At 44.9% G+C, this 144,179-nt stretch overlaps 4 protein-coding genes across 4 annotated transcripts in view; 2 read left to right on the plus strand and 2 right to left on the minus strand.

Annotated features, from left to right (window-relative positions):
- Window positions 1–17,779: 17,779 nt before the first annotated feature.
- On the plus strand, window positions 17,780–43,331 carry LOC115458909 (interferon gamma receptor 2-like; the record flags this gene model as incomplete). The annotated part of the gene is made up of 6 exons (XM_030188756.1): window positions 17,780–17,925; window positions 28,944–29,116; window positions 32,665–32,801; window positions 33,721–33,859; window positions 37,823–37,980; window positions 42,117–43,331. Coding segments are annotated over 6 exons (855 nt in total), but the record flags the coding sequence as incomplete, so codon positions are not given.
- A 9,213-nt stretch (window positions 43,332–52,544) lies between these two features.
- Window positions 52,545–69,056, minus strand: LOC115458908 (transmembrane protein 50B-like). The gene is made up of 6 exons (XM_030188755.1): window positions 68,958–69,056; window positions 65,847–65,959; window positions 60,211–60,278; window positions 56,174–56,266; window positions 55,087–55,144; window positions 52,545–52,631 (listed from the first exon to the last, which is right to left on the minus strand). Exons 1-6 carry the CDS (start codon window positions 69,054–69,056, stop codon window positions 52,586–52,588), a joined length of 477 nt encoding a protein of 158 aa, XP_030044615.1. The 3' UTR covers window positions 52,545–52,585.
- A 21,675-nt stretch (window positions 69,057–90,731) lies between these two features.
- Window positions 90,732–94,862, minus strand: LOC115458907 (dnaJ homolog subfamily C member 28-like). Its single transcript, XM_030188753.1, has 2 exons — window positions 94,766–94,862; window positions 90,732–92,566 (listed from the first exon to the last, which is right to left on the minus strand). The coding sequence occupies exon 2, from the start codon at window positions 92,531–92,533 to the stop codon at window positions 91,400–91,402; it is 1,134 nt and encodes a 377-aa protein (XP_030044613.1). The 5' UTR covers window positions 92,534–92,566; window positions 94,766–94,862; the 3' UTR covers window positions 90,732–91,399.
- A 32,268-nt stretch (window positions 94,863–127,130) lies between these two features.
- Window positions 127,131–144,179, plus strand: part of LOC115458905 (trifunctional purine biosynthetic protein adenosine-3-like) — an 81,727-nt gene continuing 64,678 nt past the window's right edge. The window contains exons 1-3 of the mRNA XM_030188751.1: window positions 127,131–127,275; window positions 136,597–136,692; window positions 140,818–140,992. Of these exons, the coding sequence (XP_030044611.1) occupies window positions 127,131–127,275; window positions 136,597–136,692; window positions 140,818–140,992 (416 nt within the window). The remainder of the gene's footprint in view (window positions 127,276–136,596; window positions 136,693–140,817; window positions 140,993–144,179) is intronic.

The raw sequence follows: 144,179 nt of genomic DNA on the forward strand, positions 1-144,179 counted from the left end.
GAAAAACAGAGGAGCTGGAAAAGAGTTGACTTTTGCTGGAGTTCATTTTGTTAAATTGAATGTGTTGTAAAATGTTTTGGTTTTCTGTTTCCCCCTGTATTTTGGAAAAGTTCTATTTTAATTATGTATGTTTTCATATTGTTATCCGCTGAGGATACTATAATCAAGTGGAATATAAATATCTATATAAATAATTCTCACCTTCTCTCTCACCTGCTGAAGCTCAATCTGTGCTGAAGCTCACTCTGTGGGAGGCAAACACAACACTCACTCTCAAACTCATGCACCACTGTCACTCATAGAGGCCCCCCAGCCACGCCCCTTCTGGACATAATTCGCAACCCCAACGTTCTAAATGAAGCCTCCAAATTCCTCCAAACCGGAAGTGTGAGGCCTCAGAGATATCCTGTTTGCCCAGGCCTCCAAACCGGAACTCAGAACTCTGAAGCGCCGTATGCCCCGCCCTCGCGTCAGAACGTCATGACGACGAGGGCGGAGCACACTGCAGGAGCAGGACACAAACTCAATCTCCCGGCTGGGACAGCGACGCTGCAAATGCTATCTCCCCGTGCCCGGCCCTCAGCGACTCGGCGACCATGCCTCACACCGAACCTGCATCACAGAGGGGTTGCGGGACAGCTGCCTCGCTGACGGTACGTCGATGCTGAAAACCCCATCTCCCCGTGCCCCAAAACCTTGCTAGCGCCCGTTTCATCTCTCCAAGAAACGGGCGTTTTTTACTAGTTGTAAATAAAATAAATAAGAGAAGCTAGAAATGGAGGTGCTGGGGAGAAGGTGAAAGGGGGTATGGAAAGCTAAATAGGGGATAAGAGAACAAATTATTATTATTATTTGTTACATTTGTATCCCACATTTTCCCCTTTTGCAGGCTTAATGTGGCTTACATATAACCGTTAACGGCGTTAGCCGATTACGGTCTGAACAAATACATGGTATGAATGAATACAAAGTGATATTGTGGTAGAATGAGGTACATGTAAGGTAGGTACAATTGGGGGGAACAGAGAGGGAAAGGGGGAAGAAGAGTCAAGTAATGTCCGTTACGGTCTTTGGTTGCATTGTGTCGCAAGTGACCAGGTATTTTTATTGGGTCGGTGGGGTATGCTTTTCTGAACAGGTCTGTCTTTAGTGCTTTCTGAAAATTTAGGTGGTCGAGCGTAGTTTTTACTGCTTTCGGCAATGTGTTCCATAGTTGTGCGCTTAGGTAGGAAAATCTGGCTGCACAGCTGGATTTGTATTTGAGTCCTTTGCTGCTTGGGTAGTGGAGGATTAGGTATGATCGTGCAGATTTGTGCTGTTTCTGGTTGGCAGGTCGATGAGGTCTATCATGTATCCCGGTGCCTCGCCGTAAATAATTTTATGAACAGTCGTGCAGATTTTGAAGGTGATACGTTCTTTGGTAGCCAGTGCAATTTTTTCTCTGAGTGGTTTGACGCTGTCAAAACGTGTTTTTCCAAATATAAGCCTGGCTGCTGTATTTTGGGTGGTCTGAAGTTTCTTTATGATTTGATCCTTGCATCCCGCATAGATTCCATTACAGTAATCTGCGTGGCTTAGTACCATGGACTGTACCAGGTTACGAAATATTTCCCTCGGGGAGAATGGTTTTACGCGTTTGAGTTTCCACATTGAGAAAAACATTTTCTTTATGGTGGATTTCGCTTGGGTCTCTAGTGATAGGTTACGGTCGATTGTTACTCCGAGAATTTTCAGGCTGTCTGAGATAGGGAGGGTGTATCCTGGGGTGTTAACGTTTGTGGGTTTGTATGTATTGTATTGGGATGAGATGATGAGACAGTGTGTTTTTTCTGTATTGAGTTTTAGTTGGAATGCATTTGCCCATGAGTTCATGATGTTTAAGCTTAGCTTGATTTCGTTGGTGATTTCCGCCAGATCATGTTTGTATGGGATGTATAATGAAACGCCATCAGCGTAGATTAATGGGTTGAGGCCAGAGAAGGATCAGGTGCTAGTGAGTGAGTGAGAGGTAGAGGAATGTAGAGAAGGAGTATAGTGTCAATGGGATGGATCAAGTGAAAGGAGAGACAGAAGGCTTGAGAGCGGACAAAATGAGTTAACTGGAGAGGAATGACAGTTGGAGATGGAAACACTGGTATGTAGGAAAGGAGAGGAGTGGCCTAGTGGTAGGGTGGTGGACTTTGGTCCTGGGAAATGAGTTTGATTCCCACTTCAGGCACAGGCAGCTCCTTGTGACTCTGGCAAGTCCCTTAACCCTCCATTGCCCCATGTAAGCTGCATTGAGCCTGCCATGAGTGGGAAAGCGCGGGGTACAAATGTAACAAAAAAAAAGAAAGTGGTTAAAAAAAGGTGATTGCGGGATAGAGGGTAAAAAAGGAAGGAGAAGTGAAATCTATCTGATGATAGTGAGGTAGGAAATAAAGAAAGAGGGAGGGGAAAACATTGAAAGGGAAAGATCAATGTCAGACACATGAAGTTAAGGAAGGGAGAAAGGGACTTAAAAGAAGACCCTCAAAAGGAGAGTGGAAAGAGACATCAGGACTGCCCTTATTTTTTTTTTTCAGGGATTAGATATTGCCAGCTTTGGAATGTGCATTTCTTTCACTTTATTTTATTCAGGTCAAGAAATGATTTTTCACCCCTCTGATCCTATTAAGAGGCTTCCAACTCCCTCTGGGGGCCTACCTGATCATTTTTTATGCCCCTCTCTCCTCAGTAAAAATTACTTTGGCAACACATGTAAAATTGTGCCAATAAAGTTATCTGAATCCATTCGGGAGGCCATCCATACTGCCAGTGGAAGGGAATGATAAGCCCCAGTGGACGTAGCGAGGCTGGCTGACACCCCGGGCGGGTCGCCGCTGCGCAACCCCCCCCCCCCCCCCGGGTGCAGCACGGCGCACCCCCCTCCCGGAGTGCATCATTACCGCTGGCGCTCCGCCCCGCCGAGTGCACGTTGTCTCTGGGAGCTGCGTCGGCTCTGTTGGTTCCCTGCTCTCTCTGCCCCGGAACAGGAAGTAACCTGTTCCGGGCAGAGAGAGCAGTAACCAGCGTCGCCGACACCCCCCCAGCGCTGCACACCGGGGCGGACCGCCCCACCGCCCCCCCCCCCCCCTTCCTACGCCACTGATAAGCCCTCCTGATGGCTTTACTACTGCATGCTGTAAGATACCTCTTAGCAGCTCTTCCCAATATAATATACCGAACCCAACATAAAAAACCTGGACACCTGCGACACAACTTAACCAAAGATTGTAATGGACATATCCTAACCCTTCTTCCCTCTCTAAGCTCTCCCCAATTGTCTTTACCTTATATGTATCTTACTCTACCATAATATCACCTTGATATTAATCGCAACTTGTATTTGTTCATACCGAAATTGGTTAACGCCGATTACGGTACCATGTAAGCCACATTGAGCTGCAAAAAGGTGGGAAAATGTGGGATACAAATGCAACAAATTAAAATAAATAAATAAAATATCAACGCCATTCCTCATTTCTCAATTAGTAGCCTCTGCTGCCATCTTCCCTAGGTAGTGTGATAGGGACCTTGATCGTTTTGAATCTGGGAGGAGGAATCCTTCTGAGCTGGGTCCTCAGCTCTGCTTAGCTAGCAAGGGCCATCGTGGTAAATGGCACCATCTTTCCTCTTTTCCCGGATCTGAGTTCACATCTTGGTGTGCCCAGGCCCAATCAATCCAGAGAAGGGCTCTGAATCTGGATACCCTGTGCCCTAGTGTGCACACTGTATAATTATACTACAGCAAGAGGCCCTCACTGGATGCCCACCGGAAGGGTGACGGAGTCAGAAAGAGGTCTATAAGAGGAGGGAATTAAAAACAGTGGTGAGCCCCGAACGCTGACAGTACTCGCTAACCTTCTTGATCTTCTTTTGAACGCAAGAGGGGATACTTAATTTTGTGCGTTCAAAGGTTCTATGTTTTCTTTCTCTTATCTTTCCCTGCTGTATTCCTTCATTTTGTTCCTCTTCCTTTTTCTCCTTCTCCCTATCACGGACACTGCCCACTTTAGGGGTATTGGGCACTATTGTTCTGTCCAATTTCTTGTTCTTACCCCTGTCTTTTATCTACTTTTCTATTTTTCTGTCTCCTTTCTGTTCTTTGCAGGTTCCCTTCTTTAGCGCTAAACTTGCACACTTTTTCTGACCCCTATCTTACATACTCTTCTATCTTCTTGCTGTCTTCATGCCCTGCGCTGAACTAACACACCTGCTTCTCTGCCCTTGTCTATGCTGATCTCTATTTGCGTTCAAACCTTCGTTTCTGTCTTTCAATATTCTGTTCTGTTCTTTCTCACCCCCTTTTCTTTCCCCTATCCTGTTCATCTCTTTGATTTGCGTGATGTGCGCAAGACTGTGCTTGTTGTGTGAATGAAGCATAACAACGAATCCAGGCGACTGCGATTTGGGGTTTGCTGTAAGTTATTTCAATGTTCAAAATCTTTGGATTGGTCTTTATGCTAGCAATTCTCGCTTAACAATCCTTAGAGATTGCGCATTTTTCTGTTTCACATCCCACCCTGTGTTCTGTCTTAATCCCTCCTTTTCAAATCCCTGTCCCCTTGTTCTCACTATGTATTGTCTTATTCCTGCTCTTTTCTTTTCTGTACAGTTTCTTTGATGTTCCCGTATCGAGGGAATTTCCTTTACTCTAGGAGAACAGCACGCTTTCAGATTGCTCTCCTCTAAAATCCTTCTGGTTTCTCTGTTCTTATAACCACTCCTCAAAACTGACAGCCCCCACCTTTCACATCTGCTATTGCCTTCACTCTGTGTGTGCGACTCTATTCCTCCTCATTCTTTCTATTGGACTTCCTACAACTTTCTTTTTTGCTGAAAACAGTAATTACGGTGTTCAACTTTGTAGCTGATTGCCGTCGTCCAATTGCTGTTTTTCCCCTTATCTCTCTAAGTATTCTTTCAGTCTTCTGCACTATGCTTTCCCCCTAACAGCCACACTTTTCTCGGCTCTTTTTCATAGTCCTGCTGGCCTCCTGCAGCTGAGGGCTCAACCCTTGGTGAATGGTAGTCATCGTAGGTGAAGATTCCATATCTATTGGCGATAAATGGCGACGCATTGCCCTCCATACATCAATAATTGAACATTTACCATCATCTCTAAATTTTAATTGTTTTTCTCTTTTGTTCCATATACTTTACCTTTGTTATTTGATCATGTCTTTCTAAAAATTACCAATCTGTCTCGCACATTATGCAAGCCAGAAGTGGGGATATATTATGCAAATCCCAATTCCAAATCCCAATTCCAAATCCCAATTCCAATTTTTTTTATTTAATTTTAAGTTGATGGTAGAATAAAGACATGGAAAGATCCCAATTTGTACACCATAAGTACGTCTTTAAGGTCCAAATGATGTTAGATCCCCCAAGGTTGTGGCAATGACCTTTACACCTTGCAAACTACTGGACCACAAGTCTTGGGTCCATGTGAAAGATATACGTGTTTACTCAGCCATAGAACCAGATGTTACCAGTCTAACCATCTCAAGACCGGCCACTTCCTTCAGCAAGCCAGCCTGAAAACCCAGCCCTGTTGGATCTTCCAGAACTCCGTCCAGATTCTTCAACGCTTCCACCGCCTCAACCATGATCGATGAAAGAGAATTTAGAACTGATACTGAATTTGAGAATTACTGTTGCTGTTTATGGACATTATAGATTCATATTATGTTTTATTTTCAGTTTAGCAGCAGTCCTGTCTAGATATGATAAGGTTTTATTTTTATTTCCTATTATTTCCTTTAATTGTTCTAATTGTTTTTCCACGAGTTTCCCCGTCATTTCTGTTTATGTAATTTAAATTGAAGTTGATATTGCTCAGATACAAGGGTAACATCAAACCCTAATACTGGCTCTGATATCATAATGTAGATGTAAACTCTGTTAGTATCAACCTGTTATGCAATTGTTTAACTTTGGTGTAGGCTTACTTGAGCTGCATGTCTTTCTGTAGGTTTGACTAAGCTCCAAGAGGGGTAACGGATATATACAATGCTTCCCATACTTCCAGGTCATTATGCATATGTCAAGATCCATGCATGACCTTGGTTAATATAAATTTTCCTAGGATTGACCATTTTTGCTGTATGAGGCAACCTCATACTTGCTATCCACTTATTAGTGCTCATGATTGGATGCCAATGATGAGTACTAGTAAGGTCCAGGAATCCCGACCTGTTTAAGGATTCTGAATACCTACAACAGCCTGCAATCTGAATACTAATCACATATTTGTTGAGCCCATAACAATGCTTAATCAAAACCACTGTTCCTTCCGAGGACCACTGAGATAGATACATTAGATTATCTCCCCATGTACTATGCAACAGATACAATAGAAGTCATAGCAAGACCTGAAAGTGTTTATTAGTATGATCCACCTGAAATTGCTATTACCCGCATACCTATACTTCATGGGATTTTGTAGATGAACTCATGGTTTTGTTCCAATCATAAAACCTCTCTCACTACAGGTTTGAGTACGCCTCAAGAGGGGTAACATCAAGATTAAGCCCAAGGGTTTGGGTAATATAAAGGAAATTCCATATGCCCAAAAATATACCACCTACGAATGAAGTTTTCTGTCTGGCATAATATCTGCTAGCAATGCATAAGAGCAAAACTCCCCCTCTCGTTTGATAGCTTGCCACCTTCTGGAATGGATGATGACGAGCTGACGAGCTTTGTGTCACCCCTCTCCAGAGGGGGTGACAAGTGGGGAATGTATAATTATACTACAGCAAGAGGCCCTCACTGGATGCCCACCGGAAGGGTGGAAGGCCAGATTTTAGGACTCAGGCTGTAAAAATACCAGCTAGGTTTAAAAATCTATGACTGGCTGAGCAAGGACTTGCATTTCCTGTAAGTTAATATGTGTCCCCGCTTGGGATCCATCCACTGGAATAGTGGTGGGTCAATTTACATACCTTAAACAGCCTAAACTGCAAAAAAGTACTGAAATGATTTAATATTTGAGAATCTGCAAAAAGCAGGTCTGAACAATGAGTCCTGATACAAACTTGGTACAATTTTTAAATCAAATATAGCATCTGTAATGAAAGATCAGATGAATAAAATGGAGCTTATTAGTTTTGGTATACAATGATACAGAGGTAATACAGAGTTCATGAGAAAGGTATGAAAAGTATTGCAGCCGGAAGATGTGAAACTGTTATCTCAACGCTTCCCAAAACATGTTGATAATTAGCAGTAGCTGAGAACGGAAGGAGGTGGGCACATCCGACAGCAGATCGCATGGGAAAGTATGATCTCAGAAAGTGAGAAAGATTAGGAGCAAGGTTTCTCACCATTCACTTCTATGGAGAGGATAGAGTATAAAAGATGGCAGATTTGGCTTAGTTTGAGAGTCCTCTCCAAAGCTTCTGTCAGACGGCGAAGCCCTGTGCGGCTGAAACCAGAATCTGATGTCTGTATTTGTATCAACTTGAAGACCTGTGTTTGGGTAAGAAATAAAATGTATCTACCTATCTAAACCTATCTCTGTCTTTATTTTTATTGATTCTATCTTCTCTTTACCTAACATTTAGCCTACAAGGTAGATCATATACAAGTGACACTCAGTCTTTGCAGAAACTTAGACAGATGTTTAATAAGATTTATGTGGGAATATAAATGGCCCAGAGTATATCTAGATCCAGAAAACAAACAGAAAGCAGTAATTATGGGAATTAGTTTTCAATTACGGCTCCTAATGCCACCCCAGAATAGACCTTGTGATTGGGTGACAATGGAGGTTAGAGAAACTATACAGAACCTGATATATGAAATAAGTACCTTTAGTCCCCCGTGTGACGGAGTCAGAAAGAGGTCTATAAGAGGAGGGAATTAAAAACAACACTGTGGCCTGAGTCATGAGGCTAGCTGATATTTTAACTGTCCTTTTTTTTTTTTTTTTTGCATACAGTTTTGTTAAAGTTCCCAGAAGTCCTTGTTTGAGGGAATGTTGATCAATAGAAATCAAACAAAATAAAACATGGAAAAGAAAATAAGATGATACCCTTTTTATTGGACATAACTTAATACATTTCTTGATTAGCTTTCGAAGGTTGCCCTTCTTCGTCAGATCGGAAATAAGCAAATGTGGTAGCTGATAGTATATATAAGAGAAACATCAAAGCATTACTTTGACAGAGTGGGAGGGTGGGGGTATGCATGGGGACATCAAAGCATTTCATTGATATTCTAACAGGATGGGTGTTGGTAGGTGAGAGGAGGGTGATAAACAGAGAAATACAACTTTATGGTTTATAATGGGCTAGAAAACCCATATCCTTATAAAGTCCTGTCTGTTGGGTGTCAAAATATTCAATCATTCTTACTTCAAAGGTCTTACGTTCCTGTATTGTTTTAAAATTACCTTTCAGTATCTTACTGTGAAATCACTGGTGCAGTGTTCTGGTCTTGTAAAGTGTTGGCCCACAGGGGTGGGGGCCTGACTGGCACCGGCTATTTTCATGTGATGTCTGTGCAGATTGAATCTTGTCTTAAGCATCTGGCCTGTTTCTCCAATATAGCATCCTTCGTTACATTTTTTACACTGAATGATATATACCACATTGGAAGATGAGCATGTAAAAGATTCCTTTATGTTGAATATTTTTCCCTTGTGAATGACTGTGGGGTCCTGTGAAATGTTTTGGCATAGCTTGCAGCTGGATATGTTACAGGGAAATGTGCCCTTTTCTTTTTCCGTCTGTGTTGGGAGTTTACTTCTGATCAGCTTGTGTTTTAAGTTTGGTGGCTGTCGGAAGGCCAGCACTGGTGGGGATGGGAATATCTCTTTCAATAATTCATCTTCCTGGAGTAGGGGCTGTAGGTCTCTTATGATTTTCCTCAGTTTCTCCAGCTCTGGGTTGTATGTCACTACAAGGGGAATTCTGTCTGTGGCTTTTTTTTCTTTGTACTGTAGCAGATTTTCCCTGGGTGTTTTGAGGGAGGAGGCAATATTCTTGGAGATTATTTTGGGGTTGTAGCCTTTCTGTTTGAAGGATGCAGTCAGGCTTTTAAGGTGTCTGTCTCTGTCCCCTGGATCAGAGCAGATACGGTGATATCTTGTGGCTTGGCTGTAAATAATGGATCTTTTTGTATGTGAAGGGTGTGGAAGCTGGAGTGTGGAGGTAGCTGCATCTAGATGTCTGTGGGTTTCTTGTATATAGATGTTTGTATACAGCCATCACTGATTGAGACCGTGGTGTCCAAAAAGGGAATGTTGATGAAAGCATACTTTTCCAGAAAGCATTTGGAAAGTTGAGCTTATAGTGCCACAAAGAAAAATATGTTCTGTTCTATATAATTTCTTGTTTTCAAGGTATAGGTATTGCTGGTAAGTTTTGTCATGGTTTAGGTCCTTCTTGAAAGATGTAAAGCAGTGGTTCCCAATCCTGATTTCCTCCAGTGGTCATCTGGTCATTTAGGGCACCTTTTTGTGCCTTATTAGTTAGGTCTAGCGCAAAACATCTTATTTTTAATTTTGTTTTGTTCCATTATGGCTGAAAAAAAATCTCTTAGGAATGCCCAAATCCTGCCCTTAACGCGCCCCCTTGAGATATAGATGCACTGCAGGCAAACAGTATAGAAAAACATCTGAAAAATAGGTTTCAAAAAAATACTGGTTTGGATGTTTTTGTGAGAAAAATGCCCAAATGCTGCTTTATTGCCACTTTTTAGATGTTTTTCTCTTTTGAACATGAGCCCCATAGGCATTTGCTGCTATTTTGAAATATAATTTTCGGTTGCTTATTATGGAGTTTCTGTCTGGAATTGTAAGAGCGTCCTGCATGTTGTATCAAGTAGTTTGGTTTTCGTGTTAGTGTACTTGAACGTGTGGGAACAAAGGCCAACAACAACAAAAAAGGCAATACTACATTTCTCATCTAGTTTGTGGGAGTAAATGCGTCTTTTTTCCGGTCCATACAAAGTGAGGAAAAGGTGACATTGCCTAAAGATTACTTGTGATTTCTGCCAATGTCATCTTTTATTTGTTCTGTTTGAACCAGAAAAAGGGTAACTCCTGAAAGCTAGTCAAGAAATATATTGTTAGCCCACTAAAATGGTATCACCTTCTGTGCTTGGGTTTTGTTTTTGTTTAGCCTTTATTTTCATGCAAATATTGTATAGAAGTGGAGGGCAGTGGCGTACCAAGGTGGGGGCGGTCCGCCCCGGGTGCATGCCGCTGGGGGGTGCCGCGGTGCGCGCCTGTCGGCTGCGAGTTTGAATCGCTATGCTAAATTCTCTCGTTCGCTGCAGCTCCCTCCCTCTGCCCCGGAACAGGTTACTTCCTGTTCCGGGGCAGAGGGAGGGAGCTGCAGCGAACTAGAGAATTTAGCATAGTGATTCGAACTCGCAGCCGACAGGCGCGCGCTGCGGCACCCCCCCCCCCCTAGCGGTGTGCACCCAGGGGGGGGTGTCATTTCGCCGGGGGGGGGGGGGGGCGCATCGTGATCCGCCCCGGGTGTCGTTGAGGCTAGGAATGCCACTGGTAGAGGGAAAGGCTTGGTTTCTATACTCATTATTTCAGTGTCCCCCTCAGGACCTTTTGAATGGGCTGACTACCTACTAACGTAACAGAAAATATAATAATACCATATAGTACTCTCTCAACCCCACCCAGCTGGCAAAAATTCTGGGGAGAACATTTGTTTCACATCTATTACCAACTCCATTTCTGACTATGTGAAGCTGGTGTTAACCAAAAGTTATTTGAGAGCACTATCTTTGAATGTATATTTAAATTACTTCCTGGGAAACCCCTTCTCAGAAGCAGTAACCAGACTTGAGCAGAAGCCTGTCTCCCTTCACTGGCCTGGAGAATCATTGTATAGTAAAATCTCCCAGAATCGAGCTATAAACAAGCCAGTATGTGTCACTAGACATATTTTGACTTAAATGGGGGAAGTAGCAGTCATATTGGTTTTCAGCCTGCTGCTGCTTTACTAATCTTGCTTAAACTAGGGAAATAACCAAATTCAGCATGAAAGGTAAATAAATGTAAAATGCCAGTCCTGTTTTGATATGTATATACGTTGCTATAACTCAAAATTATCATCCTTAATTTTATTTGTCCGAAAGAGCCTGCTGAAGTTTCAGAGATTGTTTGCAGACTCTGATCTGTGATTTTCTGCCAGACCTGGAATCTTGTTGGTCTGGTGCAATGTGCTCGCTTTGTGAGGCCAGACTGTTATGCAGGGAGAAAGCCTTGCAGTATATTATGGGGATATGGGCATTGCTTAGTTTACTAACAGGAAGCCCACAGTGAGAAAAAGACACGGGTAAAATCCAAGAGAGAAACTTCTCAAAGAGAACCAAGCCAAGAAATGGAGGTTGACTCATAGCAGAGATTCCACGTTGTAGAGCTTGCTTCAGTATTACCCATTGCTCTAATCTCCCGCGGGGAGGTGGGGAGATGAAACGGTAACGGAATTCAAACATGCGTGGGATAAACATAAAGGAATCCTGTTCAGAAGGAATGGATTCTCAGGAGCTTAACTGAGATTGGATAGCAGAGCCGGTAGTGGGAGGCGGGGCTGGAGGTTGGGAGGCGGGGATAGTGCGGGGCAGACTTATACGGTCTGTGCCAGAGCCAGTGGGTGGAGGCGGGACTGGAGGTTGGGAGGGCAGGGATAGTGCTGGGCAGACTTATACAGTCTGTGCCAGAGCTGGTGGTGGGAGGCGGGGGATAGTGCTGGGCAGACTTATACGGTCTGTGCCAGAGCCAGTGGTTGGGAGGCGGGGCTGGTGGTTGGGAGGGCGTGGATAGGTGCTGGGCAGACTTATACGGTCTGTGCCTGAAGAGCATAGGTACAAATCAAAGTAGGGTATACACAAAAAGTAGCACACATGAGTTGTCTTGTTGGGCAAGACTGGAATGGGACCGTGCAGGTCTTTTCTGTCGTCATCTACTATGTTACTATCAAGCTCATTTCAAAGCACTTAGCCTCCCAAAGTTCCATAGAAACCTATGGAACTTAGCCTCCCAAAGTGCTTTGAAAATATGCCTCTATGTCTTCAGTGGTTATTTCCCCTGACCTTTCTTAACTATTTTGGGCGTGTTGAAAGAAGAATGTATGCCAGTAAGCATATATGCTATATGGTACTTCAACTCTTTTTGTTTTTTTCCTTCAATTTTTAATCATTACAGCTGTCACCACAAAACTATAATTTTTGTGTGCCTGCACTTTTTTCTTTTTTTGTCTGTTTCAGTTCCTTTTACTCTGATTGCAGGCCATCACTTGCTGTGTTAGCCTGCCTGGAGTAATACAAGATAATAAACTGACAAAAGGCGCAAGGGAGATTTTGGGGATCCCAGGATCTAGATGGAACTTTGTAAGTCTAAGGGCCCCTTTTACAAAGGTACATAAGGCCCTACACACGTGAAGCGCGTGCCAAATCGGCATTACCGCCCAATTACCATGTGCCCTGGACAGTAATTCTGAATTTGGCACGTGTCGAAAACACACTGTAGAAGTGTACACGCACTGCACACCTACCGTCCAGGTAGCTCGTGAGATCTTGCTGCTAAGTCAGTGGGTGCCGGTAAGGTCTTGGGCCAAAATGGACATTCGCTTGTTTTTCCGGCCCCTTAAAAAAATGGCCCTTTTTCCCGATTGTGGCAGAAACTGGCCTGATGCTTGCCCAAAAGATGTGCTCACACTAACCGCAGGCCCACTTTTTGCCATGGTTTAGTAAAAGAGCCCCTTAGTGCTTTGAAAATATGCCTCTAACTTTGAAAGCCTAAGTGCTCGGAAAATACGCCTCCAAGTAACTTTGTAAGTCTAAGTGTTTTGAAAATACACCTCTTTGTGTCTCATCTCCCACTGAATACTCACCTGGAATGTCTCTTTAAAATGCCAGTAATAGCTAGGTTTAAAAAATATATCTGCTTTTCTATTTTAAAAATCTGAAGCCTTAGTTTATTGCTGGGTTTTTGTTTCGCCCGTATAATACATTTTATATCGTAGGTTTGCACATTTAGCAGAAACTCTGAATAATTTTTTTTCATTATAAATTTGATTTGATTTTTTTAAAGCCAATAATATCACATCATAATCAAACAAACTAAACAATATTCCAGCATAAAATTGTTTTTATCCTTCCCCATTATCCCTCTAAAACAAACCACATCTGACCTCCCCTCCCCCCCCCCCAATTTAATTAAAACTAAAAAGAACTATCGGAAATCACCCTTGTTGACTCTTAATGGCAATTCCCAATTAAAATGAAAAGTCTAAACCCCCACCCCAGTCACTTGGATTACAAGTTCAAACAGATACTACAAATTCAACAGAAAGAGCCTATCCCAGACAGGGGACCATGTTGGGACCATGTCTGCAAAAACAATCTCCATTAATGGGGAGAATCCCACCCTGCATCCAGGCGCTCCATTTTCAAAAGATTATTGATAGAGTTCTTTTTTTCCAAGCAGTCACTGAAAAACATAACCTCAATTTCCTCATGCCAGCTGTTTGGTTTTGCAAGCCGTCTTTACTGCCTGCCTTGACGATTGCAGCATCTTACTGGCTGGTTTATCCAGTTTTGCTCTCTGCTCCTTCCAGTTTTTTTTTTAAATTCCAGATGCTTGTTTTCTCAACTAACTACAGAGTAGCCAAGTCCTGCATTTCCAGTGGGGAGGGGGGAGATCAGTTTTGCAAGAATAATGAAATATTCTCTCTTGATCATGTATGAGTTTCAAGTGACAGCTGGACATCCAAGCAGCCAGATCAGACAAGTAGGTTGAGAGTTGTGTGGCTTCCGGGTGAGAGTTACTGAAAAGTGAATATGGTAGTCATTAATATAAAGACAGTACTGGAAGCTATGAAATGGAGATACGCTCAATAAGGGATGAGAGAATAGACCAGCTAGTAGTGGTGAAGGCACCGCCAGAGAGAACTGAAAATGTGGAGCAGAGATATGAAAAATAAATAAGGCATACAAGAGAATTTTACAGGCAACCTATAAATCTTCCAGGAAGGTTCAAGGTTCAATTTATTCAATATACAGCAAACTTTCAAAAGGAAATCTAAATGGTCTACAGGCTCAAAAGTTTTGTAAGGGGGGAAGGGAAAAATAAAATAGGGTACATCTATATAAATAAATCCACCTTGAACATTCTGAAGCTCACTGCAAGGCAGTGAAGCACTCAACTCCTGTAGTCTTCTTAGGCTAGGCTATCAGGACCACTCACCCTAACTCATAGACCCGCCCTCAGCCACGCCCCATCTGGACATAAAACGCAACCTCAACGTTCTGAAGACAGCCTGCTGAAGTCATCCCTAAACAGTTCGTTAGTTCGTGGTGGTGAAGCCTTCCAAATCACCGTCTCTATGCCCCGCCCTCGCATCAAACGTCATGACGTCGAGGGCAGAACACAGAGAGTGAAGGGACTGCAACCCCCTCCAACAAACAACGAACCAGGCAGGGGGAGGACTCCTCCCCCTGACTAGGAATCGCTACACACCCTCCATTGCCCCAGGTAAAAATAAGTACCAGCCTGCCATGAGTGGGACACCGCGGGGTACAAGTGTAACAAAAATAAAAAAAAAAAACCTTCCATAATGAAGGGCGGGGGGGGGGGTGCCTGCGAGAGACCTGTAACTGCCCGCCCCTTCACCTGAACAACCCCCGCGCGACACAACATCACATATCACAAAGCCCCGCCCCTACCCCTTCCCTCCTCGCCGCATCACCCGACCCCTCCCCCGCCACATCACCAAGCCCCTCCCCCCCAGTCGACTGCCTCGCCACCCGCAACTGCTAATAGAAACTCTATCTTGCCGCTCCTCCTCTTCTACCCTCAACGTCACTGCCCCTGCAGGGAGACCCCGGAGGAACACACAGAGGTCAGAGGGGAGTGGAGGAGCGCCTGCAGAGATGTCTGCCAATCTGAGATGGTTCTCTACGGAGGTGCGTTTTGCGACAGAGGTTTTTTTTTTCTTCTCTTTATCTACCGGCTCCTGCTGCTCAAAAGGAGAAGCAGCAGGGGCTAGCCACTGTTAGGATTCGCGGTTGCGGGTGGCGAGGGGTCCATGAAGGAACGGAGGGAGGGGCTTGGTGATGGTCAAGGGTAGGGGGGCCAGGTGATGGGCAAAGGGGGAGGGGAACCTTGCTAGCGCCCGTTTCATTTGTAACAGAAACGGGCTTTTTTTTACTAGTTATATATAAGGATATATATATAAGGATGTCTTGTTGGGCAGACTGGATGGACCGTGCAGGTCTTTTTCTGCCGTCATCTACTATGTTACTATGTTACTATGATAATGGAGAGAGGAAAGTTTACAATTTAAAACAAAGGTTAATAAAGGGAGGGGGAAATATAAACAGGGAGCTTGGTTAACTGTCTCATTTCTGTGCTAAGATCAGAAAGCATTTGGTGGGAAAACCAGAGAGAGATAATAGACTTTAACTATGCATTAAAGTACATGCTGCCAACGCATAGTGCATAGTTTAACATGGTTTACACACAGCCATTCCCAGGGGCAGAGTTGCAAGAAACACGTGTATGTTATAAAATACGCAAGTGTTGTTGCAAACGTTAGAAGAAAAGATACACCTGCCCCAGAGCAGATATAAATGTCTATGCCTGTTTCCTGTTGAAGTAATTTTATACAGACAGATGTGTATGTGTTGCTATTATAAAATGGAAGTGGCATATGTGTCTGCTCGTCTTCATAGCCTGTGCACCCCGTTTGTGAAATGACCCTTCGTGTGTCTGGGAATAAATGATGTTCAGTAGAGCCAAAGATAGGTTGAGAAGGATAAAGATTTAGCCTTGGCCATGAAGAGGTGAGAAGGGTAAAGATATCATATCAATATATATAAATGGCGAGTGTCGTACTCACTCGCAAATGCGCAGTAGAGACCCTCTCTGCCCCGCCCCCGCGTCAATACGTGATGACGGGGGCGGAACAGAGAGGGTCTGTACTGTGCATTTGCGAGGGACACCGCCGTCGCTAACGCTCCCCCCACCCGGAGTTGCCTCCGCCACCCACCTTCCACCCTGTCGGGCCTTCGCTCCGCTATTGACACAGCGAGGGCACGCAGCACACAGCTCTGCTGAGCTGCCGTCGGCCTTCCTTCTTCTTCTCTGCCTGTGTCCCGCCCTCGACGATGTTACGTCACACGAGGGCGGGACACAGGCAGAGAAGAAGAAGGAAGGCCACGGCAGCTCACCAGCAGAGCTGTGTGCTGCGTGCCCTCGCTGTTTCAATAGCGGAGCAAGGGCCCGACCGGGTGGAAGGTGGGTGGCGACGGCTCCGGGGGAGGGGAAGCGGCAGCGGTGAACTCGGCGGCAGAGGGGCCTTTCAACCCCCCCCCCCCCCCCTTCCTATACTAGCCCGTTTTTACGGGCTCAACGGCTAGTTGATATAAAGTTTGTGAAGTGTTCTGGCCAGGCTGCTTTCCTTTTTTTTGTCTTTTTTTTTGTTGTTGTTGTTGTTGTTGCTTAAATAGCTCTTCTTATGAGTTCACTTGGTCACTCCAGTTGCTTATCTAGTATTGATTCATCTGGATGTATCGTGGTGATACAAGATCTGTTGAATGAATAAAGAATAATTTCCCATCCTCGCATGCTTAGGTCCAAAACAGTGAGAGTGACAATGGGAGGAGCTATCAAAAATATAAACACTTGTGTTGTCCCAGGAATGAAACTGAAACAGCATGAAACAGTGAAATCCAGATGATTTTGTTCCTTAAAGTATTCTTATGCAATTGTAAAATAAAATCGTCAAATAACAACCCTGTGCTTATAAATCACTTCAGTCACACTTGTAAGGAGTAGGAAAATCCAATTAAATCGAAGCCTCAGCAGCAACTCGCCTCACACAGGAACACGTCCTGTGACTTGCCTGTGGGAATGAACGTAATGGAAGGAGAAATTAGGACTTACCTGATAATTTTCTTTCCATTAGTTCTTCACACTATTCCAGGAGCCCTCCCGTGGTTCAACACCCTGATTGGTGGCTCTATACATGGTCTTTGTATCCTGTTTTCCAGGGACCTTGTCTTCGGATGGTTCTTGGGGCTGGATGTGTTGGTTGCTGACCATGCTCCTGATTGGGCGTTCTTTCTTCCTTAATGGAGGACTGATACTGAGGAGCTGAGCTGCTAGCAGGGAGCTATGTAGTGGTGTTCAGTTCTGTATTTTCTATCTCCACCTGCTGGTCGATGGACTGGCCTGGAATAGTGTGAAGAACTAATGGAAAGAAAATGATCAGGTAAGTCCTAATTTCTCCTTCTGATATTTACTTGTGACCTGGATTGGCCACTGCTGGAAGCAGGATACTGAGCTAGATGGACCATTGGCCTGACCCAGTATGGCTATTCTTATTTTCTTATGTACTTGTAGACTATATTTCATATGAACGTTTCTATGAAATATAGACAACAAGTAAAGTATTGTTATATGGAAGCTGATGATGATGACGCAGGCAAGTCATAAGATGTGTTCCTGTGTGAAACGAGTTGCTGCTGAGGCTTCTATTTAATTGGATTTGCCTACTCCTTACAAGTGTGATTGAAGTGATTTATAAGCATAGGGTTGTTATGTGCACTGTTGGACCATTTAACAGTGATTTATCATATTGGGGGGGGGAAAAAGGTGCTTCTGCAAAATGGTAGAAAATGTTGTTTGTTTACTAATAATTGTTCAGGAATCTACTGGTGAAATCGGTCCATGCTGATTTGTAAGAACATGCTGTTAAGAAATAATTGATCTCTTGTCTCTCTGATTACAGATCCTCTGCCAAAGCTGCCTGCTCCACAGAATGTAAAAATCCACTCCTACAACCTAAATAGGGTGTTGTCCTGGGACCCTGTCCTGGTGGAGAATGGCACGGGCAAAGTGACATACGAGGTGGAGTTTCAAGGGTAAGTTAACGTGAATCATTTACTGCATCTGGTACGCTCCAGTTTGAAGACCATTGGAACAACCTAATGAAATGCAATTCATGGCAAAGGCAGTGGCTAATCAAGTGGTGTCAACCTTGACCTTGTGGGTATTATCCAGCCAATGGGAGGGTGGTGGGGGGCAGGAGTACTGAAAGACAATTCTAGTCACAAGAAGAAAGGGAGTAAACCAGGGTGCTGTTCTGTGCAGGAGAAGCTTCTGCATGATGTGGGGGGACTGAACTCTGCAAGGGGCATTGGGCTGCTATTGGAGAGAACCAACAAATGTCCTGGGGGTGGTAAGAATGGGTGAGGGATGGAAGGGAAAATACGAGGGGGCTGCTGCTGGGCAAACCTGGTTGGAGTGACCACTTAACGTGGTAAGCACAGGAGCATCAGGCAGCAGCACATACCAAAAGAGGGAGAGTGTGTGTGTATGTTCCTGTCCTGAAGAGCGAGAGACAACTGGCCATAATCACTGGCTCCTTGTCCGCTTCCGCATTCAAGTACTTCTCGTACTGACCTTTAAATGCATCCACTCTGCAGCCCCCATTACCTCTCCGCTCTCATCTCTCCCTACATTCCTCCCCGTGAACTCTGCTCGCTTGACAAATCTCTCTTGTCGTCCTCCTTCTCCTCCACTGCTGGCACCTTATGCCTGGAATAGACTTCCTGGACCTATACGTCTAGCTCCATCTCTACCTGTTTTCAAATCTATGCTGAAAACCCACCTTTTCACTGCTGCTTTTAGCTCCTAGCCACAATTGCCCTCCCCTTGTCCCTTCCTCCCTTCTCACCCATTACTTCCCTCACCCGTAACTGTCTTGTCTGTCTGTATTATTTAGATTGTAAGCTCTTTTGAGCAGGGACTGTCTCTTTGTATCAGGTGTTCAGCGCTGCGTGCGTCTGGTAGCGCTATACAAATGCTAATAATGATGATAATCCAAAATGTTTTTGAGGCATGCATGATGTGTCATCAGGCCAGACCCTCAATTGTCCTGGTCCCCACGCCATTTGCTTTGATTGTGGCATCACATTCTTGGAAAAACTTTGTGGTGACTAGTTCACTCTCATGTTAAGGTTCAATATATAGTGAGGTTTAGATACAACAGGACTGTCTACGTTCAATCAGCTGACTCTATTAATTAAATTTGGTCAGTTGGTTGATTAACTAAGGGGCAGTTACTTTTTCACATTTTGTTTAGAGATCAGAAACCATTCAGTGTGATATAGGTGCAATAATAGGGGAAATCATGAGCAGGGAAAAAGCTTTTTTTTTTTCACATTACTGTATATGGTGAACCTAAGTTAAAATTTGGAACCTATGGGTTCAGCTTTATGGAAGATGCAATATTTTCCTTGAGAGTTCCGTTCCTTCAGTCTGGTTCTTCCTCCAGGGGTCAGAACTTGTACCTCTTATAGGTAATCGTCCAGGATGACTCATTTCCCAGCTAATTTACCACCACCACTGCCTCAGAGAATGAAACATCAGAGGAATAGACGGGTCACAGTAGGCTCTGGTAGACTAAGATCTGTGACACAGAAACACTCGCCCTTCCAAGCTTTGCCCCTGTCAAATTCTTTTGCAGCGTTGCATCATTATGATGGTGAAAAAAGAAGTACTGTGGTAGAACCAAAGACAATGAAAATAGCACAACCCCAGAAACATCCCCCAACTAATGACATAATTGTGAAAAGCAGAAAATGATTACTGCTCAGAGACTCCATTATCAGAGGCATTAACTTAGGAGCACAGTTTAGGGGTTCCAACGTCGTGAAATGGCTTCTCCGAGGACAAGCAGGCTGCTTGTTCTCACTGATGGGTGACGTCCTCGGCAGCCCCTCCAATCGGAATCTTCCTAGCAAAGTCCTTTGCTAGTCCTCGCGCGCCCGCGCGCACCGCGCATGCGCGGCCGTCTTCCCGCCCGAAACCGGCTCGAGCCGGCCAGTCTTCTTTCGTCCGCACTCGGTACGGCTGTGTTTTTGTCGTGTCGAGCCCCGGAGAGTCGACCTCGCGCGTCCGTGTTTTACTGACGTGTTTTTCTTCGGAAAAGTTTACTATATCTGTCGGGAAGTGCTCCGAAAACCCCCTTGGGTTTCATTTCCCCTTCCCGTATTTCCAGTTTTGCCCCGGTAAGTTTTCTTTCGTCGTCGGGGTAGGCCTCTTTTCGGCCTCGGTCGAGATTTTTTCTCCCTTAAAGTTTTGGTGCTCCAAATTCGTCATTTCGGATTTTGACTTCGCCGGCGTGATTTTTTCCGCCCATGACATCGAAGCCTTCCAGCGGCTTCAAGAAGTGCACCCAGTGCGCCCGGGTAATCTCGCTCACTGATAGGCACTCTTCGTGTCTTCAGTGTCTGGGGGCCGAGCACCGTCCCCAGAACTGTAGTCTGTGTTCCCTGTTACAAAGGCGGACTCAAGTAGCGAGATTGGCCCAGTGGAACGTTTTGTTCTCGGGCGCTTCGTCGGCATCGGCACCGGGGTCATCGTGTGCATCGACGTCATCAGCGTCCAGACCTTCATCCTTGGCTGCCAGTGCATCGAGTGCATCGAGGCATCGGCCCTCTGCATCGGCACCGAGACATCGGATAGCTGCATCGACGTCGGTGGTACCGGGACCTCGTCTCCTGATGTCGTCGGACGGTGGTGCATCGAGTGGAGTGCAGGTGAGGGCTGTCCTTTCCCCTGCTGGTGGCGGTGAGCCCTCGGGTGGGTCTCCTCCTACCCTGAGGGCTCCTGCGGTACAGCCCCCCCGAGATCGACCCTCTTCGGTCTCGGCCCCGAGGAAGCGACGGATGGATTCTACGTCCTCCTCGTCGGTGCCGGGAAGCTCCGGTGACATGCTTCGGAAGAAGTCGAAGAAGCATCGACACCGGTCCCCTTCCCGCGTCGGCACCGAGAGCTCTGGGTCGCCGAGGGAGTCGGCACCCAGCAGGCATCGGCACCGAGAGGACCGCTCACCCTCTGTTCAAGAGGTGTCGATGCGTTCCACTCTGGACAGCCCGGAACAGCCTCCACGCCCGGAACAGGTTCTGACGTCGACGCCTGCATCGACCTCCATGCCTTTCTCTGCAGCCGCTCTGAACGAGAGCCTCCGGGCCGTTCTCCCAGAGATTCTGGGAGAGCTGTTGCGCCCTACCCCTCCGGTACCGGCGGTGCTTGCGCCTCCGGTACCGTCGAGCATGGCGCCGGCTGGCCCATCGCCCGGGGTGAGGTCCCCGACGTCGGTACCGCGTGCGGTGCCGACTGCGGCCACCTCCCAGGAGGGCTCCCCGACTACGTCGGCGGAGGGAGCTTCGCCGATGCGGGCGAGGGAGTCTACCTCTCGACGCCCCCATCGTGGACGTGGCTCCACGGAGTCGAGCCGGGCGCGGTTGCAGACGCAGGTCCGTGAACTTGTGTCTGACACCGAGGGTGAGGCCTCGTGGGAAGAAGAAGAAGATCCCAGATATTTCTCTGACGAGGAGTCTGAGGGTCTTCCTTCTGATCCCACTCCCTCTCCTGAAAGGCAGCTTTCTCCTCCCGAGAGTCTGTCTTTTGCTTCCTTTGTCCGGGAGATGTCTACGGCCATCCCCTTCCCGGTGGTTGTGGAGGACGAGCCCAGGGCTGAAATGTTTGAGCTCCTGGACTATCCTTCTCCACCTAAGGAAGCGTCCACTGTTCCCTTGCACCATGTCCTGAAAAAGACATTGCTTGCGAACTGGACCAAGCCATTAAGTAATCCCCACATTCCCAAGAAGATCGAGTCCCAGTACCGGATCCATGGGGACCCAGAGCTGATGCGCACTCAGTTGCCTCACGACTCTGGAGTTGTGGATTTGGCCCTAAAGAAGGCTAAGAGTTCTAGGGAGCATGCTTCGGCGCCCCCGGGCAAAGACCCTAGAACCTTAGACTCCTTTGGGAGGAAGGCCTACCATTCTTCTATGCTCGTGGCCAAGATTCAGTCTTACCAGCTCTACACGAGCATACACATGCGGAATAATGTGCGACAGTTGGCGGGCTTGGTTGATGCTCTTCCCCCTGAGCAAGCCAAGCCTTTTCAGGAGGTGGTCAGGCAGCTGAAGGCGTGCAGAAAATTCCTGGCCAGAGGAGTTTATGACACTTTTGATGTTGCGTCCAGGGCCGCTGCTCAAGGTGTGGTGATGCGCAGACTCTCATGGCTGCGTGCCGCCGACCTGGAGAATAGAATCCAGCAGCGGATTGCGGACTCGCCTTGCCGTGCGGACAACATTTTTGGAGAGAAAGTCGAGCAGGTGGTAGAGTCTCTCCACCAGCGGGACACCGCATTCGACAAGTTCTCCCGCCGGCAGCCTTCAGCTTCTACCTCTACAGGTAGACGATTTTTCGGGGGAAGGAAGACTGTTCCCTATACTTCTGGTAAGCGTAGGTACAATCCTCCTTCCCGACAGCCTGCGGCCCAGGCTAAGCCCCAGCGCGCTCGCTCTCGTCAGCAGCGTGCGCCTCAGCAAGGCCCCGCGGCTCCCCAGCAAAAGCAAGGGGCGAGCTTTTGACTGGCTCCAGCAGAGCATAGCCGACATCCAAGTGTCAGTGTCGGGCGACCTGCCAGTCGGAGGGAGGTTGAAAGCTTTTCACCAAAGGTGGCCTCTCATAACCTCCGATCAGTGGGTTCTGCAAATAGTCCGGCAAGGATACACCCTCAATTTGGCCTCCAAACCTCCAAATTGTCCACCGGGAGCTCAGTCTTACAGCTTCCAGCACAAGCAGGTACTTGCAGAGGAACTCTCCGCCCTTCTCAGCGCCAATGCGGTCGAGCCCGTGCCATCCGGGCAAGAAGGGCTGGGATTCTATTCCAGGTACTTCCTTGTGGAAAAGAAAACAGGGGGGATGCGTCCCATCCTAGACCTAAGGGCCCTGAACAAATATCTCGTAAAAGAAAAGTTCAGGATGCTTTCCCTGGGCACCCTTCTCCCCATGATTCAGCAAAACGATTGGCTATGCTCTCTGGACTTGAAGGATGCCTACACTCACATCCCGATACTGCCAGCTCACAGACAGTATCTGCGATTTCAGTTGGGCACACGCCACTTCCAGTACTGTGTGCTACCCTTTGGGCTCGCCTCTGCGCCCAGGGTGTTCACAAAGTGCCTGGCTGTGGTAGCAGCGGCACTTCGCAGGCTGGGGGTGCATGTGTTCCCATATCTCGACGATTGGCTGGTGAAGAACACATCCGAGGCAGGAGCCCTGCGGTCCATGCAGATGACTATTCGCCTCCTGGAGCGACTGGGGTTTGTGATAAATTACCCAAAGTCCCATCTTCTCCCAGTGCAGAAACTCGAATTCATAGGAGCTCTGCTGGATTCCCGGACGGCTCGCGCCTATCTCCCAGAGGCGAGAGCCAACAACCTGTTGTCCCTCGTCTCGCGGGTGCGAGCGTCCCAGCAGATCACAGCTCGGCAGATGTTGAGATTGCTGGGCCACATGGCTTCCACAGTTCATGTGACTCCCATGGCCCGTCTTCACATGAGATCTGCTCAATGGACCCTAGCCTCTCAGTGGTATCAGGCTGCTGGGGGTCTAGAAGACGTGATCCACCTGTCCACGAGTTTTCTCGAATCCCTGTATTGGTGGACAATCTGGTCCAATTTGACTCTGGGACGTCCTTTCCAAATTCCTCAGCCACAAAAAGTGCTGACCACGGATGCGTCTCTCCTGGGATGGGGAGCTCAGGTCGATGGGCTTCACACCCAAGGAAGCTGGTCCCTCCAGGAACGCGATTTGCAGATCAATCTTCTGGAGTTACGAGCGATCTGGAACGCTCTGAAGGCTTTCAGAGATCGGCTGTCCCACCAAATTATCCAAATTCAGACAGACAACCAGGTTGCCATGTACTATGTCAACAAGCAGGGGGGCACCGGATCTCGCCCCCTGTGTCAGGAAGCCGTCAACATGTGGCTCTGGGCTCGCCGGCATGGCATGGTGCTCCAAGCCACATACCTGGCAGGCGTAAACAACAGTCTGGCCGACAGATTGAGCAGGATCATGCAACCTCACGAATGGTCGCTCAGTTCCAAAGTAGTGCGACAGATCTTCCAGGCGTGGGGCACCCCCCTGGTGGATCTCTTCGCATCTCGAGTGAACCACAAAGTCCCTCAGTTCTGTTCCAGGCTTCAGGCCCACGGCAGGCTGGCATCGGATGCCTTCCTCCTGGACTGGGGGGAGGGTCTGCTGTATGCTTATCCTCCCATACCTCTGGTGGGGAAGACTTTGTTGAAACTCAAGCAAGACCGAGGCACCATGATTCTGATTGCTCCTTTTTGGCCGCGTCAGATCTGGTTCCCCCTTCTTCTGGAGTTGTCCTCCGAAGAACCGTGGAGATTGGAGTGTTTCCCGACCCTCATCACACAGGACGAAGGGGCGCTTCTGCATCCCAACCTCCAGTCTCTGGCTCTCACGGCCTGGATGTTGAGGGCGTAGACTTTGCCTCTTTGGGTCTGTCAGAGGGTGTCTCCCGCATCTTGCTTGCTTCCAGGAAAGATTCCACTAAGAGGAGTTACTTCTTTCAGTGGAGGAGATTTGCCGTCTGGTGTGACAGCAAGGCCCTAGATCCTCGCTCTTGTCCTACACAGACCCTGCTTGAATACCTTCTGCACTTGTCTGAGTCTGGTCTCAAGACCAACTCTGTAAGGGTTCACCTTAGTGCAATCAGTGCATACCATTACCGTGTGGAAGGTAAGCCGATCTCAGGACAGCCTTTAGTTGTTCGCTTCATGAGAGGTTTGCTTTTGTCAAAGCCCCCTGTCAAGCCTCCTACAGTGTCATGGGATCTCAATGTCGTTCTCACCCAGCTGATGAAACCTCCTTTTGAGCCACTGAATTCCTGCCATCTGAAGTACTTGACCTGGAAGGTCATTTTCTTGGTGGCAGTTACTTCAGCTCATAGGGTCAGTGAGCTTCAGGCCCTGGTAGCCCAGGCCCCTTACACCAAATTTCATCATAACAGAGTAGTCCTCCGCACTCACCCTAAGTTTCTGCCGAAGGTTGTGTCGGAGTTCCATCTGAACCAGTCAATTGTCTTGCCAACATTTTTTCCCCGTCCTCATTCCTGCCCTGCTGAACGTCAGCTGCACACATTGGACTGCAAGAGAGCATTGGCCTTCTATCTGGAGCGGACACAGCCCCACAGACAGTCCGCCCAATTGTTTGTTTCTTTTGATCCCAACAACGCACCTTATCCAATTGGCTAGCAGATTGCATTTCCTTCACTTACGCCCAGGCTGGGCTGGCTCTTGAGGGTCATGTCACGGCTCATAATGTTAGAGCCATGGCTGTGTCGGTAGCCCACTTGAAGTCAGCCACCATGGAGGAAATTTGCAAGGCTGCGACGTGGTCATCTGTCCACACATTCACATCTCATTACTGCCTGCAGCAGGATACCCGACGCGACAGTCGGTTCGGGCAGTCAGTTCTTCAGAACCTGTTTGGGCTTTAGGATCCAACTCCACCCCCCGAGGGCCCTGTTTGTTCTGTTCCAGGCTGCACTCTCAGTTAGTTGGTAAATTTTTTAGGTCAATCTCAGTTATGTCCTCGCCGTTGCGAGGCCCAATTGACCTTGGTTGTTGTTTTGAGTGAGCCTGGGGGCTAGGGATACCCCATCAGTGAGAACAAGCAGCCTGCTTGTCCTCGGAGAAAGCGAATGCTACATACCTGTAGAAGGTATTCTCCGAGGACAGCAGGCTGATTGTTCTCACAAACCCGCCCGCCTCCCCTTTGGAGTTGTGTCTTCCCTTGAAGTGTATTGTCTTGCTACATACTGGACTGGCCGGCTCGAGCCGGTTTCGGGCGGGAAGACGGCCGCGCGAGGACTAGCAAAGGACTTTGCTAGGAAGATTCCGATTGGAGGGGCTGCCGAGGACGTCACCCATCAGTGAGAACAATCAGCCTGCTGTCCTCGGAGAATACCTTCTACAGGTATGTAGCATTCGCTTTCCAGGATCTTCAGCTACAAGATGTACAGACCAAATATTTATTTATTTATTGCATTTGTATCCCACATTTTCCCACCTATTTGCAGGCTCAATGTGGCTTACAATACATCATGGATAGTGGAAATATAATAGAAAATAGACATTTAGTGTTACAGAAAATTTTTGGCAACATGATAATGATAAGACATGATAGTATAACAAGCAAATATTATAAGACATTTCTAACTATGTGTGGAGGAGTTATGTATATTCACATTGATTGATCTTTGTGGTAAGCCTTGTTAAAGAGATGGGTCTGAAAGTGATCCGAGAAGAGAGCGAGGCTTCCAACGCTGATGATGTAATTCACCTGGGGACAAATGACCTGGCCAACAATGGCAAGTTTACAGCACAGAGAGCGTTCCAGAAGTTTGGGGAGGGACTGAAATCTTTGGTTTGGACTGTGGCTTTTTCTGAAGTAATTCCTACGTTGGGGAGGGGAGAGGAATTCAATAAGTGGCTTGAGTCTTGGTGTCAAGAAGAAGGTTTTAGATACATAGGATATCAATAGAAATCAAACAAAATTAAAACATGGAAAAGAAAATAAGATGATACCTTTTTTATTGGACATAAGTTAATACATTTCTTGATTAGCTTTCGAAGGTTGCCCTTCTTCGTCAGATCAGAAATAAGCAAATGTGGTAGCTGACAATGTATATAACAGTCTCTCATAGACAGTCTAGTAGGGTGGAGAATGGGGTAATACGTGGAAAAATAACAGGCTGTATTGCAGGGGCGTATCTGGAATCCGGCGGTAGGGGGGGCCACAGCCAGAGAGGGGGGGCACATTTTTGCCTCCCTCCCCCCCCCCGCCGCCGCCGCCGCCGCCGCCTCTCTCCACCCCCTCCCCGCCGTCAACCCTCCCCCGCTGCTTACTTTTGCTGGCGCCGAGGTCCGACCCGCAATCTCCGTTTTTCGTCTTCCTCCGTGGCCATGCTTCCAGGAAGTAACGCTGCAGTGCTGATTCGTTGAATCCAGTTCGACGTCTGACGTCAGACGCCGAACTGGATTCAACGAATCAGCACTGCAGCATTACTTCCTGGAAGCATGGCCACGGAGGAAGACGAAAAACGGAGATTGCGGGTCGGACCTCGGCGCCAGCAAAAGTAAGCAGCGGGGGAGGGTTGACGGCGGGGAGGGGGGCCAGGGCGAAATCTGCGGGGGCCCAGGCCCCTGTGGCCCCACGCAGATACGCCCCTGCTGTATTGTAATGATGGGCTACATCTTTCTGTGATGGGAAAAAGGATCCCTGGTGAGAAATTCAGACAGTATGTTTCTAGACATTTAAACTAGAGGGTGGGGGTGACAAAAGGAAACAGGGGATTTCGGAAAGCTACCCCTAGAATAAACATGATGGCAGAGGAAAAGGTCATGTAAATATAAAAAAAAACACCCAAACTCACTAAGCACATGGAAAGCTATGTGCACAAATGCTTGTAGTCTAAGTAAAAAGGTTCAAGACTTGCAAGCCCTGATGTTTGAAGAAAATTTGGGTATTGTTGCTATTACGGAGACATGCAGCATGTTTCGCTTGCACTTCTTCAAGGAAAACACCTTCTCAACAAGCCTGACCCGTCTTGCCAGCCATCTTGACAATAGAAATACTATGGTTGGCAAGACAGGTCAGGCTTTTTGAGAGAGGGTTTTCCTTGAAGAAGCACAAGCGAAACATCCTGCATGTCAGAAGAGTATCCCCCAAGCCAACATTATTGCTAAACCTCTAAGATGAGTACAAGAATTAAAGTTTTATAAGATATATCATACAAAATTAAGATAAAAAGCACAAAATTGTTATTTGTTGAAGAGCCAATGACAAGATTGGTGAATTAAAGCCCGATGACATTTATTTATCTACTGAAAACTGACTTATTCAAGAAGGCATACAACAAACAACCGTCCTAATTACCAAACAATAAGAATGAAGATTAAGATTGGCCCGACCCAATCATGCGACCGAGCAAACTCAATGACCTTAATGAACAAATAGTACCACTTCTAATCTAATATCGTCTACTATGCAACCACAAAAGGCCGACTAACCTCACCGCCATACATTAATACTCTCACCCTAATGTCCTCACCTGAGCAATTACATAATGCTGACACCTACACAAGATCACAATGTATTCTTCTACCATGTATGTATGCACTTGATTGTAAAACCATGTACTAATATGTACGCAAGATCACAATGTATTCTTTCACCATGTTTGTACGCACTTGATTGCAAAACCATGTGCATATTTGTAGTCCGGAATGGTAATTGCCATTACGGCAAATGTAAGCCACATTGAGCCTGCAAATAGGTGGGAAAATGTGGGATACAAATGCTACAAAATAAATCAAATAAATTGAGAGTCTCAAGTATCGCCACAAGTTCTGTTAAACAGCTTATTTAATAATTTTAATTTGTATAGTGGTTACTTTGAGAATGATACATATCTGGTATAGCAAACTATTATGCTTCCATATTGACTACATTATCAGTCACATAGATGAGATTAGCTCGGTGGAGATTATACTCTGCCAAAATGCTTGAAATAAATCAACAAATATTCTCACCAGTTTATCGGTGTTCTCTGTTGCCAAAATTACTGAACACATGCATCAGCTTTCATCAAAGTGAGCTCCTCTTTCAAAAAAAATTTTTTTTTTTAAGCTGAGGTGTTTGTGTCGAGTTTCCGAGTCAAGGTGTGCACGGGGACATAATCTTCCCCTCCCAGCCCCCATCCATTTCTAATCCATCCCCTCCTGTCCCCATGGTAGTAATGACTTTTTTTTGTCCCCATCCCTACGGATGCAGTTTTCTGTTGTCTCCGTCCCTTTGCGCACCTCTGTTCTGGAGGAGTCAAGAAGGTGATTCCCTCAGTGCATGTGATCAAGAGCCTGTAGGTCCATTCCATCTTAGATCTGAGTGTATTAGATGTTATGTTTTGCCTGGCCTTACTTTTAAGGATATGTTGACAGGCGTACAGCAACAGCGTTGAAATTCACAAACTTTCTATCTTGTTTTGCAGGTGCAATTCAACAGACTGGACTCAAATAAACTGCTTAAAGATCACAGAAACGCAATGTGATTTTACAAACGCATTTCTTGAATTTTGGAGAGTTTTTCTGCGTGTTCGGACAGTAAACAACCAAAGTGAATCTGCTTGGGTGAGCACAACGGAGTTTCAAGCAACCCGAGACAGTAAGAACTCCTGCATTTTGTCCTTATCCTTTCTTTTCTTTCTGTTTGCTCTGTATCGCTTCACCTCCCACTCCTCATGCTTACAGTTATACATGATGAAGTAAATGGAAGCCGCAGGAGAGGAAGCTTCACCTGGGTTAATGTGTGATAACTCAAGGTGATCAACTTTGGGCTGCACTAACACTTTTCCAAAGCATAATTAAGATAGAGGAAATAATATTGTATAAGTCAAGTTTTTCTAGACCACCTCCAGGAGAAGCTTGGGGCGGTTTACAAAAGTAAAAGTACAATAATAAACTTACTTTCTAGTCTTAATTCTAGAAGGAGAGAGTTCCAGCAGCCAGGAACAGTTTACGAATAGAAAGTTTAATGAAAACAGTAGCTGAAGGAGTTTGATTGTAAATAAGAAGACAAATTTCTATTTCAACGATTTTTATTGATGATGTACCACGTCAAACGAAACCAATAAAGTCAAACATTTTGTAAACATTCAGTCATGTCATAATTGTACATGTGCATCTAGTCTAACGTCATCATCATTATTTTACATCCTTTCCTCCCCCTTCCCCCCCCCCCCCCTTTATTTTACTCCTTTACCTTTATCTACTTATTTCATGGTAGGAAGACAAATTTAATATACAGGGCCAAGCTCGTGAAGAATTTCTAAACAAAAACCAGAGCAGTTTGAACCTAGTCCTAGTGGAAACTGGGAGCCAATGCAGTACTAACATAATAGTGTAGCTCTTTGAAATGTACTTTTAAGTAAATGTTTTGGCCAGTGCATTTTGAAGTTCCTGTAGTCTAGGGGTTATCTTTTTAGAGAGACCTAAGTAAAGAATATTATTATAATGTAATCCTAAGGATATAATAGCATGAACTGTTTTCTGAAGATCATTTAATTAAAAAATCTTGAACCTGTTGTAGTTTAAATAACTGGTAAAACATAGATTTCAGAATTTATTTAAGACTAGTAAAAGAGGCCCGTTTCAGAGCAAATGAAACGGGCGCTAGCAAGGTGTTCGTCGCCCACACCCCTCCCTCCCTGGCCAACCCCTTCGTTGTTCTTCCATTGCTCCGCCCCCAACGTCATGACGTTTGACGCGAGGGCGGGGACTGGAGCGATTCCCCCCCCCCCCACCTCCCTGCCTCCCTCCCTGCCAACCCCTTCGTTGTTGTACCATTGCTCCGCCTTTGAGGGCAGGGCCCGGAGCGATTTCCCACCCCCCCACGCCTCCCTGCCTCCCTCCCTGCCAACCCCTTCGTTGTTCTGCCATTGCTCCGCCCTCGAGGGCGGGGCCCGGAGCGATTCACCACCACGAACCTTCGAACCTTTTTGAAGGAAGTCAGGGCTTGGCTTCACTGACGTCAGTGTCCTCAGAACGTTGAGGGTGAGTTTTATTATAGTAGATGAGGTTCTGTCTCAAGAGAAGAATTGATAAATACTCCCAGACTCCTAATAATACTGCTCAAATGAGAAACCATTCCATCCATAACAAGCTGTTCAGAATGCATGGGGCAATTTTTGTCACTGGTTCAACCTTATTTGCTTATAATTTCAGTGAATAAGAGTTCATCTATAATGAGATTTTTGGCAGACTCTCAAAATAGTCATAGGTGTGGTGGTATTACATGGCAAAATGATCTGGATATCATTCACATAAAGATATATGATAATCCTAGGTCCCTTATCTTACCCAGGGTACTTAGGTAAATATTAAAAAGAACAGAGGACAGCGGGGACCCTTGGGGCACCCCACAACCTGGTTCCCAAAACTTGATTAGGATCTGTTTCTCAGAAAAAGGGAGAATCATGTCCAAACATTATTATAACTTATCACGGCAAACTAAATTAAATGCAGATAATAGATCTAATTGTATTAATAGTGTGCTACCATCTTTGTAAATTATCCCTCCTCATTGAACGAGGCTAGTAAGCAGCAATCTGTACTAATGGTTTTTTGTAAACCATGACTGCATAGGATCTCAGTGTTTCCCAAACCTGACCTGGGGGAAACCCCAGCTATCCAGGTTTTCAGAATATTCATAAATTGATTTGCATACACTACCTTGGAGGATGTGATAAAAGCAATTAGCTTAACTGAATTTAAAAAAAAAGAAAGGTTTGGACAAATTTTTGGAGGTAAAGCCCATAAATTATTCCTGGGAATAGGTACCGTCTTCCTACTTTTTGAGATCCTGACTTGGCCACTGTTGGAAACAAGATGCTGGGCTTGATGGAGCTTTGGTCTAACCCAATATGGCAATTCTTATGTTCTTATACCCCCTATTGTATGATTTTTTTTTCTTATAAATCACTTTATTTTAAAAATAATTTGTTTTTTCACATATATTTATAGTGTGATAACTTTTATTTGAACAACAAAAAATGGCTTTTACTAGTCTGTATTACAGATTGTCGGCTTTTTCAATGAAATGTATTTGAAAACTTAAAAAAACAAACTAAAAATCAGTATAACCCTGGAAGGTAATTCAGAAACAAACTATTCTTTCACCTTTGTTCCAGGTGTATAATATTTTTATACATTTAATTATTCAAATCCATATATAACCTGCGAGGCTATGTACAATCTGCTCACATTGATACCTACACTTATTTCATGGAACTATGCTTGCAAAATCAATAGGATAAGCCTGATGGATTTTGTAGATGAACCCATAGGTCTGTCCCATTCATAAAACCTTTCTTACCACAGGTTTGAGCAAGTCTCAAGAGGGGTGACATCATGATTGAGGCCCAAGGGATTGGGTAATATAAAGGGAATTCCATACGCCCCAAATAATATATCACCTGAGAATGAAGTTTCCTATCTTGCACCATACCTTCTAGCAATATGTAAGACCAAAACTCGCCCTCTCGTTTGATAGCTTGCCACCTTCTGGAATGGATGATGACAAGCTTGACGAGCTTTGTGTCACCCCCTCCCAGATGGGGTGACAAATGGGGAATGTATAATTATGGTACAGCCAGAGACCCCCTCCCCCCCCCCCCCCCCCCCCACTGGAATGGTGGCGGGCCCAGTCATAGAGCTCAGGCTATTACAGACCTTGGCTGAGTCAGAAATCTGATGGCTGACATAACTGGGAGCTTACTGGAAAAGTATGGCCTAGTTTGTAGCCCGGATTGAGGCCTAAATAAGCTAAATTAGGAAAAGTTAGGTCAATAGATATGGAAACAAAATGGAGGATTTCAGCACAAGATGGAAGCCGTATCTGTTACAAAGTGGAATTTTCTCTAATGTATGTTAGAAAAACAAGTTGAGAAATGAGTGAGTCATGCCAGGTGCAAAGAAAATAGGGAACTAGCTGTCCAAGAGGGGAGGGAGACTTTCCTGTGAGCAGGATTGTGGTCAGCCAGTTTGGAATTTACATTAGAGTCAATGGAATGCATTGGTTTTCTATGTACTCGAAATTGTATATATGAGAGGGCAAAAACTGAGCATTTTAGAAGACCTGATTGTTTTCCTTGCAAAAAAGTAGAATATGGTCTTTCCTGATTGACTTTGATTTTTTGCTGTGTTCATTTCTAGCAATTGTGGGACCTCCGACTTCAGTAAAAGTCACTTCAGATTATGGATTACTTACTGTCACTTTCTCTCCTCCCTTTGAGAAGATTTCTGAGCTAAAGTATTATGTGTATTACTGGAAAAACAATGCAGAAAAAAAGGTATGTATTATAGGTCTAGCTATGGGAGACTGGCTTTGCTTTGTTTTGGGATGAGATTATTGTTGCCTGGGGTGACTTATTTCATCACATGTACACAGAAATGGAACCAGATTTCAAATACATCTCTATATATAAAAGGCACCACCAACGTTCTAAATGAAGCCTCCAGCCGGAAGTGTGAAGTGACAGAGATATCCGGTTTCCCCATGAATGTCTGCCCCGCCCTCACTCTCTCTGTAACACAAACAGTGAAGGAAAACACAGCACAGCACGAAATCGCTCTCTCTGTAACAGTGAAGGGGGGAGGGGAGAGAGAGCAGAGGCCCTCACTCTCTCTGTAACACAAACACAGCACAGCAGAAAACTTAACACTGAAGGACTCGACTGGGAGGGGGGAGGGGACAGACAGCACAGGGGAAGGGAGTGAGGGCAGAGGGCAGGGTCACACACACTCCCACATGCACACTCTGAAGAAAACCTTGCTAGCCCCCGTTTCATTTGCATCAGAAACGGGCTTTTTTTACTAGTCTTAGTATAAATCCAAAAATAGTTCTGTATCAGCTTGTTGTAGAAACCACCCAAATGGATCTGATTTGTGTTGGATTTCCTTATATTTTCTTCTCCTTCAGCATAATTGTTGGATATGGCCACTAGCAGTCTGCCATGTTTATTTGGCCTGTAACATAGTAACATAGTAGATGACGGCAGAAAAAGACCTGCACGGTCCATCCGGTCTGCCCAACAAGATAACTCGTATGTCCTACTTTTTGTGTATACCTTACCTCGATTTGTATCTGTCTTTTTCAGGGCACAGACCGTATACTGTGTGCTATGAAAAGAGTCATGAAGCAAAAAGTGGTGGAATGTAATTGTGACAGTTTTTTTTTTCTCTAATTTTTTTTTTTGTTTTGTTTTTAAGGTGAAAGGAACACAGTCCACATCCGTAACTCTTCGTGACCTGTATTCTTGGACGGAATACTGTCTGCAGGTGTTTGCAGAATACAGTGAAAGAAATGGGACACTTAGTGAACCTGTGTGTAACAAAACTACAGCCACAGGTGATGCTCTGTTCTTTGTAAAGTTTCTGAAAGCATGCTAACAGTTCAGAGAAGGCCTACCGTGACAATCAGTTATTTGCTTTTCTGGGCCACGACTACTAGGAGGCATGGGATAGGTTTAACCAATGCCTCGATAGCAGTATCAAAATAGATGCCAGTTAGTAAGCTTAAATCAAATCCCATAAGGGAGGAATATAAGCTTGTAATACCAGAACTGGACTCTATGTCCGGAGGACCCAGTCAGGGGGCTTGAGATTGATGCATATTTTAAAATTGGATTCATAGATTGTGAAAATAGTGCACAGCGGTCATTTCCTTCTCTGTCCCTTCTTTGATTAAAAAAAAAGAGCTTTGTAGCTATTGCTTGTGTAACCTTGGCATCCTAGTTGGACTGTTGCAGTCTGCTTTACCTGAGGAGACAACAGGTGATCCAGAACGCAGCAGTTTGGTTGCTCAGAGAGTATAGAACAGAAAAGGACAGGTACAAATCAAGGTAAGGTATACACAAAAAGTAGCACATGTGAGTTTATCTTGTTGGGCAGACTGGATGGACCGCGCATGTCTTTTTCTGCCGTCATCTACTATGTTACTATCAAATATATTTTCAAAGCACTTAGCCTTCCAAAGTTCCATAGGTTTCTATGGAACTTTGGAAGGCTAAGTGCTTTGAAAATATGCCTCATAGGTTACTATTTGTTTACAGAGGCTCATAAAATTTAAGATTTCAACCCAGCCAGGTAGGGAATTTTAGTGAATATACCCCGTGCTGATCATTACCTTCTCGATCTCCATCAAAGAGCGTGAGGACAGCTAAGAACTTTAAATTTGTTCTTTTTTTCTTGTGCCTATACCAAAGCTATAGAATATGATGCCAAATGATGTTTGTGCAGTGGACAACTTGTAAGGTTTTCCGTGGATGTTGAAAAATTTAGCAGCTCTTGAGGGGAGTTTTCATTGCTCTTAACCACATGTGTAGCTAGTAATCTCTCAGGCTCGTGAACCCCAAAAGTTAATATCTGTTGATAACTCTAATCAGGATGACTTACCAAGCTAAGTTGATATTAGCAACTATTCTGTTGTCATATTGGGGCGAGAGTCCATTTGGCCCATTTTTTTTAGAGGTGTAATCTGGAAACAAGAACCAGTCTACTACTACTACTTAACATTTCTAAAGCGCTACTAGGGTTACGTAGCGCTGTACAGTTTTAACATGGAAGGACAGTCCCTGCTCAAGGAGCTTACAATCTAAAAGACAGGTGTACAATCTAAAGACAGGTGTACAATCTAAAAGACAGGTGTACAATCTAAAAGACAGGTGTAGAGTCGATCTGATAGGGCATACTATATTTCTCGAAAGGTTAGGTGCCGAAAGCAGCATTGAAGAGGTGAGTTTTAAGCAGAGATTTGAAGATGGGTAGGGAGGGGGCTTGGCGTAGGGGTTGAGGAAGATTGTTCCAGGCATAGGGTGAGGCAAGGCACAATGAGCGGAGCCTGGAGTTGGCAGTGGTGGAGAAGGGAACTGGAAGGAGGGATTTGTCCTGTGAGCAGAGGTTACGGGCGGGAACATAGGGGGAGATGAGGGTAGAGAGGTAGTGAGGAGCCGCAGACCGGGTGCATTTGTAGGTAAGGAGGAGAAGCTTGAATTGTATGCGGTAACTGATCGGAAGCCAGTGAAGTGACTTGAGGAGAGGGGTGATATGAGTCTATTAAAGGCCCTGGATTATTATATTAGTAGGAAGAACAATATTCTCATAACTTAGTTTTATGTGGTCATTGAGGTTCACATACAATTGGGTCCTCTAATAAGGTTGAATGAGACAAAAAATTGGCAGTTTAAATGAGTTAGTTATTTGGGGGGGGGGGGGGGGGGGGCTTAAACATTTTCGATTATCGTAATATAATTTGGAGTGAGAGGTTATTTTAGTAGGATGTATAACTCCGGCCTAATACTTGGGATCCTTAAGACCTGCTTTTTTCGTGGTCCAGGATTTTTATGTATTTGTAATTTTTGTGTTGCTGTTCGCTGTGTAACCTTGTAAGTGTCTTGGGTGTGAGTGAGACTAAAGAAAAGAATAAAGATAGTACAAACCCTGCACAGGCAGGATTGAGGAGCTTGAAGTGTGTAAGACTAGCAGAAAGACGGAAGGCATTCATATGTCTAGTGTTTTCCACAGAACAAGATGCTCGTGGGTAAGGGATCATGCTGTGAAGCTGGGAGGGAAGCTTGGAAGTGCGATCAGATCTCTATTCAGTGACAGGGTTATGCATATCTGCACTTGCCTACCAGCAGAGGTAGTTAGCTGGCAAAATCACAGTACAATTCGAGCATGCTTTGGACTAGATTAGAGGACTGATGTCCGAGCAAGGGAGGGAGAAAACACAGCCAATCCTGAGTATATAGCAGTATCTTGAAAAAAAAACCAAACACACAAACAGAAAAAACCATGTAATGAAAGACTGAGGGAAACTACCAATTGTTGCCGTGTTCTTGGATATTGACTGATACTCGTGTGCAGTGCTAGGTAAAACAGTGGGTATTACTCAGATGCTGGCTATGGTAAATCAGGGGAACTACCCAATACCCTTCTCCGCTGCACAGCTCAGTCATGACATTCATGACATGAGAAAAGCACCAGGGACAAGTACAGTAGGCTGAGAGAAAATAGGACTGATGCAAGGACATTAGGCACTCTAGGAAAACCTTCAGCCTTATGCTCTCCCTCCCAGCATAATACGAGTAAATGAATAGTAAAAAAAAAAAAAAAAAGCACCCTCTGTTATTTCTTTGATTTTTATATAGTTGTTAGAACCTTTTTGTTTTGCTCTGACTGTAGCAGCTGTTTAGTACATCTCCCCTTCCCCTTCCTGCCCAAAGCTGCTGCCTTACACAACTGTTTATTTCTTCCCAATGGCTAGGCTGGCCCTGAGAGAGAGAGGGTGCTTTTTTTTAGATTTAAGAAACTTTATTGGCATGACAAATTTTGTATGTGTTGTCAAGCAAAATGGTTTAAAGGAGAAAAAAAATACATAATAAAACCAACAGTAATTCAAGTTACAGGGTAGAGAACTGTTAATAGTATGCACAATTATCAGGTTTTTAAACTAATCTTTGTTTTAAAAATGGAATGGAAAGGAAAGGGACAGAAATGGAGAAATCTGTTACTTTAAGCCTGTCGCAAGAAGTAGCCTACACTGATTTTTAATAAAATTTCTAGGCTTTTTTTTAAGGTGGGTAAAATGGGACTGGTTGATGTTTGTTTATAGCCAGGGAATAATAGCCAAACATGTTTAAATTGGAGGAACAGGCTTGGCTGCAACTTCTTGGAAATTGATTCTACAGGACAAAGTCATCCTGTTTTTGTAGTTTCTTTGCTGCTCAACCACAAAGTGAAGATTCCAGCAGAAACAACATGCATTCAAATTTAACACATTTGTGTAATTCAGAGTTTTGCAGTGATTCGTTTACTTTTGCAACGGTTTTCTATTCATCTTCTCTGTGATGGCAGCAGTAGTGATGTGCTGATTGATCTGTTCTTTATGAGCCAATCGACATTCTAAAAATGTAAACAGATGCCAGCTTATGCTACGTGACTCACACAGGCTGTAACACCTCTTGATTTGTATTCAAGATTATTGACAAACATGGCAAAAAGCTATATAAAAAAAACCCACATTTGTCAAGGTGGAATACAATGTGGTGTTCTAACACATTTAACACTGCAGGCCCTGATATAATGCAGTGATCCATTAAACTTATACCACATAGGGTAGCGTTCCATCATGCCTGTGGATAATAAAGCAGTGTTCTATCATGTTTAGACAATAGGGCCTGTGGATAATGCATGATCTCTCATGTTTACGCTGTGGGGCTTGTGTATAAAGTGGTGTTCCTTTATGTTTAGGTGATGTCTTGTATCCGTCAGAGCTTCTCCCTAAAGTGATGATGCTTGTTCTCTTTTTCAGCTAGAGCTGCGGCAATCTATAAAGCAGCAAAAATTTTCACAGTACCAATCATTGTATTTATCTTGGTAGTCGGCTATTTCACATTGAAACAGAAGTTTTTTGAAGTTATTAAACGCTGGATTTCCCCTCCTTTTAGGATACCGTCACACATTGAGGAAGTAAGTAGCCGCTTGACCAATTCATGTTTATCATACAATTTCTTTTTCTAAAGGGTCTGTTTACTAAGCCGCACTAGCGGTTGTCCCGGCGCTAATGCTGGCAGAGCCCATTCTCTTTGAATGGGCTCTGTCGTCATTAGCGCTGGGACAGCCACTAGCACGGCTTAGTAAACAGGAGCACAAGTGTTTATATTATGAAAAGTTTTTATGGATCCCATTTGTCCATATTTATGATGTCATATTAGGGACATTGTTCTAAACATGGCTGCTCTTAAGTGCTTAGACAAACTTTCAGGAGAGCAGTTAAAAGAAGTTTAAAATAATGGTTAACCAATGTGGGTTCAGTATTCTACCAGCTGTGTGTGCTTTTGTAATACCATGCAGTGTAGAGCTTGCTGTTGTGATAAAATGAGCTCTTCATGCTTTGCATAGAAACATATTTTGTGGCAGATTTGAGGATTTATTTTGCTGAGAACATCAGTAATAGCAGGCACATGGGGTGGAGGCAGGGAGGAATTAATTCAGAAACCAAGGAAGGTTTCCTTATGACAACGGCTTATTCATATGTACTTTTTGAGAAGTACAGTTGTGGGGATTAGAGCCTGCTTTCATTCTTCACCTTTCTATAACCTGAATCAGTGACTTTGTTCCTGAGATTTCTTTATTGTGAATTTGTGATTCGTTTTTACTTGACGAAAAATCTGACAGTTTCCTGCACGATTTCTTGACGGCACCTTATACTGAAGGGTCACAAGCTGGATCCAAATTTGACCTGCAAAAGGAAGTTTCAGGCAGCCAGAACTCAGTTTCATTATATTACATGGATGAATCTCTTCATAAAGGCATTTAATGATCAAACATGAGTTGAAATCATCAATACCAGTTTTTATCCGTGACCAAGAATACATATAATCTGCAAAGAATCTTGTTCTCAGGATCAATGTAGGTACTAGAACTCTATATTGAGAAGGGTAATAATTAGCCACAGTTCAACCCTGTGACTGGACTTCTGCACCTCCATTCATCCTTAATCAACTTCTATTGCATAACACTTAGTGGATCCTCCCATTCAGCTTTACCCATAATGTCCATCAAAATATTTTGAAAAAAATTTAAAGGAGAGGTTTCATACGCTGTAAAGTATACATTACAACCCCCCCCCCCCCTCCTTTATCCCTTGGTGGTTTCTTCCAGGTCATGCCAGCCTGGAATCATTTTGAACTTGTTTCCTTCTCCTCAGTGCAGGTAGAGCTGTCAGCAGCACTCTATTTTTTTCTAGAAAATTATCCCTGCCCTTCTTTCCTGTTTTTTGAGCCTTCATATTTTTTATCATTTTTTAATACCTTTTTTTTTTTTCAAAACTATGAATTCTTTTATCCGAGGAATGAAAACGAGATTGAAGTGTGCCAGTGCTGGGGGAACCGTCTTAGTTATCAAGAATCTTGCATCAGACGTCACATAGCATGGTGTTGGAAAATTGAGAGTCTGCAAAGCTAGAAAATACTGTGATATTTCACAGATTCCTCTTTATATGTGGAGTAGTGGTTAGAGTGGTGGACTTTGGTCCTGGGGAACTGGGTTCAATTCCCACTGCAGGCACAGGCAGCTCCTTGTGACCCTGGGCAAGTCACTTAACCCTCCATTGCCCCAGGTACAAATAAGTACCTGTATATAATATGTAAGCCCCACAGAAAGTCCCATTCCCTTTTCCCTATTTGAGATTCTACATAGAATGTTGCTACTATTGGAGATTCTAGATGGAATGTTGCTACTATTGAGATTCTGTTGCTACTATTTGAGATTCTACATGGAATGTTAATGTTGCTATTCCACTAGCAACACTCCATGTAGAAGCCTGCCCTTGCAGCTGCGCAGGCTTCTGTTTCTGTGAGTCTGACGTCCTGCACATACGTGCAGGACGTCAGACTCACAGAAACAGAAGCCTGCGCGGCTGCAAGGGCAGGCTTCTACACGGAATGTTGCTAGTGGAGGAGTGGCCTAGTGGTTAGTGTGGTGGACTTTGGTCCTGGGGAACTGGGTTAGATTCCCATTGCAGGCACAGGCAGCTCCTTGCGACTCTGGGCAAGTCACTTAACCCTCCATTGCCCCTGGTACAAATAAGTACCTGTATATAATATGTAAGCCGCACTGAGCCTGCTATGAGTGGGAAAGCACGGGGTACAAATGTAATATATTTCTGTCAGTGATAGGAATGATTATAAGCTTTCTAGTTGTACGTCACCGTCAAACTGATCAAATTACTCTTGATGACCAAAGCATAAGAGTTCTGTCTGAAGTTGCGTTGTGTCTAATTTAGGAGACAAGCCAAATAGACTAAAATACGGCAGCAGTATGCAGGTTATGCAGTGATGGTTTTAGATATCACATAGTTCTAAAGTGTAAAATTGAGGAAAAATAAGTGAAAACTCCCTTTTCAGTATGGAAGAAGTGCTGAAGAGAACAGTGCTGTAATCTGTAACGGGTATATTTATTTATGTATTATTTTTATTTATTTGTACCCCGCGCTTTCCCACTCATGGCAGGCTCAATGCTGCCTTTCTGTGGGGTTTACATAGTATAAACAGAATTCAAACATGCGTGGGATATGCATAAAGGAATCCTGTGCAGTAGGAATGGATCCTCAGAAGCTTAGCCGAAATTGGGTGGCGGAGCAGGTGGGGGAAGAGGGGTTGGTGGTTGGGAGGTGAGGATAGTGGAGGGCAGACTTATACGGTCTGTGCCACAGCCAGTGATGGGAGGCGGGACTGGTGGTTGGGAGGCGGTAAATACTGCTGGGCAGACTTGTATGGTCTGTGCCCTGAAAAAGGCAGGTACAAATCAAGGTAAGGTATACACATATGAGTTTATCTTGTTGGGCAGACTGGATGGACCATGCAGGTCTTTTTCTGCCGTCATCTACTATGTTACAGGTACTTATTTGTACCTGGGGCAATGGAGAGTTAAGTGACTTGCCCAGAGTCACAAGGAGCTACCTGTGCCTGCAGTGGGAATCGAACCCAGTTCCCCAGGACCAAAGTCCACCACACTACCCACTAGGCCACTCCTCCACTAGCAGTATTCAATGTAGAAGCCTGCCCTTGCAGCCGCGCAGGCTTCTGTTTCTGTGAGTCTGACGTGCAGGACGTCAGACTCAGAAACAGAAGCCTGCGCAGCTGCAAGGGCAGGCTTCTACATGGAATGTTGCTAGTGGAATAGCAACATTAACATTCCATGTAGAATCTCAAATAGTAGCAACAGAATCTCAATAGTAGCAACATTCCATCTAGAATCTCCAATAGTAGCAACATTCCATGTAGAATCTCAAATAGGGAAAAGGGAATGGACTTGATATGCTGCCTTTCTGTGGGGTTTACATAGTATATACAGGTACTTATTTGTACCTGGGGCAATGGAGGGTTAAGTGACTTGCCCAGAGTCACAAGGAGCTGCCTGTGCCTGAAGTGGGAATCAAACTCAGTTCCCCAGGACCAAAGTCCACCACCCTAACCACTAGGCCACTCCTCCTCCACTGTTGCTACTATTTGAGATTCTACATGGAATGTTGCTATTCCACCAATGTGGCCGCGCAGGCTTCTGCTTCTGTGAGTCTGACGTCCTGCACGTACGTGCAGGACGTCAGACTCACAGAAACAGAAGCCTGCGCAGCCTTCTACATGGAATGTTGCTAGTGGAATAGCAACATTCCATGTAGAATCTCCAATAGTAGCAACATTCCATGTAGAATCTCCAATAGTAGCAACATTCCACGTAGAATCTCAAATAGTAGCAACAGAATCTCAATAGTAGCAACATTCCATCTAGAATCTCCAATAGTAGCAACATTCCATGTAGAATCTCAAATAGGGAAAAGGGAATGGGACTTGATATGCTGCCTTTCTGTGGGGTTTACATAGTATATACAGGTACTTATTTGTACCTGGGGCAATGGAGGGTTAAGTGACTTGCCCAGAGTCACAAGGAGCTGCCTGTGCCTGAAGTGGGAATCAAACTCAGTTCCCCAGGACCAAAGTCCACCACCCTAACCACTAGGCCGCTATGATGTAGTACTAGTATTATGAGTGCTGATGTCCACATTGACCTTCTCTTTTGCCTTTCATTTTTTTTTTTTTTTGCAGTATTTAAATGAACCCAAAGAACATGTCCTTCTTGCAGTTCAGGAAAAGGGTAGTTTCACCGAAGATCACTATGACACGTTGTCAGTTGTTTCCAGGGATTGAGGCAGTGATAAAAAGAGGATTCTTCCGTCTCCGAGGCCATGGTGTCTGGCTCATGGAAACTTACTCCTGGAAGTTGCAAATGATCAGTGAAACACAGACATCAGTTTACAAAAGTGGTGACACCAACGGTAGTTTGAAGTATCTATTGGATCATTGAAGGAAGCAAATGGTTATGTTCAGGAAAAACTGAAAGACGTTACACTAATCCCCACCCCCCTCAAAAAAAAAAAAAGGTAGGTCTGGCACCTTTTCTCTTTGCTATTTATTCCTCTCTATTTTTATGGAGGGAGGGATATGGTTTGGTAGAGACAGTTCCTCCCACGGCTGTGCTAGGAGAGCTATTAATCCCATGCATATGAGCAAAGGAAACTGTTTTCTTCTGCAATAAAACCCCCAAGACCAATCCTGCAAATTTGCACATGGAGCAGAACAACAGCTGTGGTGGGAGATGGAAAGTGACCCCCCATGCTAAGCACTTTCTTCGTCAAGTATGTTAAATTCAGGAAGCAACGGTCTTGAACTGTGTATACACAAGCTCAGATGTTTTACCAAATAGCCTGAATATGAAAGAGCGTTTGAAATGTTTCTCTAGTTCATTAACAGCTGATTGTGCTCTTCTGGGAGATGACGATATGGAGGAATCATTATATCTGGAATGGGCTCTTGATGCGAGATGCTGTTTTTGAATACTGCGTTCCTTTCCACTGCTTGACAAGGCAAACTATAGAGCCATATGTGAAACATTTTTAGGATTTCCTTCAGGAGCTTTTCTTTCATCTTTAATCATTGTTGCATTAAAAAAGATGTGGGTGCTTTGATTAAGTGGTTGAATAAGTTGTGGAATATCTGTGAAATGGAAAGATTGAGGGCTATTCGTTGTAAAACTTTATCTAAATGGGAGGTGGTTTGGGAGCCTTTTATTTCACATTGTTCGTTTTGAGTACAGAAACTTAAAGGGAGATGTGATGGTGTTTTTTTTTTTTTTTTTAAATAGGGTTGGGGTCTTGTTTCATAAAACTTGTTATAAATTATGGAAGTTACTAGTTTGTGTTATTTCAAGTATTTAAGAGACTTTTGAATTATTTTCTTGCTGTTTATTAATGCTTGCATATGTTGATGTAATTGTTTTACTCTCTGTTTATGTATTGTCTCTAATTGTTTAATAAAGACTTCTTTAAATTTCAAAAAAAAGTTGTGGGGGCTTGTTTGTTTTGGAGTATGATGGGGGAGGCGGGGATAGTGCTGGGCAGACTTATACTGTCTGTGCCAGAGCCGGTGGTTGGGAGGCGGGGATAGTGCTGGGCAGACTTATACTGTCTATGCCAGAGCCGGTGGTGGGAGGCGGGACTGGTGGTTGGGAGGCGGGGATAGTGCTGGGCAGACTTATACAGTCTGTGCCGGGGCTGGTGGTTGGGAGGCTGGGATAGTGCTGGGCAGACTTACACGGTCTGTGCCCTGAAAAGGACAGGTACAAATCAAGGTAAGGTATACACAAAAAGTGGCACATATGAGTTTATCTTGTTGGGCAGACTGGATGGACCGTGCAGGTCTTTTTCTGCCGTCATCTACTATGTTACTATGATACTGTATGACAAATAAGATGGACAATGCTGAGCCTAATCATAAATAATACAGTTGGTAGCCCCAGAGCTCAATAACTGTCCTCTTTTACAAATGATTTTAGTATGTAACAAAGTTATAAGAATTAAAAAAAAAAAAACTTCTGTTCAGTGTAGAAAATAAAGAAGAGGAAAGGCTAAAGCGGCTAGGGCTCTTCAGCTTGGAGAAAAGGCGGCTGAGGGGAGATATGATAGAGGTCTATAAAATAATGAGTGGAGTTGAACGGGTAGATGTGAAGTGTCTCTGTTTACACTTTTCCAAAAATACTAGGACTAGGGGGCATTCGATGAAGCTACAATGTAGTAAATTTAAAACGAATCGGAGAAGATTTTTCTTCACTCAACGTGTAATTAAACTCTAGAATTTGTTGCCAGAGAATGTGGTAAAAGCGGTTAGCTTAGCGGAGTTTAAAAAAGGTTCGGACGGCTTCCTAAAGGAAAAGTCCATAGACCATTATTAAATGGACTTGGGGGAAAATCCACTATTTCTTGGATAAGCAGTATAAAATGTTTTGTATTTTTTGGGGATCTTGCCAGGTATTTGTGGCCTAGATTGGCCACTGTTGGAAACAGGATGCTAGGCTTGATGGAACTTTGGTCTTTCCCAGTATGGCAATACTTTTGTACTTACGAAGTTTGCTGTTATCATTCATGCTTCTTCTTTTAAATTGACAAGAGGCAGGTGCCACCTCATAAACTAACCAATTTATTGAGGCATGAACTTTCAAGGACCAGAGTACACTTTGTCATATTCAGTGAAGTGGAGTCTGGTCCTCATGCCTCAGTAAATTAGTTAGGCTGGAAGATGCCACACCAGACTAACACAATATCTTATTTAAATATATAGGGGGAAATATTCAGCTGGCGGCAGTGAATATTTTGCTGACCACTGCCAGTGTTATTCCTGGATATTTAAAACTAGACCATGTCTGGGCTTTGGCACAGAACCTTCAGTTTATGCGGTGCCAGCTAATACACAGCCGGTTAAGTCTATGTTTATAGGACTGAATAACTAGCCAAGTGGTGACTCCGCTCCCAGAAGACCCTCCAAATAACCAGTTTTCAGGTAGCCGCTAACTGCTAAGTTTTTGCGGCAATAACCGGTGAAGTGCTGCTGAAAATTAGCAGATAGGCCCAAAAAGGGAAATGAGACTTGATATACCGCCTTTCTGTGGTTTTTTGCAACTACATTCAAAGCGGTTTACATATATTCAGATACTTATTTTGTACCAGGGGCAATGGAGGGTTAAGTGACTTGCCCAGAGTCACAAGGAGCTGCAGTGGGAATCGAGCTTAGTTCCCCAGGATCAAAGTCCACTGCACTAACCACTAGGCCACTCCTCCACTAGTTAAAGCAATTTAACTAGTTTCTGGCCAGTTAAATCAATTTGAATATCGACCAGATCATTTCATCCCCAGGGTGAATGCCGCCTCTAGCTTAACCCCATCCCAGAAATGCATGCAGAAAATATGCATGCAGAGTTTTTTGTGGTGGAATTTTTACTTGCAGAGTTTGTTTTCAGTCAGCTTATTCACCCATAGAAGTAGCCAGTTCCATGGGTAAATGACAGTTGAAAATTGTCTACGTAGAGTTTATTTTTATGCATTAGGTAGATTTTGCTTGCAGATTGAAGCAGCAGATGACATCCCTGAACTTTGTGATGGGGGTAGTCTCGCTACATCCCATACTGCTTATAAGCTTTGTGAAATTAACAAATCTAAATGCTAACATTATTTGCTTGTTAAACTACTATCATGTTTCATTATTATAATGTTACCCAAGATCCTTCTATAGTACTAAATGTATATCTTCTTAAATATTTCCACTATTCATGATGTATTGTAAGCCACATTGAGCCTGCAAAGAGGTGGGAAAATGTGGGATACAAATGCAATAAATAGATAAACATTTTTCCAGCATTTCAAGGACATGGTTACTGAAAACGTGCTAATGTTGGTCAAGTCTGTCTGTTTTTAATTATTTGCTATTGTCATTTGAATGCATGAACCACACGAGCAGCATAGAATCCTAGTGCTTGTGTTTCTATCACGCTATAACTTGTTATAATTCAAAATGGTTGTCCACAGTTCTACTAAAAATCTATCAACTGTACCAATATATATTTCAAAGGTGTGAGACCTAGTGGCTTGCTCCAGGACCTATTTATTAAGGTGTATGGCCACCAATTGAAGGAATGTCACTACAGTAACCAAAATTTGTATATTGGGGGATTATAAAATTGGGGAAATATCCCAGGTTTTTTTTTTTTTTAACGTTTGTACCCCGCGCTTTCCCACTCATGGCAGGCTCAATGCGGCAGGCAATGGAGGGTTAAGTGACTTGCCCAGAGTCACAAGGAGCTGCCTGTGCTGAGAATCAAACTCAGTTCCCCAGGACCAAAGTCCACCACCCTAACCACTAGGCCACTCCTCCATTGTGAATGAAGGTTCATAGTACCAGCACCAATTTGAGCTAGAGGTTTACATACACAGGAGGAAAGTGCCAGGTAAGAAAAAAACACAACAGGTGCTCATAGATCTGCATAGTTAGGAAGAGAACCTTTCCCCTTATGTTGGTGGAGATGAAAACAGCAACGGAATTCAAACGTGTGGGATAAACATAAAGGAATCCTGCTCGGAAGAAAGGGATCCCCAGAAGCTTAGCCAAGATTGGGAGGCAGAGCCGGTGGTTGGGAGGCGGGGCTAGTGCTGGTCAGACTTATACGGTCTGTGCCCTGACAATGGCAGATAAAGGTCAAGGTAAGGTATACACAAAAAGTAGCACATGTGAAATTATCTTGTTGGGCAGACTGGATGGACCCTGCAGATCTTTTTCTGCCGTCATCTACTATGTTACTATGTATTAAATCCGCCCCTTTCTTTCCGAGCACTCTACCAAAACCCTCATCCACACCCTTGTCACCTCTCGTTTAGACTACTGCAATCTGCTTCTTGCTGGCCTCCCACTTAGTCACCTCTCCCCTCTCCAGTCGGTTCAAAACTCTGCTGCCCGTCTCGTCTTCCGCCAGGGTCGCTTTACTCATACTACCCCTCTCCTCAAGACCCTTCACTGGCTTCCTATCCGTTTTCGCATCCTGTTCAAACTTCTTCTACTAACCTACAAATGTACTCGCTCTGCTGCTCCCCAGTATCTCTCCACACTCGTCCTTCCCTACACCCCTTCCAGTGCACTCCGCTCCATGGATAAATCCTTCTTATCTGTTCCATTCTCCACTACTGCCAACTCCAGACTTCGTGCCTTCTGTCTCGCTGCACCCTACGCCTGGAATAAACTTCCTGAGCCCCTACGTCTTGCCCCATCCTTGGCCACCTTTAAATCTAGACTGAAAGCCCACCTCTTTAACATTGCTTTTGACTCGTAACCACTCGCCTCCACCTACCCTCCTCTCTTCCTTCCCGTTCACATTAATTGATTTGATTTGCTTACTTTATTTATTTTTTTGTCTATTAGATGTAAGCTCTTTGAGCAGGGACTGTCTTTCTTCTATGTTTGTGCAGCGCTGCGTACGCCTTGTAGCGCTATAGAAATGCTAAATAGTAGTAGTAGTAGTATTACAGGATACCGATTAACAGAAAAGTACATGACCTGCTTTGATGGCATGCATTTGAGTGGAATGTACAGGTACAAATTTCTACAGAATAATTTCTACACATTCATTTAGGTACAGGCATTTAGACCAGCTCTAGGGCTACAGGAAATAGTTATGCTTAGATACATGTCCATTCTTTGGTATTTGCACTAATAATCTACCATATCCTCCTCTTAGACCAACCCATAGGCATAGGATGTACCAAACCTCTAAAGATCCTGGGTTATATGAAAACCAGGCCTCAAAATCACAATTGTTCTCTTGTCAAAATCATCATTATCACCCCTATTGTAACAACAGAACCATGGGCTTACTGCTTCTGCCCCCCATGTACTACCAGCACAGGACACCTAGAAGAAATATGCTCCACACCAGCAAGGGAAGCCCATAACTACTGAGACAGCTCACTTCACACCTAGCAAAGCAACCTGTACTGTCTGCATAATGCAAACAGGAACAACCCTATCCGCTGGGGGATCTTATTCTTGTCTATTGCACTACTCCAAGGAAGACAAACAGCTCGAAGCCCAAATCAATGTATACACCATAAAACTGGCACAGAAATAGAAGCAAAGAAAATGTAAAAGAATTAGTAGCCGACGTCCAAGAAAACATGAAATTCCCAAAATCAGCAAAGACTGAAAACTGTAGCCAACAATATAATTACCCAATATTTTTTTTACAATGTCCCTGCCAATGGTCGTTAAAAATCAGGGTTGAGATTTGCTCCCAGGCGTGACAAATGAAGTCTTTGATGTTAGATGAAGGGTGAGATCACTAGGGTAGGGCGGTTTATGCAAGAGGACAAAACTATGACACCCTTTCATTACTTTTTGCAATATTTTGAGGTGAGATGCACTGATGTGTTTGGCTGTAAAACAGCCCACCATGTTAGGCCATTGAAAAAGGGACACTTCATAGGAAGATGTCTACAGCATATTTACATAAAGCAGTGGGGGGCATAATACCATCCAAATCACATGACATACTTACCAATAAATGGAGGGAGCTGGAATCAGTCTCCTGTGTGGTGAATGTTATTTCCATACTTTAACCAGAGCTTACTTTTCTCAAGTGGAGGCTACACCGTTTCATGCATAGATGGTACCATGGTCTTGTTCCCAGGGGCAATGATTTTGGACCACAGTTATACAATACTTGAGTAGACTTTTAGGCAAAACTATCCAGCCCTCTTCCTTCCTATCTTATTTGGACAAATGAACAGCTGTGGGAGGTTCATGTTATTTACTAAAGCAGGTGTGGTGGGAAAAAATGTTTAATGCAGTACTGGATAAAATACCAACTTATTGGCACTGGAGAAATGCATCTCGCATCCTTATGCTGCTAGAGGCTGGTCTTACATTGCAAAGGGAAAAATGAGTTCTAAGACTATGGGATGCCTATCTTCAGAGATTTTCACCTACAGTATGTAGTATGGTCCTCTCACCTTTAACTTCACCTGGACCACGTTTGACCATCACTCATTGGTTTGGGGGGTGGGGGGAGCGCAGTCATTTCCTTAGACTGGTGGGTCATATGAAATAAGACCTGCATTTGCAATTAGTTGCTCTGTCTTTGCTCAAGGTGGCTTTGGGGGGTGGGCCAGAGTTTTGTTTTGTATTTCAAATATCTTGTGTATGAACATACGCTTTGCTACTATCATGTGTTTTATGCCCTTCTTTTTGCACAATAAAAAGATTTGAAACATAAAAATCAGGGTTCATTTTACCATACAGACTAACCATGTCAACTGTGGGACTTTACTAAGATTAGATGTGTAAATCTGTAAGACATGGTACTGCCACCTTTCAAAAGCACTTTTGGTTCAAAGAGCTGGTCCAATGGTTGCCAAGTTTGGCATGAATTTTGATGCCAAACATGAGCTCCACCAACACAAATTTGATCACGTCTACAGTAGCAGATCTCTTAACCTACGTTCACCTGCATAAACTGGCAAAGGGATGCATTTGAGCTTAGCTGAGAAAAGGGCCGATGATTCTACTTAATGTACCTTGTAATACAGAAAGGTGTAACTTTATGAATGCTTGGAAAGTTGTAACTTCAAGAGGTACTGCCTCTTCATCTATATATACCCATGTAATCACCACAGCCCTAGCAAGACACATGTGCCGTATGGAACTCAGCTATTGCCCCCCCCCCCCCCCCCCAAAGAAGAAACCCTCCAAACACACCCACCTCCTTCATGAAGACCTACCCGATGGATGCTCTTGTCTACAGTAGGGCATGCAACAGTGATCCCAGTCACTGCTCCCTGTGCTGGCTTAGGGTTCAAAATGGCAGCTGTGATTTCTATTGCTAGAGGTTGCACCTGCCATTTTAAACTGGGAGCCGGCACTGGGGATTGCTGGTGCCTGTCCTACCCTAGACCACCATGGTATCTACCAGGTAGGTCCAGAGGGTTTACAGGAAGGTGAGTGGGTTGGGGGGGGGGGGGGGCAAAGGTAGGGAGAGGAGAAGGAGATGCTAGCGAAGAAGGCGGTAATGGACAAGTTGCAATTTTGGTGCCCCTGCCCCCCTTCCACCTACACCAGCTGCAAATACCATGCTATAGAACTGGTAATCACCATAACAGAGGACACAATATGAAACTAGTTTCAGCTGCACGCTTTTGTCAATATCACATTCATTTTGAAATGCTTCTTCTTGTGAGGTTTTTTCATATGGAAACCCCCTTTTATCTTGCAGCATCGGCCAGTCCCTATGTGCCACCATGCATCTACACTTTTTGATGGATCATTTGCACGTTCCTTTTGATATAACAGGCTAGACTCTATTCAGTTCAACACAGCAGCTTTTAGTGTACTGCCTCGGTCTTAGATTCTTTTCCAAAATTTAAGACTGTTCTGAAGATCTACTTATTTTTGGAGGCCTCTGGTAACGGGCTAGGGACATGAGGACTACCGGGGTTTAGATGATTAATGTCTGTGTCTGTATGAGGGACTGACTTATCTGTCGTTTGATTATGTGCATTTATTGTATTGACTTGGACCTGGAATTATACTGTTTGTTTCTTACTATTTTTTCTTTCTGTCTTTAGCTTTAGTATTGTACACCACTTTGTTATGCCTATAGGAAAGGCTGTATATTAAATATACCGCACTCTGGGCCCCTTATACAAAAGCTTAGTGCGTGTTAACAGAATCAGTGTGTGCTAAATGTTGAGTGGCCTATTTTGTACTTATGGGTCACTTGGCACTTAGTGCATTCTAAGCTTTAGTAAAAGGGACTCTGTTTGCTGTTCTTCTTATATTTGATCTAGTTTTCTATTGCTGCTACCAGTTCTATGGACTTTACTACACCAGTTTAGTTCACATTATGTTGTTTTGCATTTCTTTACAGTAAATAGTTTATTTGTAGGACAGATCTGTTAAAAGAAGCACATAAAGGGGGAAATTCTATATAAGGCAGGGCCGCCGAGAGGGGGGGGGGGGTGGGGGGAACAAAATTCCATGGGCCCGGGCCTCCAAGGGGGGCCCAGCGCCAGGGTCAGGCCACCGGCGCTGCAGTTCCCAGTCTCACCTGCCTGCCTCCTCGGCTACGGGCCCCCTGCATTCGAAGCGGCAGTCACAGATTGCCTCCCTTCCAGCTTTCTCTCCCTATGTCCCGACCTTGCGGAAACTGGAAGTTACATCAGACGAGGGCGGGACACAGGGAGGGAAGGCCAGAAAAGAGGCGATCTGTGACTGCCGCCTTGAATGCAGGGGGCCCGGAGCCATGGAGGCAGGCAGGTGTGACCGCGGACTGCAGCGGCAGGGGGGGTGGAGGCGGGGCGGCCTGGCCGAGTCTCTCGGCGGCCCTGATATAAGGCAACTAAAAAATCCACGTGGAAAACATATCCGACTAAGCATATTCTATAAGCAGCACCTAGATTTAGGCACAGTATATAGAATAACACCTAAAACTATGTGCCTCCATTTACGCCAATGAAAACATGGTGTAAATGCCAGCATGTAGATTTATGAGCACTGGGCCATATTCTGTAACTACACATGTAAATTTCAGAACACCCACTTCCCCACCCATAACTATGCCCCTCTTTTCCTGCACGCATTAGAAGTTAAGTGGACTGCGTTACAGAATCTGCTTAGTGAGTTGTGTGCATAAATTCTAATTATTGCTTGTTAAATGCTGTTAATGCTAATTAGCTCATTAAGCCAATTAAGTTACACATATCGTTCTAGAATACGCCTGTATTTCAGCACAAATCTCTAGGTGACCTATAAGTAATTTTATAGGTGACGAGTGTATAGAACAGCATTTTACACTCAAATGTAAAATTATCCCACCATATATACACGAAACTATAGATGCTCAGAAAACTCAGGACTCCGTTTACAAAGTGGCGCTACCGATTAGCAGTGCCCTGAATGTGAAGAAGTCCATTCAGTTCCCCTGGGCATTGTATTCAGCGCATGCCAATCGGTTGTGAAAGGAGCCCTTAGCGCCAACTCTTATTCAATGCGTAGGCAATCCTAGGGATTGAGAATAGATGGAATAGGCAGGGCCGGTCTTAGGCAGAGGCGACCGCATAGGGCCCCACTCTCAAGGGGGGCCCGCGGCACTAGTCTCCCCTCCCCTTACCTGCGTCTGCCCTGGTGGTCTAGTGACCTCTTTGGGGCAGGAAAGAGCCCCCTCTTTCCTGCCCGGAGCGCTGCCCTTGCCCTGCATCCTCCTGTTGCTGTGACGCACGATTTCAAAATGGCCACCGAGATTTGAAGCAGCCTCACGAGACTTCAACTCTCGGCGGCCATTTTGAAATCGCGCGTCACAGCAACAGGAGGATGCAGGGCAAGGGCAGCGCTCCGGGCAGGAAAGAGGGGGCTGTTTCCTGCTCCAAAGAGGTCACTAGACCACCAGGGCAGATGCAGGGGAGGGGAGGCTAGCGCCGCGGGGACCCCTGCAGACGCAGTAGAGTAAGGTAAGGGGGGGGGGGTTGATGGGGAGGGGGGTGACGGGGGAAATATGTGACATGGGCGGGGTGTGGGCGTGGCTAGGGCAGGGTATGGGCAGGGCCCACCAAATTGGTATGCACAGGGCCCCGCACTTGCTAAGACCGGCCCTGGGAATAGGGACAGCTCTTTGTGTGTATTTTTAAAAATTGGAACGTGGTCTCTTCTTATCCCCAGAGTTCTTCAGTTCTTCCAAATTTGTAGACCAGAGTGCTGTATGAAAAAAAAAAAATTCAGAATTGGAGGTAACATATAAGAAAAGGCTATAACAATGTGGAATGAGTAGGCTTGACCTTTCATGCGATCTATATTGAAATTTGTGCTTGCTTTCTTGACCGTGCTTGCTCTGACACCCTTGCTATCCACATACCCATATCTCTGTCTCCTTCCCCAGCACGGAAGGTGCTGAGTGAGATGTAGAGAAGGAATCTGGTGCAAATATGAAGATGGGGTCTCCTATTTAGCTGGTACAATGGCTAAGGTACAGTATTATGACACAGATGTGGGAACTTCCAATATTTCTTCACTAGCAAGGTGTGAACAGTGCCATGTTAAAAAATAAATCTTCACACCTTTATTTTTCATAAGCTGCTGTCTAAAAATATAACTCAAAATGCATAAATGCATCTATACAATATACACGATACCAGGCCTTCTCAACCCAGTCCTCGAGGCACATCAAGTCCAGTTTGTTTTTCTGGCTATCCACAATGAGTAAGCATGAGATTGGCATGCATGCCTTCTTTGGTATGCAAATTTAGCCACCTCATGCATATTCATTGTGGATATCCTGAAAACCCAATGGGACTTGGTGTGCCCTGCGGACTGGGTTGAGAAGCTCTGCTCTACACTTTCAGTGTGAACAAGTATAGAAATATTTTCAAAAGTAAATCAAGATAATATGGTATTTAAGGATAAAAAACCAAAGGGTCTTGATTGTATAAAAGGCTTCAAAATTCTTACTTAAATACTTTGTGGAAGCCCTGTTTGCAGCAATGAGTTGTTTAGGACAATGGTCTACCAACTTTGTACAGCAGGATGGGGCAATTTCTGTCCGTGCTTCACAGCAGAGTATCTCGCGCTCTTTCAAGTTGATGGTAGACTGTCTGTGGACTTCAGTCTTCAAGTCTTGCCACCTGTGGCACAAATTTCACCCAAGCAGAGCCTGCGATGTAATGGGACCCAGGATGGGAGGGTTAGAGCTAATCCCATATCTTCTGAGGTGGATGGCCCTTGTTCTGGCCCTTAATTTATTTATTTTATGTATTTATTTGTTGCATTTGTATCCCACATTTCCCCACCAATTTGCAGGCTCAATGTGGCTTACATTATGCCGTAATGGTGATCGCCATTTCCGGATCGAGAATTACAAGCGATGTTGCATTAAGGCGCATAAATGGTAGAGTAGAATAATACAGTGGTATTGCATTGAAGTTTCTGAATGATAGAGTGAATTATAAAATTAGTCAGATAATCAGCTATAGAAAGTTCGTTTCGGCATGAGAAATAAAGTGGTAGTGCGTAATTTTCAGTAGTAGCAACGAAGGTTATCAGTCTAGTGTTAACGAGTTCAGTTTTGGATTTAAACTTCTGCCACTGCTTGGATTTTCTATTGTATTCAGGTCTGGGTTTTGATTGGGCCATTCACTTTCTTCTTGCTGGGCCACTCCATTGTTGCTTTTGTTTTCTGTTTAGGATCATTATATATATATTTATTTTATTTGTACCCCGCACTTTCCCACTCATGGCAGGCTCAGTGCGGCTTACATGGGGCAATGGAGGGTTAAGTGACTTGCCCAGAGTCACAAGGAGCTGCCTGTGCCTAAAGTGGGAATCGAACTCAGTTCCTCAGGACCAAAGTCCACCACCCTAACCACTAGGCCACTCCTCCACACTGCTGAAAGGTGAATCTTCTCCCCTGTTCTAGGTGTATGAAAGGCTGGAACACGTTTTCTTTCAAGTTTTGCCTGTGCTTTCACCATCCATCTTGCCTTTGGAACCATTTGGGGTTTCTATGACAAAGGAGGTGAAGATTTGATCTATATAATATTTTGTGTGTGTGTGTGTGTGTGTGTGTGTGTGTGTGTGTGTGTGTGTGTGTGTGTGTCCTGCCCCCCCCCCCCCCTCTCCAGCCACCCAGTGATTCTCCTTTCTCCCCTGCCCCCCTCTCCAGCCATCTGGCAAGTCTTCTCTTTCCCCTGCCCCCCCTTCAGGCACCCAGCGATTCTCCTTTGTCTCCTGGCCACCCAGCGATTCTCCTCTCTCCCTTGCTCCCCTCTCCAGCCACCCAGCGATTCTCCTCTCTCCCCTGCTCCCCCTCCAGGCACCCATTGCAGACTGTGAGAGCCAATGAAATGCTGAGTTACAGACTTATGAACCCTACACTGCCACAGTGCCACGGAGTCAGCTTCAGAACGTTGGAGGTACTTATTATATAGGATTGGTGGTAAAACCTCGATAAGCTGAAAATTAAGTTTCATAGTGCCACTAACCAATAGAAACTGGTTCTGGTTGAGCTGGAAGCTCAAAAAGAACAGGGGGTAAAAGTTTGTTGCTCTCTATCTCCATCATCTGCCTAGCCAATGAGCATACTACATATCAGATTTCAGAAGAAAAGAAATAGTGACAATTGTTAAAAAAAAAACTATTGGTCAATTCTATTACTTACCTAAAGAATATCAATACATTCTGAAAAAACACAGCCAATCCTGGGTATGCAGCAGTATCTTGAAAAAAAAAACCACACACACAAACAAACAAACAAACAGAAAAACAACTAATTAAAGACTGAGAGAAACTAGCGGATTGTTGCTGTATGTTCTGATATTGACTGACACTCGTGTGCAGTGCTAGGTAAAATGGTGACATTAGTCAGATGTTGGCTACGGTATGACGGTTACCGCCCGGTTTCCGCCATGCGCAGGGAAATAAAAAATTATTTTCCGGTAAGCATAGCGGACGCGCGTATAAAACAAAATTACTGCCCGGGCCATGCGGTAGCAGGACGGTATCTCCAAATTGACGTGCGTAGGACGTACGTACACGCCTACACAGCTTAGCAAAAGGGCCCCTTTGTAACTGTTGATTTTAATTGAAAAAAATATTGTTGACTAAATTTGTAATGCATAGCTCTTTGAAACTGTCATCCTAATCCATAGATGCAATTATAACCTAAACCTTAAGCTGTGAATTTGTGTAGCCTAGTCTCTGAACTTTAGAATATTATTATTATTAACATTTGTATAGCGCTACCAGACGCATGCAGCGCTGAACACCTGACACAAACAGACAGTCCCTGCTCGATAGAGCTTACAATCTAAAAATACAGACAGACAAGACAATTAAGGGCGAGGGAAGTACTGGGTGAGAAGGAACAAGGATAGGGGAATTGAGTAGTGGTTAGGAGCCAAAAGCAGTGGTGAAAAGGTGGGTTTTCAGCATAGATTTGAAAACAGGTAGAGATGGAGCTAGGCGTACAGGCTCAGGAAGTCCATTCCAGGCATAAGGTGCCGTGAGGGAAAAGGAACGAAGCCTGGAATTAGCCTTATATTAAGAGTTTTATACATTTATACTGCTTATTTTTAAGTGCCCCACTGGATGTAGTTTTATGATTTGCTGTAACACACATTGGGCTATTATCAGTGTATCCCTGCTGTTATCCTATGTGCTTTACTTTGATGTGTACTCTAACTAGTTGTAACATGCTTTGAGAGCTGCTGCCTTATTGTTGCTATACAATAAAAACCCATTCTTACTTTGTGCAACATATGCTCCAAAGAAGATCCACATGGAACTGATAAGCGATCCAAACATTAGCATGAAACCAATTAAAAGCCAGACCCCAGCACCTGCCAGGAATATACTGAATGTTAACATTTCCTTTCACATGGCAAATATTAAAGCATTAAGAGACACATTACCCTAAAATAACATAGCAAAACATTTGGTAGAATATACATTGAAAGTCAGCTTTCAGTATATCACCGTGGGACCATTGAAATTTTGATGATCTTCGTCAAGGACAATGTATTTTCAGAGCAGTCTTTTTCTCAGCCCAGGCATTCCCTCCCACAGTTATCATATACCATAAACTAGAAATGTATTTCTAGATAAACCTGCTATGGATTATTGTAGATGAATCCACCACAATCCACAGCAATTTCAGAATTCCCTGGTATGCAAGGTGAAATGTACTCTTACCTGATAATTTCCTTTCCTTGAGTCCAGCCAGACCAATCCAGATGAATGGGTTATGTCCCTTTGCCAGCAGATGAGATCAGAGCTGACTCCACTCCCTTTATAGGGGGCTGATGCTACTTTCAGCTCCTCAGTATCTTATCTCAAAGCTAAGACAACTAAAGGTAGAGAATTATGATCAACAATATCAAGAATTAAATAAGCAGATGGACACGAACTGACAACAAATTAAGATGCAGAAAATAAAGAAATTTTGTTAGGGTGAAATCAGCAGTGTGCTAGTAAATTTTTAATAATGGGCTCTCTCCAGCCCTGCAATTTAGGAAGGGGCCCAGGGGTGGACTGGGCTGGGGGGCAATGAATTCCTCTCTCTCCCCTCCCCCTGTGTGGGTGCACTAGGTATACCTTTGCTGGCAGGGAAGCCAAGCCCCGCCAGCCAAATGAATGGACTGCCACCATTCCCCGCTGCTTGTTTCTGGCTCTGAGCAATATGCCGGGACTTCTCACAAGCTGTTCTCTCCATTGCTCCCCTAGCTGGGAGGGAGACAAGGAGGAGGAGCTCCAACATTCCTGTCAGGTTGCCTGCTGAAATATTAACTCAGTAGAGAACTAGAACTGTATAGGCTCTGCCATATCTGAGGGTAGATCTGTAGTATCCATAAATTTCCCCGTCTATCAGAGGCTAAGAGGGAGATCAAGAGCCTGCATGCTTCAGTTATGTATTTTTGGTGGAAAGCAGCAGTAAAGTGGCTGCTGATCCCATTAAAATACAAGCATTGGCCAGACTTTATTCCGTGTGCACCATAGGGTCACCACTCAATCTGGGGAACCCCTCAAGCTTTGCTTCTGGCTGGATGCTAAACCTCTACAGATTGCACCCTCCTACCTGGTGCCTGCTCCCAAGTCAAGCCAAATGTACCAGATGACAAGCCAGTGGTGGAGCCAAAAGGCAATTTTTGGGTGGGCTAACATGTTGGATGGGTGGGCACTATAGAAACACCTGCCACCTAATACACCCATTCCCTACCCAAGCCCCTACCCCTACCACACACCTACCCCACTCCCAATAATTTCAATGGGAGTAGCAGTGATGGTCTCGGTGGCAGCAGGCCACATTGAATGCTAGGGGAAATACAAAAGGATGCACTCTTCATCCTCCACTGAGCCACGGTCCTCCAACACACATATGCTTCCCACAAATATACCCTAAATATTACAGTGGGGCCCTAAAATACTACTACTACTTGACATTTCTAAAGCGCTACTAGGGTTACACAGCGCTGTATAATTTAACATAGCAGGACAGTCCCTGCTCAAAGGAGCTTACAATCTAAAGGTATCAATACATCTATCAAGAAGACTGAACAAGCCAAATTACTATAGAATACTACATAGAAAATTCATGCTAACAGAATACTTTGGTCACACACACAAAACACAAATGCCAAATACAGAATAAGTGACCACAAACCATAAACAAATTAAATCGAAATCCCAAGAAGCCAGACCTTGCATGTAGAACAGCACAGAGAAATACAAAGAGATGCATTTTCTCCTATACTGTGCAAAATATAATGATAGCACATGCAAGAGATGGTGTGTGTGTGTGTGGGGGGGGGGGGGTACAACTAGGGCAACTGCGTTTGGCCCCTTAGCCAGAGAGAACCTCAGGCCAGCCGGAAGCTGAAGAAGTCTGTTAGTAAACTTTGGGGTCCCCTCCTACATTTCTGCCTTGGGCCCCAGCCATATCTAACACCAGCTCTGGCAGGATGTACATTTCAAATCTGACATATTCTAATCACAAAATAGACAAAATAAATTTATTTTTTCTACCTTTTGTTTTCTGGTCATTTTATTTTTCACGATCCTAGACTCTGGTTTCTACATTCTTCTGTCTTCTCTTAACTCACTCACCAAAGTCTCTTGTCCATTTGATATTTCTACTCTCTCCATGTCCACTATCCATCTTCTTCCATCTCCGTATCTCTATCTTCCTCCATGTTCAGTATCTCCCTTTCTCTGTTCCTATATTTCCCTGTCCAGCTTCTTCCCTCTTTTCATTCCCACTGCCAATATATGTCTATCCTCTCTGACCCTACCCCATCCAGCTTCTCTCCCTTTCACTCCCTCTCCTTTCCAGCATCTGGTTTGCTTGCTTGATTCTCTGCCTGCCTGCCAACCCACCCTCCGCTCCTCCCTCCCACTGTAGGTTCAGTATTTGATCCCCTTTTCCTTCATTGCCTTGGTCTGGTATCTCTGTTTCCCTTCCCTCCCTCCTTGTGCTGTTCCAGCAGTTCTCTCCCTTCCCTCAAGCTCCCCTCCTCCTCTTCCTCCCACAAGTCCAGCAGCTCTCCCCCTTCTCTCCAGCCTCCTCTTCCTCCCACATCCAGCAGCTCTCTCCCTTCCATCCAGTCCCCTCCTCCACTTCCTCCCATGTCCAGCAGCTCTCTCCCTTCCATCCAGTCCCCTCCTCCTCTTTCTCCCACATCCAGCAGCTCTTTCCCTTCCCTCCAGCCTCCTCTTCTTCCCAAGTCCAGCAGCAGCTCTCTTCAGCCCCCTCTTCCTCCCATGTCCAGCAGCTTTCTCCCTTCCATCCAGATCCCCTCCTCCTCTTCCTCCCACATCCAGCAGCTCTCTCCCTTCCCTCCAGTCCAGTCCCCTTCCTCCCACAAATCCAGCAGCACTGTCCCTTCCCTCTAGCCCCCTCCTCCCCCTACAAGTTCAGCACTTCTGCCTTTCCCCAATCCAACCTCCCTCACTGCCATTCCTCCCACCGGTCTGGCCGTCCGGGAGCATTGCCTGCCTCTTTCTGCTCCTCCCTGCTGCAGCTTTCTTTTTTGGGCCGTTGTGGCAGTGATTCACACAGGCATTTCCCTATGCCCCTGGGACAAGCTGAACTGCCATGTCTTAACCTGCAGCAAAATCACCTCCCCTCCCCCCCCAAACACAGTGGAAGCAAGTTGAGGAACAGAGTGTGAAGTATAAACACTTCAGACCTCCTGACGAAGTCCAAATCTGATACAGCACCATAGCAGACCTAGAGGCAGTCTGAGAACAGACTGCAAAAGACGCCTATTTTTGTAACTTTTACTGCCTCCCTGTTGTTTTCAAAGGACAGAGGTAGAAGTGTGCTGTAAGTAGCTCCTTCTGTCTGACCCACCGAGAGTGAATGGTCACCAGGCACCACCTGATACTGAACTATTTGTGTGGAAACTCAGACCCCAACGGAGCCTGTTACCAAGAGAGGAGGGAAAATTCAGCTACAAAGGACTGTTGCGCATCCTCCAGATTTTATTTATGCTCTGCTGGAAATCTGGCCTACAACTTTCCTGGGAGCAACCAGGTCACATGTCTGTACCATCTGCTGGAGCCAGAGAAATACTGAGAAGCTGAAGGTAGCATCAGCCTGGGGAGCAAGGCCAGCTCAGGGATTTTTTCTGCCTTCGTCTGTTGGCAGGGTGACATAACCTACTCTTCAGGGCTGGCATGAACAAAAAGAAAACCCACATTACCATGATGAAAAGTTCCTGGAATTTTTAACCTGCGCTTTTGGCTTTAAAGGCAGTATATCAAATATATGCAAATAAATGTTTACCTGTCCTTCCAAGAACTCCATCACTATAGCCGTCACCTCGCACCTGTGCATTTGACACTGCATTTATCCTAGAACAAAAAATGATTAGATCCAACAACATTTTCCCCTAAACTCTATTTCAGAAATACTGATTGTTAAACATGTCATGACTTTTTAAAATGCCACAATTATAGTTTGTTGTAACTATGCAGGCTTTCTAATGTGAAATGTGCCATTGTCAAGGAAGTAAACTAATCAGTGTTTGTTTTTAGATACCATCCAGCTCTTAATACTTTGTTTGATCTCCCTCCTTGCCCCAAGAATAAAAGAGGTCATCACAGAAATGAAATCATCAACTCAAAAATTAGTTACTACCAGTATCTCTCTATATAAAAGGCAACACCAACGTTCTATGAAGCCTCCAGCCGGAAGTGTGAAGGGGGAGAGATATCCGGTTTCCCCATGAGTGTCTGCCCCGCCCTCTCTGTAACACAAACAGTCAGTGAAGGAAAACAGCAGAGCACGAAATCAAATCGCTGGCTCTGTAACAGAGAGGGGGGAGGGGAGAGAGGCCAGAGGGCAGGGACACACACACTGCCACATGCACACAGAAGAAAACATTGCTAGCCCCAGAGGGGGGAGGGGAGAGAGGCCAGAGGGCAGGGACACACACACTCCCACATGCACACAGAAGAAAACCTTGCTAGCCCCCGTTTCATTTGCATGAGAAACGGGGCTTTTTTACTAGTTGTATAATAATGAAGTAATAGTAACTAGTAATAGTAACATAAGTAAACGTTTCAGTACTTTTACTTGCAACCAAGTACTGTAAAACAGTAAATACTTTTGCTTGCAACAAAGTAATATTTTAACCATTTTTGGTACTTTTACTTCATTACATAATGATCCTTACAAGCAAAAGTAAAACTGAACTAATACATTTTTCAAGCCAAGTTCAAATAACCTGCACAGGTTTGGAATTGTCCATATTGCATGCATATAGGCATGTCAATTTCTTTTTCAAATTTCTGTTTTATTAGCCATAGCAAACTATGCCAAAATATTTCACAGGACCCCACGGTCACTCACAAAGGAAAAATATTCAACATTAAGGAATCTTTCACGTGCTCATCTTCCAATGTGGTATATATCATTCAGTGTAAAAAATGCAACGAAGGCTGCTACATTGGAGAAACAAGTCAGATGCTAAAGAAGAGATTTAATTTACATAGATATCATATGAAAAATGCCAGTACCAATAAAGATGTCACACCTGTGGGACAGCACTTTACAAAACCTGAACACTGTACCAGTGATTTTATGGTAAGAATCCTGAAAGGGAACTGTAAAACAATACAGGAATGTAAGACCTTTGAAATAAGAATGATTAAATATTTTGACACCAACCAGACAGGACTTAACAAGGATCTGGGTTTTCTAGCCCATTACAAAGCATACAATTGTATTGCTTTGAAAATTGTATTGCTCTGGCACCCCCTCCTGTCTCCATGCATATCTCCCTGTCTCTCACCTATCCATCCCCATCCTGTTAGACTGTCACTGAAATGCTTTGATGTTTCACTCATATATACTGTCATCTACCAACATTTGCTTATTTCCGATCTGACGAAGAAGGGCAACCTTCCAAAGCGAATCAAGCAATGTATTAAGTTATGTCCAATAAAAAAGGTATCATCTTATTTTCTTTTCCACGTTTTATTTTGTTTTATTTCTATTGATTACCTTTAAAAGTGGACTAACAAGGCTACCACACATCTCTACATTAGCCATGTGGAAATAATTTTATCATCTGACCTCAGCATCTGCCCTCTTTTCGCAGTCCCAATCCCAGCATCTTTCAATATCAGCTTCCTTCTTCCATCCCTATCCTGAGAATGGTGAAGATTGATTTGATCAAAGTTTAATCAAATCCCAGTGCATTCACCACATTTAAATTCTCACTATAGAGTTACAAAACCCCTTTACTAATATATATGGTTTCACTCATATATACTGTCATCTACCAAAATTTGCTTATTTCCGATCTGACGAAGAACCACAAATCCACAAGTATAAAATGTATTGTACTGTTTTGGGATCTTGCCAGGTACTTGTAACCTGGATTGGCCACTGTTGGAAACAAGATGCTGGGCTTGTATGGCAACACTTATGTACTTATGCACTTTATCTTTCTATAGTAGGGAATCCTTGAATGCTATGCTTCCTTCCAAAACGAACAACCCCTAGGTGTGCTATCATCTTATCTTTCTCTTCCTTGGGAAGGGAATAGAAATTCCTCATCATCCTGGCCACTTTAAGGTTAAAGTCAGGTGTCTCGCCCATCTCCAATAATTAGACACAAAGGGAAGCATTCGGGAATATATGATCCTCCTACAGAGTACTCTCTCCCATTGCTCATTCGAGAGCTACCAAGTGATCACACTCTAGGGAATAAGGGTCACTATCTCCTCTTTCCTGAACAGCCTCCTCATGGAGGCATTACCCTTTTCTTGAGAGGCAATCTCCTCAAGCCCAATGAACTGGCTATCTGCTCCTCCTCTTGCCAAGCCAGCTCCCTTGACTGCCAAACCAATGGAGTGCTCTGTCACCTCAAACACTGCAAAGGCTAACCTGAGGTGCCTTACATACAAGGGAGGATATTGATCAAGGCTGGTAAGGGCTTGAGAAGAGAAGGAACCCAAAGGCACTGTCCAAGCATTAGAACCCTAGGACTGATTTTCATTCTCAGGTTGCAGCAATTTTCTTGCAAGAACTTTAATTGACTTTTCTTTGGTGATGCCTATTTTATATAGAAATAGTAAGTGGTAATAGGCCACCTTCTCGGAAAAGGACACAAGGGCGCCAAAAATGTAACTTAAAATCTATTGTTCTTTCTTCTTATAAGTTTTTGTCTGAATCAGTGCTACCTATTCCCTGTTGCTATTTTAATGCCAGGTATGTATGTAACAAAATATGATTTATTGAGATACTAGTAAAAAAAGGCCCGTTTCTGGAGCAAATGAAACGGGAGCTAGCAAGGCTTTCCTCTGCCCCCCCCCCCACCCAACGCACCTTCATTGTTAGTGACAGCATTGCGGCGCCATGGCTGCCCTCGATGTGTGAATCTGGCCCCCCCAGCCAACGCAGTGGGTGGCCCATTGCGCCGCCCTGGCCGCCGTCGATGTGAGTGAATTGCTCCGCCCTCAACGTCATAACGTTTGACGCGAGGGCGGGGCCCCGAGACTGTGATTTTCATGGCTTCAGAGCTTCGAACTTACGAACCTTGGCTTCAGTGACATCAGACAATAGAACGTTGAGGGTGAGTTTTATATATATAGATTGTTGGGGAGGCAGGCCTATGTTTGGCTTTTATTACTGAAACCTGGTTGGTTGATTTTTCTGTGCCTGTAATTAAGAATTTATGCCCTCCGGGTTATTCTATGATTCATTCTTTTCATGAGTTAAAATGGAGGGGGGAGGCTTAGCAGTTATTTATAAAGATTTTTTAAATCTATGTTTGTAGTTCAAACCTGTGTGTCTTCAGATTTAGAGACCATGCTTTGTCAAATGCCCACTTCTAACACTGTGAACTATTTAGGTTTTTTACTTGTTTACAAAACACCAGGAACTTGGTCTTCAACATCATCTATTTTATATGAACAGATTATTGATGCTAGTACTAGATTTTTGACTCAACCTAAACTGACTTGCAGACCAATGTTTGTATAAACCACAGTGCTCAACTCTGTCTGCTAGTTGTTTGCACTGATTATGCTTTCAGGTGGAGGAAAGACTTCAGTATAAACAGTGTTACTGTTATAGCATAGCTACTGTTTACTAGTTAGAAAACCTCCCTTCGAAAATGACATCACCGACATCTCAGAGAAAATCAAAAGAGGCCTAACCATATTAGAAAACCGGGCCACTGCATTCAAGTTCAAACTCAACAAAGACCAGACCCAGTTCCTGGCAATAAAAGCACCCCACAACCAAGCCTCCATACACAACATAACCATAAACAGAACTACATACTCCCTCACAAACAACCTAAAACTCTTGGGAGTAATCATAGATTAAAAACTGACATTCGAACCCCAAGTCACAAGGGTAGTAACAACCTCATTCCACACTATGTGGAAATTGAGAAGAATCAGAAACAACTTCTCCTCACAAATATTCTCCGACTCATAGTATAGTCAACAGTTCTTACACACCTTGGCTACTGCAACGCAAGTTATGCCAGATGCAAAGAGCATATTACCAAGAGACTACAAACAACTCAAAACACAGCAGCCAGACTCATCCTCAGAAAGCCTTGATACGAAAAGGCCTCCCCCCTATTACAAGCTCTCCATTGGCTCCCAATGAAAGCACACATAACCTTCAAGCTCTGTACCATGATCTGGCTTATAATACATGGTGAAGCACCTGCATACCTATCGGACATGATCATCTTACCCCTTAAGAACACATTGAAAGAAGCGAGGAATTTCCTGACCCTGCATTACCCCAGATGTCACAAGCTCATCTACAAGACTGCTCACTCAACGAACTTCCCATATCAAAGCACCAAGATGTGGGACACCCTCCCCAAATCACTAAAGTCCATAACGCCCTACACTAACTTTCGAAAACACCTCAAGATCTACCTGTTCAAAAAGTTCTTACCCATAGAAAACTAAAACAAAAACATTTGCACACATACAAAATGATGCAGACTACCCCCTCATCCGAACCTCTCACATCCCCATTCTCTATCCCCCCACCCTGCCTATTAAAACGTAATACTCCTTCTCTCCTACTAGCTTTGTAAGCCACATCAAACCTAACCTCTTTGGAGAATGTGGGATACAAATGTTGCTATCTATCCATCTATAAATAAATAAATAACCTCTAACTCTGCCCTTAATTCACCCATTGTCACCCACTTTTAATGCTCCTAAATATAACAGTTTAGTGGAATTTTGAGTATAAATTAGGCACCTAGCCCTAGAAAATGTTCAATTTAAGAGCATAACTGTCAAAGTTAGGAGCATAAATCCTTTGAATATCAGGCCCTACATTTTAAAACAATCTGATGGCTTACTTCATTGAGCGTTTTTTTTGTTACAAAGGCGCACTGGTGTTTCTAGCACGTGCTAATGATTAGCAGGCACTAAACCAGTGGCGTAGCCACAGATGGGCCTGGGTGGGCCAGGGCCCACCCACTTAGGGCTCAGGCCCACCCAACAGTAGCACATGTTTAGCAGTAGCTGATGGGGATTCCAGGCTCTACCAGCTGAAGACTTCCCCCTGATGGTAATGAAAATGGTGTGCTCCATGATACTGGCACCTGCGAATGCTCTGTTTTCAGCGCATGCCTGCTGCAGACTGCCAAGGTGGAGAGAAGCATTTTCCCACCAGCTTAGATATTTTTTTGGGGGGAGGGGAGAACACTTGGTGCCCACCCACTTCTTGCCTAGGCCCACCCAAAATCTGCTGTCTGGCTACGCCCCTGCGCTAAATGCTACAGACACCCATAGGACTATATGGGCGTCTCTAGCATTTAGCACACACTTATTTTTTGTACGCCTTTGTAAAAGGGGCCCTGACTTTCTAAAATACCAACACCACTATAAATAGTTTTTTTTAAACTTCCTATTCCTCCGACTACTTACATAAAGAAGGAAACTGTGGAAAATACCCCGCAGATATGGAAAACATGCTTCAAAGATTTTTGATCAGGATAAACTACTGCAGCATCAATCATTATCCACCAACCTGTAAAAAACTGAAACAGAATATCATCATCATTGGATCTGGTGCTGAAAGTATGCACACAAAGATTTCTGTATACGCAAAAGAGATCCTAGTGTTTGTGCAAGATCCTAATGATTTTCTGTTCAGAATTACTGAACAGCTGCAGTGTTTTAGAGATATCTTGGATCTAAAAATAAATAAGGAAAAATGATATCGTACTTGCTAATTTTCTTTCCTTTAGTCCCACCAGACCAATCTAGAACCTGTGGGTGTTCATCAACCAGCAGATGAAGACAGAATAGAAAGTAGTTCCATTTGATTCGCTCCGAATGGGCAACGCGCAGGCACAGATATTCAGTATTTCTTCTGACAAAGCAATATTTTATCCTTTCCAGATGAGTTGTCATCACATATAATAAAATTAAGCAAACATTTTATAGTGAAGGGACTGCAAAAGGTCATCCACCACTGTAGAGAAGGACACATCCACAGCTGAACTCATCAGGAAGTCATACAGATTAGACTTTGGAGAAGTAGTATATTTATCGTCAAAAGACGAATGAAACAGACACCGGACTATGGAACCTAGTTGATTCCACAGAAAAAAAGGAACATAGAGGGGCATAATCAAACGGGGCGCCCAAGTTTTCCTGGGGCCGTCCTCGTAGGATGGCTCTGTGAAGGGGCGGGGAAACCCGTATTATCGAAACAAGATAGGCGTCCATCTTTCGTTTTGATAATACGGTCGAGGATGCCCAAATCTCAACATTTAGGTCGACCTTAGAGATGGTCGTCCTTAGAGATGGCCGTCCCCGATTTTCGGCGATAATGGAAACCGAGGACGCCCATCTCAGAAACAACCAAATCCAACCCATTTGCTCATGGGAGGAGCCAGCAGTCGTACTGCACTGGTCCCCCTCGCATGCCAGGACACCAACTGGGCATCCTAGGGGACGCTGCAGTGGACTGCAGAAATTGCTCCCAGGTGCATAGCTCCCTTACCTTGTGTGCTGAGCCCCCCAACCCCCCCCCCCCCAAAAAAAAAACCCACTACCCACAACTGTACACCACTACCATAGCCCTAAGGGGTGAAGGGGGGGCACCTACATGTGGGTACAGTGGGTTTGTGGTGGGTTTTGAAGGGCTCATATTTACTACCACAAGTGTAACAGGCAGGGGGGGATGGGCCTGGGTCCGCCTGCCTGAAGTGCACTGCACCCACTAAAACTGCTCCAGGGACCTGCATACTGCTGTCATGGAGCTGGGTATGACATTTGAGGCTGGCAAAAAAAAAAATTTAATTTTTTTTTGAGGGTGGGAAGGGGTTGGTGACCACTGGGGGAGTAAGGGAAGGTCATCCCTGATTCCCTCTGGTGGTCATCTGGTCAGTTCGAGCACCTTTTTGAGGCTTGGTCGCAAGAAAAAATGGACCAAGTAAAGTCGGCCAAGTGCTCGTCAGGGACGCCATTCTTTTTTCCATTATCGGCCGAGGACGCCCATCTCTTAAGCACGCCCCAGTCCCGCCTTCGCTACGCTGCTGACACGCCCCCGTGAACTTTGATCGTCCCCATGACGGAAAGCAGTTGAGAGCGCCCAAAATCGGCTTTCGATTATGCCGATTTGGGCGACCCTGAGAGAAGGACGCCCATCTCCCGATTTGTGTCGGAAGATGGGCGCCCTTCTCTTTCAAAAATAAGCCTGATAGTCTCCCTTTCCATGTGGGAAAGAGGAACCCGAATTATAGCTATGTAATGCAAGGTTTCACATTAGGAGTCACCGACTGGGAAAGGGATCTAGGCGTCTTCGTTGATGATACGTAGAAACCCTCTGCTCAATGTGTGGTGGCGGCTAAGAAAGCAAATAGAATGTTAGGTATTATTAGGAAAGGAATGGAAAACAAAAATGAAGACGTTATAATGCCTTTGTATCATTCCATGGTGCAACTGCACCTCAAATATTCTGTTCAATTCTGGTCACCACATCTCAAAAAAGATATAGTGAAATTAGAAAGGGTACAGAGAAGGGTGATGAAAATGATAAAGGGGGTGGGACGACTTCCCTATGAGGAAAGGCTAACGCAGCTAGGGCTCTTCAGCTTGGAGAAATGACAGCTAAGGGAGATATGATAGAGGTCTATAAAATAATGAGTGGAGTGAAACGGTTAGATGTGAATCGCTTGTTTACTCTTTCCAAAAGAACTAGGACTAGAGGGCATGCGATGAAGCTACAAAGTAGTAAATTTAATACGAATCAGAGAAAATGTTTCTTCACTCAACGTGTAATTAAACTCTGGAATTCGTTGCCAGAGAATGTAGTAAAAAGCAGTTAGCTTAGTGGGGTTTAAAAAAGGTTTGGATGGCAAGTCCATAAACCATTATTAAAATGGACTTGGGGAAAATCCACTGCTTATTTCTAGGATAAGCAGTATAAAATGTATTGTACCTTTTGGGGATCTTACCAGGTACTTGTGACCTGGATTGGCCACTGTTGGAAACAGGATGCTAGGCTTGATGGACCAGTATGGCAATACTTATGTACTAACTCTGGTGCATGCTGCAAAGTGCTCGGGTGCAAGGGCACCATTTGGACCTCTGGGTCTTTTGCTGCCAACAGCAAAAGCTGACGGTATTTGGGCAAAGGAGTTGGCCACACCAGACCCTACTGGAACTTGAAAGTCTTTTAACGTGGTTTCCTGCAACAGACGTATCGGACTGGGCGCCGAGAATGCTGCCCTCACCTTTCCCTTTATCTTGCCCAAAACTTCAGGCAAGCCAACTCTAGCCACAAAGACACGTGACAACCTCAAGAGGCAGAAGGTACATCATACTCGCTCCTCCAGCGCCATCTTGGATGGGGACCTTTTGTACTAAGCTGACTGGCTAGCCTAAAAATGTTTCTTTTAAAAATTTGAAAATGAGTTTTTCTCCTTCAAAACACTAGAATGAAAAAACTTCAGGAAGAATTCTCTGAATTAAGGAATTCATAGAGTTTCACTGTATAACAGTTAAAATTCAAATGCAAAAACTTACCAGAATGCCTGCTATAACTGACACAATTACATTTCTTCTTTCTCCCCAGTCAATACATTCATACTCTGGCCAGCGGAAGTTATCTAGGAAACCTGCCATTTGACTACCTGCTTCTCTTTCACTCTTCTTCTTCCACAGGCATTTCAATGAATGGAATCTGAAACAAAAAAAAAATAAGAAAAAATACCTTAATAAAGCCTGTATAAGGGGTAAGCTCTTCTTCCCCTGGAATTCTTGTATTGAGTCCTAGGCAAATGTGTATTTCTGGACCCCTATCGCACTTGTGCTTTTTATCAATCCATCCTGAGCCATATTCACTCTTTCTCCGGCTCCACAAGGATCTTCTCCCCACATGTCACCTCTCCAGAAGCAGCATAAAAAAAACTACAGGTTCTGGTTCTGGGTGAAGTGTCAGTAGCATGGTTGACTATGCAAGCACATGTTTTTAGTGGAGCGGCCTAGTGATTAGAACAGTGAACTGAGAACAAGGGAAGCTGGGCAAGTTATTTTCACCGTCCATTGCCTCTAGTACAAACTAGAGATGCCAGGGGTCGACTGCCCCAAAGAGTGAGCTTTACAAGTGCTATGTCTGGGCATGACTTTGCATATTATTGTATGCAAAAAAAAAAAAAAAAAACCTTCACAGATGGTAGAAACAAAAGAAATTGATATTTCGCTTACTTTGGTGCTTGTGACGGCAGTATTAGGACAGTTTTCAAAGGAATTTGCCCAGGTAGCTTAATAGTTAGCTAGGTAAATTCCATGGCTGAGAATGTCTTCACTTAGGGCCTTGTTTCCTAAGGTGCGCTAGCGTTTTTAGCACGATAGAGACATCCATAGGAATATATGGGTGTCTCTAGCATTAGCAGACGCTAAAAACGCTAGCGAGCCTTCAGCGAGGCTCAGTAAACAGGGCCCTTAATATGTGCACAGCAGTGGTGTTCCTAGGTTGGTTGCCACTCGGGGCGGATTGCCGCTGCGCACCCCTCCCCCCGGGTGCAGTGGCGTCTGTCCACCAAGGGTGCAGCACGACCCCCCCTGGCGCAATGATGACCCCCCCCCCCCCCCCGGGTGCATTCATGGCTGCTGGAAACAGCCGCGCGGCTATCGGCTCTGCTGGCTCCATCTGCCCCGGAACAAGAAGTAACCTGTTCCGGGGCAGAGGGAGCAGGGAACCAGCGGAGCCCACAGGCGCGCGACTGCTCTCTGCACCCCTCCAGCAGCGTGCACCCGGGACAGACCGCCCCCACCGCCCTGCCCTTGCTACGCCACTGGTGCATAGAAACACTTGCACCAGTGGAATGCTCCACTCCAGCTCACATTTTCAAAGGGAAACTATTCATATTAGACTGTCCCCACCAAAGACACAAACACACACACATATGCACTAACTCATTTTTTGATCATCTTCAAACAGACACACACACAAAAGCTAGACCTGACTGTTATTTTTGTGACATCGGACTACTACTGCTACAAAGTGCTATGAGTCCTTTTGTTAAAGAATGGCTCTTTGTATGAATGTGCCTTTCCTATGCAATTTTGCAGATCTTTTTCCTTAAAAGTAGATTTTATTTTATATGAACTGCCTTGGCTTGTATTGCAAATTAGGTGGTATACTAAGTTTTAGAATAAATATAGGACATACATAAGTACATAAGTATTGCCATACTGGGACAGACCAAAGGTCCATCAAGCCCAGCATCCTGTTTCCAGGGAGGTTTTTGGGGGTCTCAGCACACAAGGTAAGGGAGCTATGTTCCTGGGAGCAATTTATGAAGTCCACTGCAGTGCCCCCTAGGGTGCCCGATTGCTGTCCTGGCATGTCAAGGGGGCCAGTGCACTACAAATGCTGGCTCCTCCCATGATCAAATGGCTTGCATTTGGCCGTTTTTGACATGGACGTCTTTGGTTTCAAAAATCGCTGAAAGTCAGAAACGTCCATGTCTAGAGACGACCAAATCTAGGGACGTCCAAATTTAAGGATTTGGACGTCTCTGACGGTATTTTCGAAACAAAAGATGGACCTCCATCTTGTTTTGAAAATACGGGTTTCCCTACCCCTGGATTTTGCCATTTTGCAAGAACGTCCAAATTGCAACTTGGACGTCCCTTCAAAAATGCCCCTCTTTGTCTCATTAATCCATGCTTTTGAATATACTCTGTAATTTTGTTCATATAATAGTCTTTACCATTTTGCCTGGCACAGTCGTCAGACTCACCGGCCTATAATTTCCCGGATCTCCTCTGGAACCTTTTTAAAAAATCGGTGTTAAAATCGAGCATGGTACCGGAAGATTGGAGGGTGGCGAATGTAAGGATAAATTACATATTACTAACAATAACTCCGCAAACTAATTTTTCACTTCTATCAGTATTCTCGGATGAATACCAACCGGTCCAGGAGATTTGCTACTCTTCAGTTTGTATAATTGCTCCATTACAACCTCCAGGTTTATAGAGAATTCATTCAGTTTTTCCGACTCCTCAGCTTCGAATACCATTTCTGGCACCGGTGTCTCTCCCAAATCTTCCTCGGTGAAGACCGAAGCAAAGAATTAATTAATCTCTCTGCTATGGCCTTGTCTTCCCTGATCGCCCCTTTTACCCCTCAGTCATCTAGTGGTCCAACCGATTCTTTTGCCAGCTTCCTGCTTTTAATATACCTAAAAAAATTTTTTACTATGTGTTTTTGCTTCCAAAGCAATCTTTTTTTTGAAGTCCCATTTAGCATTCCTTATCAGCACTTTGCATTTGACTTGACATTCCTTATGCTGTTTCTTATTATTTTCAGTCAGTTCCTTCTTCCATTTTCTGAAGGATTTTCTTTTAGCTCTAATAGCTTCCTTTACCTCATTTTTTAACCATGCCGTGTGTCGTTTGGTCTTCCGTCCTCATTTTTTAATATGTCACCTCTCCAGAAGCAGCATAAAAAAAACTACAGGTTCTGGTTCTGGGTGAAGTGTCAGTAGCATGGTTGACTATGCAAGCACATGTTTTTAGTGGAGCGGCCTAGTGATTAGAACAGTGAACTGAGAACAAGGGAAGCTGGGCAAGTTATTTTCACCGTCCATTGCCTCTAGTACAAACTAGAGATGCCAGGGGTCGACTGCCCCAAAGAGTGAGCTTTACAAGTGCTATGTCTGGGCATGACTTTGCATATTATTGTATGCAAAAAAAAAAAAAAACCTTCACAGATGGTAGAAACAAAAGAAATTGATATTTCGCTTACTTTGGTGCTTGTGACGGCAGTATTAGGACAGTTTTCAAAGGAATTTGCCCAGGTAGCTTAATAGTTAGCTAGGTAAATTCCATGGCTGAGAATGTCTTCACTTAGGGCCTTGTTTCCTAAGGTGCGCTAGCGTTTTTAGCACGATAGAGACATCCATAGGAATATATGGGTGTCTCTAGCATTAGCAGACGCTAAAAACGCTAGCGAGCCTTCAGCGAGGCTCAGTAAACAGGGCCCTTAATATGTGCACAGCAGTGGTGTTCCTAGGTTGGTTGCCACTCGGGGCGGATTGCCGCTGCGCACACCCTCCCCCCGGGTGCAGTGGCGTCTGTCCACCAAGGGTGCAGCACGACCCCCCCTGGCGCAATGATGACCCCCCCCCCCCCCCCCCGGGTGCATTCATGGCTGCTGGAAACAGCCGCGCGGCTATCGGCTCTGCTGGCTCCATCTGCCCCGGAACAAGAAGTAACCTGTTCCGGGGCAGAGGGAGCAGGGAACCAGCGGAGCCCACAGGCGCGCGACTGCTCTCTGCACCCCTCCAGCAGCGTGCACCCGGGACAGACCGCCCCCACCGCCCTGCCCTTGCTACGCCACTGGTGCATAGAAACACTTGCACCAGTGGAATGCTCCACTCCAGCTCACATTTTCAAAGGGAAACTATTCATATTAGACTGTCCCCACCAAAGACACAAACACACACACATATGCACTAACTCATTTTTTGATCATCTTCAAACAGACACACACACAAAGCTAGACCTGACTGTTATTTTTGTGACATCGGACTACTACTGCTACAAAGTGCTATGAGTCCTTTTGTTAAAGAATGGCTCTTTGTATGAATGTGCCTTTCCTATGCAATTTTGCAGATCTTTTTCCTTAAAAGTAGATTTTATTTTATATGAACTGCCTTGGCTTGTATTGCAAATTAGGTGGTATACTAAGTTTTAGAATAAATATAGGACATACATAAGTACATAAGTATTGCCATACTGGGACAGACCAAAGGTCCATCAAGCCCAGCATCCTGTTTCCAGGGAGGTTTTTGGGGGTCTCAGCACACAAGGTAAGGGAGCTATGTTCCTGGGAGCAATTTATGAAGTCCACTGCAGTGCCCCCTAGGGTGCCCGATTGCTGTCCTGGCATGTCAAGGGGGCCAGTGCACTACAAATGCTGGCTCCTCCCATGATCAAATGGCTTGCATTTGGCCGTTTTTGACATGGACGTCTTTGGTTTCAAAAATCGCTGAAAGTCAGAAACGTCCATGTCTAGAGACGACCAAATCTAGGGACGTCCAAATTTAAGGATTTGGACGTCTCTGACGGTATTTTCGAAACAAAAGATGGACCTCCATCTTGTTTTGAAAATACGGGTTTCCCTACCCCTGGATTTTGCCATTTTGCAAGAACGTCCAAATTGCAACTTGGACGTCCCTTCAAAAATGCCCCTCTTTGTCTCATTAATCCATGCTTTTGAATATACTCTGTAATTTTGTTCATATAATAGTCTTTACCATTTTGCCTGGCACAGTCGTCAGACTCACCGGCCTATAATTTCCCGGATCTCCTCTGGAACCTTTTTAAAAAATCGGTGTTAAAATCGAGCATGGTACCGGAAGATTGGAGGGTGGCGAATGTAAGGATAAATTACATATTACTAACAATAACTCCGCAAACTAATTTTTCACTTCTATCAGTATTCTCGGATGAATACCAACCGGTCCAGGAGATTTGCTACTCTTCAGTTTGTATAATTGCTCCATTACAACCTCCAGGTTTATAGAGAATTCATTCAGTTTTTCCGACTCCTCAGCTTCGAATACCATTTCTGGCACCGGTGTCTCTCCCAAATCTTCCTCGGTGAAGACCGAAGCAAAGAATTAATTTAATCTCTCTGCTATGGCCTTGTCTTCCCTGATCGCCCCTTTTACCCCTCAGTCATCTAGTGGTCCAACCGATTCTTTTGCCAGCTTCCTGCTTTTAATATACCTAAAAAATTTTTTTACTATGTGTTTTTGCTTCCAAAGCAATCTTTTTTTTGAAGTCCCATTTAGCATTCCTTATCAGCACTTTGCATTTGACTTGACATTCCTTATGCTGTTTCTTATTATTTTCAGTCAGTTCCTTCTTCCATTTTCTGAAGGATTTTCTTTTAGCTCTAATAGCTTCCTTTACCTCATTTTTTAACCATGCCGTGTGTCGTTTGGTCTTCCGTCCTCATTTTTTAATATGTGGAATATATTTGGCCTGGGCTTCCAGGATGGTGTTTTTGAACAGCATCCATGCCTGACGTAAATGTTTGACCCTCGCAGCCGCTCCTCTAAGTTTTTTTTTTTTTCAACGTTCTTCTCATTTTATCATATTCTCCTTTTTTAAAGTTAAATGCTAACGTATTTGATTTCCTATGTATACTTACTTCAAAGCTAATATCAAATCCGATCACATTATGATCACTGTTATCAAGCGGCCCCAGCACCATTACCTCTGCACCAGATCATGCACTCCACTAAGGATTAGGTCTAGAATTTTTCCTTCTCTCGTCGGCTCCTGTACCAGCTGCTCCATAAAGCTGTCCTTGATTTCATCAAGGAATTTTACCTCCATAGCATGCCCCGATGTTACATTTACCCAGTCAATATCGGGTTAATTGAAATCACCCATTATTATTGTGTTACCCATTTGTTTGCATCCCTAATTTCCTTTAACATTTCTGCATCCATCTGTTCATCCTGGCCAGGCGGACGGTAGTACACTCCTATCACTATCCTTTTCCCCTTTGCACATGGAATTTCAATCCACAGTGATTCCAAGAAGTGTTTTGTTTCCTGCAGAATGTTCAATCTATTTGATTCAAGGCTCTTGTTAATATACAATGTTACCCCTCCACCAATTCGATCCACCTTATCACTACGATATAATTTGTACCCCAGTATAACAGTGTCCCACTGGTTATCCTCCTTCTACTAGGTCTCAGAGATGCCTATTATATCTCATTTTTCATTTACTGCAATATATTCTAATTCTCCAATCTTATTTATTTATTTATTGCATTTGTATCCCACATTTTCCCACCTCTTTGCAGGCTCAATGTGGCTTACAATACGTCATGAATAGTGGAAATATATGATAAGTATGCATTTAGTGTTACAGAAGGTTCTTGGGTAATATGGTGATGATAGGACATTATAATAGTCTAACAAGCAAATATTATAAGACAATTCTAGATTTATGTATAGGAGTTCATATTTCTTAGGCTCCTGGCGTTCGCATACAGACATTTCAAACTATGTTTGTTGTTCCTATTTGTATCATGCTCAGTACTTGACAGTATTAATTTGAAATCTTTTGTCTGATTTTTTATTTTTATTTAAGGACACCTGCATCTACTATGGTCTTTTTGCAACCTCACTAGCAGGATACCCTATCTTCCCTGTTTTGGTGATATCTTTGAAAGATACCTTATCCCGAACCATTCGCTTTTGAGCAATTGTCGGCCTTTCCCCAGTTTCTAGTTTAAAAGCTGCTCCATCTCCTTTTTAAATGCCGATGCCAGCAGCCTGGCCCCACCCTGTTTAAGGTGGAGCCCATCCTTTTGGAATAGGCTCCCCCTTCCCCAGAATGTTGCCCAGTTCCTAACAAATCTAAAAACCTCCTCCCTGCACAATCGTCTCATCCCTGCCTGTCTCTTGGGCCCTGTGCGTGAAACGGGTAGCACTTCAGAAAATGCTACCCTAGAGGTTTTGGATTTAAGCTTTCTACCTAAGAGCCTAAATTTGGCTTCTAGAACCTCTCTCCCACATTTTCTTATGTCATTGGTATCCACATGTACCAAGACAGCCGGCTCCTCCCCAGCACTATCTAAAATCCTATCTAGGTGACGCGTGAGGCCCGCCACCTTCCCACCAGGCAGGCAAATCACCAGGTGATCTTCACATCCACCAGCCACCCAGCTATCTATATGCCTAATGATGAATCACCAACTACAACAGCTGTCCTAACCCTTCGCTCCTGGGCAGAACTTCTTAGAGACTTATCCTTGGTGCGAGAGGATAGTACATCCCCTGGTGGGTAAGTCCTGGCTAACGGAGTACTTCCTACTTCACCAGGGTGATGCTCTCCTTCTAGGAGGCCTCCCTCCTCCAAGGTAGCACAGGGGCTACCAGACTGGAGGTGGGACTTCTTTACAACATCCCTGTTGGTCTCCTCTATGTACCTCTCTGTCTCCCTCAGCTCCACTAAGTCTGCTACTCTAGCCTCAAGAGAACGGACCTGTTCTCTGAGAGCTAGGAGCTCTTTGCATTGGGGACACACATATAACCGCTCACCAACTGGAAGATAATCATACATGTGACACTCAACGCAAAAGACTGGATAGTACCCTTCTCACTGCTGCACTGCTGACTCCATCTTAGTATTTCTGAGTTTTTACAAAAATTTAAAACTTGCTAAAGTATTAAGGATATTAGCCTAATATAAAATGTCTTTTAGTTTTATTATGGTATTTTATGTGATTTATTTAGTGTTTCCTTCTTAGATGGTAATGAAATGTATTTAAAATTACAATAACTGACTATAAATGAAGAGTTGTCCTAGGGGTGGGTGGGAAGACTAAACTAGATCCTGCAGTCAGTGCAGTGCCTGCTAGAGTCTATCTGTTAATGCTATGGTACAAAGTTCAAGTTTTAAAACTAAGGGAAAATACTATGGAGATTAGTTGATAAATTTTGCTTTTTATATTTTTATTTTGCCTATCACTAACCTACAATTCCTCCCTTAAACCCCAATCTTTAAGTTCCCAAAGCACAAAGCAAAATTGTGTTCACTTACCAGAGAAATGTCCTCTTCTCTCAGAACTTCTCAGAAAGAAAGTTCAGTGGGACCTTTCTCTTTATATAGTTTTGAATCTAAGGGGCCTTTTTTTAAACTGGCTCTTTGAAGCCATAAAGAGGGCTCTTCTGCATGTGGGCTTGCCTAGGGAAGCTGGACCCTGCTGGTGCAGCATCATGAACAGAACACCGTCCCAACAGAGGGCCCAGATGCACCATGCACTCAGCCCGCCCCCACAGAATTGCTGCAGGAGGCCCAGGGAGGTGAGTCAGCGAGGACCCAGACTCCGATGCCCCCCTGGCATCAGGAGGTAAGTTGGGGTACAGGGCACGGCAGAGCCATGACATATTTTTACCGTACCATCATCACCTGAGTTGTGTCACACAATTATACCATAGTTTTGCTCTTCGTAAATTATATCCTGTGGAAAATACAGCTAGTAAATGTTATCAACGTTCCCAGAAAGAACACAAAGCAAATAAAGTCAACAGCCTTACTTCATAACAGATAAGAAGGAAGAAGGAAACAAAAATCTCAAAGCAAGATCAGAATGACAGTGGTACTTAGCAAACCACACTAACACAAAACACCACTGCTACTACAGTTCACGAACTCTGACTGGAAATTAAATTGCTCACTAGTCGATTACCAAACATACCACAATTTTAATGACCTTTATAAATACCAAATGCTCTATACCTGGTAATGAGAAAAAGGCCAGGACTGTGTCTCATAATCTCAAGGTAGCAATAGTATGAAAAGGCAGTAGCTAAAGCAACAAATACAAAGACATGTGAAGAAAGCCCACATAACACAATAACATAGTAAATGCATGGTCCATCAAGTCTACCCGTCAAGGTGGCCAAAGTCGAATCTGGAACTCTGCACAGGCTCCACTTCATGATTAAATACTGATATATTTTATCTCCGTCTCTCCCTGCCAATTTTGGGGTACAGATCATAGAAGTCTGTCTGGCACCAGTCCTACTTCTCAATATGGCTTGAAATTTTTCAAAGCCATCTGCATGTAAATGGTTATGTGGGTTTGGGGGGGGGGGAGGGAGGGAGGTTGGTGAGTGCATGTGTATATGTTTGTGTGCGTTTGTGCATGTGTTTCTGTGCTGGAATGTGTATGTGTCCCTATGACAGTACTGCCTGATAGAAACTCCATCAGGTCTCCTTCCCCGCCTTGCGTACCTGCTCAGGCCTTAAATCCATTTGATCCACTGTATGCAACGGCCCCACAAATACCAGGATGGTCAGTACAAACTATAGTTTATAGTTATCCCCCAACTTTTGACGTGCTTTCTAAATCATGTTAAGCTGAAGGCAAGAGGGCAATCCATGAATCTACTGTTATACACAAGGCTAAGAGACCAGATGGTAAAATAACAGGCATGGTTTAATCAGGTAAGAGAGTCAGAGAAAGAAGATAATAAAAGCAGCAAGGCCTTCTATCTGGAATAAATGAAAATTAAATTAATTTTCAAAAATAATCAAAATGGGGAAAACTAGTCTATCTAATAAAAATCGGGGATCTGGTTACAGAATTAATGCCACCTAATTGATCTCAGCGGCTCCTACTCCTTCTCATCTTAGCTTAGAATGTTACGATAATTAGGAGAAAGCTATCAGTTCAGTGACGTAGCCACAGGTGGGCCTGGGTGGGCCAGGGCTCACCAACTTAGGGCTCAGGCCCACCCAACAGTAGCACACATTTGGTGGTAGCTGGTGGGGATCCCAAGCTCAGCCAGCTGAAGACTTCCCCTTGATGGTAATGAAAACAGTACTCTCCATGATACCAGCATCTGCTCATGCTCTGTTTTCTGCACATGCCTTTTGCAGACTGAAAAGGTGGAAAGAAGCGTTTTCCCACCTGCTGAGATTTTTTTTTGGGGGGGGGGGAGGGAACACTTAGTGCCCACCCACTTCTTGCCTAGGCCCACCCAAAATCTGTAGTCTGGCTACGCCCCTGTAATCAGTTCCTCCTTAGTCACATAGTACAGGCTGAGCTGAGAGGGAAGGCAGGCAAGATGTCCTGGCCCATTGCTTGGCGTTTTGTTGGATCTGTGTTAGTGAATTAACTGGAGTGATGAACTGAACATTGCTGGGCCATTTAATCATTTTTACTAAAATGGACCCAGAGAAATTAATTCTCACCACCCTTCCCAAAATGTAAGTGTTGTAACAAGCAGCAAATAGACAGAAAAAAATTATATAACTACATTTTCAGTTTTGCCTGGAGAAAGCAGAGCTAGGTAATGCTGCATCAACAGGACCCAGGACCACCAGTTTTAATAGTATTCGTGCCTCATGGCACCAACCATTCTTAGGATTCTGCAAATGGATATCAGCAAGTACAATAAACTTACTCCTTTGTGAGCTGAGAAGCATTTCATAGTAGTTAAAAAATAAAAATAAATAGATGGAAAGTAATAACTGGAATCAGATAAGCCATTTCCAAACCACATATTCCTTTAAGGTTAACTAATATTTATCCAAATGCTTTATTAGTTTATGATTTATACATAGTTTCTTTAATCGGGTGATATTTTATTAGAAAACATTTGAAAGAATCCATGTGCTATGTGAATATGTAAAATGTTTTGCCCTATACTGATATTTGAGCATAACTATATGGATCCAAACAATCTAAAAGGAATTAAAAGAAATCCATTTATAAATCACACATCACACTTCTGGACCCCATACCCCACCCCAGGAGCAGCTGGACAAGCCTCAGGAGGGGTATTGGTGGCTCTGCTGAAGAGGGCAGTGGTCTCCTGCAATATCCTCCCTGCCAATACAGAGAGTTGAGGCATGAGTTGAAGCTACAGTGTGGTAAATTTAAAACGAATCGGAGAAAATTTTTCTTCACCCAACGTGTAATTAGACTCTGGAATTCGTTGCCGGAGAACGTGGTACGGGCGGTTAGCTTGACGGAGTTTAAAAAGGGGTTAGATAGATTCCTAAAGGACAAGTCCATAGACCGCTATTAAATGGACTTGGAAAAATTCCGCATTTTTAGGTATAACTTGTCTGGAATGTTTTTACGTTTGGGGAGCGTGCCAGGTGCCCTTGACCTGGATTGGCCACTGTCGGTGACAGGATGCTGGGCTAGATGGACCTTTGGTCTTTCCCAGTATGGCACTACTTATGTACTTATGAGGCTCAGGTGCTTCCAGGGGCAGGGTGCAGCTGCAGATACAGCTGTACCTTGCCATGCAATTCCCCTGTCCCTGGAAGTTAGGCTGCTGTATTGTGGAGGATGGAGGCCAATGCCCAGTGACTAAGGCAAATCAAGCACACTCAAGGGTGCATCTTATCTGCCCTTGAGCATGCTGGTCTTCTCAGCCCAGACCCCTCCAAGGACCCTTTATCTGTCCACCTCCTGAGGCAGCTCCAGCAGCTCTTGGGTGAGGTCTCCCTCCCTGCCCACAGTGATCCTTTTCCCTTCTCTCACCGTTTTGATTCCTATTCATTGTTTTCATTCCCCCTTTGTAAATATGTCATTCTCCCTGTGTTTTTAATTTATCACTGTTTTTTCATATGTGTTATTTTTATCAAAATGTTTTATTTATATTCAAAAATAATTTATTTGTATAAAGTTTTATAGTTGAAGTTTATATGGGTATCCTGTATTTTTATCTTGATGCCTATGGCTGTCCAATCTGATGTCAAGGTTCTGAGGCTAATACGCAGGTTTCCTGAGCACCGTGAAGAGTGGGATAAGGCATGATGATACAATGTCTTGTTAGGGATGGTATAAATTTGTGTCATCTATAAGCTGCAGTACCTTATCTCAATGGGCCCAGGCCTTCCAATAATATATAATGGAATGATAATGAGTAAGAGATTATGAGGCTTTTATTGGCCTCCCACAATCACTATTTGTACGATTACACTGGTTGACATGATTTCAACAATTTTAAGTGTTTCTTTGGTTTGATTACCCTTACCATTTGTTGAATCTAACGATTTCTTACAGACAGATACTTGACTCCTGAGGCAGGCAATTTCTTGCTGAAACACGGATCGTGTCAAATCTGTAATATCTGGTTTCTTAATAAATACATCTTACTACAATCAGCCTGTGGATATCTGTTTGATTTCGTTTGGCCTACATCCCTTCCCTACTACTGTTTTAGCTCTACTGTAGAGAAATTTTCCTTGTTTCATCAGGCGTCAGAGATAAGATGTAACCATAAATGACATGGGTAAGAATTTGTATTTTGTTATGTTGTGTTATTAGCAGTGCTTTTTTTGTGCTGGTATGCGTCGGTACAGCGTAACGGCACTTTTTTTCCCAGGGCCGGCTCACCTACCTGCCCTCAGCCCGATAGCCCTCCTTTCCATTCCTGCCGCCGACCTACGTTTAAATCTTTTATTTTACCTCATCGCAGTGGCAGCAGTGGTGACGGCAGTGAAGGCAGCAGGCTTGCCTCCAGCCTTCCCTTCCCTCTCAGTGTCCCACCTTCTTCTGATATATTTCCTGTTTCTGCGAAGACAGGACACTGAGAGAGAAGGGAAGGCTGGAGGCGAGCCTACTGCTTTCACTGCCGCCGCTGCAACTTGAGGTAAAACAAAAGATTTAAACACAGGGCAGTGACAGGACCAGAAAGGAGGGCTATGGGAAGCTGAGGGCAGGCAGAAACTGGAACTCAGGACGTGAAAAGGGGGCAGTATGCCTTGTAGCGCTATAGAAATGATAAGTAGTAGATGGAGGCTGAGGCAAGTCAGTGGACATGGATGGGAGGGGAGGATAGGGGAAAAGGAGAATCGCTGGACATGGAAGGGAAGGCAGAGGAGAATCGCTGGACATGAATGGGAAGGGAGGGCAGGGGAGAGAGGAGGAATTGCTGGACATGGATGGGAGAAGAGGGCAAGGGACAGAGGAGAATCGCTGGACGTGGATGGCAGGACAGAGGAGAATCGCAGGACGTGGATGGGAGGGGAGAGAGGAGAGTTGCTGGACATGGATGGATGGAGGGAAGACAAAAAGGAGATGCACATGGATGGAGGAGAGAGAAGACAGGAAGGAGATGCACGGATGGAGGGGAGAGAGGAGAATGCTGGACATGGATGGAGAGGGAAGACAGAGGAAGTAGAAATGCTGGACATGAATGGAGGGGAGGGAAAATAGAGGAAGAGATGCACATGGATTTAAGAGAGAGGAGAAATTCTGGACATGGATGGAGGGGAGGAAGTGAGATGAACATGGATGAAGGGAGGGGGAGAGGAGAAATGCTGGACATGGATGGGAGGGAAGACAGCGGAGGAGATGCACATGGATTAGGGAAGAGAGGAGAAATTCTGGACATGGATGGAGGGGAGGGAAGAGAGAGGAAGTGAGATAAACATAAATGGAGGAGAGGAGAAATGCTGAACATGGATGGAGGGGAGAGAGGAAAAAAGCTGGACATGGATGGATGAGAGGGAAGAGAGAGGAAGGAGATGGATATGGATGGAGAGGGAAGAGAGAGGAAGGAGATGCATATGGATGAAGGAGAGGGAAGACAGAGGAAGGAGATGCATACTGACGGAGATGAGGGAACAGGGAAAGAGGAGAAAAACTGCACATGGATGGAGAAAACAGGCAAAAGCTGGATCCACTCTATACCTCCTCCAGTCAAGTCTGCGGAGGACCCAGCTTTTACCTATGGATGTAGGGCAATAAATGAAGAAAGGAGGAAAGTAAATAAATAAATGGAAAGGAAGCCCTGGAAACGGAGTTAAGGGAACAGATAGAGAGCAGCAGAATCAGAGACTGGGACCAACATGATCAGAAAAACAAAGTCACCAGACAACAAACATAGAAAAAAATCATTTTATTTTCATTTTACTGTTTGGAACATGTCCAATTTGAGAAATTACAACGGCTGTCTTATTTTGCACTGGGTATACTGGAGCTGTAACAGCTTACAGAAATTATTTATAATGAAAAATAAATCACGTTATTTTTTCCTCCTATACTGGTATAGTATTTTCATTGATACCTGTTTATATGCGCCATGGCTGGTATAAGGGGTGTGGCTACCATAGGGGGGGAGCCATAGATGGTGACCCCCCGCCCTTAATGAGTACCAGTACCTTTTTTACTACAAAAAAAGCACTGGTTATTAGTATATCAATAATTAGCTCTAGACAATATAATTATTGTGTTGTGCCTAAAGATTTAAAAAGTTTATTTCAATGGCTCCTTATCTGGATTTAGCCATAATACCAATGTGCCACGTTAACTATTTAGCATTGCCCAAGAAAATGCTCGCTTCTGAGTTATTTAGAAAGTTAAACACTGAGAAAACGTCTAACCTTGTCAAGAAAAAGTTACGTTTGATGTGCTGTATTTCCAAACAGATACTGAGAGAATTCTCTACATTCAGAAGAAAACGAAGAGAGGCATTTTCGGAATCTTTTTCCCCTTAAAGCAGTTTTCTTTCTATTGTTTGTTGCAAGCTGTCATGAACTGTGCTACAAAAAGTGACTCTTCTTCCATGAACTTTTAATTCATTGCCACTGCAAGTATTGACTGGCAGACGTGGAGGGGCATTTTCGACCAGGGATGCCCATCTCTAAGGGCGCCCATCTCCCAGGATGGCGCCGCGAAGGGGTGGGGCCGACCGTATTATCGAACGAGATGGGCGTCCATCTTTCGTTTCGATAATACGGTTGGGGGTGCCCAAATCTCAACATTTAGGTCAACATTAGAGATGGTCGACCTAAATGCTGAGCTCGCCGGATTTTAGAGATGGGCGCCCTCGGTTTTCGCCAATAATGGAAACCGATGGCGCCCATCTCAAAAACGACCATATCCAAGGCATTTGGTCGTAGGAGGGGCCAGGATTCGTAGTGCAATGGTCCCCCTCACATGCCAGGACACCAACCGAGCACCCTAGGGGGCACTGCAGTGGACTTCACAAATTGCTCCCAGGTGCATAGCTCCCTTACCTTGGGTGCTGAGCCCCCCAACCCCCTCCCAAAAAACCCCCTCCCCACAACTGTACACCACTACCATAGCCCTAAGGGGTGAAGGGGGGCACCTAGATGTGGGTACAGTGGGTTTCGGGTGGGTTTTGAAGGGCTCCCATTTTCCACCACAAGTGTAGCAGGTAGGGGGGGATGGGCCTGGGTCCGCCTGCTTGAAATCCACTGCACCCACTAAAACTGCTTCAGGGACCTGTATACTGCTGCAATGGACCTGAGTATGACATTTGAGGCATAGAGGCTGGCAAACAAAAGTTTTTAAAGTTGTTTTTTTTTAGGGTGAGAGGGGGTTAGTGACCACTGGGGGAGTAAGGGGAGGTGATTTCCGATTCCCTCCGGTGGTCATCTGGTCAGTTCGGGCACTTTTTTGGGACTTGGACCTGAAAAAAGGAACCAAATAAAGTGGACCAAATTCTCGCCAGGGACGCCCTTCTTTTTTCCGCCCCAGCACGCCCCTGTCCCGCCTTCGCTACCCTTCCGACACGCTCCCAGGAACTTTGGCCGTCCCGGCGACGGACTGCAGTTGAGGCTGGCCAAAATCGGCTTTCGATTATGCCAATTTCGCCAGCCTTGAGAGAAAAGCAGGAAACCGGCCAAAGAGTCGGTTGGGCCGCTGGACGAAAATGGTGTTAAAGGGGCGATCAAGGAGGACAAAGCCGTAGCGGAGAAATTAAATGAATTCTTTGCTTCGGTCTTCACCGAGGAGGATTTGGGGGGGACACCGGTGCCGGAAAGAATATTTGAAGCGGGGGAGTCGGAGAAACTAAACAAATTCTCTGTAACCTTGGAGGATGTAATGGGTCAGTTCAGCAAGCTGAAGAGTAGTAAATCACCGGGACCTGATGGTATTCATCCCAGAGTATTAATAGAACTAAAAAATGAACTTGCGGAGCTACTGTTAGAAATATGCAATCTGTCCCTAAAATCGAGTGTAATACCGGAAGACTGGAGGGTAGCCAATGTTACTCCGATTTTTAAGAAAGGTTCCAGAGGAGATCTGGGAAATTATAGACCGGTGAGTCTGACGTCGGTGCCGGGCAAGATGGTGGAGGCTATTATTAAGAATAAAATTGCAGAGCATATACAAAAACATGGACTGATGAGACAAAGTCAGCACGGATTTAGTGAAGGGAAGTCTTGCCTCACCAATCTAATGCATTTTTTTGAGGGGGTAAGCAAACATGTGGACAATGGGGAGCCGGTTGATATTGTATATCTGGATTTTCAGAAGGCGTTTGACAAAGTGCCGCACGAAAGACTCCTGAAGAAATTGCAGAGTCATGGAATCGGAGGTAGGGTATTATTATGGATTAAGAACTGGTTGAAAGATAGGAAGCAGAGAGTAGGATTGCGTGGCCAGTATTCTCAGTGGAGGAGGGTAGTTAGTGGGGTCCCGCAGGGGTCTGTGCTGGGTCCGTTGCTTTTTAATGTATTTATAAATGACCTAGAGATGGGAATAACTAGTGAGGTAATTAAATTCGCCGATGACACAAAATTATTCAGGGTCGTCAAGTCGCAGGAGGAATGTGAACGATTACAGGAGGACCTTGCGAGACTGGGAGAATGGGCGTGCAAGTGGCAGATGAAGTTCAATGTTGACAAGTGCAAAGTGATGCATGTGGGTAAGAGGAACCCGAATTATAGCTACGTCTTGCAAGGTTCCGCGTTAGGAGTTACGGATCAAGAAAGGGATCTGGGTGTCGTCGTCGATGATACGCTGAAACCTTCTGCTCAGTGTGCTGCTGCGGCTAGGAAAGCGAATAGAATGTTGGGTGTTATTAGGAAGGGTATGGAGTCCAGGTGTGCGGATGTTATAATGCCGTTGTATCGCTCCATGGTGCGACCGCACCTGGAGTATTGTGTTCAGTACTGGTCTCCGTATCTCAAAAAAGATATAGTAGAATTGGAAAAGGTACAGCGAAGGGCGACGAAAATGATAGTGGGGATGGGACGACTTTCCTATGAAGAGAGGCTGAGAAGGCTAGGGCTTTTCAGCTTGGAGAAGAGACGGCTGAGGGGAGATATGATAGAAGTGTATAAAATAATGAGTGGAATGGATCGGGTGGATGTGAAGCGACTGTTCACACTATCCAAAAATACTAGGACTAGAGGGCATGAGTTGAAGCTACAGTGTGGTAAATTTAAAACGAATCGGAGAAAATTTTTCTTCACCCAACGTGTAATTAGACTCTGGAATTCATTGCCGGAGAACGTGGTACGGGCGGTTAGCTTGACGGAGTTTAAAAAGGGGTTAGATAGATTCCTAAAGGACAAGTCCATAGACCGCTATTAAATGGACTGGAAAAATTCCTCATTTTTAGGTATAACTTGTCTGGAATGTTTTTTACGTTTGGGGAGCGTGCCAGGTGCCCTTGACCTGGATTGGCCACTGTCGGTGACAGGATGCTGGGCTAGATGGACCTTTGGTCTTTCCCAGTATGGCACTACTTATGTACTTATGTACTTATGGCTGGCCATCTCCCGATTTGTGTCGGAAGATGGCTGGCCTTCTCTTTCGAAAATAAGCTGGCTAATGGACATTTGGCTTCCATAGACATTATTTGCATTTCAAGTCACTTGACTGCATCTCCAATGGACATTACTTAATGCAGTTATATTTACTTGTGACATTCTATCATCATATGCTCATATATTTACTGTTTGTTTTAAGTATGCTTAAATTGCTGAATGTTATTGCATTGCTTTACATTTGTACAGTACTAGCATATGTGGAATTAGGAGGATTTTCAATTACATTTGCATAACTAAGTCATGTCATATGACATGAGTAAACACACACAACTGTTTTAGGGGCCCTTTTACTAAGCCACGTATGCGCCTACGAGCGCCCAACGCGCACCAATTTGGAGTTACCGTCTGGCTACCACGTGGCCCTTGCGGTAACTTCATTTTTTATGCTTGTCCACTATGCGCATCCGAAAAATAATTTTTATTTTCTGACACGTCAGCTACGCATGTCAAGTGGCATTCTATGCACATAGGTCATTACCGCCTGGTTAACATGTGAGACCTTACCGCTGTCAATGGCTGACGGTAGGGTCTCAGACCCAAAATGGACGCGCGGCAATTTTTATTTTGCTGCACGTCCACTTTCGGCAAAAATCTTTTAAAGTCATTTTTTGTAGGCGCGCTGAAAAATGGCTCTGCGCTTGCCCAAAACCCACGCCTACACTACTGTGGGCCATTTTTAGCACACCTTGGTAAAAGGACTCGTGGAGGGGTATAATCGAACGGCACCAGCCAAATAGATGGCCGGTCATCTTCGGGGCTGGCTCTGCAAAGGGGCGGAGCCAACCATATTTTCGAAATATGGTTGGGGCCGGCTAAATCATTTGCCGGGTTTAGAGCAGATGGCCGGCTTCGGTTTTCAGCCGTAATGGAAACCGAGCCCAGCCATCTCAAACCCGGGGAAATGCAAGGCATTTGGTCGTGGGAGGAGCCAGCATTTGTAGTGCACTGGCCTCCCTCACATGCCAGGACACCAACCGGGCACCCTAGGGGGCACTTCTAAAAAACAAAAATACCTGCCAGGTGCATAGCTCCCTTACCTTGGGTGCTGAGCCCCCCAAATCCCCCCCAAAACCCACTCCCCACAATTCTACGCCATTACCACAGCCCTAAGGGGTGAAGGGGGGCACCTACATGTGGGTACAGTGGGTTTTGGGGGGGGGGGGGTTGGAGGGCTCAACATGAACCACCACAAGTGTAAAAGGTAGGGGGGAGATGGGCCTGGGTCCACCTGCCTGAACTGCACTGCACTCACTAAATACTGCTCCAGGGACCTGCATACTGCTGTCAGGGAGCTGGGTATGACATTTCAGGCTGGCAAAAAATGTTTTGTTTTTTTTTGGGTGGGAGGGAGTTAGTGACCACAAGGGGAGTAAGGGGAGGTGATCCCCGATTCCCTCCGGTGGTCATCTGGTCAGTTGGGGCACTTTTTCGGACTTGGTCCTAAAAATAAATGGGCCAAGTCCAGCCAGCGAAATGCTCGTCTGAGCCGGCCATCTTTTTTCCATTATGAGGTGAAGCCAGCCATCTTGTAACCACGCCCCCATCCCGCCCTCTGTACCCTCCCTTGAAGGTTGGCTGGCTCCTCAACAAAAAAGCAGTTGGTGCCGGCCAAATTCAGTTTTCGATTATACCGATTTGGCCGGGATCATGAGATCGCCGGCCATCTCCTGATTTGTGTTGGAGGATGGCCAGCGATCTCTTTCGAAAATAAGCTCATTAGTATTTAGAATTGCTTGCCTTCTTTGACAGCCATCGTGAAATAAGGAGGGGGGGGGTGTGGAGAACAAGTAGGGGTAACACTCTTGCACAGGTAACTGCTACCACAGCTGGCAACAACCTTAGCACCTGATACTTCAAGACATATATTAATACAGCATGAACTGTGCCCTGATTTTACCAAGGTCCTGCTTCAGCAAGAAGGAATTGCTTAAGAACTGCTTGCCTAATGCAATCACGTGACAAACATTCTTGCACAATGATATAGGCTAACCCAGTCATTTTGGAGCCTGGCCATGAAATCAATGCTCATGTCACTGGACTGCTTTGTGTCAGAGTTCCAGGAATTGCAACTTTGCTGACACAAAATGGACATTCGCAGGACAGAAGGTCTGGAACAAGGGGTGATGTTTATGTTAACCTTGGAAGGTAAAAGAGAGGGTCAAAAGTACATCAACCAAACAAGCACACAAAAAAGGATGCATATTTGTGGGGGCAGAACTTTTACAGCTATTCTTATTATATGTGTATACTACGACGCTTTGAGAAGGCATTGTATTGTGTTATTGTTGTGTTATGTTAGTGGCAGACTTGTATTACCCAGCAAGAAAACCTCCAGATATTTGTGACCCCTGATGCAGGCAATTTGTCGCCAAAACACAGCCCCCGTCAGGTCTCTCTCATAAAGTACCTCTCATTGCCCTGCTCCTGAAGGTCCATTTGTGCATTTTTGTGTGTGTGTTAACCTTGGGACCACGTGCTACAGCCAGAAACAGTATATAACAGGCACACCGTGGTCCAAAATATGGTCTGGTGGAGTTCTCATCAAATCCAAGCTAATATCCTCTCAAGTTCCCTAGCTCATAAAATTTCACCCACCTCCTCTATGCCTCCTGCACTGCTGGGACTCTTCTAAACCAATGGACCCTTCAGAGCTCCTGATTGTCTCCTGCTGAATCTTCTAGAGCAGAAGACATTGTCAACAGGTTTCTGGGCCTAAGTGTGTGTTTACTTTAAAACCCTTTTTAATAAAGGCAGGTCATTGTTCTATGAAGGATCTAGTATTTGAGTATAATTTTCCTACTCTTGTTGCATCCCTTATTCTAGTAATTTGCTTGCTGCTAAAATAAATCTATTTTTATTTTTATAATTATTGGCCTGTTTCATTGCTTGTCAGCATAACTTGGGCTGTGGACTTGGATCCATAAGAGAACGTAAGATTGATTTAAAAAAATTCCAGTGTGCTAATTATAATTGAGATCAAAATTGCTCCACCCTCCAAATGGAGATGGAGTAACTGTATTGCCTACTGTATGACATCATTGGAAGGCACGTGTGCATTATTGGAACAGATGGCGTTTTTCTCTTTTTATATCATTCTAAAGTGTTATTCTAATGAGGGTTTTTTTTAATTACATTTGTACCCCGCGCTTTCTCACTCATGGCAGGCTCAATGCGGCGGGCAATGGAGGGTTAAGTGACTTGCCCATAGTCACAAGGAGCTGCTTGTGCCGGGAATCGAACTCAGTTCCTCAATTCCCCAGGACCAAAGTCCACCACCCATTTTATTTTCAAATTTCTTAATTATGTCTTATCTTCAATACACTTTTTTTTAAGTTTTACCATTTTTGATATAACCCGAAATGGCCCATTTTTAGCCCAATATAAAAGCATTCATGTGAACTTTTAATTTTTTTAAGTAAATCCTTTTGATTGGAAAGGCTTTATTTTTAGTTGTCATTTATTTTTATTTTAATGTTTGATTTTTAGATTCAGTGAGAGGAAGTGCATATAAGCTTGACCCTAAGGGAGGTTGTTTACTAAAGCTTAGCCTGAGTAATCTGCAGCAGGGCCCATAGGAATAAAATGGCCCTGCTGCAGATAACTCGAGCTAAGCTTTAGCAAACAGGTGGGTAAGTTGGGTGTCAATTACTATTGGTATCAGTGGGTACTACCATCTGCATGTTGTTGCTGGGTGAGTCACAAACTGTTTGCTCTTTTATTAGGTTTTTTATGGGGTTTTTTTTACTATATGTGGAGCTATTTTTGTGTTGTTGCATTATTAAAGTTTGATTTGTTTTCTTTTAGCTTTTTACATTTCCTTTATATGTCTGAGGAAATTCTGAAAGTCTGTGTCTTTATACACTTTTTAATACATTTTGTTGGATTTCAATTGTATTTATTTTTATATTATGGCATTTATGTATACTTGTTATTTTTATATTTGCCCCTGACACAGCCCTTTGTTGGGGTGAAACGTGGTCCATATCGGGCATTTTATTTGTACGAGACTGCTTGTATTGAATAAACATCTTGCTCCTTCTTGACATGTGATCTGCTCTTTTTGTTCACTGTGTAGTTGTAGTGTCTGCAGACCCCCTTTCCTCTGCTGTATCTGACCTGCTGAAATGAATATTTGCATACATGCACAACAAAATTAAAAAAAAAAATTAACTGTCACCAATTAATTTAATGTGTAATTAATTATATTTGAGGGCTAACATTTAGAGAAGCATTTACTATTTCCTTTCCAAATTGGCACTTCAGGTTATTTATATTACTGTACTAAAACAATGTGTACTCCCAGTGTCTCCTTGTCATATTAGAAAATGTCCAGCTCTCTGATCTGTTTAATGTCATCTGCAATGCATCATGGGAGTTTAGGGCTGCTAGAACAAGACTTCCTAAACCTGTTCCGAGGACCCTAAAGCCAGTTGAATTTTCAGGATATCCATAAACAATATACATGAGATAAATCTGCATGCACTGGAGACCTAGCACACGTGAATTTATCTCATGCATATTGATTGTGGATATCCTGAAAACCTGACTGGCTGTGGAGTCCGCAGGAAGTTCAGGGGGAGAGCCTGTGCTAGAGGATAAGATGGATAGCCACCTGCCACCATTGCACTGCCCTTTAAAATGATGCATTTTTTAAATGTAACATTCTGTGTAGGGGGAGGGGGGAGGAGGATGATAAATGAGGTCTCAGAAATTTATCAAACTACTGAAAGAGAAAATAATTTCCATATGCATAGTGGATTCATAATATCTGCCTTTTAAACAAAAATCCCCGGCACTGAATCAGAGGCCATCAAGTTAAAACGGATGTACTGAATGAATCTTACAGTGTTTTAAATTGCAGCCTGGCATCATTTCCACACCAGACTGATCAGCTTTGCCCAATAGGTCTTAAGTCCAACATCTGTAGCACTCTCCAAATCATTTGTGTTAATATCTTCTTTGATCTTCTGTGTTGTTCTTACAAGGGTTTCATGGGCCTTCAGTGCTCGTGCAATTTCTTTGTCTACACAGAAGTGTATCATTTGTCTGTTTAAAAGGGGGACAATTAAGTTAAAATCATTAATCCTTTTGTTCAGCTTGCCAATATCTTTGCTAAACTGTTCACAGGACTGACTCCATTGTTTTTCTTGAAGCGGCATCATTGGCTCACCAAGCTTTTTCCTAGCCTCTACTAGCTCCTTTCTCAGTTTCTCAATAGTTTCCCGTATTTCTTTCTGCAGAACAATCCACTCCGGCTGGTATCCATTGTCTATCAGGATCCTATTCAGATTGTGGGTCATGGGATCAATATGTGGGCAGTAAGAAAATTTCTCCAGTGGCTTTCCTTTACCACTGAGATTATCAAAGTCTCCTCTGGCCATTGATTCCTGAATGAGGTCCTCTACCAAACGTTCGATTGCTTGTGTGATTTTGATCTTTTTACTCTGTCTCACATCCTTGGCCATCATAGCATTCTCAGCATACTGACGCTCTAATTTCTGCCTCCGAAAGTCCAAAACTTGATCAGTAGCACGGTCTACTCTAAATTGCACGTACTGTTTCTCTCTTTGACTAGGGGTTCCAAAACCAACGCCTTCAAAGTTCAGATATTGCCTGTGCTGTGGTACTTTGTGCTTAAATTTTTCTTCCTCATCTTTCTCTTCTGGGTCGTCTTCCTTGGCCAGGTGACTAAGCATAGTTCTGTATGCTTCTTCGATTTGCACAAACTTAGTTACATCAGCACTAGGAGAACCACTATCAGGATGATACTGCTTGGCAAGCTTTCTGTAGGAATCTCTAACATCATTTAGGGAACACCCTGCCTGAACATTGAGAAGCCTGTAGCAATCTTCGATGTTCTTTTTAGGCTTGTATCCTGAGAATAATCTACAGCCAATTATGTAATGATATAGAAGCCTTTGGAGACTGGCTGAAATCATCATTGAATCTGTACAGATCCAACACCGAGGTTTTAGAGTCAGCGCAGTGAATAGCCACTTCATCGTTCCAATGACGTTCCACAGAAAACACTAAACCTGTAACGTTAAAATCATGTTAAAACTATTTTTAAAAATAATAATGCCAGTGTAGAAATATATATGTATCACTTTGGTACCTGTTTCTTTATTCTTAAAACAATACTCAAATAGTATCTTACAAGCGGTTTCCAAACCTTCCTAGGGAGCATGCAGCCAGTTGGGTTTTCAGGATATCTGCAATGAATATGAATGGATAGAATGGAATGCACTGCCTCCAGTACAGTTTGGGAACTACCGTAGTACATCAATGATGTGGAAATATAACTTTAGTCTTGACTCTCCTGTCCTGGGTGCAGCCAGTTAAAACTCTGCAGAGCCCCCTCCCTACCCATCTTCAAATCATTGCTCAAAGCCCACCTCTTCAATGTCGCTTTCGGCACCTAATCACAACACCTCTACTCAGGAAATCTAGACTACCCCAACTTGACATTTTGTCCTTTAGATTGTAAGCTCTTCTGAGCAGGGACCGTCCTTAGTTATTAATTTGTACAGCGCTGCGTAACCCTAGTAGCACTCTAGAAATGTTAAGTAGTAGTAGTAGCAAGCTGCTCAGGGAGTGTGTTGTTCCGTATGAGATCCAACATGGAGAGGGACAGTCTTGCACTTACCTAGAATGTGCAACCCTCAAACTACAAAGGAATGACCACTACTTAACAGTTATCCTCCTAACAGTGACCGGGGGGGGGGGGGGGGGAGGTACTGTGTGGCATATGGAAAGAGAGTCTACGTTCAGGGAATGTGCAGGAGGAGGAAGGAAGAGTCCTGCAAAAAAAGAAGAAAAAAAAAAGGACAGATCAACAGATGTTTCTTCTTTGGCCCTTGTGCAAAATTCTGTGCTCATTCTGCATAGAAGGGGAATTCTGTGCAAATTATGCAATGCAAAGCAGCATTTAAAAAAACAAGAAGTGCCATATTGGGTCAGAACAAAGGTCAATCTAGCCCAGTATCCTGTTTCTAACAGCAGTCAATCCAGGTCACAAGCTCCTGGCAGAATTCCCCAAAAGTATGAAGATTCCATGCTACTTAACTCCAGGGATATGCAGTGGTTTTCCCCAGGTACCTTAATAACAGTTTATGGCCTTTTTTTTTCCAAGAGTAGCCTAGTGGTTAGTGCAGCGGACTTTGAAACCGGGGAACTGGGTTCGATTCTCACTGCTAGTGACTCTGGGCAAGTCACTTAGCCTTCCATTGCCCCGGGTACAAATAAGTACCTGTATATACTATATAAACCACTTTTAATATAGTTGCAAAAACCACAGAAAGGCAATATATCAAGTCCTGCTCCCTTTCCTTTAAACCTATACATTACTTTAATCTCTTGCTCTGGCAATGAGTTCCAGAGCTTAATGATGCATTAAATGAAAAATTATTTTCTCCTATTTTGTTTTAAACGTACTTATTATTTATGTACTTATTACTTATCCTGATTTAGATTGTAAGTTCTTTTGAGCAGGGACTGTCTGTCTTTCTTCTTCATGTTCAATTGTAAAGCGCTGCGTACGACTGGTAGCACTATAAAAGTGATTTATAGTTGTAGTAGTTATTATTTAAAACATTGAAGCTATGATATTTAACAAGCAAGAAACATTCTACATCTTCTATCAATTAAAGTAGTACAAACGTGTGCTAGCCTTTTTCGCATGCGCTAACCATGTAGATGCCCATAATATTCCTATGAGCATCTACACGGTTAGCGCACGCTAGAAACGCTAGCGCGTCTTTGTAAAAGGAGCCCAAAAGTCTATGTTGAACTACAGTACTATAGTTACTACAGAACTACCCAGGAAAACAGATCATTGACTCAGATCATTTAAATTAAACTAAATGCTTAAGAGAAACGGCCACCTGGAAACAGCAGAATAAAGGGGGAGGGGGGAAGAAGCCAGACGCTCCAGCAAAGTGCAGAATACAGAAGCTGAAATTTTTCGAGACTCCAATACCAAGCTGCATGCTGCAAAGGCAGAAAATGTCAAGGACTCCAATAAAATATAGGGATATATGGAAAGGGGATGGAATTTGATTTGTCGTTCTGTGGTTTTAAGCTACACTGCTGTCTGAAGTGTTCTAGCCTGACACCGCTGCCACTGTCCTTATGACCATGATCAGGTTTAAAAATAACTCTCTCTGTTTAACAAACGTAAATATTATTTCTGATTTTATTATTTTACTATTATCATCAATATTTGTATACATTACCATAAATGACCCTTGACAATGAATATTCACAGAACCCATTCCTTATAAACGTAATATAAACCATTACTGGATGCTTCCGCCTCCCTGGAGGCAGCCATGTTTCCGCTGTGCCGAAAAGAGTCATAGGAAATGTAGTTTTGCAGATATATTGCTGTTAGGCAGTTGTGTGGACGCCACCTGCAGGCTAAACAGGGAAGCGTCGTGGGTCAAAAAGTAAAAAGACCTGTTCTTTTTTTTGGTTCTTATTTTAATTGTTGGCACGAAATTTTCATGCATTCAGATGTTTAAGTATTCATTTTTTAGTAACATCTCAGACACAATTTCTATCCATGCCACCCTTCTAGTTACCCTCTCAGAGTGGGAAAAATTAGAAATCTTACATTTTATTTTAGGAAAAAAGGATGTAGCTTTTCGTGGCTATAACTCCAGGTATTTCCAGATGTGGCTAGAGAGCTACGCAATTGTGGGGAAAAGATTTTCTTCAATTAAAAAGCCAAATCTTTGCTGTGGGAGTCTCTGATTTTTGTTTGTTTGAGGTTCACGTACAGGTGGTGTCTGGTTAATTATCAAGGTAGGAAGTATGTGGGGTTTTTTTTTATTCTGCTCAACTTGAGCAATTTCTTGTAGAGAAAGAAGTTTCTTGAAGGGTGGAAATATGATGATGTGGCCCTGGTCGGGTTTGCAAGGTTATTGTGGATTTGTGATCCTTATTACCGTAATAATGTGGTTAGTTGTTCTCTTACCCAGTCCTCATTAATGTGGACTTCATGTATTTTCATTACTTTACTTATGGAAATTAGTTTCAAAAGAAATCCATAAGGCAAGACTTCCCTTAGCTAAATTCATATTGACTTTCATTCATTAAACCATGACCATCTATGTGTTCAGTAACTTTGTTTGCTTTGCATAAAATGTATTGTACTGTTCTGGGATCTTGCCAGGTACTTGTAAGCTTGATTGGCCACTATTGGAAACAGGATGCTGGGCTTGTCGGACCTTCGGTCTGTCCTAGCATGAGAACGCTTATATTCTTATGAATACTAACAGGTATGTACGTGACACCATTCATGAGCAAAAAAAATCAATACTTGGCACTAATTTACACTTACAAGCGTAACTGCACTTAGTCCCTATTCTAAAATGTCAGCACGCAATTTCTATCGAATGCAACTGCAAGGGGGGTGTGTGCACTGGGAGGGGCATTGGCAGTGGAGGAGTAGCCTAATGGTTAGTGCAGTGGGCTTAGATTCTGGAGAACTGGGTTTGATTCCCACAGCATCTCCTTGTGACCCCAGCAGTTACTTAACCCTCTGTTACCCCAGATACAAAAAAAACATCATTGTGAACCCACTAGGGCCAGAGAAAGTATCTGCATATAATAAGTACAGCACTGCATATGTTTCAAGTTTATTTTACATATTATACGCCAGTCAAAAGGAACCTATCAGAGCGGTGTACAGTATGACCAGAAGCGCTATAGAAAGGATAAGTAGTAGTAAGGTAGGGGGCTAGCACTTATGTGCCAACTTTATAAAATAATATCATTTACATGCACCAGTGCCGCTGTTAGGACAAGCATTTACACCTGTTGCTGACATGGCCTGCTCATGACTAAAATGTTGGTGCAAATATTTATTTATTTACTAGTAAGAAAGGCCCGTTTCTGTTTTAAAGGAAACGGGCGCTAGCAAGGTTTTCCTCGTAGTGTGTATGTTTGAGAGAGTGTGTGTGAGAGAGAGAGAGAGAGAGAGTGACTGTGCGAGTGTGTGTGTGTGTCAGAGAGAGAGTGAGACTGGGTGCTAGTGTGTCTGTGGGAGAGTGTGTGTGTGTCAGAATGACAGTGTGTGCGAGTGCATTTGTAAGACACAGTGAGACCCAGAATTTGCTGAACCCCCTTCCCCTCCTGTCTGAGTTCCTGAAACCTCTGCCACTTGTTCACATCTGAGTTCCAGGACCCCCCTGCCACTTCTTCCCATCCCTCCTCTCCCCTTCCCACACCTTTCAGGACCCCCTCTGTAGTTTCAGGACCCCCTTCCCCCTCGTGTCGTTCATGACCCCCCCTTCCCTCCCCTGTCGTTTCAGGACCCCCCTCCCCACCTCCTACACTTTTTTACCTCCTGCACGTAGGGACGCCGCTTCACACAGCCTCTTCTTTTGCTTCTGTTTCAGCTGTTCCTGTGTCCCGCCCTCAAGGGCGGGACCACACGAACAGCAGAAACAGAAGCGAAAGAAGAGGCTGTGTGAAGCGGGTGACGTCACTGATCTACCAACGGAAGCAGACCACGGAGCCACGGTCCCAGGAAGCTTTTGAACGTTGGAGGTGAGAATTATTATATATGATTATGATTTATTTACCGCATTTTTGAAGGAATTCACTCAAGGCGGTGGACAGTAAGAATAGATCAAACATGCTGAATTTTGCTGGTAATTATGTAATTGCCATTAATGAATTTGTGCTTAGTGTGAGACAGTTTGAAGCCTAACTTTAGGTGACTTCTTCAATTGACCCCCTAGATGCTCTAATTCTCCCATCTTATTTTTTAGGCTTCTAGAATTTGTATACAGACATTTTTTTGTTTGTATCTACAACCTACTTAGCAATTGACAGGGATAATTTGCAATCTTTAATCTCGGCTTTTCTCTTAAAGGCACCTAGCTTACTTTTTTGCTGCTTTATTGCAGCCTCTGAATCGGAATGCCCTAATTTCCCTTTATTGATAGTATCGTCAAAGATACCTTACTCTGAACCATGTGCTCCTGAGCAATTTCAGCTTTCCCCCAGGTTCCAGTTTAAAAGCTGCTCTAACTCTTTTTTAAACATCAATGCCAGTAGCCTGGTTCCACCCCAGTTAAGGTGGCGCCCATCTTTTTGGAATAGGCTCCCCCTTCCCTAGAATATGATTTTTTTTGAAATTCCATTATTGTTAGTTCTGATAATGCTACTCTGAATCAGGGGTTCTCAACCCAGTCCTTGGGACACAGTCAGTCAGGTTTTTAGGATACCCACAATGAATATGCATGAGATAGATTTGCATACAATCAGTGGCGTTCCTAGGGTGGCTGACACCCGAGACAGATCGCCGATGTGCCCCCCCCCCTGGGTGCAGCGCGATCCCCCTCACCCCCAGCGAAACGACACCCCCCCCCGGGTGCATTTTTACCTGCTGGGGGGGGGGGGGGTGCCGCGCGCCTCTCGGCTTTGCTCGTTCCATGCTCCCTCTGCCCCGGAATAGGAAGTAACTTGTTCCGGGGCAGAGGGAGCACGGAACGAGCGGAGCCGACAGGCGCGCGGCACCTCCCCAGCGGTGTACACCCGGGGCGGACCGCCCCCACTGCGCCCCCTTGGTACGCCACTGCATACAATGGAAGTAATGCATGCAAATGTATCTTATGTATACTCATTTTGAGCATCCTGAAAACCTGACTGGCTAGGTGTGTCCCAAGGACTGAGTTGAGAACTCCTGCTCTAGATGAAAGACAGACTTAAACCGTAAGAATCATGACATGGAACTAGCATCAGTCAATCAGTGGCCAAGTTCAGTGGGAGTGAGAATCATGGAGGTAGCTTGAAGTCTCCTTACAAAGTACCAGCTTCATGAATTTGTTGTGCTGGTCGTTCTTTTTCCTAAAATATACCAAGTCGAAGCCAGCGCTATGAAAGTTCATTCTGGCACTTGATATTGAAAGGGACAGTGGAACGATTGTGATTTATATCCGGCTTCTGTAATTGACTCTGAAAATGCAGCTTTTGAATTGATAGGATGGTTGACTGCTCCCAGATGTGCCATTATAGTGAAAGTGGGATGGAATTCTCTGACCATTCATGCAACACATTCTGCCTCAGTAATTTTTATGTGAATCCTACCCAGTGCAACCTATGGGGTTTTCATTCCTTCTTATTCTTGGCTTTTGGATCAGCAAAACGGTGCAGAGAAAACGAGTGAAGCTACTGACAAAAAAAAAGGAAATAAAACAAGAAAGATTTTGAAAGTATTTGGTAAGTGAGACTGAGAATCTCATATCATGATGCTGCAGGAAGGTTTGCATGGTGATGTCTGGGGAAGTACCTAATGGTTATATTACTAAGGAGTCCTAAAGAAAAATTAAGGGTGCTACTCCTCTTTGTAAAGATACTGTCAGGATTTGTAAAAATGGTAATTTTAAAATCAGTAGTATTTGTTCTCATTTGTGATGCAACACCAAAAATACAGAAATTGGAGCAATGGGATGGTCTCCTGGTATGGAGACAGTTTACATGTTTGTTTGGTTTTTTTTCCTGTTGCTTTATGATCAATAAGAAAGGCTAGCCACTGTGCTGTGGCATACAGGCCAAATTACTAACCTGCAAATGGCTTTGCAAACAATGATAAGATGAGGAAAAAAGGCATATAGCGCACAGAATTGCATTTCTGAATTTTAACATGGGCTATTTGTCATTTTTTCTGCATAGAAGTTTGCACTTGCAAAACCATCAGCAAAAGTTATACAGAATCACCAACGAGCTGAAGAGTCATGCAAATCTGCTAATTTGCAATTTTGGAGTAAGGAAATTCCACATGGAAAAATCACACAAAGCATGATACTCCGTGAAACTTATTTGCACCTCGAGGAGATGTGGAGGCTCATTTTCAAAGCACATAGACTTACAAAGTTACGTAGGTTTGAAAATAAGCACCATAGTAACCTCTTTTGGGGGGGCAATAAAGTTGGTACAGACTTTATTTGGGAAAAAAATCCCCACAAAGCCATTTCTATAGTCTGTGAAATGGTCTGCTAACACGAGAACACTTTTTTGCCATCCCCACAGAGCCAGCCACAGCTTAGTACCTTAGCCTCAGGATGACTAGAAGGAACAAGCAGAGGTATGTGAGGATGCAGCTGACCTCAGATCTAGCTCACCTTGTGGACTACCCTAAAAAATGTCAACATTTTATTTAAAAGGTTTCAAGAAATACAAAAGGCGGCAACAGCTTTGCACAGCGCTAACAAGATTTTTCTCTTAGCAATTTTCAACATCTGTCTTATTAGCCCTTATTGTGCCCTTTTAATGCAGGTGCTCAACTGTCTTGGCAGGTTTTTTTTTGTTATTTTAAAAATGATAATACTTGTGGAACCATTTATTTTACCAATAGATGTCATATACAACTGGCAAACTGAACATCTACAAGTACTAAAAGGCATTCATTTGTGGGATAAACAGATCCAGAGAGCATATTGTTTACAGACTTTAAGAACTTTTTCTTCTAAAGACTTGGGGGTCCTTTTACTAAGCCACGTAGGCGCCTATGTGCGCCTAACACGCGTCAATTTGGAATTACCACCTGGCTACCGCATGGCCTGGGCGGTAATTTTATTTTTTTATGCGTGCCAGAAAATAATTTTCATTTTCCGGTGCATGGCGCTAACCGAGCAGTAAAAGACATTGTACATGCATAGATCATATTATCATTATTGAACATTACATTTTTTTCCTACTCTCTATTTACCCTACCTACCTGTTATTCTTGTACATTAACTGTAACAATATGCTGAACCTCTTACTCTGTTAATGGTGATGCCATTGCTATATAATGTAAGCCATATTGAGCCTGCAAATAGGTGGGAAAATGTGGGATACAAATGCAGCAAATAAATAAATAAATAAAATCATGTGGCAGTAAGGTCTCAGACCCAAAATGGACGCGTGCCAATTTTCATTTTGCCGCGCTTCCATTTTCGCCCCCACCCCCCAAAAAAAGCATTTTCTTACAGGTGCGCTGAAAAATGGATCTGCATGCATCCAAAACATGCACCTACACTAGCGCAGGCCATTTTTCAGCGCGCTTTAGTAAAAGGACCCCTTGGTAATTTAAGGATTAATGGTTGGATATGCCTACAGTAAACCAATTGTTTCTTGTTGTCTGGAAAGCCTGACCCTTTGATCAGATTCATTGATTGATTATACGTTTGGGAAGCTTGCCAGGTGCCCTTGGCCTGGATTGGCCGCTGTCATGGACAGGATGCTGGGCTCAATGGACCCTTGGTCTTTTCCCAGTGTGGCATTACTTATGTACTTATGTCCTCTACTTGGCTCACTTTTATTACATAGAGCAGTGATTTAACCTATTGTGATGTCATAGTGGCTCATTCCACCAATAAGAGCCAACCTCATTAGTGATGTCACAATGGCTTGATTGTATAGAATGTTTGTACGTTTGGGAAGCTTGCCAGGTGCCCTTGGCCTGGATTGGCCGCTGTGGTGGACAGGATGCTGGGCTCGATGGACCCTTGGTCTTTTCCCAGTGTGGCATTACGTATGTACTTATGTATCTGTAGCTGGACTTCTTTGGCTTTGTTGTCTGTTGACATTCTTTTTCATTACCTGTGTAAGTATATTATTAAGAACAGTGTCAATTTTGTGTTCTTTGCTCCCTGCTTGTAAAAGGTTTCTAGTTCTATTCAGGTCCCCATTGTTGGTAGTAATGGATTATGCTGATCTGAAGAACAGATACGTCCCGGGTATTTCACACTTGATGCCATTTTTTTTCATTTTAATGTATTCCTCTGTACGTTCTCTGTTTAATATCCTTCCCCTTTCTTCTGGTGGACTAATGGGAGGGCAAAATAACAGTGTTAAGAAGTAGCAAATCTCTTTCTTTTCCTTTGTTTTGTTTTGGGTTTTAATGCTGAAATGAATTTTTTTGCCCATATTATTGAAACAAGTGGGCTCATTTTCAAAAGAGAAGGACACCTATCTTTCAGCATAAATCGGAAGATGGATGTCCTTCTCACAGGGTCGTCCAAATTGGTATAATCGAAAGCCGATTTTGGACGTCCCCAACTGCTTTCCATCGCAGGGATCGCCAAAGTTCAAGGGGGCGTATCGGAGATGTAGCGAAGGCGGGACTTGGACGTGCCTAACATTTGGATGTCCTTGACCCATAATCGAAAGAAACAAGGACGTCCCTGACAAACACTTGGACGACTTTACCTGGTCATGTATTTCTTACGACCAAGCCACAAAAAGGTGCCCAAAATGACCAGATGACCACCGGACAGAATCGGGGATGACCTCCCCTTACTCCCCCAGTGGTCACTAACCCCCTCCCACCCTCAAAAAATATTTTTTGCCAGCCTCAGATGTCATACTCAGCTCCATCACAGCAGTATGCAGGTCCCTGGAGCAGTTTTAGTGGGTGCAGTGCACTTCAGGCAGGTGGACCCAGACCCATCCCCCCCTACCTGTTACGTTTGTGAAGGAAACAGCGAGCTCTCCAAAACCCACCGTACCTACATCTAAGTGCCCCCCCCCTTCATCCATAAGGGCTATGGTAGTGAGGCAGTGAGCAAAAGAAATTGAATAATTCTGAGAAATCATATGAAGGGTTAATTTTGTTTAAAGGTGCTCAGATATTATTTTAAATTCTCAGTTCTGCTAGCAAGTGAAGGAATGTTATCTGGTTTAAGTTATTTACATTTGCTGGGCTGGGTTAGAAAGGTCAGACACAGGAATTTCTTTCAACCTTGTGAGGGATGGATTGCTAAGCAAACACATGTATTCTATTATGAGCCGGTATATAGCAGGCTGTTTGTTTAGGATTAGTTTAAAATGCTTAGAAGAAATACTGTTTAGAGAGAGGCAATAGATTAGTATTTACAAGTTTTTGATATTTAGAATATGTTTACTCTGTGTAGTTAAATGTAGAATGTCTGTTAAATTCTGTATTACTCTTTGTCTGCTGTTTAAGACTGCAGTTGAGGAGATCAACATGTGGTTAGACTTATCTGCAGTTCTGGCTGGTTTAATATATAAGCTGATAGGTGAACGAGGTCAGGGCTAGTTAGCTCTCGTCTCCTTGATTAATTATAAGCTAAGTGTAGGACTGGGTCAGTTTGAGGAATACCAAACCTATGTAACTGATATTTCAAAAGTAATGATTGGTTGAGGCAAGGTGACCAATCTATTCCTTAACCAATTGGGAGTAAAGGGGGCTAGGCTAGGAGGAGGGCTTAGGACCCTATTTAAGTAGGAGCAGAAGCAGTTTACGTCAGAAGGAGCTCAGAAGAAAGGAAGAAAGCTGGAAGACAACAGGAGAGACAGCATAAGAAGAGAAGCAGCTGAGACAAAGACACAGAGAGCTGAGAGAAAGACACAAAGAGCTAAGAGAGGAGAAGAGAGCTAGAACTGATGTCCTGCTTTGTTTGCTGGCAAATAAAGAAGATTTCTCTCTCATTCTGGTGTGTGCTGTCTGACTCCTGAAGTATCACAAATTCCTATCTCAATTCCTGCAACAATTCTTGGTGGCAGCGGTGGGATAAATCCTGCATTAATCCCAGCACCCAACTGACTGGAGAACATTCGCCGGGTATGTATTCTGTATTTTGTATTGTAATCCTAGCTAGGAAGTTGTAAACCAGCCCCTCAAGAAAGAGGGAAGGAGAATCTGATCAATTCTCAGCAAAGGCCCTAGTACCTTCTAGTCGCGGGGACTAGAAGCGAAAACGCTTGAGCTTATCTGTATCTGAGAAATTTGAAATTGTTGGGTGGGATTTTCTGTATGGGATGTGTGATGCTTGAATGTTAGAAGAGTGCAGACCTCTTACTGCATTCTCAAAAACTCCTTCCCTCTTTGTGTGTTGTAACTGTAAGCATTATGGGTGGGACATCATCTAGAACAATTGCTACCCCCCTAGATTGTATGCTTAGAAATTTCAAAAAAGGATTTTTAATTAATGACTATGGACAGACTTTAAGCTCAGGTACTTTAAGAACCTTGTGTGAAGTTGAGTGGCCATCTATGGGAGTGGGGTGGCCCCCTAGTGGCAGCTTAGATATTGAAGTAATCCGGAAGGTCTACAGCATAGTAGTAGGAGGACCAGAATATTCTGAACAACTCCCTTATATAGATTCCTGGGACAGCCTTGTGACTGACCCTCCCTCTTGGTTGAAAACTTATATGGGATCCCCAGTAAAATTCATGTTAGGCCGTGTTCAAAGAAAGATTAGAAAATCTAAACTAGAAGAGGGAAAGAGCCCTAGGAAGCCTACCACCCAATCGGTGGCTTCCGCCCCTACCCTGTCTGAGAAACCCATACTCTCTGATGACCCCTCAGACCTTGAGCCGCCACCTTATGGCCCATTGTTGGGGTTCCGTGCCGCCCCCAGAGATCCACGCCGCCCAGCCCAAGCCTCTCCAGCACAGGCTTCTCCGGATAGTTCTTCCCCTCCTGTGCCAAACCTGCCACACCCTAGGTTGGACTTTTCACCTGGCCTCTACCCTTCTGTGCCAAATCCTCTCCTGTTAACCTCTGAAGACCCGTTTTGGGTTCCACTCCCTGACTCCTCAACTCCCGACAGCCCAGCCTCTCCTTCTAATACCCCTACCCACTCATCAGGGGCCCGGCATCCCTTTCAATGGACTGACTCACCTGTGACCACCTCTCAGTCTATGAGTACCCCTCCCCATCCCTCAGGATTTCAACCTACCTCTACTGAATGGGTTAGACCCGCTGCAATTACCTTTGAGCATGATAGGAGGGTAGCTCCTAGCTCTACCTCAGGTTCCATTCCCACCTCCTCGAGAGTTCTGCCACTTCGTCAGGTAACTACCACTCGACCGGATCCTAATAATCAGGGTCAGGTTATACAGGCACAGGCCTATCAGTATGTACCCTTCACAACCACCGATCTCCTGAATTGGAAGACGCATTATCCCTCTTATACTGAAAAGCCTCAGGCGGTGGTGGACCTAGTGACTAGCATTATGGCCACCCATAACCCAACCTGGACTGATTGTCAACAACTTCTCCTGACCCTCTTCACAACTGAGGAGAGGCGGAAGATTTTGCAAAATGCTGAGGCCATCACGCGAGAGCGTGTCCCCGGGGGGATACAGGACCCAGAGGGATGGGTTAGAGCTCGGTTTCCTCGCGCAGCTCCAGATTGGGATCCAAATGATGGGCAGCACTATGAACTGTTGTCTGGCTATTGCCGGGACTTACTGGAAGGTATGAGGAAAGGCATAAAGAGGCCCATTAATCTGGCAAAGGTCTCTGAAATTCTCCAAGGGGCAACTGAATCCCCTGGGGCCTTTCTAGAGCGACTAATTGAAGCCTACAGAACATACACCCCATTTGACCCTGAAGCCCAAGAAAACCAGAGAATGGTGAATAGCGCATTGGTGGCCCAGAGTATGCCAGATATCCGGAAGAAGTTGCAGCGTCAGGAGGGATTCGCAGGGATGAATACCACCCAGCTAATTGAGATCGCAACCAAGGTTTTCATTAATAGAGATCAGGAGGTGCGCCGAGAGGCTGACCGGAAGATGCAGAAGAAGGCCGACCTTTTAGCGGCAGCCATTACTAATTCCACTCTTAATCGAGGTCGACCTCTAGCTAATGGGAAGCCAAAGTGGGACCCCGGACCACCAGCCAGGCTCCGAGATTCCTTCAATCAATCCCGGCCAAGGGGGGAGAATCCCAGACCAAGATTGGAGAGGGATCAGTGTGCCTATTGTAAGGAAAGAGGGCACTGGAAAGATGAATGCCCCCAGAGGCGCCAGGGACTGAGAAGGGGACCAGGAGATCGAGGAAGCCGAGGCCGAGTTCGAGAGGGAAGATATGAGCCTCCTGAATCTGACATCATCGGGATAGCCGAGATGGCAGAATGGGACGAATAGGACAGACCGGGTTCCTACAAACTGGGCTCCCAGGAACCTATGGTCAAGTTAACTATAGGGAGCCGCTCAATTCCATTCATGATTGATACAGGAGCGGAACATTCTGTTGTGACGGAGCGATTAGCGCCTGTGTCTGGAAAAACTGTCCGAGTGGTGGGTGCCACGGGGGTGCAGAACCGGAGGCCCTTCCTGACAACCCGTAGATGCCAATTGGGCTCACACATAGTCACTCATGAATTCCTGTATATGCCAGACTGTCCAATCCCTTTGTTAGGTCGAGACCTGCTGTCCAAGCTTAGGGCCCAAATTTCCTTTGACTCTGATGGCCAGACTTCAGTCTCCTTTCGGCCCCCAACATCCAGCCCTAAGGGTATACTGAGTTTCTGTTGCCCTCTTGAAGAAGAATGGCGGCTGCATCAGTCGCAGGGCCAAGTTGACCTACCCCTGGCAGACAGCTTTCAGGTCAGTGGGGTATGGGCAGAAGATAATTCCCCAGGGTTGGCCCGAAATATTCCTCCTGTACATGTAGACTTACTTCCAAGTGCCCGGCCAATCCATCTTCGCCAATACCCAATTCCCAGAAAGGCTCTGGAAGGGATTCAAGCACATTTGAATCGTCTGTTATCCCATGGAATTATTCGTCCTTGCCAGTCTCCATGGAATACGCCATTATTGCCAGTTCAGAAGCCAGGGACTGAGGATTACCGGCCAGTCCAAGACTTACGAGTGGTTAACAAATCCACTATTTCATTACACCCTGTAGTGCCTAATCCATATGTCCTGCTAGGATTGATACCTTCTGGAGCTACCCATTTCACGACACTAGACCTAAAAGATGCCTTCTTTTGTATTCGGGTGGCCCCCGCCAGTCAATTGCTTTTTGCCTTTCAATGGGAAAACCCAGTAACAGGAAGGAAGCTTCAGTATACATGGACCCGCCTGCCACAGGGGTTCAAGAATTCCCCCACTATTTTGGGACAGCCCTAGGACAAGACCTTAAGACTTTTAAATCTGAGCCTTCCAGGCGAGTTTTACTCCAGTATGTAGATGACCTCCTGATTGCAGCAGTGACTCAGGAAGAGTGTTTTGAGGCTACCAGAGAATTGCTGGAGCTACTCTTGGATGCAGGCTATAAGGTCTCACGCTCAAAGGCCCAACTTTGTCAGTCAGAAGTGAAGTATCTGGGCTTTTGCATTTCCCAGGGAAGTCGGAGATTGGATGCTAGTAGGAAGCAAGCAGTAGCTGCAATTCCCCAACCCAAGTCCAGAAGGGAAGTTAGGGAATTTCTGGGAGCAGCCGGATTCTGCAGAATTTGGATTCCAAATTTTGCATTGATGGCGAAACCCCTATACCAAGCCACAAAGGGGGGTGAAAAGGAACCATTTGAATGGGGATCTACTGCTCAACAATCCTTCATTGCCATAAAGAAAGCCCTACTCCAAGCCCCTGCGTTAGGCCTTCCTGATGTGGAGAAACCTTTCTCATTGTATGTCCATGAGAGACAGGGGGTTGCTCTGGGTGTGCTGACCCAGATGATGGGATCCTGGCAGAGGCCTGTTGCATACCTGTCTAAACAGCTGGATGGAGTGGCTAAAGGATGGCCAGCCTGCATGAGGGCCATTGCAGCAACAGCCTTACTGGTCCAGGAAGCTGATAAGTTGACCTTGGGGCAAGAACTGGTTGTTAAAGTCCCCCACGCAGTTCTTACCCTCATGGAGTATAAGGGCAATCACTGGTTTACAAATAACCGCATGGTTAAGTATCAAGCCAGTTTGTGTGAGAATCCACGGATACACCTGGAAACAGTGGCTACATTTAATCCCGCCACTCTTTTGCCAGCATCTGAGGGACCACCAGATCATGACTGTATCCAAACTATGGATGAAGTGTATTCCAGTCGACCAGATCTTAAAGATGTTCCATGGAGGGACCCAGATGTAATTTATTTTACAGATGGAAGCAGTTATGTGGAGAACTCCAAGCGACTGGCAGGCTATGCTGTGGTGACAGAAGACAAGGTGATAGAAGCAAGAGCCCTGCCCCAAGGAACTTCAGCTCAGAAAGCAGAACTTGTGGCCCTCATACGAGCTCTGGAGTTAGCAGCAGGACTGGTAACCAACATTTATACTGATTCCAAATATGCCTTCACAACTCTACATGCTCATGGAGCTTTGTATAAGGAAAAAGGACTCATAAATGCTGCAGGCCAACCTGTTAAGTATGGACCTGAAATACTTCAGCTGCTAGAGGCTGTGTGGGCCCCTAAGAAGGTAGCTGTCATTCATTGCAGGGGACACCAAAGAATAGATACTCCAGTGGCCCGAGGGAACCGCCATGCTGATCGGGTGGCCAAGGAAGCTGCTCGAGGACCCCCAGCAAGTACTGTGACCCCCCTGTTCCAAATTCGATTGCAAGAATGGACACCTATGTATACCCAAATGGAAGAGAAATGGGCTCAAGAAGAAGGTGCAGTAAGGAGACCTGATGGCTGGTTACATCTCCCTGATACCAGAGTTCTGGTGCCACGCCACTTAGCTTGGCCTGTAGTGTCTCAAGCTCATGACCTATCACACTTAGGGAAAACAGCACTAGCCCGCCTACTCAATCGAGTAGTGGTGCTGGAAGGATTGGATAGTCTGGTTGCCACTGCCTCTGCCCGATGTACTCTCTGTGCCCAGAATAATGCTCGTCAGGGACCCCGTATTCCACCAGGAGTTCAGTCTAGAGGACTAACACCCTTTGAGTCCCTAGTTATAGACTTCACAGAAATGCCCAGGAGTGGTAGGTTCCGATACCTCTTAGTCATGGTCTGTACCTTTTCTGGGTGGGTGGAAGCATATCCTACAGTCACTGAGAAAGCCACAGAAGTAGCTCGAGCTCTCCTTAGGGATGTCATCCCCAGGTATGGACTGCCTCTTGCCATAGGTTCAGATAATGGTCCCGCCTTTGTTGAAGCTACACTTCAGGCCCTGTCCCGCGCATTGCGCATTACCTGGAAATTGCATTGTGCCTATCGTCCCCAGAGTTCAGGGCAGGTTGAGCGGGCAAACAGAACCTTGAAAAATAGCCTAGCAAAGATTTGTCAGGAAACCCAATTGAAATGGCCACAGGCACTGCCACTAGCCCTTTTCCGTCTCCGATGCACCCCAACTAAAGGAACAGCCCTCTCTCCCTTTGAAATTGTGTATGGGAAGCCCCCAGCCATTTTACAGGGAATTAAGGGAGACATAGGGATTTTAGGGTCTGCCCAGGTGCAGGAGCAAGTAGCCCTCCTGGGTAAGATAATTTCTGAGCTTCAGTCTTATGTGAGAGAAATAAACCCTGTCCCCTTCCAGGCTCAGGTACATTCCTTCCTGCCAGGGGATAGAGTTTGGGTGAAAGACTGGAGGCTCCAGCCTTTGGGGCCCCGATGGAAAGGACCTTTTACTGTTTTGCTTTCTACCCCTACAGCTGTGAAGGTCGCAGGGATAACTCCATGGGTCCATTGGTCTCGAATTAAGTCTGCTGACCAGACTGAGCCCAGCACGGATCAGACGGAGCCTAAACAGTGGAGAGCAGAAAGAGATCCAGCGGAGCCATTGAAGTTGCGCCTGACCCGAACCAAAGAATCTACTAGCTGAAAAGAAGGGTCAACTGCATACTGCAGGAGCGGCTGAACTTCGGCTTCATACTGAGACTCTTTCTTGCCTGATTCTGGCTTTCTTGGAATTTGAAAGCTTGATCCTTGTCAGTTGAGGGTCTATCCCAACTGGTATAAGAACTCAAAGACTGAGAACATTATATGAGAGTAATCTGTGATTAGCACAGACTGTTGAAATATTACTGCTTAATTAGTTTGCTGTATTTGTTTTAGATTAGGAAGAAAGAAAATGTTATTCCTAGTTAGGACCACTATAATCTCCAGAGTCTGAGTTGTGAGACTTGTCTCTGCATAAGCTGATTTTAGTCTCAAAGGGGGGAATGAGGCAGTGAGCAAAAGAAATTGAATAATTCTGAGAAATCATATGAAGGGTTAATTTTGTTTAAAGGTGCTCAGATATTATTTTAAATTCTCAGTTCTGCTAGCAAGTGAAGGAATGTTATCTGGTTTAAGTTATTTACATTTGCTGGGCTGGGTTAGAAAGGTCAGACACAGGAATTTCTTTCAACCTTGTGAGGGATGGATTGCTAAGCAAACACATGTATTCTATTATGAGCCGGTATATAGCAGGCTGTTTGTTTAGGATTAGTTTAAAATGCTTAGAAGAAATACTGTTTAGAGAGAGGCAATAGATTAGTATTTACAAGTTTTTGATATTTAGAATATGTTTACTCTGTGTAGTTAAATGTAGAATGTCTGTTAAATTCTGTATTACTCTTTGTCTGCTGTTTAAGACTGCAGTTGAGGAGATCAACATGTGGTTAGACTTATCTGCAGTTCTGGCTGGTTTAATATATAAGCTGATAGGTGAACGAGGTCAGGGCTAGTTAGCTCTCGTCTCCTTGATTAATTATAAGCTAAGTGTAGGACTGGGTCAGTTTGAGGAATACCAAACCTATGTAACTGATATTTCAAAAGTAATGATTGGTTGAGGCAAGGTGACCAATCTATTCCTTAACCAATTGGGAGTAAAGGGGGCTAGGCTAGGAGGAGGGCTTAGGACCCTATTTAAGTAGGAGCAGAAGCAGTTTACGTCAGAAGGAGCTCAGAAGAAAGGAAGAAAGCTGGAAGACAACAGGAGAGACAGCATAAGAAGAGAAGCAGCTGAGACAAAGACACAGAGAGCTGAGAGAAAGACACAAAGAGCTAAGAGAGGAGAAGAGAGCTAGAACTGATGTCCTGCTTTGTTTGCTGGCAAATAAAGAAGATTTCTCTCTCATTCTGGTGTGTGCTGTCTGACTCCTGAAGTATCACAAATTCCTATCTCAATTCCTGCAACAATTGTGGTATACAGTTGTGGGGAGTGGGTTTTAGGGGAGGTTTGGGAGGCTCAGCACACAAGGTAAGGGAGCAATGTACCTGGGAGCAATTTATGAAGTCCACTGCAGTGCCCCCTAGGTTGCCCGGTTGGTGTCCTGGCATGTCAGGGGGACCAGTGCATTACAAATGCTGGCTCCTCCCACGACCAAAGGGCTTGCATTTGGTAGTTTCTGAGATGGACGTCCTTGGTTTCGATTATCGCCGAAAATCAGAAACGACCAAGTCTAGGGACAACCAAATTTCAGGATTTGGACGTCCCTGAGCATATTATCGAAACTAAAGATGGACATCCATCTTGTTTCGAAAATACGGGTTTCCCCGCCCCTGGATCGGGACGTTTTGCGAGGCCGTCCTCATCAAAACTTGGACATCCCTTTCAAAAATGCCCCTCAAGATGTTCTCATGAAAAAAGTCCTCACTGTTTATTGGCTGCTGCAATGAGTCAGGAAACAGAAAAAAAACCCATAAAGAATAAGAGCTTTCCCCATTTGTTAATACTTCCTGGACTTGCCTACACCAAATAAAAATCTTTATCCTGCAGAAAGTACTTTGTCAGTGCTCTGTGATGTGGGTGAGCACTGGACTAGGTCTTGGAGGCTGTTGAGAGAGAAGCAAAGAGTTTGTTGCTAGTTTTTAAAAATTATTGAGTGCTATGCCTTCTGTGCGTTGTGACCTGTTTGTATCATGCTATTTCTGTTATGTGTTGCCTTTGGATTGAAGCTTTTGGAGTGAATCTAGAGTAAAGTGCTTGTTGCTCTATCCTTTGTCAATTTTATTACTAATGCTAATACAGAAACTTATATACCACAATTACTATCCAGGTTCTATGTGGATCATTAGAACTCTGGCTAGATATTACTAGGATATCACAAACAAAAGTTTAGGAAATTATCCAAACCTTTATTAAACCTTGCTAAGCTAAGTGCTTTTATCACATTCTCTGGCAATGAATTCCAGAGTTTAATTACACATTGAGTGAAGAAATATTTTCTCCGATTTGTTCTAAATTTACTACTTAGTAGCTTCATTGTGTGCCCCCCTAGTCCTTATATTTTTGGAAAGAGTAAACAAGTGATTCACATCTACCATTTTCACTCCATTGAGTATTTTATAGACTTCTCTTATCTCCCCTCAGCTGTCTCCTCTCCAAGCTGAAGAGCCACGGGGAGGCATTTTTGATAAAACGTCTAAGTCCGATTTTTGGATGTTTTCCTAGAAATGTCCAAAAATTGAGTAGCGATCATAGCCATTTTTGAACCTGAAAGAGTCTTTTTGGTTTGAAAATGGCCTTTTTCCTAGATGTTTTGCCCCTCACACCCTCGACCACCACCCCTTCCTCTCCCACATCCCCACTTTCACCCAACTCTTCCACTCCTCCTCCTTCTCACCTCAGTTGATGGTTTAGCCCCCTCTGGAGGCAAGGCAGTGTCTGACCCTGCCCTGTGGACCTCTCACTGGCGTCAGAGTCATCAAGGCAGCCAGCTGCTTCTGCCACCGCTGCAATATTTGGCTACCTGACAGAGCCTGCGGCTTCTCTGCTGTCACTGACCACACCCAGCATTGTACTCTGGGTTGCCCCTGTAGGCCCAGCCTTGCTTTGGGACACACTTGGCCTGAAACCCATTTGCCCAAGGTGGGAATGTTTTGCCAATATGTACACTGTCACACCACCCTGGTTAGTGGCTGGTCTGTTGGCAGCTGTTGCCTGTGCTGTGGGTGCTACTTCCTTTCTGTTGGCCTCCCTGGTGCCAGGTGGGGGGGAGGAGCCCACTAGGTAGGCCGGGAAGAGGTATGGGCCTTGGGATTAGCCTGCAGGTTGTCTCAAGCTTCCCAGGAGTCCTGCTGCATTTCCCGCAACACTTGCAGGCTGTTCTCCTATGCCTCTGAGCTGTAGTCCTGCACTTCCACGCTATGCTTCTGCAGCTGCACAGCCTGGAGGAGCAGCTCGACCTTTTTGCAGCAATAGTCCACCAGCAGCTGGTCCTGTCACAAGGTTCTGCATGCCAGATTGAACACATGCTATCTGTGGTGGGACGCTGCCCTCTGTGACCCCAATGGCTCCTCATCGTGCTCCTCAGCCTCTGCAGCTCCATCTGCAAACTGTGGGGGAAGGGGGGCACTTCCCACTCCCAAGGGTCCACTGACACCGCCTCCTCCATCTGCAATGGCTACTGGTGCTGCAGGTGGCTGGTCCAGGGCAGCAGGATAGGCTGCTGCAGAAGCCTGGGCAGCAGCTGGATGTTGGCCTGTGTGTGAAGAAAATTTGCAATTCAGTTCCATGCATTCCTACATACATGGCTAGCATAACGGTGCAGCTGGCCAATGCTATGCAGGTACAGGGATAGCTGGGGGCTGTGTGTTGTAACCTGGGGTACATGTATGATCTCTATGACCAATGAAATGACATGTTGTTTGTCCCCTGAGAGGCTTGTCTCCATACAGGTCCTGGGCCTGCTGGAGGGTAGAGGGTGACCAGCCACTGGCCGGGAATGTTTATGCTAATGTGCTGCTGGAGGGATGGTGCCACGGTTCCATGTTTTTTGGTACATACATTCTTTGTGGGATCTGGGCCATGAGAGGACAGCCTTTAACGTGGCATTTTGTGCTCTGACTGCCTTCTGTGGTTACTGTGCTGTCCTCCTTGCATACTCCTTGTCAGGTATATGAACTGTGTGATGTGTTGGTTAGGGCCATGGCCCCTGTACACACGGGACATGAGTTTGAGTCCCACAGCTGCTTGTTGTGATAGTTTTTTTCCTGCCACAGCTGCTGCAATGTGCTAGGCAGCTATATGTGACATGTAGGGTGTTTATCTTTGCTCACTGAGGGGCACTGACCCACTGCCTTCCCCCCCCCCCCCCACCCCTTGCCATGTCATCTCATTGGTTTGAGGATGGCAGCAACACATTGCTGGGGCATGGTGGTTTTGGCCACACTATGATGATGGTAGCTGCATACCCAGGCCTTGCTCCTGGACATAGTTGTTATAGTGGTGCAATGTAGTTGGTATTTACGTTGGTCCCTAAGTCACTCCCTCACGCGCTGGATCAGTGCGGGATGCTCCCTCCTAATTCTGTGATACTGGCACTGGAAGGCCTCCAGTCCCTATGTAGGCCGAAGCACCTGTAACACATGTTGATGGGGACAGGATTCAGGCGATGGCCCTTTTTGCCTTGACAGACCAGGTGTTGCAATGACATGTTGTACAATGTGCCTAAAATAGCCAGTGACGGCCAGGGCCAGTCAGAGGGGGCTTGTTAGGGGGATGGGTAAGCTGTACACAGGTACAGTTGCAGCCTGACATGAGGTGGAAATGAGGGTTGATGATGGTTTGCATACTTTCTCTGTGGCATTTGCACTGTTGCTGGAAGGTGGGGCTGGGCAGTGAGGCATGACAGGTGTAACTTTGGGTGCCTGCCTCTACATTTCAGAACTGCTGCCAACGTTCCCATCACTATCTAGGCATGGAGCAGCAGGCAGGGGCTGGGGGGGAGGCTCAGAGATGTGCAGCTCCTCCTTTCATCATGGCATGGTTGGGGGGAGCCCCAAGGGACATGGGGGGATATGTTCTGGGCTGTTCTGCAGATGTGGCCCATGGGAGAGTGGCTGGTCTTTCCCCCTCCCCCAACGCACTGTATCAGACTCTGCCTACATATGGTGCTTGCACATAGCTGATGCTGGGCTCCTGGGGGCACTGATTAAAACTCACCTTTCCAGGGTCCTCCTGATAAGGTGCCATACCCTCATGGCCACATTGTGGGTGGCAGGTGGTGGTGGCATTTAAAGATTTCTCTTCTGTGCCTCAGGCACAGGCAGACAAAGAGCTGTGACTCCTTAGGGGAGAAATTGGGCTCTCTCCTCAGAGACATGTTTACCCAGAATGAGGAATGCCCTTCCACGTGCAGCACTATATATAGACGTGTTACACATGAGGGGAACATCCTTCCGTCAGCCGACAACATTTTTTGCCAGGAGCCCACTTCTGCATTTAAATGTTTTCTGAAGGTAATTTTCCACCGACAGACACAACTATCTGATGACGTCTATGTCACATTGTGGTGTGTCTTAATTGTGGACGTTTTTAGGGCATATTTTCAAACATTGTAAAACAATTTTCTTTGCAATCCATTATGGCTGCTGTTTTGTGGCCGTTTTGAGATAGGCTTTTTTTTTTTTTAACTCAGACATCATATTGAAAATGCCCCTCCATGGATCTCTATGGGGAAGGATATCTTAAGGTTGAAATTAGACAGTAAAATCAGGGGGTAGCCAGACAGCAGATTTTGGGTGGGCCTAGGCAAGAAGTGGGTGGGCACCAAGTGTTCCCTTCCCCCCCCCCCCCCCCCCCCACCAAAAAATATCTCAGCTGGCGGGACAATGCTTCTCTCCACCTTGGCAGCCTGAAAAATGAGAATGCGCAGGTGCCAGTATTGTGGAGAGCAGTGTTTTTGTTACCATCAGGATGAAGTCTTCAGCTGGCGGAGCTTTGGATCCCCAACAGCTACTGCTAAACGTGTGCTACTGATGGGTGGGCCTGAGCCCTAACTGGATGGGCCTTGGCCCACCCAGGCCCACTTGTGGCTACGCCACTGAGTAAAATGTTGCTACTTAGCAATATGATTATATTATTGATTTAATCCTTGTTGAGAATGAATGTGACTATGGTGAGGTCATAATAACACCACCACTCTTCAGACTATTGGCGTTGTGTGATATTATGGCATGATGTAGAACTGCGTATATGTGATAGAAATAGTAACAAATTGTCAACTGCCCTGCATGTGATGCCATTGTTCAATCAAATGAAGGCATGTAACCTGTACAGAGTAGCAGGTGTGGCTCTGGCCATCTTGCTAGGCAGACTGCAGGTCTTTATCTGCTATCATTTACTGTATTACTGTATTCAAAGAGGTCTCAAATGGAAAAATAATACCATTAATATTTAGACTCCTGTGCAATTTTTCTACTTATTTCTTTAGATTCCTGAAAGACTACTACTACTACTACTTATCATTTCTATAGCGCTACTAGACGTACGCAGCGCTGTACACTTGAACATGAAGAGACAGTCCCTGCTCCACAGAGCTTACAATCTAATTAGGACAGACAAACAGGACAAACAAGAGATAAGGGAATGTTAAAGTGAGGATGATAAAATAAGGGTTCTGAACAAGCGAATAAGGGTTAGGAGTTAAAAGCAGCATCAAAAAGGTGGGCTTTTAGCTTAGATTTGAAGACGGTCAGAGATGGAGCTTGACGTACCGGCTCAGGAAGTCTATTCCAGGCATATGGTGCAGCAAGATAAAAGGAACGGAGTCTGGAGTTAGCGGTGGAGGAGAAGGGTGCAGATAAGAGAGATTTACCCAGTGAACGGAGTTCCCGGGGAAGAATGTAGGGAGAGATGAGAGTGGAGAGGTACTGAGGAGCTGCAGAGTGAATGCACTTATAGGTCAATAAGAGGAGTTTGAATTGTATGCGGAAACGGATAGGAAGCCAGTGAAGTGACTTGAGGAGAGGGCTAATATGAGCATAACAACACTGCTGGAATATTAGTCGTGCAGCAGAATTTTGAACAGATTCAAGAGGAGAGAGATGGCTAAGTGAGAGGGCAATGTGATAATAATGGGTGACTTCAATTATCCAAATATAGACTGGGTAAATGTAACATCGGGACACGCTACAGAGATACAATTCCTTGATGAAATCAAGGACAGCTTTATGGAGCAACTGGTGCAGAATGATAGCTTGTAACTGATGTGAAAATGGAACATGAAGGATTGGATGGGCGTGGCAGGAAGGTATGTGAGGAGCCAGAAGATAAGAGTATGGTATGGTGTATGAAAGGGAAGAGAGTAGAGTAGATGGGAGAGAAGTGATGAGTGAATACAGGGGCATAAGTATGAGGAGGAGCAGGTGGGCGATCAGCAGCCAGTGCAGGAAGAATTTATTCAGATATGCTGCTTGTGCCAGCGCCATGGGTTTCCCTCTGCTGCATCCTGCCAGTGCAGAAAAAGGAAGTGATGTCATCAGCGAGGGCAGAATGCAGCAAAGAGAAGCCTGTGGGGTCAACACAGTCAGCATACATGTTTCACAATTGCCGCCACTGACCTCCAGAGGGCAGCACACATTGTAGGTAAACTGGGGAGTGGAAGGGGGTTCAAAGAGAGGGAAGGTGGCTGGACCGTGGGCAGGGAGGGGAGGAGAAGATCCTGGAACCAGGGGTAGGGGAAAGAGAAGCAAGACAGAGGGCGAGTAGAGAGATGCACAGAAATTGGACCAGGGCCAGAGGCGGGGGATTGAGTCAGCTGCTGCTGAAGTGTCATGGGGGCCTGATTGGCCACCAGACTGGGTTGCCCTGAACCAAGAACAGTTTGACCTGTACCCACCCAGGTCCACCCTAGTTACTCCACTGGCTGGGACTGCATTCTAGACCATTCCCCAAGAAATCAAGCCCTGCCAGAGCTCGAGGCTAGTGTTAAACATGCTAGAGCCCAAGCCATGAATTTGGAACAGGACGGCAAACCATCCAATAAACTTTATCTCTATGAGCTTTAGTTAGACTTAGGGCCCCCTGTAACATAAGGGCCCTGGGCAACAGCCTTGTTTGCACCCTCCCTTCCCCCCCCCCCCCCCCCCCCCCATGCTGGCCCTGCTAATACTGCTGTCATTTACTAGTCTAATATCAATTAGCAGAGAGTGATTTTGAGTTTAATGCTCTACGATTTGAGAGAGGACTGCAGAAGGCCTCATTACTGTAATCAAGCAGATGAAATTTGATTTACCTTGTTGCAGGTGTTCTTCCACAGGGGGCTGAGGACAAAAGGCTCCTTTCCTCTCTACGCTATGCTCCCAGCCTCCTCTCCCACTCCATCCCTAGTTTCAACTGTCCTCAAAACAAACCAAAGTTTTTTCAGCTAAACTGAGTAGTTGCTAGGAGACAAGGACAGCCAATAAGATTGCTTGTTTCAAGGAGCCTATGAGAACACGAATTAGAATCATTCTCTTAACAGTGGATGTGTGAAAAATGAAAATCAGTGGCAGAACACTATAACTGCTAGTTTCTCAGAGACATTTAGTTGATGATATTGTAGAACTCTAGTACAGGCTTATTTTCGAAAGAGAAGGGCGCCCATCTTTTGACAGAAATCGGGAGATAGGCGTCCTTCTCCCAGGGTCGCCCAAATCGGCATTATTGAAAGCGGATTTTGGGCATCCTCGACTGCTTTCCGTTGCGGGGACGACCAAAGTTCACGGGGGCATGTCGGAAGCACAGCGAAGGCGGGACTGGGGTGTGCCTCGACCCATAATGGAAAAAAGAAAGGTGTCCCTGACGAGCACTTGGGCGACTTTACTTGGTCCTTTTTTTATTCATGACCAAGCCTCAAAAAGGTGCCCAAACTGACCAGATGACCACCGGAGGGAATCGGTAATCACCTCCCCTTACTCCCCCAGTGGTCACTAACCCCCTCCCACCCTCAAAAAAAAACTTTTAAAAATATTTCTTGCCAGCCTCTATGCCAGTCTCAAATGTCATACCCAGCTCCATGACAGCAATATGTAGGTCCCTGGAGCAGTTATAGTGGGTGCAGTGCACTTCAGGCAGGCGGACCCAGGCCCATCTTCCCCCTACCTGTTACACTTGTGGTGGTAAATGTGAGCCTTTCAAAACCCACCACAAACCCACTGTACCCACATGTAGGTGCCCCCCTTCACCCCTTAGGGCTATGGTAGTGATGTACAGTTGTGGGGAGTGGGTTTGGGGGGGCTCAGCACACAAGGTAAGGGAGCTATGTACCTGGGAGCAATTTCTGAAGTCCACTGCAGTGCCCCCTAGGGTGCCCGGTTGGTGTCTTGGCATGTGAGGGGGACCAGTGCACTATGACTGCTGGCTCCTCCTATGACCAAATGGCTTGCATTTGGTCGTTTCTGAGATGGGCATCCTCGGTTTCCATTATCACTGAAAATCGGGGACGTCCATCTCTAAGGTTGACCTAAATTTTGCAATTTGGATGTCCCCGACCGTATTATCGAAACAAAAGATGGATGTCCATCTTGTTTCGATAATACGGGTTTCCCTGCCCCTTCACCAGGACATCCTGCGAGGACTTCCTCAGGAAAACTTGGGCGCCCCTTTCAATTATGCCCCTCTTACTCCACTGGTTCAGAAGAAAACTGAAAACTGGAGATTTTGTGGGTGTTTGTTTATTTATGTATTTATTTATTTATTTATTTGTTTGTTTATTGGGATTTATGACCCACCTTTATAAAGAGATTTTCCCAAGGCGGTGTACATCAGGTACAGTTTAAGATAAAACTCACAATTTTGTTAACAGCATAACAATAGTAAAATGACCAAGTATAAACATAAATACAGCAACTGAGGCAAACTTGAAAAGAGCAAATTGAAACCTAATAGGACTACCATGAAACAGAATAAAAAAATATACACATTTAAGAGCATGGAAATTCAAATAACAGAGATATAATACGACGCCAGCATAATACTAATGAAATATCTAATAAGCACACATTAGAACATTCAAATAACCATACTAATGCTTTTGTACAACACAGAGGCATATCTGGACTCTGGCAGTAGGGAGGGGCCAGAGGGAAGGGGCACATTTTAGCCCCCCCCCCCCCCGCTGCCGCCACCACCACCACTGATCCCCCCCCCCGCCATTGCCAGATCCCCCCGCCACCAACTACTCTCTCCACCCCCCTTCCCGCCGCCAACCCTCCCCCGCTGCCGTCACTTTCCTTTGCTGGCGGGGGACCCCAACCCCCTGCCAGCTGAGGTCCTCTCTTCTGTTGCAGGCTGCAAGTTGCAAAGCTTCCTGTTCTTCTGAGTCTGACGTCCTGCACGTACAACGCGCAGGACGTCAGACTCAGAAGAACAGGAAGCTTTGCAACTTGCAGCCTGCAACGAAAGAGATTACCTCGGCTGGCGGGGGTTGGGGTCCCCCGCCAGCAAAGATCGGCGACGGGTTAGCGGTGGGAGGGGGGTGGAGAGAGTCGTCGGTAGGGGGGTCCAGGCCAAAATCTGCGGGGGTCCAGGCCCCACGCAGATACGCCCCTAGTACAACACTGTTTCCCAGTGAGAATCTCTTGTCCAGTGCAAGAAACTTGGCAGGTCTGCCAAAGATAATGTGCTGTAGTAGTGAATGAGCTTTTTAGACCAGTCAAATGCCAATAAAAATGTGTACTATATATATCATGTTTTAAAACAATCTTTCCCAAGTCAGTCCTGGAATACGCCCTTGCCAGTCAGGTTTTCAGGATATCCACAATGAATATACATGAAAGAGATTTGCATATAGGCAGGCTCAAGGGACCTGTTGTGAAGGCACAGGAGGGAGGACTGACCCTTCCTTAAGTACACCCAGGCCCCGCCCAGGTTCAATGACTTTCTCCAGCGTTTCCCACCGCAGGCTCTTTAAAATCTCAGGCCACGGTGTGACTGGCAGGACTATGGGGTCCGCAAGGCCTGAACCTGGCACCCTCTGCCCGGGAGAAGTTAGTCGGATTGAGTCATGGCGGTGGCTGTGACTTATTCTAAACATTTAGACACATAAGGCTAGTTCAGTATATGGCACTGAAAAAAAATTGGCGCTGAATGGTATTCTATAAAAGATGCTCCTGCCTGCTTAAATCGCTCCCCACTGCCAAAATGGGGAGTTGTAGATGCATTATTTTGCGAAGCCTTAGGTTGCTCTTTCCTCTGCTCCAGTTTGGTGTTACTTGCCATGTGCCTTATGATTGTGTACTGGGCGGGGGGGGGGGGGGGGTGTTGTTTATTTCTTATTCCTTTGTATAATGTGTGTTCCCTTTGAATAAAGACTTCTTTAAATTCAAAATGGGGATATTCAGTGGCACTTAATCAGAGAGTACTGCTGAATATCCCCACAGACCGCCCAAACAAGAAGTGGGCAGGTGGGGGCAGCACTGGGGAGGAGCCGGAGGTTATTCCAGGTGCCAGCACTGAAAATTGCTGGCACCCACATAACTTGTTTTTAAAAACCCTAGAGCCCCCTCCTGGCCCTCTGACAATGCCCCCTCCTTCCCTCCCCCTAGCCCTCTCCAATAAAAAGCCCCCAAGAATGCCCCCCCCACACCCCAGCCATACAAGTATTGTGAGCTACCGTGCGATGTTGGGGCAGCTATTTTGCATCAGCGCCGCAGGGGGTCTGTGCTTCTGCCCCTAATGACCACTGCTGGACCAACAGGGATACAGGTAGGCCCAGGGAACAGGGGCCTATCTGAACAGTTGGGGGGGGGGGTCCGGGGAGGGCTTCTTATTGGTGAGGGCTGGGGGGAAGGAGGGGGCTCCGGATACCTTTAAAAAAGAATAACAATTTTTAAAAATTATGCGTGTCCTGGTCCAATATTCAGCTGGACTGCACAACTCTTATGCGGGCCCCAACTGAATATCTGCTGGACTCACATAAGTTTTGGTGTCCCCGATATTCAGTGCCGGTGGTGTCCAGACATAGCCCGGTAGTGAATAATCAGGGGGATAATTTAGCCGATGACTACCACCGCCAGCTGAATATCGGGGGAGGGGGGGGTTAGGCACCATTCTATAACTGGAATATGTAAGTAGTTCCACATACACCTGCCATTGTTTGGCCATTTTGGCACCTTTCTTCCATTATAATGCTTTTCCATGCTGAAAAATCAGTGTAGAAAAAGCGCATAACTCTAGGTGCCATACATAGAATTCCCTAGATAACACACATTAGTGCTTCTTTTATAGAATTGCCCCATATTGTCCTGACCTAAGGACCAACTCCTGCCTTAAAAAGCTAGTCAAAAATGTATTTAGTTCAATGAAAAAGTTATCTTATTTTTCTTTGTTTTGTTTTATCTCTATGTATTAAACTTTTAAAGTGGAGTAACACAGCAACCACACTACATTATCCAGGAGTAACACTGTAGGGCATTTTCAATGTTCAAATTTATTTATTTATTGCATTTGTATCCCACATTTTCCCACCGTATGGCAGGATCAATGTGGCTTACATATTGCTAAAAAGGCGGTTACAACATTTAGATTTGTAGAAGTCTAGTATATAATACAGAAGTACAATAAACGCTTAGGTTGATATATTAGCATATTGTGAGAGAGGTTAATATTATTGTTTTCCATTTCAATTTGAACAAAGCTTGGCTGAAAACATGCATAAATTCATATGGTCCCCATATCACTGAATATTACCTTCAATGTTTATAAATCATCCAGCAAAAGGTTAAATCCTCCATCCTGCGACATGTTGTGCTCATTACTAGTATAGAACATTTATGATTACAGCTCTCTTAATATCTTGAATATTTCATGCATAAGAAGATTACCAAATGCCATTGTGTAGTCCCTTAAAGGTCATATTCAGAGAAAATGTCATATTTTACATTTGTCAATCTCTGTATAGATGATGTAAAGTAAAATTGTTCTGAGATCAGTGTGCAGAAAGTGCCAGCCCACAAGTTTTGAAGGATCTGAATGCAACAAAACTGTATGCCAAGGCAGTGGCTGTAGCCAGAAGGATGCTAGGCTGCATAGAGGGATAACCAAAAGAAAGGAGGTGTTGATGCCTCTATAGAAGTCATTGGCGAGGCCTCACTTGGAGAACTGTGTTCAGTTTCGGAGGCCGCATCTTGCTAAGGATGTAAAAATTTGAAGCAGTTCAAAAGAAGATGACTAAAATGGTATAGGGCTTGTGCCAACAAACATATGAGAAGAGACTGTAAGATATGAATATGTATACCCTGGAGAGCAATGATCTTTTCTAATTGTTAAGTTGAGGCCACTCTGGAACCAAATGAGCTGAAGGAAAGCGCCAAATATCTTCCTATGTGGGGCCTCAACACTGCTGATAAGTGTGTGTCTGTGACATCCATCCTTTCCAGCCCATCTTAGACTATTGCAATGTACTTCTCACTGGTCTCCCGCTCAGCCATCTCTCTCCTCTCCAGTCTGTCCAGAATTCTCCAGCACGACTTATTTTCCGCCAGAATCGTTATGCCCACACTAGCCCATTCCTCAAGTCACTTCACTGGCTCCCTGTCCGCTTCCGTATTCAGTTCAAACTCCTCTTGCTGACCTTTAAATGCATCCACTCTATGACCCCTCACTACCTCTCATTTCTCCTTACATTCCTCCCCGTGAACGCTCTCTGAACAGATCTCTCTTATTGTCCCCCTTCTTCTCCACCGCTAACTCCAGACTTTGTCCCTTTTGTCTTGCGGCACCTTATGCCTGGAACCTACTTCCCGAACCTATACGTCTAGCACCATCTCTACCTGTTTTTAAATCTATGCTAAAAACTCACCTTTTCACTATTGCCTTTGGCTCCTAACCCCTACTCATTTGTCCTCCTTCTCCCCTGATCCTCTTTACCCAGTAATTCCCTTGCCTGTAAATGTCTTGTCTGTCTGTTTTACCTAGATTGTAAGCTCTTTGAGCAGGGACTGTCTCTATGTGTCACGTGTTCAGCGCTGCGTGCATCTGGAAGCGCTAGACAAATGTTATTAGTAGTAGTAATAGTAGTAATCTTCAGACTTTTCATTGGTGGTATCCTCAAGAAGGTGGGCAATGCATTTCCAAATGCATTCTCTTCATGTGTTGAGAAATATCTTGTCCTTCAAGCATGAATTTCTTCCTACCATCCACTTCTCTCTTTCTGTTCTGAGCTTGGGTAGAGAGGCAGAGAGTAGCAGGGGGAAACAGAATGAGGATAGAGACCACCCCAGAGTTTTCCAGGGGCTGCTGTTGGCCTCCAGGCCATGCATTGAAGAACACTTCCCTAGAGAAAAGAAGGGATAGGGGAGATATGATACAGATTATTAGATACTAGAAAGGTATTAATATAGAAACAAATCTTTTCCAGAGAAGGGTAGCGGGGTTGTAGTAATGTCAGGAAATTCTTTTTCACAGAGAGGGTGGTCGATGCCTAGAATGCCCTCCTGAGGGAGGTGGTGGTAAGGAGAAGTGCTGCTACTCTATCTGGAGAGTGCTGAGTTTGAGGATTGAATCTGGCTTTTGGGGAAAGTTGTGCTATAAATCCCCTCTAGCCCTACCCCTGATGCAGCCTGTTGAGGTGAAACGTGGCCACATCGGGTGCTTTGCTTGACTAAATTGCACTTTTCTACATTTGCTGGTCTGCTCTGTGTTGTTTCCTGCTGGATGATCAGTAGTCCACTTTGAGATTTTGCTCAATGTGTTCCATTTGTCTTCATTTCTCCATGTTTGGGGCTCTGGTCTCAAATTTATCCTCCAGTTTTTGGCTAGGCTCTTGGACTTCTTGTCCTCTTTAGACAGATGGAGGGGGAAAATCTGGTACTTTTACCTCCAACAGCACTGTTTGTGGCAGTCTGTCAAAATATGTTTTCCTTTGGAGTTGCAGGAAGAACATTCTAGTAGAGGGTGAGTGAAACCAGGGTTTTCGATTTTGGCTGAGAACTGAATACCACCCCACCCCCCCAGCAGAGATTAGGTTCCCCGGACCTCTCCCCTCCAAGTCCCAACCACAAACTCCGCCCTCCCCAGGCTACCTTTAGAAGCCCTGGTGGTCTAGTGGCCTGTTCGGGGCAGGAGTGATCCTGAATCGCTCCTGTCCATGCCAACTCTGCAGTCAACATTGCTGCTTCAACTTCCTCCGGCGGCTTCACAAGATTGCTTCGGGAGGTTGTAGCATCCATTTTGAGAGTGGAATCGGCATGCCAGTTTAACTTTGACTGCAAAGCCAGTATGGGCAGAAGTGACTGGAGATCGATCCTGCCCCAAAGAAGCCACTAGACCACCAGGGAGGGCCATTGATTGGTCGGAGGGCAGCAAGCAGAGTGTGGCCATGGATTGGGGGGGGGGGGGGTGAGGATTTTATAATTCAGCTGAAAATGCACTGGCATTTTTAGCCAAGACTGAAGCATGGCCAAACCCAGATTTTGGGCCAGTTTCAGTGCTTAAGCCAAAATAAACTTGGTTGGCGTCTACATTCTAGGTCCCTGCTCCAGAAAGGTGCCAATCAAATCTGAATAGTAAGAAGTCGATTCTGAGAAAGTGGCCCAATATCATTTAACCGTAAGCTTCTAGAACAGCATTGCCCCTTCCTCCCTGGAGGTGGCCCAGAATGGAGCACTTAGAACATCAGCAGGTGTGTTACCTCACATTGGGGCTCATCTGGACCGTCGCTCCCTACTCTTGGGGTTAAGGGGAAGGAGAAACCAGTAAAGGAGTTGCCAATCCAGTCCACAGCAGTCCTCTGAGGCACAGTGTGCCCTAAAGGCGGGGAGACTGGTCATTGAGGGTACCTAATCCTGATCTCTGAAAAAGAGAGTAACAGAGTGAAACTGCTGCTACAAAATAGTCCTTGTCAGGGAAAGGATCTGAAATCTGGAAGTAATGGGGCCAGTAAGTGTTAATAAAGTGCTAATATTGTTAAAGCAACAGGAAATAAAAGCCATCCAGGGTCTTATCCACTATCCTATTCCACACAAGGGAAGACTAAGCACTGGAGAACACAGAGCCATAAAGGAATGATAAAGTGAACATCAAAGGAATTAGAGCACAGAAACTCTCTTGCCATATACAAGAGAGGGAGAAGTGAAATACTGGGCTTGACCAATGCCAAGAGAATACACTGTTACAGCAGATTGAGGGCTACTGACAAACATCCAGGAGGAGAAAAGTACCATAAGAAGCAGTGATTCTACCAGTACTCAGCTTACTACTACTACTATTTAACATTTCTAAAGCGCTACTAAGGTTACGCAGCGCTGTACAATTTAACATAGAAGGACAGTCCCTGCTCAAAGAACTTACAATCTAATGGACAAATGTACAGTCAGTCAAATAGGGGCAGTCTAGATTTCTTGAACGGGTATAAAGGTTAGGTGCTGAAAGCAACATTGAAGAGGTGGGCTTTGAGTAAGGATTTGAAGATGGGTAGGGAGGGGGCTTGGCGTAAGGGCTCAGGAAATTTATTCCAAGCATAGGGTGAGGCGAGGCAGAATGAGCGGAGCCTGGAGTTGGCGGTGGTGGAGAAGGGTACTGAGAGGAGGGATTTGTCCTGTGAGCGGAGGTTTCGGGCGGGAACGTAAGGGGAAATGAGGGTAGAGAGGTAACGAGGGGCTGCAGACTGAGTGCATTTGTAGGTAAGAAGGAGAAGCTTGAACTGTATGTGGTATCTGACCGGAAGCCAGTGAAGTGACCTGAGGAGAGGGGTGATATGAGTAGAACGGTTCAGGCGGAATATAAGACGTGCAGCAGAGTTCTGAACGGATTGAATGGGGGATAGATGGTTAAGTGGTGTGAATGTGTAGAGAAAACTGCTTAGAGGAGAGCAGGGGGTTTTCACTCCACTGAAAATATCATATTATTTTTGTAATTAGATCATATTATTTTTATGGACAATTTGTCTTATTGTTTTTTTTCATCCCTTCTTCTATTTGCACAGGTGTGAGAAACTGCACATCATACAAACAGCACTACTGTGAAGTTTATAATTTAAGAAACATAAAGGAAAGTAAAAGAAAAGAAATTACAATATTGGTACAAAGAGAAAGCAAGGCAAAAATGATATATACTGGAGGGGGTTTTATTTATAAACGGAAACTGTCTCCCAGTCACTTCTTAAGCAAAACTCAGCATGGAAGAGATAAAGCATTAGGGCTTCAGATTGGTGAGGCTGAGGGATACCTCAGAGGCCAATGTATAACATCATTTGTAATATCCATGGACAAACGAAAAAAGCAACACTGGGCCTTCAAGATTAGGACAACAGGAGTACTTTATTAACAGGTGACCTGACACGGGCCGTGTTTCGGCGTCAAAAGACACCTGCCTCAGGGGTCAAAATTTGATTCTGCAGTGTATAAATCATGCAGGTCAAATGCCTCAACACATCAAAGTGCTATGATTCGGAAATGTTCGCCACAGCGCGAAAAAAAAATGCTCCTGTAAAAGCTGTCTGTAAAAGAAAGTCGGACGGAGGGAGGGGGGGGACAACCCTGAAAGTTGGAGGGAGGGAGGGAGGGGATGACCCTGGAACCGGGAGGGAGGGAGGGAGGGGGGAGAAGGAAGGGAGGGGGGTCCCTGGCACACACTCTCATTCTCACACACACACTCTCTCTCACAAACACACTTGCACCCAGTCTCAATCTCTCTCTCACAGACGCACTCGCACCCAGTCTCACGCTCTGTCACACACACACACTTGCACATTCACACACTCTCTCTCTCTCTCTCACACACAGTCACTCTATCACACACTCTCTCAAACATACACACTCCAAGGAAAACCTTGCTAGCGCCCATTTCATTTGTGTCAGAAACGGGCCTTTTTTTACTAGTTTCTATATATTTCTGCCATATTTTCTTGGTCTCTGACTGCTTTTCTTGGTAGCTGAGGATCTTTTCTCTTGCCACCTTATTTACTGAATAAGTTTGGAACTGACATTCTACAATCAGTGCTCTTCCAATGTTTTTCCCCGTTACCAGTATATCCGATTTTCTTGCATCCAACTTTATATTGGTTGGAATAGGAATGAACCAGGTGATCACAAACTCTTTATTCTCCATCATTCTCTTACAATCGTGATCCCAGTGCTTTTATGATATGGCAATGCTGTAGTGTTTTCAAAGTTTCATTAGATGCGACATGCCAGCTTATTGTGCCTTTCTGTGTGCAATTTTTCTGCCTTCAGAACTCAGCATTATGAATTACTTGTGTTCTTGTTTTCACGTATAGCAATGGCAGATCGAGTGCTTGTAATTGGCAGTGGGAGCAGAGAACATGCTCTGGCCTGGAAGTTGGCAGCATCTCCACAAGTGAAACATGTCTTTGTTGCCCCGGGAAATGCAGGAACAGCTAATCTCGGAAAGATCTCCAATTCAGGTAAGGAACATTTGGCACTCATTTTTTACCTCTACAGTACAAAGTGAATTAATATTTTAGGAAATGTAATTATAAGGGCAGGGGATCCCTTGTGTATGGGGGATCCACTTACATAACAAAAATGTATTAGTTCAGGAATAGGGCTGGGCCTGACAGATGACAGGAGGCTGTAAGTAATTGTTCCACGCATACTGTATTCATTACAGTCAGTAAGACAAAACACTCCGATTGGTGTTCTGAACCACTAGATTTACTTAGAGGCGAATTTTCAAAGCACTCACGGGCAGATGTTCAAAAATAAACTCGGGCACTAGAGGCCATTAGCGCTAGCCTAGCACCTGCATTTTCCAGTGTTGGATGTTCGGAGGCCCAGAGCATGGGACCGAACAAGCACGGTAAGGAATAACACAATGAGCATACAGATGCATGCTGATTGCATCATTGGCTATTCCTTCCCAATGCTCAGCAGGAAGCACATCAAAGAAGGGCACCCCAGCATTAAGGTTTGCGAAGCAACCTGGCCAACCCCCCTCTCAAACACTCTAAAAACCATGGTGGTCCAGTTGGACCCCAGCACTTTCCCCAAGGACATAGGGACCTGGAGATCCAGTGGACCCGCACCTGCCCCTCCCCCCCAAAAAAATAAACCTTGGTGGTCCAGTAAGGCCCTTGCCAGGCCTAGCCCAGCCCAGCCTACCCCTGAAAGCTAGCCTAGTGGTTAGTGCAATGGACTTTGATCCTGGGGAACTGAGTTTGATTCCCACTGGAGCTCATTGTGAGTCTGGGCAAGTCACTTAACCCTCCATTGCCCCTGGTACAAAAATAAGTACCTGAATATATGTAAACCGCTTTGAATGTAGTTGCAAAAACCTCAGAAAGGCCGTATATCAAGTCCCATTTCTCTTTCCCCTAGTTTCTCTCCCAAGTCTCCAAGGTCCCTCGTACCTTAAAAAAAGTGACCAGTCTCAAACAAAAGGAGGGACTAGTACTCCCCCCTTCCTCCTGCAGAGGCCACCTCAAAATGGTGGTGTGGTGGGTGGGGCTTAACTGCTATGTAAAGGATGTTGATTGGGGTATCCCTACTGTGGGATCAGATTGGCTGTATGACTGCAGGGGTATGTTCTTAAAAATGACACAGTGTGGGCTGTGGGAACTGATGCACTGAGACCCATGCTTTCTACTTTGTTCTTCTTGGCTCATGGGTCAGGGTCTCACTCATGTTATACAGGCTATTTGATTGTTGTTTCCTGTAATTTGTTTTGCCTTGGGAGGTGGTGGAGATGAAAACGGTAATGGAATTCAAACATGCGTGGGATAAACATAAAGGAATCCTGTTCGGAAGGAAAGGATCCTCAGGAGCTTAGCGGAGATTGGATGGCAGAGGCGGGGCTGGTGGTTGGGAGGCGGGATTAGTGCTGGGCAGACTTATATGGTCTGTGCCCTGAAAAAGACAGATACAAATCAAGGGGCTGGTGGTTGGGAGGCGGGGCTAGTGCTGGGCAGACTTATACGGTCTGTGCCCTGAAAAAGACAGATACAAATCAAGGGGCTGGTGGTTGGGAGGCGGGGCTAGTGCTGGGCAGACTTATACGGCCTGTGCCCTGAAAAAGACAGATACAAATCAAGGTAAGGTATACACAAAAAGTAGCACATATGAGTTCTCTTGTTGGGCAGACTGGATGGACCGTGCAGGTCTTTTTCTGCCATCATCTACTATGTTACTAGGTTGGGCCTGATGAGTTATCATTTGTTTTTGACTGTTTCCACTCTACACTGTTTCTTTCTAAATAAATATATATTTTTTAAAAAGCAGGAAGATCCCGGATTCCCTACAGAAAGAACTATTCCAGCAGGTAGCAATGGAACCCAAGTGGGATGGGGCCATACTGGACTTAGTGCTTACTAATGGGGAGAGTTTTTCTGATGTTATAGTAGGTGATCATCTGGCATCCAGTGATCACCAGATGGTGTAGTTTAATATAAAGATAGGTGTGGAGAGGGTGCATTCAAAAATGAAGGTTGTAGACTTTAAAAAAAACAACCTAAGTTTATTCAGATGGGAGATTACTATCTAGATGGAACATCTGGAAGAAGTCGGAAAGCAGTGGGCAAAACTGAAAGGAGCTATTATAAGGGCAACAAATTTTTTTGTAAGGAAAGTAAATAAAAGTAAGACATAAAAAGAGGCTACTTTGGTTCTCAAAAGTAGTGGCTGAAAAGATAAAAAAAAGATTAGCCTTTGCAAACTACAAGAGATTGCAATAAGAGGAAGACAGGAAACAATACCTGGAAAAGCTAAGAGAAGCTGGTAGAGTAGTCAGGAAAGCAAAGATGCAAATAGAAGAGAAAATAGCCAATACAATAAAATGGGGGGACAAGACATTTTTTTAAAACTATGCTAGTGATAGGAGGAAGTGTAAAAGTGGCATTGTGAGACTCAAAGGTGAAGCAGAGGAATATGTAGAAGCTGATAAAGACAAAGTGGCATTGCTTAACATAGTAACATAGTAAATGACGGCAGAAAAAGACCTGCACGGTCCTCCAGTCTGCCCAACAAGACAAACTCATATGTGCTACTTTTTGTGTATACCCTACTTTGATTTGTACCTGTCCTCTTCAGGGCACAGACCGTATAAGTCTGCCCAGCACTATCCCCGCCTCCCAACCACCAGCCCCGCCTCCCACCACCGGCTCTGGCACAGACCGTATAAGTCTGCCCAGCACTATCCCCGCCTCCCGCCACAGGCTGGCTCTGCCACCCAATCTCGGCTAAGCTCCTTAGGATCCATTCCTTCTGAACAAGATTCCTTTATGTTTATCCCATGCGTGTTTGAATTCTGTTACCGTTTTCATTTCCACCACCTCCCGCGGGAGGGCATTCCAAGCATCCACTACTCTCTCCATGAAAAAATACTTCCTGACATTTTTCTTGAGTCTGCCTCCCTTCAATCTAATTTCATGTCCTCTCGTTCTACCGCCTTCGCACCTCCGGAAAAGGTTCGTTTGCGGATTAATACTTTTCAAATATTTGAACGTCTGTATCATATCACCCCTGTTTCTCCTTTCTTCCAGAGTATACATGTTCAGGTCATCAAGTCTCTCTTGATGACCTGAACATGACCTGAACTATTTCTGTTCTGTGTTCACAGTTGAAGGACCGGGAGTGGGATCACAGAAGACAAACACAAATAGGAATGGAGGGGTGGTAGTCCCTGAATGATTTTCAGAGGACTGTGTTCATAAGGAGCTGGCTAAACTAAAGGTGAACAAAGCGATGGGGCTGGATGGCATACATCTGAGGGTACTGAAGGAACTTAGGGAAGTTCTAACGCAGTGGCGTACCTAAGGTAGTTGACACCCGGGGCCGGTCATTTTTTAACACCCCCCCCCCCCCCCCAAATCCAGTACTAGGCATACGGAGAATACAAAACATCAGGACCTATAGAGCGATTCTACCATACCATAAGCAGTAATTTCTACGAGTCACACAAGGAAAAGGAAAGCATCTTAAACACTACAGTGAGCACTAGAACATCAATTTACCTATTGTAAAATAAAACCAGACAGAATAATACAGATCGTCGATCCTGCACAGTCAATGCCAACTGAAAGCCATGTCTTTTTCACAAACACAGATATACCCTAATCCACTATAGAATAAGTAATAATAAACTTTCTATTTAGACAAAAATTAAACTGAACTCCCAAGATGCCAGACTCTGCATACAATGCAACACCACAGAAACAGAAAATGTCCCCTAGTACTGTGCAAAATATAAAGACAGCAGATGTAAATTTGAAAAAACTAACAAATACCAATCACCACTTTACAAATTAACAAATAGAAATAAAACAAATAATATCATTTTATTGGACTAATACATTTAGCTTTCAGAGGCCAAAATCTCCTTCCTCAGGTCAATACAGTATAGTGCTGTTACATTATCCTATCCTGACCTGAGGAAGGGGGTTTTGTTCTCTGAAAGTTAAGTCAAAATGTATTAAAATTAGTCCAATAAAAAGATGACCTTATTTACATGTTCTACTTATAAACATTTATTAACACAGCTACAATACTATATCCTAAAGCAAAATAATTAAAATACAGTGGGGGAAATAAGTATTTGATCCCTTGCTGATTTTGTAAGTTTGCCCACTGACAAAGACATGAGCAGCCCATAATTGAAGGGTAGGTTATTGGTAACAGTGAGAGATAGCACATCACAAATTAAATCCGGAAAATCACATTGTGGAAAGTATATGAATTTATTTGCATTCTGCAGAGGGAAATAAGTATTTAATCCCTCTGGCAAACAAGACCTAATACTTGGTGGCAAAACCCTTGTTGGCAAGCACAGCGGTCAGACGTCTTCTGTAGTTGATGATGAGGTTTGCACACATGTCAGGAGGAATTTTGGTCCACTCCTCTTTGCAGATCATCTCTAAATCATTAAGAGTTCTGGGCTGTCGCTTGGCAACTCGCAGCTTCAGCTCCCTCCATAAGTTTTCAATGGGATTAAGGTCTGGTGACTGGCTAGGCCACTCCATGACCCTAATGTGCTTCTTCCTGAGCCACTCCTTTGTTGCCTTGGCTGTATGTTTTGGGTCATTGTCGTGCTGGAAGACCCAGCCACGACCCATTTTTAAGGCCCTGGCGGAGGGAAGGAGGTTGTCACTCAGAATTGTACGGTACATGGCCCCATCCATTCTCCCATTGATGCGGTGAAGTAGTCCTGTGCCCTTAGCAGAGAAACACCCCCAAAACATAACATTTCCACCTCCATGCTTGACAGTGGGGACGGTGTTCTTTGGGTCATAGGCAGCATTTCTCTTCCTCCAAACACGGCGAGTTGAGTTCATGCCAAAGAGCTCAATTTTTGTCTCATCTGACCACAGCACCTTCTCCCAATCACTCTCGGCATCATCCAGGTGTTCACTGGCAAACTTCAGACGGGCCGTCACATGTGCCTTCCGGAGCAGGGGGACCTTGCGGGCACTGCAGGATTGCAATCCGTTATGTCGTAATGTGTTACCAATGGTTTTCGTGGTGACAGTGGTCCCAGCTGCCTTGAGATCATTGACAAGTTCCCCCCTTGTAGTTGTAGGCTGATTTCTAACCTTCCTCATGATCAAGGATACCCCACGAGGTGAGATTTTGCGTGGAGCCCCAGATCTTTGTCGATTGACAGTCATTTTGTACTTCTTCCATTTTCTTACTATGGCACCAACAGTTGTCTCCTTCTCGCCCAGCGTCTTACTGATGGTTTTGTAGCCCATTCCAGCCTTGTGCAGGTGTATGATCTTGTCCCTGACATCCTTAGACAGCTCCTTGCTCTTGGCCATTTTGTAGAGGTTAGAGTCTGACTGATTCACTGAGTCTGTGGACAGGTGTCTTTCATACAGGTGACCATTGCCGACAGCTGTCTGTCATGCAGGTAACGAGTTGATTTGGAGCATCTACCTGGTCTGTAGGGGCCAGATCTCTTACTGGTTGGTGGGGGATCAAATACTTATTTCCCTCTGCAGAATGCAAATAAATTCATATACTTTCCACAATGTGATTTTCCGGATTTAATTTGTGATGTGCTATCTCTCACTGTTACCAATAACCTACCCTTCAATTATGGGCTGCTCATGTCTTTGTCAGTGGGCAAACTTACAAAATCAGCAAGGGATCAAATACTTATTTCCCCCACTGTATATATTTACAGTTTGTTGTCTCTGGTTTCTGCTTTCCTCATCTTCTTTTCACTGTCTTCCTTCCATCCAGCATGTCTTCGCTCACTCTCTGCCATCCAGTGTCTGCCCTCTCTAATGTCCCTTCCATCCAGTGTCTGCCCTCTCTCTCTGCTCCTTCCATCCACTGTCTGCCCTCTCTCTTCCTTCCATCCACATCTGCCCTCTATCTCTGCCCCTTCCATCCACCATTTACCCCAGTCTGCCTCTTTCTCTCTCCCCCTTCCACCCACCATCTGCCCTTTCTCTCTGCCCCTTCAATCCGTCTGCCCTCCCTCTCCCATCCATCCAAGGTCTGCCCTCCCTCACGCTCCCCACTTCCATCCAGGGTCTGTCCCCTCTCTCTCTGCCCCCTCTTTTCAGCCCCCTTATTCCACCTGCCCCTAGTTCCAGCCCACATCTCCCACCTGCCCCCCTTTTCAGCCCCACTATCCCACCAGTCCCCAGCCCTTTTCTCCCATCAGTCCCGAGCTTCAGCCCCAGCCAGTTCTCCCTGTCCCCTTTAAAGCCCCCAGTTCCAGTACTAGCCCCTTATCCCAAATACCCTCCTTTTCAGCCCCCAGTTCCAGCCCCCTTCATCCACCACATGCCTTTCATCCCCCCTTTTCAGCCCCAGACCCATTCTCCCACCTGCCCCAGGCATGGACCCATTTTCCCTCCTGCCCCCTTGTCAGACCCCCAGACCCCTTCTCCCATCTGAGCACTCCCCTCCCCAATCCCCTTCTCCCCTATGACCACCCCCACCCTCCCCAATCCCCTTCTCCCCTATGAGCACCCCCACCCTCCCCAATCCTTCTCCCCTATGACCACCCTCCCCAATCCCCTTCTCCCCTATGAGCACCCCCACCCTCTCCAATCCCCTTCTCCCCTATGAGCACCCTACCCAATCCCCTTCTCCCCTACGGTATGAGCACCCCCACCCTCTCCAATCCCCTTCCCCCCTATGAGCACCCTACCCAATCCCCTTCTCCCCTACGGTATGAGCACCCCACCCTCTCCAATCCCCTTCTCCCCTCTGAGCACCCTCCCCAATCCCCTTCTCCCCTATGAGCACCCCCACCCTCCCCAATCCCCTTCTCCCCTATGAGCACCCCCTTCTCCCCTATGACCACCCTCCCCAATCCGCTTCTTCCCTCTGAGCACCCTCACCAATCCCCTTCTCCCCTCTGAGCCCCCCCTCTCCCATCTGAGCCCCCCCTCCGTCGAGAGGCCTGAGCCCTCTTCACCCTAAAGCCACCACCCTGCTTTTTTTTTTTAATCCGTGCAGCGATGCAGGCAGCGCCTCGCGTCTGCCCTGCTTGAACTGAAAAGAGGAAATCGCTTTGCTGATGTCGGGCCTTCCCTCGCTTGTTGTCCCGCCCTCTTTTGAGATAACTTCCTATTTCCTCGAGGGCGGGACAACAAGCGAGGGAAGGCCCGACGTCAGCAAAGCGATTTCCTCTTTTCAGTTCATGCAGGGCAGACGCGAGGCGCTGCCTGCATCGGCGATCGCTGCACAGTGCACGGATTAAAAAAAAAAAAAGCTGTCGGCTCTCGCGGAGCACCCCCCACCCGCTGACACCCGGGGCGGACCGCCCCCCCCTTGGTACGCCACTGTTCTAACGACTCCTCTAGCTGACCTTTTCAATACTTCTCTAAAGTCGGGAGTGGTCCCGGAGGACTGGAGAAGAGCAGATGTGGTCCCTCTTCTCAAAAGCAGAAGAGGTTGGGAACTACAGGCTGATAACTCTGGCTTCTGTGGTAAGCAAATTAATAGAAACATTTTTAAAAAACAGAGACTAGTAAAGTTTTCTCATCCAGTGGATTACAGGACCCAAGGCAACATAAGTTTCACTAGAGGCAGGTCTTGTCAGTCAAATCTGACTAAATTTCTATGACTACGACCTGTGCCCTGAAAATGGCAGATACAAATCAAGGTAAGGTATACACAAGAAGTAGCACATATAAGTTTATCTTGTCGGGCAGACTAGATGGACTGTGCAGGTCTTTTTCTGCCGTCATCTACTATGTTACTATGGATGACTAGAGAGTTGGATCGAAAGAAAGCACTAGATGTGGTGTATTTAGATTTTAGCAAACCCGTTGACATGGTTCCGCATAGACGACTAATAAATAAACTGAGTGTCCTCAATATGGGCCTTGAAGTGACTGACTGGGTTAGGAACTGGTTGAATGGAAGGCGACAAAGGGTAGTGGTAAATGGAACTCATTCTGAGGAAAAGGATGTTTGTTGCCAGTGGTGTGCCGCAGGGTTTGGTTCTTGGGCCGGTTCTTTTTAACATTTTTCTAAGCGATATTGCTAAAGGGCTGTCTGGTAAGGTTAGCTTTTTTGTGGATGATACCAAAATCTGCAATAGGGTAGACAGTCGTGATGATGTGGATAATATGAGGAAGGACTTAGCGAAGCTAGAGGAATGGTCTGGAATTTGTCAGCTTAGATTTAATGCTAAAAACTGCAGAATCATGCATTTGGGCTGCAGAAACCCAAGGGAACAGGACAGTTTATGGGGGTGAAGAACGTTTGTGCACGAAAGAGGAGCGGGGCTCGGGTGTGATCATATGTGATGATCTTAAGGTGGCCAAACAGGTAGAAAAGTGACAGTGAAAGCTAGAAGAATTCTTGGGTGCCTAGGGAGAGGAATGACCAGTAGGAAAAAGGAGGTGATGATGCCCCTGCATAAGACTCTGGTGAGACCTCATTTAGAATATTGTGTACCTTCAAAAAGATATAAACAGGATGGAGTTGGTCCAAAGGGCAGCTACTAAAATGGTCAGTGGTCTTTGTCATAAAGTGTATGGGCACACACTCACAGATCTCAATATGTACACGTTGGAAGAAAGGCGGAAGAGGGGAGATATGATAGATATTTAAATACCTATGCACTTAAATGCGCAGGAGAAAAGTCTCCTTCAATTGACAGGAAGCTCTGGAATGAGAGGGCATAGGATGAACGTGAAAGGGGATAGACTCAGAAGTAACCTGAGGAAATACTTCTTCATGGAAAGGGTGGTGAATTCATGGAACGGCCTCCCGGTGGAACTGGTGGAGACAAAAACAGTATCTGAAGTACATAAGATCTCAAAGGGAGTGATAAGGAGAGTAGATGGCATGGATGGATAGACTGGATAAGCTATGTGGTCTTTACCTGCCTACATTTTCCTATGTTTCTTTAATAGCCAGCAGTAACAATACGGTCATATTGATCCATACATTAATCTTTCAAATTTGTAGAAACTGATCAGATGTCAGCTAATCTCTTCTTTTTCAAAGTGTTTCTAGCTGCTCAGTCTTAACTCACAAAGGGCCCCTTTTCTAAAGGCGTGCTAGCATTTTTAGTGTGCGCTAAAAATAAGTACGTGCTAAACGCTAGAGATGTCCATATATTCCTATGGGCGTCTCTAGCATTTAGCGCACGCTAAAAACGCTAGCACACCTTTGTACAAGGCCCCTACAATAAATTGTCCAGCTGTCTGACCTCTTTCTTCTCTGTGCCTTTTTAGATCCGCTATATCCTTATTATGAAAGAGGCCCCGGCATTTGTACAGCTTCTTAATAAGTTGCTTATGTTTGTTTCCCCTCTGCAGCTGTGCTAATCAGCAACCATACTATCCTCACCCAGTTCTGCGTAGACCACAATATTGGAATGGTGGTGGTTGGACCAGAGGCTCCCCTTGCTGCTGGTAAAGTTAGCACAAACTGTTTGCTTAGAAATATCCAGACTGTTAACAAATGGATTACTAAGCCCAATGGGTTAGTCTTAGGTCTGGGCCAACAGAAGAGGTAGCATCGCAGCCCATGGCAGGGAATTACATTCATCATACAACAGCGACATTACTATCCACTGACTCATGAGCACATATTTGGCAGGCTCCAGAGGGTCCTCAGCCAAAGGATTGGTCGCTGTAGTAGCTAGGACAGAAGGGAATTGACAGAGGAAGTAAAAATAGAAAATGAAAACTCAGGCGATATTTTCATCTATTTATTTAAAAATTTATATTCCGCAAATATCGTCAAAGTTCTAGGCGGATTCCAGAATTACATGCACAATAATACAGTTCATACACATTTCACAACATAACTAACAAACTCAATGCAGACATGATTCACTCTTTTAATATAGATTATTCTCAATGCTCCAGCACCGAAATATATCAACGTGTTGTGCTTTTAGTATTGAACAAGTTAGAGTCCATCATAGGCCTCAATAAATAGTAAAGTTTTACTTTCTTTCTTAAATTCAGTCAAACTCTGAAGCGCTCTCAACCATTTTGGGAATGTATTCCAAACATTGGACCAACTATAACGAAGTTCTTGTTTCTATATCCCTCCAATCTAATGACATGGTAGGAAGCCACATCAAACAAGTATTGCTCTCCAGTTCTCAATAATCGTCTAGGCTTGTATACATGTAGCTTTGATGCCAATACAGGAAACACTAGTCTATTTTGTACCTTAAAAATCAAACAGGGGGAGGGGCACAGGGCAGGTTCTGGGTGAGTTGGAAACCTAAAAGCACAAGGTGAAACTGCTGTGCAATCTCACCCCGCCCCAGGAAAAAATTGACAATATATATACAGAAACATTTTTTTAAAACATTGTATTGATATTGATCTGATAAATTATGTGATGAAAGAAATTTCCTAATGCATTAAATATTGTGAACCAGCACTTCTAAGTGGTCCTTTTACTAAGGTACGCTAATGGATTTAGTGTGCGCTAAAAATGTCGCTCAGCCTATTGTATTCCTATGGGCTATTTGGCACTTGATGTACACTAATTCAGTAGCGCACACTAATGTGCTCATTTTCGAAAGAGAAAGATGCCCATCTTTCGACATAAATCAGAAGATGAAAGTCCTTCTCCCAGGGTCGTCCAAATCAGTATAATCGAAAGCCGATTTTGGACGTACCCAACTGCATTCCGTCGCAGGTATGACCAGAGTTGAAGGGGGCGTGTCAGAGGCGTAGCGAAGGAGGGACTTTGGCTTGCCTAACACTTGGACGTCCTTGACCCATAATCGAAAAAAAGAAGGACGTCCCTGACGAACACTTGGACATTTTCACCCGGACCTGTTTTTCTTACGACTAAGGCACAAAAAGGTGCCCAAAATTACCAGATGACCACCGTAGAGAATTGGGGATGACTTCCCCTTACCCCCCCATTGGTCACTAACCCCCTCCCACCCTCAAAAAATATCTGTAAAAATATTTCGTGCCAGCCTCTATGCTAGCCTCAGATGTCATACTTAGGTCCATGACAGCAGTATGCAGGCCCCTGGAGCAGTTTAGTGGGTGAGTGCACTTCAGACAGGAGGACCCAAGGCCCATCCCCCCCCCCCCCCCCCCCCCCCCACACCTGTTACATTTGTGTAGGAAACAGCGAGCCCTCCAAAACCCACCAGAAACCCACTGTACCCACCTCTAGGTGCGTCCCTTCACCCATAAGGGCTATGGTAGTGGTGTACAGTTGTGGGTAGTGGGTTTTGGGGGGCTCAGCACACAAGGTAAAGGAGCTATGTACCTGGGAGCAATTTATGAAGTCCACTGCAGTGCTGCCTAGGGTGCCCGGTTGGTGTCCTGGCATGTCAGGGGGACCAGTGCACTACAAATGCTAGCTCCTCCCATGACCAAATGGCTTGCATTTGGTCGTATCTGAGATGGACATCTTTGGTTTCGAAAATCGCTGAAAATCAGAAACGACCATGTCTAGGGACGTCCATCTCTAAGGATGACCAAATTTAAGGATTTGGACGTCCCTGATGGTATTTTCGAAACGAAAGATGGAGGTCCATCTTGTTTTGAAAATACGGGATTCCCCGCCCCTGGATCGGGACGTTTTGCAAGGACATCCAAATCGAAACGTGGAGGTCCCTTTCGAAAATGCCCCTCCACATCTGTTAGCACACCTTATCAAAGGACCACTAAGACCTCAGTCTTGCAAAGTTCAACATTTCTTCTGGCTTTTGCCAATTAGTAATCCTATAGTTGAAGTGTGAGTGTAATGTGTATTCAGTGGCGTTCCTAGCCAGGATGGCACCCGGGGCGGATCGCCGATGCGCCCCCCCCCCCCCCCGGTGAAATGACACGCCCCCCCCCGGCGAAATGACACCCCCCCCGGGTGCACGCCACAGGGGGGGTGCCGTGGCGCGCGCCTGTTGGCTCCGAAAAGTTCGCTAACTTCGCTTGTTCGCTGCAGCTCCCTCTGCCCCAGAACAGGAAGTAACCTGTTCCAGGGCAGAGGGAGCTGCAGCGAACGAGCGAAGATAGCGAACTTGGAGCCAGGTGCGCACCGCGGCACCCCCCAGCGGCATGCACCCAGGGCGGACCGCCCCCCCCCCCCCCCCCTTGGTACGCCACTGTGTGTATTATTTGGTTTTGCTAACTCGAGTCAGTAATGCTGCAGCCATGGTGGGATTGTATTTCAACTCTCTTTACTCTTTCTAATTCTGTTATAAAGTGCTACGGGAGCTGTGTTAAAGAATAATAAATAGAAATAAAAAGAAAGTAAAAATTGACTAACTTAGGGGCCCTTTTACTAAGCTCCGGTAAAAAATGGCCTTAGCGTGTGCTTATGCATGTCAATCCTGCACGCTAAGACCATTTTTGCCATGTGGGTAAAATGGCCGATTTTTCTATTTCCAGCATTAACTTCCACATGGCTAATAGCACATGTGCACTTAACTACACTTTTTTTGTGCTAATCGGTTAGTGCATTGCTAACCAATTAGCACAGTATATGCCTACTCTCTGCCCCCGACCCACCCCCAGCACAAAAAAGTAAAGTTTCTTTTTTAGTGTGTGGGAATCGTGCGCACATGAAAAAAAGATCATGGGACACCTGTACGCATCCCATGGTAAGCACTCTTTTGCTGTTGTAAGCATGCGCTAATGCTTACCGCAGCTTAGTACAAGGGTCCCTTAATACATTTTTTGACTAGCTTTTGAAAGCAGAACCTTACTCCTGAGGTCAGAACAATAAGAGCAAAAGATGGGGCATAATCGAAAGGGACGTCCAAATAGTTTTGATTTGGACGTCCTCGCACGTCCCGATCCCCGATTCTCTCTGATGTGGTCATTTCGGGCACGTAAGAAAAAGACGTCCAAGAGACGGATGCCCATCACAAAATCTGAAGAAAAAAACATCCAAGTGCTCGTCAGGGACGTCCTTTTTTTTGAGTGAAGGACGTGTATGAAGCCATCTTTGGCATGCGCAGAGCAGCCAGCATTACGCTTGGCTGCTCTGCGCATGCTCTTCTGGCCGACTGGCTTCCCCTCCTTAGGAAGGAAATCGCGTGCAAATGAGCTAACAGCGAGCAGCTCATTTGCATGCGATTTCCTTCATGCATGCCCGTTTTTTACCGATTCGCTAAGGGATCAGTAAGGGAAGGGCTTTTTCCGTGGAGTTAGTGCATCTGGCTCAGTATGACTACTCTTATGTTCTTATGTAAAATTGCATTGCTTTTTCGCCTTCTGATCACCCAGCCATCTCTCCCTGTTTCTCACTTCCTTCCCCCCATCTTATCCCTTGAGACTTGTCATTGAAATGCGTTTGTGTTTTACTTCTATATTCTGATATTATGTTTTGCTCATACTATCCTGACCTGAGGAAGAAGTTTCTGGCCTCCTAAAGCTAGTCAAAAATTTAAGATTGTCAAATAAAAAGGTATATTTTATCTTTCATTTTTAAAGTTTTATTTCTATTTATTAACTTGGTTCAGTTAATACATTTGCAACTGAGATGTGCAGAATTGCTAACTTTTTCTGGTTAACTGCAGAACTGAGATGTAATATCTTGTTTATTGCTAGGGCTGGTTGACGACTTGACCTCAGCAGGTGTAAAATGTTTTGGTCCCACAGCCAAGGCAGCACAGCTGGAGTCCAGTAAGAGTTTTGCCAAAGAATTTATGGAACGTCACGGGATCCCAGGTGCCCGCTGGAAAGCTTTCACCAATCCCCATGAAGCATGCAGCTTTATTACTGGGTAAAGCTTGGCCTACCTGCTTAAGTTTCACATTCTAAATTTGTTTTGGGATCTTGCCAGGTACTAATGACCTGGATTGGCCACTGTTGAAAACAGGATACATGGCTTGATGGACCTTCGGTCTGTCCCAGTATGGCAACACTTATGTACTTATGTAAATGTCCGTCTCTCTGATTTTGGCACCAGCAGGGCTTTTTTTGAGGGGGTACTTGGGGGTACTGAGTACCGGCACCTTTTCCATTGTGTGCTGAAATTGGCCCATGGTCCCCAAGTTTTAATGAAAGAGTTCAGGCTCTACACATAAATTCTGCCTTGTCATAGATTCTGTGACTGGTTGCAGGGGTCCTGGCTATTGTCTGGTGAGTCCCTCAGTGATCACCTCATCCCTGAAGGGTGGCCTGACATTTGAGTACCAGCACCTTTTTTGCTAGAAGAAACACACTGGGCACAAGTGAAATAAAATCATTGGTCTCTGTCACACATTACTACATGAGAGGAGTGTTCTGACATAGCTGGTATTTCATTGAATTACATATTGGACTAGACTCTATATACGGCGCCTGAAAATTCTGCACGTAAAAAAAATACGCCTAGGCATATTCTCTAAAGTACGCCTACATTTTATAGAATAGGCATACATTTCCGTGTGGTATATAAAATACGCCAAGCGCCTCTCTACACAACCGGTTGTGTCATGGTCAGTTACGCCATGTTTTACTTGGCATAGAGCAGGTATATTCTATAACAATGTGCATAGATTTTTGAAACGGCCATGCCCCGCACATGGCCACGCCCTCTTTTCAACTATGCGACTTAGAATTAACCACACCGTGTTACAGAATTCACTTAGCAAGTTGTACACGTAAACCTTAATGCCAATTAGTGCTGATAATTGCTTGCTAACATCCAATTGACAGCACTGATTGGCTAGTTAGCCAATTAAGTTATGCGCATTGTTATAGAATATGCTTCGACTACTACTACTAGCCGTTAAGCCCGTTAAAACGGGTGAGTTTTTTATTTTCCTATGGCCTCCCCCCATCCACCAACCCTGCTCTCTCCCCTGCCCTCCCCCCATGTCCAGCAGCCCTCCTCTCTCCGCTGGCCTCCCCACCCTGTCCACCAACCCTCCTCTCTCCCCTGCCCTCCCCCCATATCCCACAAACCTCCTCTGTCCCCTGCCCTCCCCCCATGTCCAGCAACCCTCCTCTTTCCTATGGCCTCCCCCTGTCCACAAACCCTGCCCTCCCCCCATGTCCCCCCCATGTCCAGCAACCCTGCTCTCTCCCCTACCGTACCCCCATGTCCAGCAGCCCTCCTCTTTCCCTTGTCCTCCCCTCCCCCCGTCCACCAACCCTGCTCTCTCCCCTGCCCTCCCCCCATGTCCAGCAACCCTGCTTTCTCCCTGGCCTTCCCCCATGTCCAGCTACCCTCCTCGCTGCTGCTCCCGCCCCCCTCTGTGCTGGGCCCCCTGCAGTGATATGAAAGCGCCTCTCATCTCCGTGTGAAAGCGCTGCAGGCAGCAGAATGTTCTGCTTTCACACGGAGGTGAGAGGCGCTTTCATATCACTGCAGGGGGGCGGGAGCGGTGGCGGCGGCAATGTCGGGGAGTGGGGCCTTCATTCGTTGCTCCTTCCCCCTCTGATTTCGACAGCACCCCCTCCGATTCCCATGCCCCATCCTTCACTTACGTTCGGGCTGTTTGTGTACTCTCCGCCCCTCGCCTTCCATGCCCCCTCCGATTCCCACGCCCCGTCCTTCTCTCCACTTGCGTTCGGGCTGTTTGTGTACTCTCCGCCCCTCGCCCGCCTCTGACTCCTCCTCCTTTCTAATTCTGGAGCTGGTGGAGGCAGGGCTAGGACTTTTCCTGTCTCAACGTTCAGGCTCTACTGTGCATTTGCGGGTGAGTCGGTCACTTGTCATTTATATGTTTGATGTCCAAGTGGAAATTAAGACACAGTATATAGAATCTGGCAGATTATGGGGATAATTTCTAAAAGATTTGCTGTATGTATAGCTGGTTTTACATGCAAAAAAGACCTTTCATAAAATTGTGTGGTTATTTTCTTACCTATATGTAGGCGCAACTACAAGATGGGGTCCTTTTACTAAGCCGCTCATAGGTTTCCCGTGCACCGTAGTCAATTTTAGCATGGCAGTAAAATGGCTGCATTCAGGGGTTTTTATGTAATGGCCACGCGCTAATTTCCCCATTAGCACGTTGCCGTTACCACAGGGAGCCCTTACCGCCACCTATTTAGGAGGTGGTAAGGGCTCCTGCACTACTCCTGCGCTAATCGGGTAGCACACGGTAATGTGCCTGCGCTACCCGATTAGCGCAGGCATGCCTACTCTCCAACCCTAGGCATGTCTCCCATGCTGGTAAAATAACAAATATTGGCCGGGACTAAATTTAGTTGCATGGACCAGCACTCGGCATATTACTACTACTACTACTTAACATTTCTAGAGCGCTACTAGGGTTACGCAGCGCTGTACAAATTAACAATTAAGGACGGTCCCTGCTCGGAAGAGCTTACAATCTAAAGGACGAAATGTCAAGTTGGGGTAGATAAGTTTTCCTGAGAAGAGGTGTAGTGGTTAGGTGCCGAAGGCGACATTGAAGAGGTGGGCTTTGAGCATTGATTCGAAGATGGGTAGGGAGGGGGCACGGCGTATGGGCGTATTCTATAAACCACACGGAAATTTAGGCGTATTCTATAAAGTACGTCTAAATGAAAGCGTACTTTATAGAATATGCTTAAGCAAAGTTAATTTCAGCACCGAATTTTTAGGCGTGAAATACAGAATCTAGTCCTACATGGGCAATTACAAAATCCGCACGACTGTTCATAAAATTTGAAGTGGAAAAGGTAGTGGTAGCTTTTGTGTTCAGTTGTAGAGTTTTGGTGATATTTATTCATATAGGTTTTGAAGAGGTAGATTTCAAAGGAAGGCAACAATATCTCTGTGATTAGGTGTAAAATTTTTTTGAAGAGGTAGGTTTTCATTTCTTTTCTGAATTGGAGGAGATTTGTAATGCTTCTTATTTTTTTTTGATATTGAGTTCCACCATTTGGAACCCAGGTAGCTAAATCCTGCTGTGTAGATACTGGTAAGCAAACCTCCTTTTTAATCATGGTTTTTATTTAAAAAGTTGTTATTTTCTGTGTGAACAGTGCAATCT

This window comes from Microcaecilia unicolor, unplaced genomic scaffold, assembly GCF_901765095.1.
Source record: "Microcaecilia unicolor unplaced genomic scaffold, aMicUni1.1, whole genome shotgun sequence".
In the NCBI taxonomy this organism is placed as follows: Eukaryota; Metazoa; Chordata; class Amphibia; order Gymnophiona; family Siphonopidae; genus Microcaecilia; species Microcaecilia unicolor.

Bases quoted from the DNA above. Each gene is read 5' to 3' on its own strand.
- LOC115458907 (XM_030188753.1), bottom strand. From the start codon at position 92,533: ATGAAGTGGCTATTCACTGCGCTGACTCTAAAACCTCGGTGTTGGATC.
- LOC115458908 (XM_030188755.1), bottom strand. From the start codon at position 69,056: ATGGCAGGTTTCCTAGATAACTTCCGCTGGCCAGAGTATGAATGTATT. The intron at 65,960-68,957 runs GTAAGTTTTTGC...ATTCTGTTTCAG, and splicing joins CAGTTATAGCAGGCATTCTG to TTTTTTACAGGTTGGTGGAT. The intron at 52,632-55,086 runs GTAAGTAATAGA...TTTTTCATACAG, and splicing joins AATGTATTGATATTCTTTAG to CACTCTGGTCTACAAATTTG.